General features: G+C 41.8%; 5 protein-coding genes across 6 annotated transcripts; 2 read left to right on the top strand and 3 right to left on the bottom strand.

The window, feature by feature from the left end:
* Nucleotides 1–5,205: 5,205 nt before the first annotated feature.
* nucb2a (nucleobindin 2a) lies at nucleotides 5,206–11,553 on the top strand. Its single transcript, XM_041961792.1, has 13 exons — nucleotides 5,206–5,323; nucleotides 5,706–5,846; nucleotides 7,018–7,125; nucleotides 7,276–7,408; nucleotides 7,568–7,671; nucleotides 8,475–8,660; nucleotides 8,765–8,855; nucleotides 8,933–8,991; nucleotides 9,067–9,159; nucleotides 9,272–9,361; nucleotides 9,468–9,638; nucleotides 9,733–9,793; nucleotides 9,886–11,553. Exons 1-13 carry the CDS (start codon nucleotides 5,300–5,302, stop codon nucleotides 10,116–10,118), a joined length of 1,494 nt encoding a protein of 497 aa, XP_041817726.1. The 5' UTR covers nucleotides 5,206–5,299; the 3' UTR covers nucleotides 10,119–11,553.
* A 1,225-nt stretch (nucleotides 11,554–12,778) lies between these two features.
* caprin1a (cell cycle associated protein 1a) lies at nucleotides 12,779–20,678 on the bottom strand. 2 transcript variants are annotated; one of them, XM_041935754.1, is made up of 17 exons: nucleotides 20,546–20,678; nucleotides 18,789–18,923; nucleotides 18,456–18,518; nucleotides 18,092–18,178; nucleotides 16,765–17,006; nucleotides 16,559–16,641; nucleotides 16,287–16,442; nucleotides 16,142–16,194; nucleotides 15,928–16,011; nucleotides 15,653–15,808; nucleotides 15,322–15,430; nucleotides 15,107–15,168; nucleotides 14,653–14,784; nucleotides 14,181–14,340; nucleotides 13,676–13,864; nucleotides 13,452–13,558; nucleotides 12,780–13,328 (listed from the first exon to the last, which is right to left on the bottom strand). In XM_041935754.1, the coding sequence occupies exons 2-17, from the start codon at nucleotides 18,921–18,923 to the stop codon at nucleotides 13,242–13,244; spliced, it is 1,905 nt and encodes a 634-aa protein (XP_041791688.1). In that variant the 5' UTR covers nucleotides 20,546–20,678; the 3' UTR covers nucleotides 12,780–13,241. The 2 variants fall into 2 exon arrangements, with proteins under 2 accessions (XP_041791696.1, XP_041791688.1); XM_041935762.1 differs by lacking the exon at nucleotides 14,653–14,784 and having other exon boundaries at nucleotides 12,779–13,328.
* Nucleotides 20,679–52,610: 31,932 nt separating this feature from the next.
* Nucleotides 52,611–70,235, top strand: alx4a (ALX homeobox 4a). The gene is made up of 4 exons (XM_041942575.1): nucleotides 52,611–52,966; nucleotides 66,137–66,151; nucleotides 68,704–68,812; nucleotides 69,915–70,235. Exons 1-4 carry the CDS (start codon nucleotides 52,611–52,613, stop codon nucleotides 70,233–70,235), a joined length of 801 nt encoding a protein of 266 aa, XP_041798509.1.
* A 4,396-nt stretch (nucleotides 70,236–74,631) lies between these two features.
* On the bottom strand, nucleotides 74,632–95,575 carry ext2 (exostosin glycosyltransferase 2). The gene is made up of 15 exons (XM_041934499.1): nucleotides 95,456–95,575; nucleotides 94,516–94,866; nucleotides 94,181–94,404; nucleotides 93,225–93,314; nucleotides 92,029–92,145; nucleotides 91,579–91,774; nucleotides 90,965–91,104; nucleotides 90,776–90,869; nucleotides 85,137–85,268; nucleotides 81,293–81,482; nucleotides 78,959–79,125; nucleotides 78,191–78,334; nucleotides 77,633–77,761; nucleotides 76,872–76,954; nucleotides 74,632–76,089 (listed from the first exon to the last, which is right to left on the bottom strand). The coding sequence occupies exons 2-15, from the start codon at nucleotides 94,828–94,830 to the stop codon at nucleotides 75,951–75,953; spliced, it is 2,160 nt and encodes a 719-aa protein (XP_041790433.1). The 5' UTR covers nucleotides 94,831–94,866; nucleotides 95,456–95,575; the 3' UTR covers nucleotides 74,632–75,950.
* A 1,208-nt stretch (nucleotides 95,576–96,783) lies between these two features.
* Nucleotides 96,784–132,936, bottom strand: dagla (diacylglycerol lipase, alpha). Its single transcript, XM_041935206.1, has 20 exons — nucleotides 132,254–132,936; nucleotides 117,124–117,225; nucleotides 116,816–117,027; nucleotides 116,523–116,624; nucleotides 116,283–116,421; nucleotides 116,054–116,141; nucleotides 115,118–115,252; nucleotides 114,937–115,014; nucleotides 114,267–114,391; nucleotides 113,476–113,626; nucleotides 111,101–111,184; nucleotides 110,075–110,152; nucleotides 109,739–109,819; nucleotides 109,400–109,542; nucleotides 106,541–106,609; nucleotides 106,376–106,448; nucleotides 105,830–106,038; nucleotides 105,205–105,331; nucleotides 101,113–101,279; nucleotides 96,784–100,354 (listed from the first exon to the last, which is right to left on the bottom strand). Exons 2-20 carry the CDS (start codon nucleotides 117,216–117,218, stop codon nucleotides 99,256–99,258), a joined length of 3,255 nt encoding a protein of 1,084 aa, XP_041791140.1. The 5' UTR covers nucleotides 117,219–117,225; nucleotides 132,254–132,936; the 3' UTR covers nucleotides 96,784–99,255.
* Nucleotides 132,937–134,710: the final 1,774 nt, after the last annotated feature.

Genomic DNA, 134,710 nt, shown 5'->3' with positions numbered 1-134,710 from the left:
GGAGTGCTGATAGAAGTGTTGGCACAGTTGTAGATATTTCATGGAGACTTTTGTTGCTCGTACCATAAACTTCCAGACAACTGTCACAACAAGACTTATGTTACTGTATCTCTGTTTCAGGCTGTTATCACCACCCTTGTTTTTATTTTGTGATCTGTAAACAAACACTCCATCCTTACACACACACACACACACACACACATACTGTATACACACACATATATATATATACATATATATGCTGCCACACATATGCAGTGCTGCCACATTCGACACACAGTCGTGAAGCCTTACATACTGCAGTCTGTTGGTGAGGTAGTCGATGGTCCATGCAGCCAGGTGACAGTCTGCTCCGTCTCATTCCAGCTTCCTCCTCAGCTGTGATGGCTGGATCAGGTTGAAAGCACTGGAGAAGTCAAAAAACATGACCCTCAGTGCTCTCCATGCTCTCCATGTGTCTCTCCAGATTCTGGGCCCCTGCTGTTGTCGCTGCTGTGGCCTGAGATGGTTTCCAGGCCCCTCCAAAACTCTCTGGTGTTGTTCCCCTGCAGGCGCTCCTCCAGCTTCCTCCTGTAGCTCTCCGTGCCTCTCCTGGTCTCCCTTTTCAGCTCCCTCTGCACCCGCTTTAACTCAGTTCTGTCCCCAGACTTATATATAATATAACCTCTCTCTCCATCACTTGGCGCCGGTTGTAAGAGTACAAGAAGGAACAGGGCTGTAATACTTACTTAAGTTCATGGAGTAGCATGTAACACCCCCTCTCTGAAAAGGTCGCCCACAGGTGCCATAAAAATGCTCTGTAGAAAGTGATCAGCTACCACACTGTCTACACAGTACAAAGGCATAATGAATGAACATATTGTGGCATAAAAAAGCACAACATGATAGATCATCCTCACCAATGCGTCACACAGCAACAGATTAATATAGAGTCACAGCAAAAAGGGTCAAACACAAATACACGAAGTGGCTCACTGTCATACATCACAGAAACCTTCCTGACGATCACAGCTGTCAGGTTCTGTTACTGCAGGATTTCTGTGCAGTTGCACTCTTTAATCTGATGCTTACCACTGAGACTCCTGGCGTAGCATTTGTCATCGAGGAGGTTCAGATTTTTGGGAACACTTCTCCAGGGCAAACAGCAAGTCAATCTAGAAAATCGCACAGGAACACAAAATGCGATGAATATAGTAGGATATACAATGAACCACTTGTATGGCTAACCCATATGTCCTTAACCTCCTTCTGAGTCTTCAGCTTCTCGAAGAAGGAGGTAAAGAAGTCCTCTCTGGTCAGGAATCTGGGTCCGACACAAAGGGCGTCAATTAAAACTGTTAAAACAGCACAGATTCATGTGAGAGGAAAGTTCACATTTAAATGTGTAACTGCTCTGAACCGCTATCTCCACCATGTACATTCAGAGGGGGTAACCCACCACTGAAACAACCTGTGCTGTGTGTCCCCTGAATAAAAAGAGCCACCTGTGACATTTATGGCTAGCAAATTTAGTTCAGCTCAGGAAGAAAAAATGTACCTTTGGAGTGGACTTCCAGGTGATACGAGCCAAAGGAAAACATTTTGCCTCCAACTTTAGCTGTCAGGGATGTTCTAAAATAAAAAAAATAATGCAAAACAATGTGTTTTCTCTGCAGCAACATGTTTTCAGTGTCATATTTGTAGTTCCTTTTGTAACAACAACATAGATGAAAAAGATGTCTTATCATTCGTTCACAGGTTTCTGTGAGCCACTCCTTGTAGAGTGACTCCAGTCTTTTTTCAAATATCGTCATTTCTCTGAAGCGAAGCATGTTATGGTCCCTTCTACTTGCTTTAACTTCAGTCACTGAGGATGTTGCTGTTTAACTGATTTCTCTTGTTGCAGTAATAAGCAACCCAATTCAGAGGTCTCAACAGTGGCATAATGTCCAAGACACTGAGTGACAAAAACACACTATAAATGTAAGTGTTTTTCAGTCCTGCTCATCCAAACTGTATTATTACAATATGAAAATAGTGACATTGATAAAGATGTCTCATACCTGTGACAAAGCTCCAAGTCGTCCTCAAAAACACCACATGACTTGAGATATTCAGATAGTTTTCTGGTCTCAATCAAGTCATCCTCCTCATGCAGAGCCTCAGTGACAGCGCAGGTGGCAGGTGGCCGGTGGTTGGTGGAGCTTGGCTCTTTATTTGACTGAAAAGGGACATTTTCTTGTTAGTGCATTAGGAACACATGAAAAAAACCTTGGTAGAAGGAACAAGGTATAAATATAAGTTGACTTTAGCCTCCCATTGTGCTAAGAAGTCTGAAGGAAATTGTGTAAACTAAGTACACAACTCCTATCATAAGTTATATGATATCACTAACGGTCAAAATATGAACAAAAAGCAAATCCAGTGGCCATTACCGATCATTTCTCCAGTTTACTACCCTAACTCTTTAAAAAGCAAGAAAAAACATACTTACCTAGACATGGTAGCGACAGTTTAGTACTTTCGTGTTTGGAAATTAAGCAAAAAAATAACTACTTTCTCTGGGAAAACCGCGGTGAACCTGTTTGAAAAAGCCGATGGAAGTACTACAGATCACGCTGGCCTGGGGCCTTAAATAACCTCGTAGAATTCGGAACGCGCGCGTTCACTGTGACGTGTCGTGATCGAACGATGATACGTATGGAGGAAAACAAATGACACGTGACTTCATTTTGTATAGGCGCAGTTTGCTTTCAGAAAATGCACATACAGTATATTATCCAGTGAAGTATTTTGTCTAAATATAAGTGTTTAGATTTTATGTGCGTTTTATGAACGATATTAAAACAGCAATTTATTTGTCAGGTGACCAGAGTAACGACTTCAAATAAACGTTGTGTTGCTTCCTGTCTGCTTTATATGTAAATACGCAGCAGTTTTTTTAACAAGTCCACCATATCAACAAATAATGTGCCCATGTTGTGTTTACAGCTTGTTTCCACTGCCCCCGAGTGGCCACAAATATAACTGCAGGCTAACTGAAGTGTAAAGCCACAGTGTAGATTTCTACGGTCATGATCAATTTATCAATTTTTACATTAATATTTCCCACCAGGTATGGTTGACTGAAACAAAAGTGCCAACTAAATATGTGTAATTACACTGATGGTGTCACACCTGCCTCAGTTCATTTTAAAGGCCAAATACAGGGTCATGGATTATCTGACAGGCTGATCAGGTTTTTTCATACCAACTCTGTATTAACAAAAACACCACGACAAGCCCAAAGAAATGTGGTTTCATCAGTCTGTCAGTAATGTGGACAGGTGAGTCAGGTGTTTAGTCAGCTGAGGCTGTATGTAAGGAATTCCCACCAAGATACAGACCAAACAAAGAAAAACTGCTACGATCGCCAGGAAGGCTCTTGGCAACAGAAGTCTAACATAAGCCAGAGAGTCCCGGAGTTGCATGAAAAACATCAAGTTTATTAAATTCAACAATAAATATGGCCATAAGCAAATCACAATGACAAACCACAACCCAAACAACAAAGAACACAACACGAATGGGCTGACCAAAATGGACAAAAAAAAAGAGAAGCTACCCAAGACAAAGGGCTGTTGGACTGGGATCTCCCTCTACCTTAAACTAACATTAAATGACTTGACCCAACAGTAAAAAATCAAATAACCCAATGAAACCACTAGTTATCCTAAAACAACTCTAAACTGCAACAACATTTAACAAAATACAACATGACAGAGGAACAGGCGCATTGACCTTTCACAGAGGTTCACAGATATCTTTATGTCTGAGAAGGTTCACAGATATTAAAACATGTTACAGAGTTTGTTTCACGCTGTGATTGGTTGCAGTTTGTTGTGTGTTTGCTCTTGTTCATGTGTTGTCTGTATGATTGGTGTGTTTTGCACTGCAGGGCCACCATATTGAGTCTAAACAGCCTTCTAATGTAACTAAGTTGATCATTTGATTAGTGTACAATTGTGGGTGTAAGAATGTAACTTTGGTTGTTATTATTTTTTACAGCTAATATTGGTCAATCAGGAGGTAGCAATCATGCAGTACAAAACCCCAGTCATCTGAAATGTTGTGTTTTGTGAAATGTTGTGTTGTGATATTTGGTGATATTTGCATATAAGCAATACAGAGAAAAGCAATGAACTCTTTAAGATTATTTTCAGTACTTGTACTGACAAATAATTCCTGAGTGTCTTCAGAAAGCTCATAGAAACTGATCTGCCTGTGCAGGTTGCAGAGTGCATTGAGAGAAGTAAAACCATATGTAAGTACAGCAACACGGTTCCATGTGAGATCTCCCCATGAGCACTGTGAGTACGGTTGGGGTGAGAGGTAAACTTGGCCCCATTGATCACAGACAATCACAGTAAAAAAATTTTTTTTTACTCAACTCAAGTGCTGCTCTTAAGTACAATTTGGAGGTGCTTGAACTTTGGTCCAGTAAGTTCCATCTTATTTTATTTTGCTTTGTACTTTACTCCCTTTCATCTATCTGACTGTCATGGTTACAAGCTACTCTGCTGATTAATATTTTACATGCAAAACATATGATCATCTCATGAAATAGAATGCATTGTTATCGATTAAACATTATCTATATTAGTCCAAATTAGCCCCACCTTTACCACCTGCAACAACTGTGCTGCTATTACATTATTAGCAGCCGGGATGTTGCTAATAATGTATGAGCATCATTAACTAATACATTATTAGCTAGTTTGCTTTTAGTGCATTATTCGAATAGCCTAGTTTTACCTCTATTGGTACAGTAAAAGAATAGTAGATGACCAACTTTATGTAAGTAAATTCAATAGCGTCCTCTTTTTCACAAATTAAATAGTTAACAAGACAGATGTGCATATTATCTTATTTTATGTTATCTATTTTCTAATTGATTAGAAAATTGTGGTGATAATTATGGGGAAAATGTTACAATTATTCGGAACAAAAAAAAAAAACAGTGACACACTGGGAAAAAAAATAGAAAATGTGCCAGAATCACTGCTTTCATCTTCCCTGCATCGTGTTTCCTGACCTTTACTCTTCGAAATTGCTGTTATGATTGGAACAGAAATAAGAAGTAACCGCCCACCTGCTTCGTCGTCATCTCGCCACGTACGATTCACTGCAACGCAACATGCTAGTGCATTTGATAGAAAAAGGAAATGACCACTGCCGCGACCGGCTGCCACGGTCACAACCAACCGTGCTGACTAGCGAGCTAGCTGTCCACATAACTCCAGCTGAGAGGAAGCAACGGGACGGGAGGAAATCAGAAGAGATGGGATCTGGGATTCATAATAAAGTGAGTGTACAAGTGACACACATCTATGGTGCTCTTTAGGGAAGCTTTTAAACATTACGTTTAGTGGAAAGAACATGTAACGATAGCTTCGCTGCGCAGGCTGTTAGCAGACAGAGTAGCCTAGTTTCTTGATTCTCATTAGCCAAATCTGTCAGTGGCAGTGCTAAAGCTAACACCAACAGCTTTCTATGGAGATTATTAGGTAGCCAAATAATGTACAACCTATGCAGGCTAGAATACGAGCTAATGAGGAAGCTGGCCGCACCACCACCCCTGTATAGCCAGAGACACGTTGACTGTTCACATCTTCACATACCGTATACTGTCAATAGCACTGTAGCTAATTTAAAACTGTTTCAACGTCAATCATCCTCATTTGTAGATGTGTTTGAGCCGAGCCCTTCTCACAGGCTGGATACTGCTGCTGGTCCAGCTGCTGTGTTTAGAGGCAGTGCCCATCAGTATGGATAAAACAAAAGTCAAAGAGCCGGAGAAAACACCTGAAGAGCCTCCAGCTAGTGTGGTAAGAAGACATGATTTGTATAATGTTACACATCTCTGTTTGTGTACATCAGTTTGAAATGAATCGCAGAGCATGACTCCTGTTCTTTTGTGTTAAAGTCATGGTAGGTATCACAAAATTTGATTCTGCAGGTGTTCAATTGTAATTGTGTGCGCACACATCTAAATTTTGATCTTGCTTTGATAATAGATTAATTGTTTAACGTTTTTAAGCAAACACAAATCCCAAATCATTTCTTATTACAGCATGACAAATATAGAGATTTTATTTTTGGGGTTGGGTTCTTGTCTTTCTGTTTTATATTATTTCAAATTGAATACTTCATTTTGAGGGGCTTGGGGTCAGACAGCGTAAACAGATTCAAGAATTTGTGTGTTAACTTGTGATGGACACTTCCTTTTTTCATTTTATCCTGTAAATGATTAAGCAATAAAGCATAAATTACTTGCAAACTGCAGACCTGTTGCTGTGCATCTACGTCACTGTTATCAGCTGCTTCATCTGCTGAAAATGACAGAGAGAGTTTGGTAACAGCACACGGACTACTTTAAATGAGACTGCCTGATGTCTCATCACACTACAATTGAATTACTTCAAATTGTTCACTCCACTTAGAAGTGATGGTCGAACAAATACATGTCATTATCAGTACAACATCAGTACAACAGTACTTCTTAGTGAGTGTACAGATTGGAGTCTCTGGTGTCTGCCTCAGGGGAAAGGTCTGTCAATGTCAAATATTGACATATTGGCTTAATGGAGCTTAAGCAAATGCCATGCACATTCTGTTTTTTGCTGAACATGAATACCAATGAAACCTTTTTATTGGATAATAAGTGTTTTTAACCACAGAACAGCTGCAGCATACAGCAATTTTCAGAAGGCAGTAATAGACATTCATGGCAAAACCTGTCATCCCTATGTTAAACATCTGGACAGAGTATCTATTATGTTGGTCAGCAGACACGAATCCCATTCAAGCTAAATAATCTGTTACTCAGTTTTCGGTGCATCAGACCTCTCACAGAAGTGCTTATGATAATGCATTTTTATGTGAAGTAATATGATAAAAAACAAGAAAAAGTGCTGATCATTGTAGGATAACTTACTGTGTTATCTGTGATGTATCACCCACAGATTTAAGTGACATGTGATTTGTTGTATTTTCTAGGACACTGGACTCCACTATGACCGCTACCTCAGGGAAGTCATTGATTTTTTAGAGAAAGATCAGCATTTCAGAGAAAAGCTCCACAATACAGACATGGAAGACATCAAGGTATCCTTCTTTCCCTTTTGTTTAGACTTATCAGCATGACTGCAAGTTTCTACCAGCCCTGAGTAAACTATTAGTAAATCATTACGCTACTGCTACCGCTGCAACCCTGTTAAATAACATGAACCTGTCCATCATTTGAATATAATACAGCAAGGTAAGCTGGCCAAAGAGCTGGACTTTGTCAGCCATCATGTCAGAACAAAACTGGATGAGTTGAAGAGACAGGAGGTAAACCGACTCCGGACTCTGATTAAGGCCAAGCAAGACCTGGAAGGAGGGAATGGTATGTTGTGCAACATAATGTATATTTCATTTTGATTTATATTTTAAATAAGATGCTACAACCTAAGTAGTACATTCGAGGTAAATAAATTAAAAGGGAAATACTATGCTGTGTATCAGTATGTGTTTTTATGTATGTCATGACTTACTCCCTGAATAGATATAGCAGTGGACCACCAGGCCCTGCTGAAACAGTTTGAATACTTGAACCACATGAACCCACATACATTTGAAGTGGATGACCTGGATCGACTCATCAAATCGGTAAATCTCATTGCTACTTTGTACCATTAAAAAATTTTAATTTGAGGACATGTTAACTCTGTTCCACTTACAAACCTGATTCAAAAAATGTTTGTTCATCATTGACCACAAGGACAATGGTACAAGGACAATATATATTTTATATGTTTTACCTCATCAACTTCATTGATTTTTGTTAATATCTGCTTATTCTCAGTCATTATGGGAGATAAGCAGTACCTTCTGCAGCTAGTACCGTGTGATCTGTTTTTCATTATCAGCACAAATTGTCAAAGAGATTTTAAAAAAGTGGATAAATTTATGCCTGCTCCTCTCACTTGATGTTCAAAGACAATTCCATTTCTCATTGGCGATTTCAAAATACACTATATTACACCTATACTTAATGTTACTATAATATGTTTTCCATGAGTGCCCCATGAGCACATGATACATGCTAAAGGATCTGCACTTTTTTCAAATCAGTGTGCACAATGATAATGTGATTGTAGCTAATTATTTCAGACACAATGTTCACTATGATGGATCGCCTGTCTCAAGAATGTTTGAAGTCTTTACAAAATGCTTTTCATACTGAAATGAAAGAAAAAATGAATGGGCTGCAGCTTTCCCTTGGAAAGGGAAAAGCTTTCAGAAATTTCGATAAATAGTACAATATGCTGATTGCTGGCAGTATGATAAATAAGTTAAGCTTAGTTTCCAGATGGGATAACAACGTGATGGAATTGCACCATAACTGTTAAGTAGGACATTGCACCAAATTAACTATTAATTTGAGTAATTTGTTTTTTCCCTGCATCAAGGCCACTAAAGACCTGGAGAACTATGACAAAGAGAGACACGATGAGTTCAAGAGGTATGAAATGATGAAAGAACATGACAGACGGGAACACCTGAAGACACTGGATGAGGAGGAGAGGAAGAAAGAGGAGGAGCACTATGAAGAGATGAGGAAGAAGCATGCTGACCACCCTAAAGTCAACCACCCGGTAAGTCTGATTTAGATGCACAGGTGACAGTATGACACACTGGCATCATGTGTTTTGTTGTAGTCGTTGTTTGCTGTACAAATTATTTTGCTTCTATGTTGCAGGGTAGCCAGAATCAGCTGAAGGAGGTGTGGGAGGAAGCTGATGGCTTGGACCCTGAAGATTTTGACCCCAAGACCTTTTTCAACCTTCATGGTAAGACCTTTACCAACAGGCAGCTGCCCCGCTATTACAGTGGTAATAGATAGATGGTAACAGATTTTACAATGCAGATACCAATGGAGACGGCTTTTTTGACGAGCAGGAACTGGAGGCATTGTTCACCAAAGAGGTAAAGAGACCATCTGAAAATCTTAATGTTTCGTTGAATTGTATTTGCACTGACTGTTGGTTTCTGTGATTTCAGCTTGAAAAAATTTATGACCCCACCAATGAAGAGGATGATATGGTGGAGATGGAGGAAGAGAGGCTACGTATGAGAGAGCACGTTATGAATGAGGTGCAGTATGTTACTCTCAGCACCTCATTTCAATGAAACTCATCTAAGAATTCTAACATATGTATATGTAATAGATTTCTTAGCATAAAACTCCACGCTTCCTTCCTCACAGGTGGATTCTAACAAAGACCGGCTGGTTTCTTTAGATGAGTTCCTTGTTGCTACAAAGAAAAAAGAATTCTTGGAGCCAGATAGCTGGGAGGTGAGACGCAGTATATTTATCAGGTTGACATTCTCTAAGTAGTTTTTTTATAAGAAGAATTAGGACTGTGATACATGGTGCCGCATCCACTTTGTGTGTTACTCAGACCCTGGAGCAGAACCAGGCCTACACAGACGAGGAGATGAGGGAGTTTGAGGAGCATCTTGCTCAGCAGGAACAGGACCTCAGCCTGAAAGCTTTTGACCTCCAGAAACAGAGAGACGAGCTGGAGAGACAACAGGAGCAGCTTAACGCACAGAAAATTGAGCTGCAGCAGGTAAGGAGTGGTTTATTTTTTCTATTTTATTTAAGCTAAATTACTGTGCACTATCCAAATATAAAAAAATTACATGAACTGCTCATTGTTACAGGCAGTCGAGCATATGGAACGGCTGAAATCCCAGAAAGTAGAACCCCCTCCAGAGGTCCATGGTGAGTGTCGATTGCACCCTTTTGTTTGCCATTTGATAGTTTGATTTTTACAGGCTGACCCCTGAGAATACAAAACTGCTTTTTGGTTACAGTTGAAGGAAATGCTATCCCAGAGATGCATGCAGATGACAACCAGCTGCATCTTGAACAAGAGGCCCAACCACAAGCACATCAACCTGCACCCCAAGCTCCTCAAGATACACCTCAGGAACACCACGAACAACAAAATCAAGTCCTGATCCAGCAAGGTCTCCCCCAGACACACCAGGATCTGCCACCAGGCCACCAAGAAGCTGCTGCACAAGGCCAGCATAACCTGCCATAACAATGCACTACCAGACTTTTGCAGTACTTCCACTCCAGCAAGCAGAGAAGCAGTCCCTCCTGAGTATTAGGCATCTTTAACCAGCGTGACTTAGGGGTTGGGAGGACACTTGGTGATGAAGGAGAGCAGCACAAAAGGAATCCCTGTTGAATGACACCAGTGTTTGTAAACAACTGTAATCCTTGGATCACATAATGGCATTACAACAGTAAACCAACCAAGGATGTGCATCTTAAAATGTGCATATTTACATTTTCAAGGAGTTGCGTTCAGCTACATTAGAAATGACCAAGAATGTTTGGTAATGAGATCATACAAAATATAATTTTGGTGAGCTGTTTTGACCTGCTGTTTGCTGTTCAATGTGCAGAACCTCTAAAAATGACATGCTCTTGGCTCTGTAACCTTAGCCTGTGGGATATATAAAGTGCAGCTGTCGAGGGGTAAAAAGAAATTTTAATGGTTGATTGTTTAGACTTTGATTTTCTGACTTGACTACTCAAAATATCCCCAAACATCCCCAAAAGGAGAATAGTTTACATGTGTGACTTGTGGTAAAATGTGAAAGCGTGAAATTTTAGAAATTGAGTGCAAGAGACATGTTTAAGATTTTTTTTTTTTATTGCATTCAGAGCAAAAGAGGCACTATGGCAATTTTAACCAGTATACAATACCAGTATACGGTATTTTGATGCCCTAAACGTTTCCCTTAAAAAAGTAAGGACTTCTTGATGCAGGCAGGTATAGTATCATGTAAATCTAATGCTCAAAGGGTCTGGTCACATCTTTGTAGAAAACACATTTTTATTTCCTCATCTCCAGCTGCCACTGTCACCAAATATTATGATCTTTTAACCAGAAATGCCCTCATTAAGCCAGAGTCGTTACACTTTTGTCAAGTAACCCTTTTATCAATACTTTTGTAAAACTGATTCCAATTGCTGTCATAACCTGTCGGCTGTTTACCAACCGTGACGCATCATCTTTTCGTGTGTATTGCCAGATTTTCTGATCTGTAGAAAATGTGTGCTCTGCCTAAAAAAGACATTGGGTACAGGACTACAAAAACCAACTATTTTTGGGCCACATTGCAGCTGCTCTCCCCTGACTTTGACATTAGAATGAATAAAGGTGCTAGCTTCTTTAATTAAAGAGAGATGTGGAGAATCCCCCCACTCAACAAACATTGTCCCCTAATTCATCACAGCCCGAAGTCCTGCAGATGCTTATTACACAGGAGTATACACACAGTATGTGGCCTAATGTGGCTTCTGAAATAATACATTTGTTTTGGTACAATTAACAGTATGATGGTCATTTTTCATTTTGGTCTATTGTTCATGCACCAAATGTGTATGTGACATGTTTATATTTATGAATGGATCATAATTGATCATGAATTTGAATTTGTTTAATAAAACAGTTTTGATGTTAAGAAGCTCATTTTACCAATAGACTTTCACTCTGGTGTCTTTCATCACTATTTTCTGCATCAAAATTTTTGCTGCTAGATTTGTTAAAACTAGTTCAGTGAATTTATAGATTTTATCAGAAAAAAGGGCAAACCTTTAAGTTGGTAAGAGCTGAGTCTGACATTACCAGTACCTTTTTATTGTCGAAGTCAAAGTGTGATATCATAAAAACCTCTGGATTTGCATTCAGTTCACGTTACTGTTTGTGGCACCAGATGTATAAGTTGGTCTTAAATTGAAAAGCCCCATAGCATATTTTCCCCACAGATAACCAGTTTGGTGTAATTGCTTTTTTTCATGTAATGTTATGATTTCTTCTAGCTGGCAGACTGCAGCCATGGCAATGTGTTGACTGATTGACACTTTTTACTGAAGAAGGCTTGATTTGCATCCAGTGAAACAGGTCTGCCTTATTGTGGTTTTAATTCATACATAATTTAGACATGGAATACATATTTTTTTGCGGTGGCATTTGTTTTCTGTGTTGCCAAGTGTTCCTTTGAGACAATACTGGATCATAATTTGCAAAATGTACAGTGTTTACCCCTGGTTTGCTGATGGATAACATACAGTCATCTGACTATACTGTACAACTCAATCAAGACAATAAAACATTTATGACCTTTCAGTTTGTTGAACAAATCACTTGATGAATGACTCAGTCTCTTACAGAACAATGGAAAACACAGTACACGCCATAGATACATAGTAAATGTGAAGCAATGGCATCTGCTTGTTGAAGCAGAAGTAGTATGATTTTAAAGCGATGTGTTCATTCTCACTAAGTCGGCTCCTTGTGCTTCTTAAAAGGCATGTGCTGCTAAAGCGCAGGCTTCATTTTCCTGTGTAAATGCAGTAAAAGCCTGTGAACGAACAGGCTGAATGTTAACAAAAATGTATGCCGTGCAAGTCTAAATCCCCACATAGTGGCTTTAATTACCAGATTATATTGTTACATATACAGCATATGACTCAGTGACAGAAGATAAGACTACTGGTGCTCCCATCTGTCACTTGCAGGGCTCAGTGACAGTCTCTCCAAACCGCTACCACCAGTCAGACAGAATTAAAATATCAGAATTTATAAGATGAAATGCATACTGAAGAAGAAAAGTAGTAACTTTAACCAGAGGGTAATAGAACACAACTTTATTGAAACAGTCTCAACCAATAACATCAGCATACAAAGAGGTGATGGCGCAAGAGGTGACAGAGGGGTAAAAAAAAAAAACAAAAAACGTTGAATGGCTTTATGAAAATTATAAGATCAAGAGGAAAAAGTGGCTGACAGCACAGGGCGAAAAATCATTCTCATGGAATCAGATCGACAGTGGCAGGGTATTTTTTGCATTTATTTTGTACAAAAAATAAATTAATGCAATCTTTCAAGTTTACAGGAATATCTATTTGTTGTTTTATATCACACAGACTTGCTGATAATCCTACATGTGGTGAAGTTCAGCATTTTGTGTTAAAACATTAAGAGGATCTAGACAGACCAAAGCAGGCTGACTCTGATAAGTAGGCCAGGAGTTAAAAAAATAAGATTACCAATGAGAAAGAAAACATTGTTATAAAAGTGAGCTGGGGCAAACACATTCAAAAATCCTGAATGTTAAACGTGGCGCGACTTGACGGTCTTTAGGATCCTTTAGGATCGCATTGCTTGGGCATTTCCTCGAGATAAACCTCGAGGTCCTTGGGCAGCTCCCCGCTTGTAGTTTTGCTGATATCCCTCCTTGAAGAAACAGGCATTTACAATAACCACACTTAAAATCTTGCATGTTTTAAAATGTAAAGAAGTTTCACTGAGTAACTTAATCAAATGTGTGTTTATGCGAATAATGAAAGGAACTCTTACCCGCTGATAGGTGTTATTGGAATAGTCCCGAGACGCGTTAAACTGGGTTTGACCATAACCACTGTTGGGAGCGTTTGAGAAAGGGGGGCGATAGCCTTCATATCCCCCTGATGACAAAAGACAAGAGTTAACAGTGGAGTTGTGGAACTTCGACATGTGCCATTACAACGAATCATGAGGCCACTTGACTATTATATCTCTCTAAAACAGTTTGATGCGTGTACCTCTAAATCCATTGGAGGAGCCCCGATACCCATTCATCATGCCACGGGGATTCCTAGGTCCACCCCTGGGCACTGCCCTACTGTTGTAAAAGGACTGTCCCGACTGTCCAAACCCTGCGCCTGGAGAGGACTCTTCATGGCCTCCTGCTGAGGGCAGGACCTGGTCTTGCGGCTGGAACCCACCAACAACTGGACAAAAGTGAACGAGTTGATATGATGATATGACACACTGGCGGTTTAGCTTTAAAATACAAAATAACTTTCTGCAAACTGAAAACTGTGCAGTTTCTTTGCTTATTTATTATCATAACATCTTATTCATACAACATTAAATACATCTTTAACGGTTTCAGAGGCTCTACATAAAACATAAACACAACCTTAAAATGGGTATACATCTTCCCTCTTAATACTTATACTGTCTGGTCAATGTAGAGGTGATGCCAAACAATCTCAACAGCTTTTGAAATGTATCGTATGCAAGCAGCCAAAGTTCTACCCTCACCTGACTGTAATGTCTCTTGTGGGATGTCAGGTTGGTCTACAACACTCTCTGACTGGCTGCTGAAGCCTTGTCCGTAGCCACCAGGGAACTGGCTGGGCTGCTTCAGAGGATCTGCTTGGCCATCAGTGGCTGGAGGTACAGGTGCATTCATATTAAATACCTGAAGAGGGAAAGAAAGGTTTTCTGTCCATCCGTACCAAAACAATGTCATAATTTCTATAGAATGCCTGGGGAGCAAGATGTTCTGTAGGTCTGAGAAATGAGGACACATGTCAAATTATTGCCTGTCCAGACGGTGCACCAATAATTGACCAGTTTTTTGCTGATACTAATAAGCTGTGTTAACAGGCTTAAATATTTGATTTACTTTGCAAACCAAACAAATATGGAACCTGACAATTTCCAACAAAATGTATTAAATAAGGCATGTTGACGGTTATGTTGTTTAAGTGGACCCAGATAGAAAGCGTACCGCTTGCACTGACTGGAAGGGTGCTGCGTTGACATTGATGCCTCCAGTGTGGGAGGGTTTGGAGACAGGTGGGAAGGCAGAGGACAGGGAACATGGGGCGGGGGACTGCTCAGACGACAGAGACATCGAGCCCTGGGAATTGAGGTAAGAGGGGATTCAGAAGGCTAAGGAAATAAGGATTATGGAGAGGGAGTGACAGGATGGCTGATTGTTTTTTCACCTTAAACTCCCTTCCACCTTATTATGTTCAAATGAATCAAATATCTCCATGTAACACACAGCAGATAAGCAGATATGACATGTGAGAGAGCATCACATTTAATTCACGTAGTGCAAGGAATATCATGTACTACTCTTGTTATTCAATTAATGCACCACTCGCTCAGACAAATTAAAAAAAAAAAAAAAAACAAGTCTCACCAACCACTTCCTGATGTGCTCCCACTCTACTTACTTGTGAGGATTCCTGTGGTCCAGTCACTGCACTTGTTTGAGGAAGTCTGGACTCTGAAAGGGCTGTTTGGAAGAAAATAAAAAAAGAGATGCACTTAAAAAAAATTACTAACTGGTGAATTACGCTTTAGGATAATATATCCACATCAGAAAACAATGATCAGAGCCTTTTCAATAGAATGTGTGAGACAATCTGTTCAATTAAATAGCGCTCACTTGAAGGGCAGCCCATCTGCTGCAGGTCAACAGTCTGCACAGGCTTCATCGGCTGGGCAGACACGATGGCGGGGTCCAGAGCTTGGCCGTCAAACTCCAACATGGAGTCCTAAGAGAAACAAGAGTAACTGTATTGTTGGGTCATGGATCGGGTTTAGCAGCAGTACCATAATTAAGTGAGTTGGGACGCTACCATTTCCGTGAAAGATTTACCTCCATATGAAAGGAGACAAAGATTTTACTGCATGAATGAGTTAGGTATCTTAATGTGTGAACAACACATTAAGTCTCCATCTGTTAGTGGTAACAGCACTGAGCTAGACCTTTTTACCTGCATGAAGTTGTACGTCCCCTGCATCTGGGCCATTAGGTCCTGCACTGCCTGCTTTCTGACCACTGGGTCATTGGCTGGGGCAGGAGTGACATGGTTCACAGTGGGTTCTGTAGCCAGCTGGGCAGGGGGCTGGTGCTGCAGGGAATTCACCATCTTTTCAACACACACACACAGACACATGTGACAGGTACATTAGAGTGCATAAACACAAAGTTGTGGAGAAATAAACATCATGTCTTTAAGGACTGGGGAGGTGCAGTCGCACAGCATACCTGAGTCTCCACTGTCCAATCCTCCACTTGGTCTTTGTCTGCACTAGGGTACGTTGTTTCTGGAATGAACTGTCTGTTTACAAACTGTAACACAAAAAATGTTATGGTATGGAAATTTAATAAGAAAAAAGAAAACAGGGTTCAACTGCAAAGTCGAGATTTATGTGAGTTCTTATGAAGCGTATTGTACATACACTACTCATGGATATCTCACCTCTGTGGTCTCCACTTTAACTGGCTCTGTGTATTTTTCAGTAGCTGTTCCTTCTGGAGAAAAGAAACAAATGTGGAGACAGTTTTCTTCTGGGGTCAAAGAAATATTACACACATAACGCATCTGCTGATGTTTTGTTAAGTACCAGGTTCTGATGGCTGCTTCCCAGCATTAGACTCAGCCAACACCGTCTGCTCCTCTTGCTCCTCTTCCTCCTCGCACATCCCATTCTGATGAGTATTTGCTCTGTCAAAGTAACCACTCAGCAGCACTTTGTCCAGAGTGTCCTTCAGTGATTTGTCTAAGACAGGGCGACAAGTTAGAAAACAAAGCCAGGCTTAATGACACACATGTACATTAATTAAGTAATTAATTGTGTTTGTGTGGTGGGGGATCTAGAGCTATGAAAATACTTACATGTGGTACCTGCTACAGCCTTGTCTCGGCCCTCAAGCAGCTCCCACAAGTGTAGTGAGGCCTCTTCGTATTGGTCAGTCAACCTAACCAAAGTTACACAACAGGGTAAAAGTGGCTCTTTGTTTCAATATCCTTACTCTCTGAGCAGGTTAAACTTATGCACGTTTAAATATTAGAGGCAGTGATAATCTCAGGCACTTCCATACCTGACGTCATAGTTCCTATCAGGTCCAACCAGTTTGTAAAACTCATCAAGGGTTGTGAGGTCAGCGTCAGTGACCAAAGGGGAGCCAGTGGCATCAGGCCGTTTTAGCTCCTGCCTGACACTGTCATCTCCCAGCTGGTCCAGTAAAAACTGAAGCTCCAAAACTGTCTTCAGCCGCCGTTGCTCCATCTCCTCCCGCTGCAGCTGCTCCCGTCTCGCAGACTTCTTCACTGCCTTTTGAACCTGAAAACACAAGGTCAGGCATGTTTTGGTACACTTGGTTTCACAAGGTTTCCCAAACAAGTGCCCACCTCATCATCACTGATACTGCAAGCTTTACTGAGGCAGTCTGAATTCTGTGAATTCTTGCCATGTTGGGTTGTTATGATATGCAGCCTCAAGTCTTACCCTTGGAGTATGGCATCAGTTACAACAGATTGTGGTCACCATGACATTTAGCTGTGTCCAGCCCGGTTCATCACACATTAGAACCCTTTCTTTTGAGTTTCTGTTGGCAACCGTTATAGATGGTGCAACAGAACCATTTCATCTGGCCTGTTTTTCATTAATCCTCTGTTGAAGTTCTAAAGGAGCCAATACTAAAGAGTGGACTTAAAACACTGCAGACCACAGCTTGGCCAAAGTAAATCAGAGCAACCAGAGTTGTCTTCTCTCCTTGTTATAAAATACAACCACATACAATGAAGAAAGAGTATGAAACATTTGAAGTGCTCCATTGTATTGTCATTGTTGTAAAAGTAGCGAAGCTCAGTGCATACTGTGTGTGAGTGGTGAATGTGTGGCTGAGTGAGTGAGAGAATGAGTGGAAGAAAAGTGACAGTGAATGTGAGCGAAGCACAGGAAAAGGTTTCCAATAAGTCATCAGTCTGGCAGTAAATATACAGCACAGCTTGCAGTGTGTCAGTAAATAAATGCTGCAGCTTCTCAAGATCAAGAAGAGTCTCTTCTGTTGTTTCCCTACTTCTGGAAAACTTCAGGGAGTTAGCACAGAAGACCAGTAACATCCCTACTTACATTTAAGAGTACTGTCTGCTGTACAAACACAGAACAGATCTAGGGTGTAGCTACATGTAGGTATGGGTTAGGCGTGAGTTTCAAGGTTATTATACTGAAAGTGTGTGGTGGAAATGCAGCTTTTGTAAGCTAGCTCTAGACTTAAAAGATAGACATAGAGATTGAATACTGAGTTTCCTGAAGTTGTAGCCACTAAATGTTACTGAAGAGCTACACCATACTTATAAAACCTTTAAAACAAATTACAACAACCACTTAGCAAGTTAAGGGAACAATCCTAACTCAGGACTCACCTCTTGGCCAACTGCCAGGAAGCTTTTCTGCAATTCTCGAGCAAACTCGAGATTGTTGATGATCTCTTGGTACTTTGCCAAGGCTTCCTTCAGGTGCATCATGGAAAGAAAATTTATGTTAATATATCACTTTAAATGTATTTTTCCCTAGTAGAACAGGATACAGTAACAGATAGAGATGCACTGTTGTCCAACACATTTGATAATAGCAAGATTATTTGATACAGGCAACAAAAAAAAATTCTCATTATTTGTCATTTATTCTTATGTTGGTGTACAAGATTTTATTGATTTTATTGTGTAGCAGACTGAAAAAAAAGAAAAGAAAAAAAGCTGTATATAAACTGCCACTGTCTTAGCTTACCAGCTGGTCCTGGTTCAGTCTTTCTCCATTATTCTTCTTTGTCTGATAGTCATCCAGTTTGGACTGTAAGAATATTGAGAAACACAAAAATGTGTAAATAAAAAAATAAGATGAATAATCACCTCTTTGCATAACAGAAATAGATCTTTCACAAGTCTGTCTGTCAGGTGACAGAGGCTTCATGTGTTTTTAAAGGTGAAGCAGGATCTAGTCAGAAAAAGATCCATTATTTCCCAGACACAAGTTGTGGTAGCAGGGACAAACCTGGACCAAGACCTAGAATAGAACCAAAACAGACAGAACTTGTTGTGACAGACTTTAATTTTGAACTACCTTTTTCTTTTCCATGTTGCGAACCTTCTTGTCAATCACACCAAGAACCTGCTTCATGGTCTCAAAATGACTTCCATTTCCCAGGTCTGGAATGGCAGACTGGACAGCACTGTTGCCAACCATCGCTGAAGGCATCTATGGAAAGAAAATCTATTACATGAAATTGCTGGAAATATGTGAAAATTTTGTTCCCGAATAGAAGGGAGAAAAACAGGAAAATATAACTTCAGTCCTGAGCAGAGGCAGAGTCTATAGTGATTCAGAAGTCCATCTTTTGTAAGAAGTGCATATGGTATGGCCTGTTCTATTGTATACTATTAGTGACAAGGTTGATTAATTAATATGCTACACTGTGCTGTACAGACAGCTGATGCTTTCGAACTACCAGAGTGAAAATCGGCAAATTTTTAGTTGTACAAATGTACATCATATGTAGTATCTCAGATTTCCTTCCTGCACTTTCGCTGATGAGACAGATGGGGAAATTTTCATAGATTTTCTAAAACCAGGACTCTCGTTTTGAAATGTATTACTGAGACATATAGAGACATGCCCATGTTATTTTTATTATCATGTTGATATTATCATTGCTTTATAAGATGTTTGTTTTGTCTATAATGAAATGATTTGATTTTCAGATCAACACATTTCCGCTGGTGATATGTATGTCTGTCTGGATAACGTTACTGTGTGTGTAGGAGAGGCTGAGGAAACACTGAATAATAAAGCCTTCTTTACTTTTGAAGGCTCTTTCTTGTAAACATTGTAGACAATCTTTACTCTAGTAACTGGATCGACTGCCACCTGAGCTGCACATTTATATAACGTTAAAATTATCCGATATTGAAGCTATCGAGGATGATGTTATTAGCCTTAAGTAACGTTGGTATGTTTCGAACAGTGTTAGAATTGCGTATACCAACTTAACGTAGCTGTTAGCTTGCTTAACTTACTTAGCTAATGTCGTCTGGGATACTGAAGCTAGACTCAGACCGGCAACAGTGGGCCACAGGAAGTGATTGCTGCGTGATCGAGCAAATCAGTCTGTCTTTGATTTGGGCAGCGGGGCGAATAAAACCAATTGTGGTTATCCTGAGGTATAACCTAATGTTAATAGTGAAGGAGCTAATTAAGCTGCATGATAAGTTTGGGTTCTATACATATTAGCATCGTAAATTAAAATATGAATTTGCCAGAGGAAGTTAACGCAAGTTAAAATGTCGGCCTCCTATTCAAAGTTAAAAACCTTAGCTAGCTCCCTTGAAGACACCGGCTAACATAATTGACAGATGCTAGCACGACGTAATGTTAACTAATTTAACTTTGAAGAAACGTAGTGTCAGTCAACATTATAAACTCATCTTTTTGGCTTCGTTAGCAAGCTAGCCTTTCACTGGTGCAAGGAAAACGTTAGCTAGCTACATCAAACCAATTTAATAAGAGGGGAACACTGGACCTAATCTCCTTGTCCCATTGTTAGCTGGGAAGCTAGCGAGCTCGTTAGGGTTATGCGGCTAATGCCCCAAGTTAACTGGTTGTCAGCTAAAACTAAATCAACCAACAGCAGTTATTCTCTGAGTTCATAAAAACAATATGTCGTTCCACGACGTTTCTAACTGAAAAACAAAGACCAGCTCGGGACGCTGCGACAACTCGTTTTGTGCAATCATCTCGAGTAACGTACGATTTACGAACACGATTTATTAAACAAATATATATTAAAAAGCCATTTGTTGGTGATGGCATGAATCCCATACCTTTATACTCTTTGTCTTCAAAGAGATTTCCTTTTGTCGGATTTTACGTTAGCTGTATGCGAGCAGTCCGTATCTTTTACTTTCTGAGGTATTTTTCTAGAAGGATGCTCAGGTTCACACCAGCCAATGGCTGACTAGCTGCTGCTGAGCTAACGGTAACGGCTACAAGGACCCCTCTGCTCACCTCACGGTTGCCTGACAGTAAAATGTGTAATAAAAATGAATAAGGGGTCATAAGCCTACTTGTTAATGTGTTCATTAATAATTTAAAAAGTGTTCATTATGTTATGCATTTTTACTGCTCTCAGTAAGAGACACAAAAATGATGTTGACCAACTTCATGCAGAATAGCACAGTTTTAGAAATACTGAGGTCATACTTAACTGTGTCTCCCCCTCCCCAAAAAATAAAATCAATTGATTGATGATTTGTTTATTTATTTGTCTATTAATTTTACATTTTATTTAGTAATTTAACTCTTTAGTTATATTTATGTAGGTTGCTTTTTCCCAGTATGAAAGTTACTAACATGTAATACACATTCAGAGGTAATGTAACAAATCTTTCAGCTCTGATTGTTAATGGGTTCACACATATCATGAACAACTTGTTTCCTGAGAATTCCCAAAAGATTTACTAATTTATTTGATTATCAGTGTCATCATGCAGAAGGTTTAAGATCTGAACCCAGTTGCTGTTGGTATGTAAACTTGGTTTATTAAGAAAAAATGTTCCAGTCCTATGATGTCTCCTTGAGCAGAGCTCTGAGCTTGCAGACCACAGTTGTGCAAAATTAAATCTCAGGACGAGATAAACTGATGAAAGTGTTGGAGTCAATCACAGATTTAAAAACATTTCTGAGTAATAGCAAAGAATGAGCAGAAGATGGCGCAAGCGATTCATATACTGGAAGGGCATCGTCGTTAATGTGCTGAAAAATAATCTCCAAGGCAAGTCCTGGAGCTGCTGTCTCAGATAGCCCTCTGGTGTGTGTTCACTGTGGTGTTGTTGAAATTTTAAATTGATTTCTCTTTGTCTTTTCTCCAGTTTCCAGTGGGCAGAGAGGGTGCAATGAATCTGGACAGATATAGTAACTTCCGACATGAACTTTAAGCGGTAAGTGAAATATAGACGGGGAAGGGCAAAGAGCAGAGCAGGACTTTCATCACATTTTGGGGTATATACCAGACTGACTGTAATGACCAGGTTGTACCACATAAATACTACCAAGCCAAAACACAATCCAGTACATGTACACTAACAGTGGTAGTGCTGATTTAATACTCATATAAAAGATCAACACTGCCAGAGTTTCTGTGTGTCACATCAAAACTTATTCCTGCAAAATCAGTTATTTGTAGATGAAAATGTTGTGCAGTTAAACATTTACTCATTTCACTGCAGAGTTCCCATGCTCTAAACACTCTGTTATCTTTACAGCTCTGATTTTCTTCCAGTTTGATTCTATTATGACTGTATAATACAGGATTCAAAAACATATTCATATTGTGAAAGCTCAGATCTCTCACACTTTGGATCATATGGGAAACATAACAGCATATGAGAGCACCAGTAGAGTTTCAGACCTTTTCAATGAACTTTCACACTCAATTTTCACACCTCCTTTATGATCCCGGCTCTGGCTCTCTGTCTGATGACGGGTATGTCTATAACTAGTGAGGTGGGGGTGTACAGATATCTAGCTCCTCTCTCTGATGTGGGCTGCTGAGTAATGGCCGTACATCCTTCAGTGCTCCTCTCCTGCAGCACATCTGACTGGATTAAATATGTGCAGAGGATTTATTGGCTGAAAAACCACAAGAGCCCCACAAAAACTTCGGCCCCAGACCACTTGTAGCATCGCCCAGGCAAGCGCAGGAATTCATCTGCAACCCCTCTGGCTTCCCCTTTCTTCTATTTCTACTTTCTCTTTTAAACTATGTATCTTTACACATTTTTGTCCATGACCCTTTCTCACACTTATTTATCTTAACTATGCCATTATTCCAAATGTGTTTTTATTTAATAAGCCACCAGAAACACAGAGGTGAAATCAGCATCTTGGGTGTTTCCAGACTTTTTTTTGGCAAAGGGGGGGGGGGGTCTTTTTCCACTCGCAGCCTCTCTTCAGTTAGTTGGGCAACATTAATAATTCATGGCCCACATGTGTTACAGACAGATTACAAGCATCTCCACTTAACTACCATCATTATCTTTATTACAGCCAGAGAATTTTATTCACCATCTTGCAATTTGCGACTCATGCGTTTGAGGTTTGATTCTGGAGTGTGGTTCAAGGGTGGATTTGTTTACAGTGCAGTCCTTCGGGACAAACTATGATGATTAGTATCTCCAGTCCTTTGCATTTTAAAACCAAATGCACCGTTTTCTCACTGCAGTGGATTCACAAGGTCATACCAGTGATGCCTTTGGTGATGCAGGTATTTTCAAAAAAGGGCAAAAGAGTTTCTGTGAAAGTGCCATGCATTCATGGTCACACTTTTTTTGAAGGTATGGCTACTGTAGCTGCAAGCTTTTTGCTCTGTAAGGCTCGGGACCTCATATGTACATCTAAAGGTTGTAACTCACAAGGTGTCACAGCAGCTGCAGAGGAGCGGGGTGATCCTGCTGGTAATGACCACAGATATATATCAAGATACACATCCATCCATATGCTGTCTGGCACTGGGCCTGTTTGCCTCTTTATCATTTATTCTTTCTCGTTTCTTGAGTCCCTCACAGCAGGTCTCTCATATAAACAAACACAGTATCGCATTATTGAGCGCTCTCATAGTCAGGATTGGAGTGGGATTTTATTGAGGTATCTTTCATATCTCACGAATTCAAAGCAACACATGTCTCACAAGCATCCAAATTTAATTAGACTATATTCAAAATGTTTACATCTGTGGAGGTTGCACATGACTGTTAAATTCAGGTGCGTGTAACAAGTGATATGAATTAGCTAGTTTGTGCGTCTGAATGTCTGAATGTTCCAGACATAAAGTACTTGATGTCATCAACCAATTATGCACATGTACTGTTTTGCCACTTTCACTGTTTCACTGAAGACCCACACAACCTATAAATGTATGTGTGTGTACAGTAGATGGTTATTATTTATTGTCCACAGATGGTGTGTTGCATGCTATGACGAATGTTACCAGGCAAAAAGGAAACACATTTATTAATATGATCAAGAAAAACTATATATGCTAGACAATAGATAGATTGATAGATAGATAATATATATACTTGATAATACTAGATTATATATATATATATATCAAATATTAATTATAGCTGGGACATGATATTATTAAAGATTACATTTAAATTTCTATTGCTAAGTAAAAGTTGGTAACTTGTATCCACAACAACAAAATAAAGTTTGTAGCTTGCATAACTTGTACGGTTCAGGTTTCAGGTTTTTCTTCCAAGCTTCCAAGTGTTCCCGCTTTCCACTTGTTTGCATGTTTAGGCTTTCTTTCATCACAAGTTCTTAATTTGCATCAGAAAGCCACACAGAAGTCACTGAATTCAGTCAAGTCATTAAAGACATCAGGGCTTGATATATGTGACAGCTGGTTAAAAAGTGATGATGTCGAGCTTCGATTCTAAACATCTGCTTTGCATATTATTTAGTTCAACAACAGTTGGCATATTTTAAATCGTATTGTTATCAACTTCACCAAATTGCACTTGATATAAATAAAGTCTGAACCAGGATAAAGGCCAGACCTGAGTGAAACATGCATTTTGGCAAAATACATGTTATGTTGGACCAAATTATGAGTGAACGATTTTGCGTCCAATCGAGGGCACAAGTCTCAGCAGCAACAACTCATTGAATTAAACTTCCAGTAACTGCAGCAGGTAGGACAAATATTATTTCCCACTTTTATTTCAACTAATAATTATTTCAACTATCTGCACACATTCAATTTCTCCAACAATGTAAGTTCAAATATCTCCTCTTTCACCTTAAATAGTGTTGTGGGTGAAAGAGCAAACATCTATTCAACATATTTCCAATGCAAAACAGCCGCTGCCAAGTGTCTGAAACTGTGTTTACTTATCGAGTGTGTAGACGTCAATTACAAACTGAGTCATGAATATTTTTTTGTTACAGCTTTTTTATCCTGCACATACATAATGAAAAAGACCTTTGAGGCCTCAAAAGCACCCGGGAAGAAAAGTGAGATGGTTTCTCAGTCATACAATGTATAGCAGTAGTCGCACACATCTAATACCAAAAGAGGAAGGCGAGGACCAATAGAAGCCTGCAATGAAAATGATGTTAGATTTAAAAAAAGGTCCACGCACTGTCACTCCCTGCCATTAAATTGCACTTATGGGTGTGCTGACCTTTGTCTTCATGTTTTCATGGTTTCTCACTCACAAACTACTCTTGCCTTCCCGCATTTTAATACTGAAACATCGCCCACGCACAAAAAGAAATTCAGGCATAATTGTTTTTTTGTTGTCATTAAATGGTCAGCTACAGCAATGTGAGGAATGAAGTCAATGCAGAGGGAAGGCACACTGTGACCTTTGACTTCCTGTTCTGCATTGCGTGACTAGTGTTGGCTCCCGAAGCCCAAACCTTAGTACTGGGTCAGGGCTAACCTGGTCTGCTCAGTGACAGGAATCCAACACACAAGCTGATCTTATCTGACAGCGTGAAACCAGAGCAGACCTGGCACCTCTGTCCTACAGAGCCTGGCCCGGAGGGCATCATGGGAACTCTCGGGAAGCCAGCTTGGGATGAAACAACAACAGAGATCTTTCGACCACCTCTGAAACTAGATGTGGAAGAACATCTGTCAGGCATGGACATGGTTAGGACAGACCTCCAGTTCCAGCTGTCAGAACTTTCACCATTTTATCAATTCATGCAGGAGAAAGTAGGACAAATATTAGCCATCAGCTGATTTTCAAATTTCTTTTACCATTTTCTGAGAATAAAATATCATTTAAGTGAAGTGCTTAAAATGATGTTTGTCATACTGTCTAATATCTAAGAAGAATATTCAAGAGCAAGCATGTTAATGTAATACATGTTGAAAAAGGAATAACAATAAATGACCCAGAACAACTTCTTAGCCAAGGTCTTCATACAACATACACAAGATGAGGGCAAGCTGCGGAATTAGATGATCTAGGATAAATAATAGAGTACATTTTGAAAATGTTGCAAGTGAGTCCATTTATAACCGATCGGATTAAAATGGTTTATTAGCTCTTCTGCATATAAACAATAAGAATAAATACACACACCCAAAATAGCAAAGTCTAAAGTGGAAGATGCCAGATTTTACTATATCCTCACCAGAGATGACAGGAGATGAGTCGAGCTGAAATACATAGTCGTGCACCGCTTTCAAATATTCTGTGGTTTTTCGTTAAAACACTATCCATTTTGGTGAAAAGCAGATGGAATGTGTCATGTTTATACTGCGTTTAGATTCAGATCAATTCAGATGAAAATCTAAACCTAAACTCGGTGCCAAATAGCCCCCACTGTCGGTCTGTGTATTTCAAAGTTATGGAAGACTCTTGGACTTCCACCGTTACCTCGGGTGAAATCTATCCCCGCTGAAAAACCAAAACAAAAGCGATGTGGAGATAATAATACAGCATGTTTCATCCAAGCAAGCCAAACTAGAAACATACTTGGATGTAGCCTGACCGTGAAGATGGTATCAACCACCAACTGTGAATAGGCACAAAAAATGTCTGACCTCTTCCATTATTAGCTCAAATTAAACAGTTTGTGTTGCAACAGTAGAAATTCAGTCCATCAAATCTTAAGTTTTTACTAGGACCATAACTTCAAGGTCGGGAAAAGTAAAAGCTCTCAGAAACAGAGCTTCAATAGCAGCGGCTTAAATCTAATGTCTGTGTAAATGAAAGGGCAGGCAGGCCAGGAGGAACTGTCCAGAAAAGGCCCACATGCCTGGCCTGGAAACAGTACCTTAATGAGAAATGTAATACACATTCATCATATGCCAAGTCAGAGCTTAAACAAACAAGTGCGGACCTGGACAATGACAAATGCATGACTGTTTTAAATGAGTGTGCACAGAGCTCTGATATATGCATGATTGTTTCCTATAAGCATTCAGGCAACATCAGGACACACAGGCGGTTGACGTCTGGTTTACATCCTCGACAAAAGTCTCTGTCATGACTCCCCCGTATCCCAGAATTCCCTGTGCTTCTGGTGAGACGTTTGCATAGAAAGAGAGAGTATCTGGACCCTGTCAGTATTTCCCAAAAGACCTCAATTATACAGACTGGCTTAATTAGATCAGCTTTGATTGCTATTTCAAATGACGGGAATAACATGAAGCTGTGTTTGTCATCTCCACCCATCCCTTCGCTGTCGCTGTGCTGTCGGAGCGGGGTGTACAATTCTCTCCAGCTCCGTGTCTCTCATGTCTGGAGCTGGTGAGGGAGTGGGTGCTGTGGCGCTGATGAAGGGCTGACGTGGCAGGTGCTCTGTGGATGATCTGGGGTCAGTCTCTGGATTGAGCCTGAAGAGCTTTTAAGGGAAGGAGGGCTTTTGACATTACGCACCAGGCATCTGCCACAGTATGTGGATTTAAACAGACCTTTATACTCCACCCCAGACACACACACACACACACACACACACACACACACACACACACACACAAACACTGCACGCAAAGAGTGACATCAATTTAAGAAGAGTACCAGAAGCACAACGAGTACACCACAGTGACCAGGACTGAGTTTAAGTTTAAGTTCCACAACAGGTCTCCATTTGTGTTATATATGCGTGTGTGAGCAGGAGATCATGTGATTTTGCCATGTTGGTATCACAGTATATATACTGTATGTTATGTTATGTTTTGCTGTTTTGTATACTTGTTTGCATATGTGTAATTACACACTGGACTACATTATGTGCCTTGGTGAAATTGCATGGTAAAAAAAGACACTCTGAGTGTCTTGGAGAAATATTTCAAACTGACATTATTTTGTTTGAGTCCCAGGCATCAAGTTTATGGCGGAAAACAATGTTGCTGAGCCAATATATTGGTATTTTTTGTGTGATGTGATGCAAAAGTCATTTTTTTCTAACTATGAATCACAACCCTGATTCCAAAAAGTTGGGACACTATGAAACATAAATACAGCAGAATGTGATCATTTTCTAATCCTTTTTGACACATACTCGATTGAAAACAGTACAAAGACAATATATTTAATGTTTTAACTCATCAGCTTCATTGATTTTTTAAAATACCTGCTAATTCTGGATTTGATGACAGCAACACGTTTCAAACTAGTTGGGACAGGAGCAACAAAAGACTGGGAAAGTTGTGGAACGCTCCAAAAACACCTGTTTGGATCATTCCACAGGTAAACAGGCTGATTGGTAACAGGTGATAGTATCATGATTGGGTATGAAAGGAGCATCCTGGAAAGGCTCAGTCGCTCACAAGCAAGGATGGAGCGAGGGTTACCACTTGAATAATTGCATTCTGTTTTTATTTCACACAGCGTCCCAACTTTTCTGGAATCAGGCTTGTATTTTTAGTCCTGAATGTTACTGAAACAGTTAAAATGTGTATTTTAAAAGACTTTTTCTCGCTCATTCCACCAACTTTCCAAAGACTATTGAAACTGTAGCTGTAAAATAACATAAATGATTCTAACACCTGGTTACTAAGAAATAAACATGGGATTATGTCCTATGGATGTTTGTTAACCTTTTGCTTCAAGTCTTTATGCATCCTCTGAGTGAAGAAATATATGATTATTTGCACAACACAGTTCTTGTTAATTATATGTATGAAACATAAATGGATAGTCAGATAAATCAAACAGTGCTTCTGCTGAGAGAACACCACATCTTTTTGAGACAAACATTTTCAAAACATATTTTTTTACGTGTAAAAAGCGTGCAGATGGTAGTTCAAGGAGAGATTGGGGAGAGAGATAGAGGCAGAGAAACAGAGAGTGTGTGACTGACTGATCTGAGGCGCAACAGTTCATTATGTAGTTAAAGCTGCAGATCAAGTGGTATTGGTGGTGTGACTACGCATTCATTGCGAAGCAGCCCTCTGTTACATCAGGTAGAGACAAACAGAAAATTGAGCTTGGCTTCTTTCCCATCGACAACCATTTAATTAAGTTGGTTTATTAAATCTGAGGCAGAAATACAGCGAGCATAGTTTTAAAACTGATAACAGAGCAGAGCTTACAAAGGGCAGCCCCATCTCTAACACGACTTCTGACGCAAATACTCTCGCAGTTATGAACCAACACGTGTGAGCAGCAACTGTCTTGAATTAGAGTTAAACTGTGGAGCTGAAAATTGACTTCTGAATTTCCCAACTTGTTCTCATTGAGAAAACGAGCAAAACTCGAAAAATATTCCCCGTCTGGTGGGCGATGTGCTCAGGTGGAATTTTTAGCCTGTCTCATTTTTTGACTAATGAACTCACCAAACCCAGAGGTTAACCATTTGGGTAAGAACAAGCAAAAATAGACACAGGAGGGTGAGTGCTGCACACAGCAATGGTGGCTGGTGGCTTCTTCTTTACTAAAGTGAATAATGCAGCCTTTCTCGAAAAATCTTTTAATTTGTCCACCTGTCCCATAATACAGTGAGAGCTGCTACTTTCTACCTTGTTAATCTGTTGCCTGTGTCACTAACAGGACTAGAAGCACAGAGTGCTGCAGTAGCCTCCCATATGTGTGTATGTATCCTGGTCAAACATGACATCTGTTTGGCTTGTCTTGCTTTGACTTGTGTCAAGCTGTGGCTAATCCCTCCTGTTGCTCTGTATCTGCATGGTAAAGAGGAGACTGCAGTGATGCTTGGAGTTTGTGCACAAGCTGAGGCCTTTGATGTCCCAGTGTCCTTAGAATAGCTCTTTATTGCTTAGTCTGTAATATGTTTAGTTTTTTTTGTTTTTTGCTTGATTTTAGTCTCCTTATCTAAAAATGAAGCGTCTATTTCACTGTCTCGCTGCTCATTTTCTTGCCGTGACTCTGCCAAAAACAACTCTTTTCTTTGCAAAGTATCACAAAACCTTCATCATGCCCATTCAATTTATATCAATAAACATTTTGGGGGTCAGGGGGTACGCGTCTGGGTTCCTCGGGATAGGAACAGAACTGTGGTTCTGGTTTTAAACACACTGTATCTACCACAGGAGGAACAGAGGGGGCTTCAGAGAATGCAGACTCTCCTGTCAGTGAAATAAGGCCAAACCGTGCAGATCGCCAGCAGGGCTTGTTTCCCCTTGTCAGTGAAGAGCGGAGACCATGAACAGCGTAAATACAGCACTTCCTCCTCCTCATGGTTTTCATTCTCAGCAGCATTCTCCTTCCAATCGGTGCATCTCCTCCCAGATCTTATGCACAAACAAAAGCACACAAAAATATACCCACACTCCCAATTAGGCAGGGCACTGTGTCCGTTTATGCACAACCTCTTTAAAATGACAAGAAACACAGTCCAATATCATGTTGACAGAACTAAACAAGCAAGGATTCACTTTCCATATTTTGTTGTTAGTTTGTTGCATGCATTTTTTAGAAACAAAATAAAAACAAATACATCTCATCTGTAATTACAATTGACATGCTTCTGCTACAGTGTACTTCAGGACAAAAGCATGCAGTAATTACATTGACCTTGCAGATGCAATCACGAGTGCAGTGTCCTCAAGCAGTTCTCTTCTCTTTGTTCCACAGGACCATCTTAAGCGCTTGTGTTTGCTGCTTGTTCTACAAAACAAACAAAGGCAAGCAGAGCTGGAACAGTGATTAAAGAAATCAACAAATCCTCGACAGGACATGAGCGCATGGGCCTCTAGGCTGGATCAGGTTCTTCGGAAAGGGTGAGTCAGTGAGGTTAAAGGACGAGGGGTGACTGCGAGGGAGGTGGGGGACCAGAGGTGTGAACTCCAAGCCGACAGAGCAGCCTCACTCAATTCAGTTTACCATATCCGTCATGGGAACATCACTTCTATTTTCTTTTCATTACGAGACCAATCTCTTCACAATCCTTCCAAACAACAGTGGAATAACAGCTTATTTGCTCTGTGTGGCCTCAGTCCACAGGATCCTCTTTGTTGTTGTTCTCAGTGCTTGGTGAAGGTGGAAATAGTCTTTTCACTCAGTGTAAAACATTTTCCCCAACAGCCCTCTCGACTTTGTTTCTGCTTCTCCACTGAGCGATCGCACAGGTGCATCGCTCACAAGCATGCGCATGATGTCAAATAAACAAATCATCAAGTAAAAATTCCATAACTACAGACATAAATGCAACGACTGTGATTTCAAACTGAAAACAAACAAGCAGCACGAATAATGTTATGACCTTATTTTTCTGACTAATGCTTGCCGTCGTTAGTGATGCGATGTCGCAACAAAAAGCTAAAATAGACTGTTTTTGCTGCACAGCTTCAAAACTCCCAAAGAACAAAATGGGACAGACATTTTTGCCCAGTTTGCACACATGAGCAGATGTTTCCCTGTCTCGCTTTATTTGGCCAGACAGGTGAGTGATGCATAATGCCACGGCTTGGCACGCCCGTGCATGGCTCAGCTCCGTCTCTGCCTAATTGACCTTCCCACACATAGCCTGGTTCAGATCAGATCTGACAAGAGTGTGCGCAGCAGACGTACAGAATCACTCTCGGCGTATGTGCGAAACACTTTAGGGTCTGTTTAGAGTTTCCCTGGGGACTTGTTTAAGATGTGTTTAAACTGTACATATGGCCCTGGCTTTGAGGTGGGGTGGGTGCTAGCATATCAAAAGGAGATAAAGATAATGATGGCAGGATATCAGTTGCGAGACAAATGGCGCCACTGGAGGAGTCTGTGAAGTTGTCGAGGTAACACGGGGTCGATTGGCAAATAGCAGGCTTTAATACTATATCTAAATTGCATCAAACCGAGTAAGTTTCCCAAATCCTCCTCCAAAAGTCTCCCAAGATGAGGATCCACTGAAGCTTGTTGCTTCCCTGATGAAATGAGCTAAGTAAAGGTGACAGCCATTCAAATCTGTATCTCCACATAATCAAAATCTAGTTTTCTCCAGTGTGGTCTGGGAAAGTCGATAAATCAATGCAGTGTTAGAGGCAAACAGAATAATGGCTAAGTGTGGTTATTCCCTATGATATACTACGCTGCTCTGTTGCTGTGTATGGCACATCTCTGCCAGGAGTCCTTGAGATAGTTTCCTGCCATAATAACATGTGTGAAAAAGAAGAACATGAACTGCTCATTTTAAAAATCACGTTTAACACCAGAGTAGAACTGGAAAATGTCTGTTTTGAAAAATAAATCCAGGACTTATCTTATGAGTGAATCAAAGGGATGTTTTGAACATTATGTTGGCAATTATTGCCTGCGGACTGTGGTGCTATCCAGCTATTCAACAAGCCAGACACTCCGTATACCCCTTTTTTGTCTGGGCTTAGCTTTTAATGTAGCTGCAATCAACCACAACAAGATTTTTGAGGCCCAGCGTTCATCCCTCAGAAATCCCACCAAACGTGAGTAGTATTGGAATTCCGGAGCACCATGCCAACCGTGAAGCCTCCCTGCCTCTCACAAGCACCGCACGGAGGGGCAATTTTCCTCCGGCTGAACTTCCCAAAGCTGCCTCACCTGGAACCAATCTGTAACACAATCGAAGGGTCCTAACTTGAAAGCCCATTCCTTCCCTTTGATAGTCTCTTCTTGGTAGCCTGCACGGCGCTGGAAACAGGCCTTTTGTAATCTGCAGATACAAAAGAGCCAGGGATTGAGATGAGTATCCACCCATCAAAGTGTATTATGCAAATAATCGAGAAACAAAGCTCAGATACTCTCTGCTTTTTTTTCCGGGATGAGGGTGAAACTGGGCTCGAATTTGGACATTTTAAGTGTTCATGTCGCCTGCTCTTTCTCTCTAGATTGTGCTTCATTGTATTTTCCCTTCACTTTTAACATAACAGCAACTTCGGAGATAATGACATACAGAGTAGGTGTATATTAGTGCTTCTCTTTGCTAACCTTTTGACGACAGGTGTGTCGAGCCTTGAACTCCTTCAACAGCTTTGCTACCCACAGTAGCGCTAAAATTTAGTCTACCACTGCTCTCACAGGTCTTCCAATTGGCAAAGAGAGCAATTAAACTTTAATAGCTGTCCATTCAGGCCTTCTGGGAAATTTAGTCCTGAGTCAACATGCCAAACATTATTTCCTTCCCTCTCTTTTTCCCGTGTAAGCAAAGTTGTATCAAAGTCTCACTGATTTAGTTTGTGGCTGTGCTGTAGGTAGAGTTCTACAGCCTGTGTGTGAAATAACAGTGATACAACACAAAAGCTATTAGACATGACAAACTATATAACTTACTCTTTTCTACAATGGGCACAGCAAGAGACACCAGAATCCACTTCTTCTCATCCAAAGGAAGATAGAAGTTATTTTTGTGCACAGTCCTTTGAATCAGTTATTTACTTGCTCATACATGTGATTGCAATTGAGTGATTAGCTGCAATTGAATCAGCAGCGGAGGCGCAGAGTGCATGGGTGTAAAAGCATGAAATGAAAAGGACATTTGTTCAGGGGGTCGTGTTTCTACACAGTCGCTAACTCTGACAGTCACAAGCTGACGTCGGTGCTCGGCCAACAGTCTGCCCTTTGCTGCTCTACCCAGAGTGAAGTCCGGCCAGTTCGTTCGTTCTACATAATCAACTTATCCTGTCTGCCTTTAATGTTCCGTATTCTCACATGCAAAGTTTTTTTTTATTCAGTACATCTGTCATTTTGTTTCAAACTCAAACATCTCTGACTTACAAACTATTTGTCAGACCTTAGTTCTGTAACAGTCAATGGTGTCAGCTCTCTATGTGTAAATTTAGGGCTAATTTGACATGTTGAGGAGAAATTGTCCTTATTTTTGAAAAGGAACATCACAGACTACATTTAAATGTGTGCTTGTAACCCATTCTCATCAGTTGTGGGAGTTTTTTTCTTCCTGTAAGCATCATATCCTGGTTTCAGAAACCTGAATAGACCCTTGTTCCAGTCTTGACAAAAGTGAATATGATGCTGAAAGTACATGTAATCCAGATTTCTGCTCATTCTCACAGTGTTTCATGCATCCTCAACTTGATCATAGAATTATAAGTTAGTAATACAAAACTATAATTATAAATGATCAGCCTATGACCTTATGATTACAAATATGTGTCAAGTGTCAAAAAATGGAAGAAGAACAAACACAAGTTCCAATTTAGGCAGATGTGATGATGACTTTTCATAGTGGGAAGAGAACAAGTGTTATTGATAACATGAACACTACCAGGACCCTGAAACTGAAGCAGCTAAATGGAATTCAGCCATTATTAATTTGATCATTTACACCTGTGCTTTTCCTACTCGGACATGTCAAAATGTATAAAAGGCTTATACTGTCACTCTTAACCTGCAACCAGGAAATTTAAATTGCCAAGGAAAGGTTGACCTTGGCAATTTCAAACATTTTATAAATATGTAAAGATGAAAAATGTGCAGAAAGGCCCCAGCTGGCTCTTGTGGGATCTGGATCTTTTGACTTTTTTATTGTGCGGCAACCGGGCAAACCACCGAGCCACCATGCCGTTCATATTTTAGTGTTACAATGTCAGGAGTTAGACTGCCAACATAAGAAAACTTCCCTGGAGAAAGTATTTCATAATGACCATCAGTGCTGTAATACGTCTAGAAAATCCTTAAAATGTATGCTCCAAGATAACCATAGCCTATTTTGGGGCAGATCTGCAGCAGAGCACGACCAAGCTCATCTGGTGACATTCGCTCGTTCTGGATTGAAATAGCACATTGTCTTCACTGAACCCTTTGCACTTCGTTGCATGGAAATAAAAATATAGTCATAGCATTTTTTTACAGCATGAACTGTTTGTTTCATTGCATTTTCTTGTGTACGTGACAAATAGACCTCTGAACCTGTAAATCTTTGAGACCTTGAAATGAGACCTACTTCCTATTTGCTTACATATCAGGAGTAATGCAGGGCTTTGACCTCCGTATGCTGCTTATACTCATTGTTCTTCATGGCATCCTTGCAAAAGCACAAACATCTTCACCCCTTTTTTGTCATGTTTATGTTGTTGGTAATCCCTCACAGTGATAACACACATTTGAAAGTTCTAAAGTTTCAGATAAGCACTGTCTTATTGTTACGGCTACAAAAGTGACACTTAGTCCAAGTTAAGCTTTGAGAATAGAGCATCTGTAAGCCCCATCACTCTCTGTGTATGTTTTTTTCCTCAGGCACTGCAGACTCCCTCATTTATCTTCTCCTTCCTCTGCCCTCTCAGACTGGTCACCTCTCTCTTTCAGTCAGCGGAAGTCATATTGCACTAAAACAAATCGATTTGTCTTGCTCTGTCCTACTCGCCTCCAGTTCGATCGGATCAATTTGCTGATAATGTTCAAGTTCAGCTCAGATGTTCAGTTTTATTTTGTGTATTTCAGAGCACAGGCGACGCCTGACGAACACAACTACCTGTATGCTCTGGGTGCTGTCATTATAAGATGTAGCTGTGCTGCACATGGAAATCAAGAAGAAAACATACGTACAAGCATACTGCAAAAACTGAAACAAACCGCTTTAATCACTGTGAAGAAAGACGGTGGTTCTCCATGTTTGTCTGAACAGACTCGGGTCAGTGTGATCTAAGGTTCTGCTCTTTCCTTGTAAGATCAGACTCCTTCATGTTTGACTTGCGCGACCCCAGCCTCAGTAAACAACACATGCAGCTTTAATTGGAATCACTTGGTCACCCTGAAGCAGGATGAACAGGGCTTTGTTACCAGCATGGCAGCTCCCACAACCTGACATACCTTCATATCTCCAAAGAGGTGGCTGGACCACAGAAACCATGTGAAAGTCGCATGCTTCTAGAAATCCTAACCTGTCGCAGCAGCACTTACAGCTCTGCTACCAGTACTTCCTCTGTTAATAATACTAATAATACTAATAATAATGATTATTGACAGCATTAAGGTTGATATTGTTGAAAATAACACAGGGAAGAACAATCATTGGCATTATTTATCCTAAATTGATATAATACTTTCATCCACAGTGTTAAAACTTTATTTAAAGTCAATTGCCCTAGCTTGGGCATGTTACTGATTTCTAAGAGATATTTTCAGAAAAACAGGAGGAAAGATCATGAGTTGTATTATTTAGTGATAGCTCAGGAGTTTACTGTAATTAATGAATTAATTAGAATTTCAACCAAGCAATGTGTTTCAATAAGCTATAGTACGACAAACGACAGGAAATGACACACTTCCATGTCTACCTCCACAGTTTCCCTACTGAACTCATGTCATATAGCTGCAGAAGCAGCCGATGAAATGGCAATTCATCAACACTGGATGCAGCACATTCCTGACAATGTGTGATTGATAAAGTAGGCTACAGAGAATTAAATGCAAAGTATGATACAACATAATAGTCAGTACAATAGTCTGTTTAGCGTTTGCTGAGTGTGTGTCAGTGTGGCAGAATAACAGGGGGAACACAATAACATGTTAAAATCCCCTTCATGCTTAAAAGATGCTGCAGATGATCATAAGCTCCCCAAAGCTTCCGCTGCTGCTGTGATTCCTCCTTCTGTGTAAACACTGTATATGATTTCATCCATAAAACACACAAGGAACATATGAAAATGTGTGACTGTGTTAAATAATTAGTTGTTGCCGCTGATGCGTGTCTGAGATTACACAGAGTTGCCTGTGCAATCGAATGAAATTGAATTCAACAGCGTGGTAATAAATCATCCCTTTCTGCGCAGATTAATATGATGCTCAAGTTTTGTTGTTTGGAATCATATTGAGAGGCTTTTTTGATATTTTGTCCCAGTATTGTATGCGCGTACGATGGACACATAGCAAAGTTATCAATGTGCATAATAAGCTGTGTAAAATTGTGCTCATGAGAAACAAACAGGACTCTGTTTCAGATCTTCTCCACTGTCCTTTGTTTATCTTGCACTTCTTCCATCTCAAAGATTTATGTACCACTGAATAACAGCAATAAAAATGGAATCAAATATCTCTTCTATCAGTCCTTAGCTCTTTCACATCTGTCTCGTGAATTAAATGAATATTTGTATCCACTGCCCTGGAATAAATTAATAGGAGGAAGGGCCTTAGGACTGACTTATGATCACTGAGACAGTATATGTGTGGCAGAAATAGCATCCATTCATTCTTGTGTGGTTCCTTAAACTTCCTTAAGTGAATAAATGACCATCTGAGGAAGGGGGCATCTGTGTGAATGTCCTCTCAAATTAAATAAAGAACATGACTCTGATTAAGATCCTGTTTGAATGGGCTTTTTTTCCCCCCTCGCAGCTTCCAGGACATTCCAGGATATTAGAGCAGTGAGTGAGCTCTCTGTTTTCTCTTGCTGCTGACCTTTGCTCAGAAGGTCGCTTGGGTTTCAGCGCTGGTCATCGATGCTCTTTCGGTGTCTCAGTGGCTCACTGATGCATGACCGGCCATCCTCCTCATAGACTCTTGTTACAGAGGAGCAGATGCACTCAGCTGACGGGACTCAAGAATGATGTCAGAGCTTGGAGACATGAATATCAGTGTTTTATTAATGTTAACTTCTTGAATGCAGTCATTTGATACTTGCCTTGTTTAGAATTTTAGAAGTTTTATTATGTATGAGACAGCATAAACTCCATGACCTATGCTGAGATATGAGCTTCAACCACTTCCTGTTACGCAGTATCCCCCTTTAGGGAGGAATAAAAAGGTTTATCAGACTAATTACTGCTCCTCAACACGATTCCTGATTGTGAAAAATGGCATTTACTCTCTTTCAATGTTAAAATATTGTGATGTCTCTCAGTCTTTGCAGCCATACCCATGATGAAACCCAATTTCCATTCAAGTACATCCTTGCGTGAGAGTTTTGATTATCACTTGCACACGTGAGATCTCTTTTGGGAACAACACCAAAAGTCTCCTGTGAATGACATTTCAGGAAATAGGCAAACTGAAGGGTTACGTGGAGTTTTCAGGGTTCATCCATCCTTTCACGTGGAGATTATTCCACAGATCGGGAGGGTTCATGACCGCTTTCCCCCTGCTGTCTGTATACTGGAATCAAGCAATCTTGAAGCTCATGCGGTTGCCACATAAAATGTTTAATGTGCCTTCATGCTTGTTAAACCAAATTGAACAGACACAGAGAAAAAAAATGTTCAGCATCATCCAGAGCCGCCATGTTAAAGCCTTTGATTAACGGGGAGTTTACTCTGTGTGAGTGTTTCATGTGGAAACTCATGTGAGATAATATGGAAACCCCTGTTATGCAAAAAACTAATGAATCAGCTGTAATGCTTCACACAGGTTTTTTGAGTTGATGCTCTTTTGTGTTAAAACGCACAGCGCTGTCAGTTTGTACGTCTCACATGCTTGTATGTCTATGTAACCCTCGTGATGACCTGACCAACGTGGCAATGGCGTTTCCCCGACTTCCACCCAGCGCCTGCTAGGAAAAGCTAGCATCATTAAAGAGCACAAATATATGAACATTTATATAGGAAAGAAATGCCTGTCGACGAGCTGAAGCTCTACTTTATACATCCAAGGACATATCATGTGACCAAAAAAGAAGAGAAATGTTAGACTTGTACTTTGCTTTGTGATCTATAAGTCATAACCAAAATATGCCAAGATGCACTGTTTTGCAAAAATTGGTCAGCCTTTAATAAATGAACATTACCTGCAGTTCATTTCTCCTCTAAACTTAAAAATATTCCACATGACAGAACAAATAATAAATAAATCACTACTGTGCTTATTTACTGCAAAGCACACTCGTGTATTTGAGGTTATTTCTTTAAAATTTCTCAGCTTCCTCTCCACTTCCAGCATTCCCAAAGGCAGGCTGCTTTCTTCAACTGGCTGCTCGAATCTTTTTGAAAATTCAGTATTTCTTGACATCTGTGCACATGTTCAGCAGCAGCCCTGCCCTTTGACCTCCCCACCGAGCATCCCACATGCTGCTGCGGCCCTCCTCTCTGGAGTCTTAGTGATGTCCGGCGGCCCGAGTTCGTAGGTCACGGTGATGACAGCGAGCACCTTGCTGCGAGACTCCTATCTGCCCACCAAAATAAACAGAGGAGGGTCTGCTCCAACCCTCCCGCAACACCCCCTGTCCAGCTCTGACTGAGTCTCACAGATTAAACGCTCAAGACGCACAGGATCCTGCCTTCTCTAATCCAAATACTGTCAGGGTCAAAGGTCGAGCTTGGAGATCACAGTCAACTTTTATCCCAGCGACATTGTTCCAGAGAATGTGGCTTCAGTCTGGGCTGTTTTCCTTTGCTGGGCTCCTGTTTGAGGAGCTTTTCACCTAAACAGCCAGTGTGCCTCTGTGAAACAGCTACATTTGCATATCAACTCACAAAACACATCAAAAACAGCCCAAATCTACATCATTAGTCAATGTGCTTTCACACATTTCATCTTTAAGCTACACTTCAATCTATCAGAAACTCATGTATGACGGAAAACTTGAAACACGCTTGTGCCACGTGTGAAATAAACACACACTCTCTACTAAATTCTCACTGAATTAGTCTGGCAAAGACACAGTAAAGGAGGTAAAACTCTCTGGAACACCTGAGAAATGACCGAGGGAGTAAAACGACCTGGCTCTCACTATAAATAGGTCTGTCAAGTCTTTTTATTTGTACCTAATTTTCTTTACAAGTGCTTCCATATGACGGTCATATACAAGAGAAAAATGGGAGGATTACAGGAACATGAAAGACAACTTTGCTCCCCTCCCTACATTCCACACTCCTCACATGCTACTGCATATTGTGAATCTCAGGAAGGTGAAGCATGTGAGAATATTTCAGTCTCCTTAGTTTTATTCAGAAACTGAAAGATGACCTTTATCCAGTCTTTTTCTTCAATAGATGTGCCATGTTTTCAGGCCAGTTGGAACAGTGGTGCCCAGTATGTTGTCTGAAGCAATATCTGTTCTATTGACATTAAATCAATTGCTATTTTTCATGTGAATGGGTTGCCAGGTCTGCTATTCCCACTGAGAGTGAACATCTGTGTGTGTGTGTGTATCATCCAGCCAGTCTCCACTCATTTATTTTTTAATATGGATGAGATCCTCCAGTTTTCACTAGCTTTCCTGTATAAATCTGTGGGCAGCCATAGAAACCCTGTTGCCTACACTGTCCCATAGAAAAGAGGCATGATTAAAGCATGATTGCTCCTAGGATTACATTCACAGTGTTCAATCCAATTTAGGATGTGTGACATCCTTATGCTGCACCAAAGTCATAAGGCTGAGGTTGGGATGAATGGCAGAGCATGTAAAACCCAGGACTTTGACCCAGAGGCCAAGAACTGAGCCCCATTGTTGGTTTACACTGCTAAAACATTTGGTTCTGTAAAAGATTGTGGTGTTCATTTAAACTTTCTTTACATTCAAACTTTATCCTTTCTTTAGGTTCAATTCTATGTTGTGACAGTGCTGTGGTTAAGGTCTGTTTAGGCTTATGCACAAAAACAACTTAGCTAGGGTTCGGAAAAGATCATCATCTTAAAATGCCGCGCATTACAAACACAGCTGGGAAATGTCCCGAAGTCTCCTTAAAGGATAACTTTCGTTTTTTACAACCTGGACTTTATTTGTAGCATTAAATCCGACCATATAGACACCCAGACAACTTTGGTGGCATTTGGAGTCGTTTTGAAGAAATTAGCCACAGAAGAGCGGCGCGTATATCCGTATAATGAGAGTAATTGGGGCACCCGTGCGTAGCCTCTATAAACGCATAATCTGCGGCGAAACTCGTTCATATTCCAATATTTTGTTATGATATGCTGGCGCTATTCCCCTCTGAGCCCGTGGTGGCATGTTATCAACATCCAGTGTCTCTAGACAACTACTTCTGACGTGGATGACGTCACTTTCGAGCGCCGCACGCTGCAAGCAACCAGCCACAAATGTTGTCATCGATGAACATATCCTCCTCTGTTGTCATCGATGAACATTGTCCACAAGAACACCACCAGTTACCGTCTACTCGTGGACGCGCAGCCGTTTGTTGTTGTTTGACCAGCTGTTCCTCTCTCTGCCTCCGCGTCCTCCTTTCAACGAGCTCCTCGTCCGTGTACTCTGGCTGAAAACGGTGAGGACGTCCATCGTAAACAAAGTCATCGTCCACCACCTCAGAGTCGGAAAAATATTCATCCATTTTGTGAAAAATAACAGTCGCAAACTACAGCTAAACTAGCCGACCGCCGCAGAGTTAGCTGTGTTGTGGCTGGTTGCTCGCAGCGCGCGGCGCTCGAAAATGACGTCATCCACGTCAGAAGTAGTTGTCTAGAGACACTGGATGTTGATAACATGCCACCACGGGCTCAGAGGGGAATAGCGCCAGCATATCATAACAAAATATTGGAATATGAACGAGTTTCGCCGCAGATTATGCGTTTATAGAGGCTACGCACGGGTGCCCCAATTACTCTCATTATATGGATATACGCGCCGCTCTTCTGTGGCTAATTTCTTCAGAACGACTCCAAATGCCACCAAAGTTGTCTGGGTGTCTAAATGGTCGTATTTAATGCTACAAATAAAGTCCAGGTTGTAAAAAACGAAAGTTATCCTTTAAAAACAGTCGTTTTTGACACTAGAAAACTCAAACAGTGCTCTGCTGCTTGGCGGTCATCTCGCCGAGCTGTCAGGCCGCCACCGTCCCCTCCCCCTTCTGATGGGAAATTCGGCTCATGTATATGCACTGGTGATCTGAATGACGTCATTTTGCACCCTGACACACGTTGTAGGAGCATTTATATGATACATATGAAACCTACAACACAAACATTTCCAGCTGGTGACTGGGCTTTATGAGTTACCCAAAGAACCATCAAAATGTTATCCATATAGGAGAACGGATGAAAGACATTGGCAGTGAGTCATTTGAAGAAACATTTAATATAAACCTCAAAACCGAAAAGTGTTTCCGACAAAATGCATTTGCCATTGGAAATGAATATTATTTCAGGAGTTGAACCGGATGAGTCGCAGTAAACCGGCTCAGACTGGTTGCACGCTGCCATCCCTTCATGAGATGTTGCTATAAACTGTGGCAGGTAAAAATGGCAAAACAAAGAGAAGCAGCTAACTTTTAGCTCGAGCTAACAACATAACTTATATCTTCTGGATAGATAATAAATTAGAGTTTGCTAACACATTAGTCATAAATATACCATAGACAGATATAATATATCTCACTGCAAGACTTTAAATTTGTCTACTTTGTGGCCTGCAGTGCCAAGAAATCACTCAGCTCAACTTTAAATGGAAGATATTAAGGGTTTGATTACAGATTGCAAAAAAATCTGGAAATCAGTGGTTAATCGTAATCCAAATACACTGTGTTTCATATGATTAGACTGTTATAAACCAATAAGGGTGTCTGATGTAATAAGCTATTTGCTATTGAAACAAATCAGGTGGAAAACCTAATAAAAGCAGGCCAGATACATTATGGTTTAATATCAACTTTCATTTATGAGTTTCATGGTATGGTACTGAAATTTCAGCAGCAAGGTTGAGGTTAGTATGAAGCAGGAGATCTTCAGTTAGCAACCTCGAAAATATCTAAAGTGAAGACAGCTGGCCTCATTGACTGTCAATGAAAGTCAGTCCCATCTATAAAGAATTAATAGAAGTTTAGCTCTTTTTTGGCAGCGACGGCCCTTCTGTGGTTTTCCAAACCTTAACATGCACTGCAAGAGACTCAGGGTTTAGCACAGCTTTGTAGACTTGCAGCGTTCTTCTCTGTCCAGAAAGTCCTGAGCAAAACTATTTTTTATAAATTCAATTTGAAAGAATGAAAAATGTAGAAGCTGTGCACCACGCGACGAAGCACACTGCAGCATGAAAAGAGAGCCGGCGGAACCAAAAAGGTGACAGCATCAACCCACACTTCAGCATCTGGATATTTACAAAGACGGGGTGGTAGGGAGGCAGACAACAAATTGCTGGACATTTGTGTAATTTATTCAGAATACAGTGCCCTCTAGATTGCAGCCTGCAACCTATTTGCACAGCATTATCTCTCAGAAGTGGTTGGAGTCGAGTGAGGTGCCAGTGCAGCGTTTCTGAAGTATCTTTATACTGGTACACATTAGTATCACATGTCTCCTCTGCTTGTTTTTTTACTTAGCGTACAGTGGAGCTTAAACATGTGTATTACTTCACTTGTATTGGCAGCAGTTTGGCTATTGATGCTGGAAAGTATTAAGAGCGTTTTTTTTTCAGTGTATGATTCCCACAAACAATGAAAAGATTTACAGAGGAATCAGTATCAGTATGCCTCCGAATGCTTCCTCAAATGACAGTTTGTTCTTTTCTCTGATCGTTGGCTACCATGTTGGATGACTGAAAGTGGGGGGGGGGGGGGGGGGGGGGGGGGGGGGGAATTCATGCCTGTCGACAGCGACCCACAGTACTTACTGTAAGTTTCCCCGGGCTTGAAATACATACAGTAGCACATTTTGAAACGCTGCTATCACATTTGTTGCTGTCAGCTGCACAATCACCATGTTCAAGTCTCATTATCCTCTGTGGAGTGCCGTGGACATATTTGTGGCCGTGGTTTCCAGAGGTTGTAAAGCCAAGTGAAAACCTCCCTAAAAGCTTTCTGCCCAGTCGAGCCAGCACGGTCGCTCTTGAGAGCTAAATTATAGGTAGGGGCACAAACTAAGCAAGAGAGGTTACCAAACATGCCAAGCATGAGCCATTTAAATACCAGCGGGTGATTGCTAAATATTCAAGGATCTGATTAATGGCAGCTAACAGCTTTTTCTTCCTCGTACGTTCTTGATGCAGCTTTAGCTCAGGTGGAGGGTTCAGTCCTGGCTCCTCCTGCCAGTGTGCTTGAGCAAGGTACTGGACACCAATAGCTTCCATTGAGCAAGGAGAAAATGTATGTGGCTTTAGACAAAAATCATCTGCTCAATGTAATCTGAGCCTGATGTGAAAGGTGGGTGAGTATTTTGTTTGAAATTAGCCAAATCCAAAGACACGGTTCTCTAGAAAATAAATGAATTAACTGTAAATGTTCCTCATCGTTATATTGTGCTCGTTTTCGCTCTGTCTCAAATGTTACCTTGACAGGAGTGCACACATTTACAGTTTGATTCTCAGCATGAAACACTTTAAATCAGTCAGCACAATAAGGTCATGGTTAAACCAAAACAATTAGCAGCTCGTAAGCAGCTAAACGCTTCACCGCAGGCGTCCATGTTTTTCTCGCCCTCTGAGCTTTTCCGACTACCAACTTCTCACATCTGACCACAGATGAGCACAGGAACAGTGCAGGATGGGTGCAGCAGACAGTGAAGCACTCAGGACAGCAACATATCCTGTCCTTAAATCTGCAATCTGCTAACTCTGAGTTTGAGCACACACACACACGTGCTGCGTGCTGTGTGTGCCAGCTGTGTGTGCTCTGAATTTGATGAAGCTGGATAATTCTCTCAACCGATCATATCAGTAAAGGAGGAATCCCAACATCAACACCAGATTCTGGAGGTTGTCACATATGGGAAACATTTTTTCCAGATCCTAATAAACTTTCATCTGTGGATTTTGTGTATGTAGAGGGTCTGGATGGGCCGGGCACCATCTCCAGGCCTCCTGCGAGGTCTGCAGAGCCCCAACGTCAAGATGTTTCAAAGAAGGCAGATGGAAAATAATAACCCTGAACTGATTCCACACTGTACTGCACTGACATGCACATATGTATAAATGCCTGCACACATTAAATTCAGTATGCACAGGACACACAAATGCATGCACAAACATATAAGACAGAGAACAGAGACCGCATGAAAAGCACATCTAAAACAAGCTTTTTTTATTTGAAATATGTGTTTGCTTCTGTATCACATGAAAACATGAAATCAAATTCTACGCTTATGGACCAGAAACACTGAGGTCCACTGAGAGTTTACCTGTTCTAACTTTGAACCTGCCATACATACAGTACCAGATGTTTGAAACTTCTCCACAGGAAGTCCAGCAGATGTTTCACTGGCACTGTGAGCAGTGGAGGTGCAGACCAACGCTCTGACTGTGTGTACCAAGACTACACACCAACCGAAACTCAAAGTGAGGACCAAGAAAGCGAGAACAGATGATTTTTTCTATCTTTGCCTCCTTGGGGCCTTTTATTAAATTCAAGATAAGTGCAACCGCTGAGTCCTTTTTTTGCTTTGCCCTCTTTCTTCATTTAATTTGATCAGAAAGTCTGCTGACGCAGTTTGGTCCCCCGCTCATGTGAAACCAATTTCGGCAGCGCATAAAAGTCTGCTGCAGTGCTTCAAACGGGCAGAGGCTTGTCTCATGCTCGCCCAGGAGACCCTCGGCCAGACTGGGCATAGATGTGTGGACCCGCAGGTGTGCTCTGAGCACCGCTCACTACAGGGTCAAAGAGAGGCAGGAGAAGCTGTGTCACACTCAACAGAAGGCTAACACACAACCTGATGAGGACGTGAGCAAAGCAACAGCAAAGTCAGTATGTTTAGTGTCATGCAGTCAGGACCACAGAAAGATGATACGGTGGAGACAAACCAGACCACCAACCAGACACACAAACCAGCATTGTTCTACCACACAGCACTATGGGTCTCAAAATTAAAAGGTGGTTATGACCATCTAACTGTTACTTATGGAGAAATGGTGCCGGGAAAAATCAAAGAAAAGCCTTAATGGCAGCCAGTAGTCTGCATGTTGGACTTCGATGTGATTTCAGTGCAACACTTTCATTGGTGCAAACGTATTACTGGGCTGATTTTTGGCTTGTTGAGTTTTTATGAAAACCATACAGAGTGAGACCATAAACTACACATAAAGCATCTGACCTTCAATCCCAAACCGCTACCAGAAAACAGTGGTTCAGTCCTTCAGCATTCTCTTCATAGCAGAAAAAAGTGCAAAAAAAGAGAAGGTGAGTGAAAATGTCTGTCTTCACAATTTACAGTGAACACATTTCTGTTTGTATGCAGTGTGTTTATTTACGGTAATTTGATACCAGTTTGTAGCCTTATGGTAATCTGGATATGGAGGCATCAACCACCAAATTATCATGTTATAGCTGTTGTAAATACACAAAGTAGAAAAACATTTCATAAAAGAAAGTAACTAATGTTTGAATAACATGTCTGAGATCTCTTATTTTTTTACATTGTTGCTTGATGACTGTTTCAGTGTTTTACCGTGAATCATATGGTAAAAATCATATATCTGTGTTTAATTCTGTGAATCGGAGCATTTTTTGTGATTTATTGTTCGCTGATGTTTGATTCAGAGAGACTTAACAGCATTCGTACATCTGTGCAGAATTTCGTTCTGCTTTTCTGACATTCATTAGCAACACACACTGCGTTATCACTGTCCTTTGTGCCAAAATCCACAGCGAGCGCTCACACAGAAGCCGAGTTCAGATTTAAACAGAATGACATTAGCACCATGCAAATGTGAGTAACATCACAGAAATGTGCGCTCATGCCAGTCAAGATTGAGTTTCCTGTAAGTGTAATTTCTGGCCAACATCAGCTGCAGTGTGTCACCCCAACAACGTTATATTATATATTTAATATATGAGGTATAAGTTTTCAGAAAACATACAGCACAACGGGCACTGTAGGAGCTAAACAGATTTACTTTAAAATGTGAGTTCAAAGTCAGCTCATGAGTTCTTGTAGCGTGAAAGAGACTTTATGTCGCCGAACTGGACACATCATCTCCAGTAAATCTCGCCACATGGGCACATTACAGTTAGATTTGCCTTCCACTTGTGTCGCTGTCATAGTTTAAAGCATCAGATTTTTAGTTGCTGCAGATTACAGCTCTGGCAGGAGTTCCACGAGTACAAGGACAGCATTTACGACTGCTCCCAACAAATTTACAAATTTACAATGTACTCTGCTGGTGACTAAAATGGGCTCTAGCCTTCACTGTGGTTGGCATTGTTCCATTATTATCAGAGGAAACAACCATGACTTCAGTTCAGATGTGTTAACAACACACAAAAAGTTTCATCATGTGTGATTCCTTTAAACAACAAAAAAGAGTTTCAGCTCTCAAACAACACACACTGGCAAGTCTGTGCTAGTAATGATTTTTAAGCAAGTAAGGTAGAGGAACAGTCAGCGGTAAATTCATTCAACTCATTTCAAGTCAGACGACTTCCTGCCAGATGTTTTGATTTGCTCTGAAAATGTCATCTAGATATACTTAACTTGAAATTAATAAAACTGTATTGTATTTACCTTAAGCTGATGATAAATGATAATCTGATTCCACTGAATTCCTGCATCATCTTCTACAGTGTAGAAGTCTTATGAACCCCATTTGCATTTGAGAGTAAAATAACAATTCGGCATCTGCGCTATTAATTAAATGACCACAGTAAGTATTGTGGAAGTTTCGTTTATTCAAAATTACTGCACGAGGAAATCTAGGAAGCACATTGAGCTCTATGTTATGTTTATTCTCTGGAGTGTGTCATTAAATCTGATATTTTGAGGTCTTCGCTCATAATCCAACTGACTCCCTCAGAACTTTGCCCTGTATCACAGTGTTCTGCACTTTACCTATGGCTTTAGTAAAGCAAGAAATACTTGCAATATGCAGGATATGATATATACAATAGCACAGCAGGCCTTAGTATAGTAAGAAATAGAAGTTGGATAATATTAAAAGCATAATGCACTGTGGTAAATGTTGAAAACAGCTCAAGTCTACACTGAAAGTAAAAGAACTGCGTCGAGGCAAGTAGTCATCAAAGAGTTGAACACACCACGGGTGCAGAGCTGTTGTTCCACACTGAAAACACTGTAATAGGATATGACAGGAGGACAATCTTTGATTCGGGCTCACACACTGCATTTGCATGTCATGAAGATGAAACACTCGAGCTGAGTTAAGCTCATTCTTTACCCTGTGAAAGACGGGAATGCGGTCAAGACTAATTTCAGATGTTTCGCCTGTGGGCTGCCCGTCATGTTGCCAGGTGAGTGCCACTGAAATGTTATTCCAATCTCATATTTTACTGCCATATGTGATGCGTTCAAAATGGCCCAGACTGCGCTGTTTTGGTGCCCAGCAAACCTCTGCTGCACACACACACACACACACACACACACACAACCATAACGTATGATTCCCAGTATGTTGAGAAAGTCTGGGTTTGCATATACACTGAGATGCCCAAACAGGCTCTGTGAAGATGGAATGTCTCTTTTATGTGAAATTAAATAAGATCAGCTTGTGGGCCTCTCTCCTTCCTTTTCCGCTTTCCGTTTTATGTTCATTTCCATTCCCGAACAAAGCCGTCTCTCCACGGTGTATTAATGCCCATCAAAGGCCTCAATCAAGTTGCTTTGCCACAGGCTAAAGCCAAACTAGAGAGGCTAAAGTTTAATGTTGTCAGAGCAGCGAGGATGTGGGCTCATGTCTCTTCCGTGTCCTTGTGTTTTCTTTTAACCCCCACATTCGCAAATATCTTGCAAGTCCGATTAGTGGAGCAAGGCATCTGAAAACAGCACGCACTAAAGGGCCATTTCAAGGTCACTGACTGTGACAACAGTCTTAGTCATTGTGCCATTAGGACAATGTCTTTATGTATTTGGCTGAGAGAGGAAAATTCAGAAAATAAAACATAATTACACAGGGCTTCCTAAAAAATTAGTCACAGCTGTGAGTCAATAGACTCTTAGTTTAGAAGTATCCGGCAATGAGAAATATTCAAGAAGAAGCTGTCTGCTGACATTTTCTCTTCCTGAAAACTTCCCTTATATAGCCCCATCTATTGTGTGCTCTAACCATGCACCAGACAACTGCATGTACATTGTTTGTAATTTAAAACAGGGATGAATTTTACAGTCATAGATTCCCATTTGTTTTCCACTGAACTGGTAAACGTAAGCTCTGAATTGTAAAAGCAAGAAATGCAAAAATACTGAAAACCATGGGTAATTTATTCATATAAAACTGCACAAGTAAAGAATAAATTAGAATAAGTCCTCCTGCTGCCAAAGAATATATTTGTCTGTGTAATAAAAAGCAATAAAATATATAATAGATATCGTTAAATGAATGTTTTATCATCCAGGAGACTGTCTTCATGTGGTCCTTATAAACGAGCAGATTCAGACCAGTTGTCTCTCCACAAGAGAATATAAACAGTCAAATCAGATTTCTATTTGACTCTTGGTGTGTGCGTGTGTGTGTGGTTACTCACGTTGTGGGGACCTAAATCTGTTGACACAGTCACATTGTGGGGACTCGCCTTCCTTATGGGGGACAAAAGTAACTCCACATAATGTAAATCATTAAATCTTAAGAGGGAGACTTGGGTTAAGGTCAGGGTAAGGTTGGGTTTAGGTGAGTAGTGGTTACGGTTATGGTTACGGTAAGTCTCCAGGAAATAAATGTAAGTCTATGCAACGCTGGCAAAAGTGATGGAAACACGAATGTGTGTGTGTGTGTGTGTGTGTGTGTGTGTGTGTGTGTGTGTGTGTGTGTGTGTGTGTGTGTATGCGCGTGTTCTAATGCTCTCTTATTCACTGCAGGTGGGCCTGCTGTCAAGAGGAAGCTTTCACTCACTGTGCCAGAAAACTGACACGTAAATAATTTTTTCAGTCGCGAGCAACACAGCCCCTCTCGCTCTCAGTCCGACCATCCTGAGCTGCAAGAAGAGAGAGAGAGAGAGAGGGAGGGAGAGCGTGCATGGTTCCTATAACAAAGCAATTACTGTTAGTAAAACTGGGGACACTTTTCTCTGTGGAATAAAAGGAGACCAAATCATGCTTGTGGCCAAAGCATGAACCGCACTCCAAACATGCCAATGGAAATATGAAACACACTATATTCCATCTTTATTTACAGTGGTTGATGACTTCCTAGAGCTGCACAGAAGATAAGCAGAGATAAAATAATGTTCGGGCACATATAGCATTTCAGAGTCCTGCCAGCGTCCACTGCGCTTCCTATGATGTGATTCATTCATGAGCTTTCGGCTCTGGTGCCTGGAGCTGAACAAAAAGTTCTTAAATATGTAGAACTACACAGGTGAATGCTGCAAAAATGAAGCACTATTATGTGTATGCATTGTAGAAATCCTGAGTAGCCCAAGGCACTCCCACTGAATAGGTAAATCTGTGCAAAAGCTGTAACATTACTACATTACATGACCATTACCTAACATCCGCTCACTGCTAAGAATAGCATAGAGAGAGGTATAACGTCCCAGCAGGTTGGACATTTGGCCAAGTGATCATTAAGTCTGGTTCACTGCCATAATTCATGCTGCTGACATATAGAGAGAGACTTCAAAGCAATTAGATATTAGTTTGGCTGTATTAGATGAAACAGAAACTGTTGTAAAGTCATTCCACCTCCCCCCCTTGAGACAGTCGGTTTACAGCTGAGCGTGAGCCAGGTTTTCCAGAGCATGAACGTTGCATCAGATGTACAAGCACGGACACCTTTCAGCCTGATGGACGTTGTAAACGGAGCAGATTCCCGCTCCGCTCTCTCTCAGCTGCCTTATTGTTTCCTCACAGACACGTGCTCGTATGTGTGCATGTGTCCGCCATGTGTGCGTGACTGTATGAATATGTTTGCGTGTTTGGTGCAGTGTATGTGCGCACTGCAGCCTCTCGGTCGCTTCTTCTGCTTGTTGCTTGCGAGCTCTGCGAAGAGCCCAGCTCGTCCTCCGCTGCTCATTTTCCACAAAAAGCTGCCAGTTGCTGCACACCTGGACCAACCTGTGCGCTGTTTATCGCTTCTTTTGTCAATCCAGGATTTCAAAACATTTAAGTCTCACGCTGAGAGTCGCCCACCTGTGTGAGCATGAAACTCCCTCTTTCAAATACACAGAGCTGTGAATATGGGCTGCCTGCTATAAACTATGGGGTAACATTTTATTTAATAACGTCATTTATTCATGGTTAATTTTATAAGCAATGAAGGGGGGCATATATTGTTTCGTCTCATGCATGGGTGTACAGATTCAGCAGAATGTGTGTATTCCATGATAGCCCTGCTCACATGTAGCAGCCTAACAGGCTAACAAAAGCATAAATAATTCACATGAAAGTGCAGTGGCTTTGAGGACTGGTGTGTGTTTTTGCTTTGTGTGCATAGTTAGCCATTTATGGCAACCTTAATGAAGGCCTTGTCTTGTGTTGTATGTCTCCCTTAATTTTACTGACATGACACTGCTTTAAGAAACGAACAAAAAGCAGTCAAATTACCCACAACACAAGTGTAATGCGCTGAATGAAATTGCGTCGTACTGAAAAAAAAAAAGCATTTTAACGGCCTTAATTATTTAAAGTGCTTATTAAGGACTCATACTCTTCACGAAGACATGGCAGATAGGCCTGATTAACTTTAGAGCAGCAAAGATTAATCCATTGGTTGTCCGCAATCAGATTAATCAGCAGCTGTTTTGATAATTGATTAATTGGAGTATTTTTTTAAGAAAAAAATGTTAATCATCTAATCTATTAATGAAGAAAATAATTGACAGATTAATGGACAATGAAAATAATCATGTTTGAGGATTCAGCAAAGTATAACACACAATTTTTTGGACACGTGAAATTTTTTGAAATCTCAATTTCAGTCAAAACAGCAAATAACTAATAAAGAAAGAGCGATGCTGTGAGAGCGTGTATTCATGCACATAACTGCAGTAGCAGCCATGTAAGCGATGCAAACAGGGCCTCTAATAAGACAACTCCAAATATTATTATGCAGTTATGAAGAAGTGTACCGCGGGGCTGATCTGCAGTAGGATTTAGGTTGATTTTTCGTGGCATGGCGCTCAACTTCTCCACAGTGCGCAAGATGTTTAGGCCTCAAACAACTCATTTCTTAAATGGCAGCAAGATGATCTACAAAAAACTCACTCAGCAGAGACCGAAGACTGGTGGAGGCTTATCTCACAGAGACGTAGAATACGCACAATTTGAATGTTGAGATATTTGCTATCAGTTGTAAATTGTATTTCTCACAAAAAAACAAAGATTGAAAATCCATGACAGTCCCGACTAATTTCAGTGATGTGGCCTCACAAGCCTGGACGCTAATACACAAAGCCTTCAGATATCATTATTAAATTATGAATATATTCAGAGTCAAACATTATTTATGTTTGTCGGACCTAATAATATTTCCCATCCAAAAATCACGAGCATTTCAAAACAAAGTGGCTTCGTTGGCTCTTTTAAGCGCTTTTCATGGCAGATTTTGTTGCAGTTTAGGGACTCTAAATTCCGTTTCAAGTGATAATCAAGGTATTAAAAAACACTTATAAACTAAGTCACTGTCATTCATAAGCCACAGGGCTGGCTGTAGGAGCACAATCGGCTGAGTATGGATGATTTGCCCTTGATGAACCATCGCGAATGAAGCGTAAAATTGGTCCCTCTCCGCCCCAGTGCCATCACTCATGGGCTATATTCATATCCAAATTGCATTAATGTCATGAGTTAACCCCCCCCCCCCCTTTCTTTTCTAACTTTTTTCTTTTTTTTCCCCAGCTAATAAGCGACCTAACTCGTTCATGTCATCAGCATTTCGCTGGGGAGAGGTCTGGAAGACAGGAGATCTGGGTCCTCGGAGGAAAGACGGGTTTGTGTAGCTCTTCTCAAACCTGAGGGGGAGTTTGGAGTGTTTGGTCAACGACAGTGGTTCCTGGAAAAGATCTGAATCGTTTTATAACCAAAGCCAGCTGCGGTCTGGTGTGCGCTGCAGTCTCTGCGTACATTTGTGTGTGTGTGTATGTTCATCTGCATGAGGTAAAGGGAGAGGAGGGGGTGTCTGCGCTTCCCTTTCCGAGAGAGAGAGAGAGAGAGAGAGAGAGAGAGAGAGAGGGAGGGAGGGAGAGGGAGAAAAGTTTAGTCTTTTTCTCCCCTTGACTCTTTTTTAGGCATGAACGGCGAGACCTGCGTTTCATACAGCGATATGACATCCATGGATTCATATTATAGCCCCTCTGCAGCGCAAGGTAGGGATCACCAGACGGACCACTTTAGGACATTCCCAGTCGCTGACACCAAATACAGCCCCACTGCCTTCCTGCCCAACAAAGGTCAGGCTTACGGAGAAAAGTCCCGGAGCCCCTTCCAGCAGGAGTGCCAGTCATTGGATGCCGCCGCAGCTGGGCAAGGCACTTTCAGCAAATACCACCTCTTCATGCAGAGGTCCTCTTGCAAAACACCCCCCGAGGAGGGCAAACTGCACCAGGAGAGCGGACACAACGGAGCGCTCATCCCGTGCTATGGTGAGTGGGAAAAAAAAAACACTTTGAGGTGACTGAGTTACAGGCGTCCACTTGGCAGGGTAAGGCCAGCGCAGAGCTGTTTGAGGAGGTGAACTATCGCTGAAATATCAGCAGGAATGTGTGATAAGAATGTTTTCTCCAAGAGGTTGTGTGTGTTTGTTGTTATCTTCCGCCCGCACGTGTCAGTCATCGCTCGTGCTCCGACTGTTCCCACAAAATCCGCTGATACAGCCTAAGTGGTTTGGAAGCGTCGATCGCAATTAATGGCACAGATGCGTAAACTGGCCATCTTGGTTCGTAGCTGTGATACGTCGCGAATTGTCTCTTCACTTTGTGATAACATGGCGTTCAAAATTCTTTCAGTCGGTTTGGTGCTTTTTAAAAAAATGCATCATTTTGCTTTCTTCTCCCTGTAAGACGGGAAACCTCAAATTCGTGCGTAAAAGGCACCAGCAGGCTTTTCTCCGCTGCAGCAGCAGCGCGCAGGACGCCAGCTCGTAACGGCACGGCCCTGCAGTTGTGTGCGTAACACAGTTCAGAAGAGGCATAATCTTCCCGACTATCAAATTGTCCCTTTGGCCATCAGAATTAAATTAGGGCGCATTTAATGCGATAATCGGCATTACAATCCTTAATATTGGAGCTGAGTCGGACAATTGAATTAACAGGTTTTCAGATGGCACAAATAGTGAGCTCCAAACTGATAATATTTTCATTTCATTGCTCTGCCTGATTGGCTCCAATTAGATTTAATTGCGTGGGGACACTGTTGTAATGGGGGAATGATGAGGGTGTAAATAAAACTTTGACCCTCGTTAGACAGGCGGCCTCTTTGAAGCAGCATTAATTCGTGGCATTTTTCTCTGCCCTGAAAATCTTTTTTTTTCTCTCAACCTGAAACACTCACGACACCATAATGAAAAGCGGAGGATCCAAAAAAGAAGAGGCGTAAAATGCCATTGGTGAATTAAAAGGTGGAGAGATTGAATTCAGCTGCTTTACCCTGAGCTTCATCTATGCCTGCTCAAAGAGGAGAACACACAAACACACGCACACACACACACTACACAGAGCACAATACTTGATATCATTTTAATATAATGACAGGACGTCGTCAGGATTTTAATCCAGATTCAGGGCTTCAATCAGGAGGCAAGCGAGCAAACAAAAAATGGATTTTCAGAATGACTCGAGCTGCTGTGTAAATGCTGAGGAGATGGAAGCCTCATCATCATCATGTATCATATATTTCGGGTCACGGTTTCACGGATCCATTTTTATTAAATTCTGCAAAAAGCATGTCTGCGTCTTCGGTCAAAATCTTTTCTTTTGTAGGCTTTTGAGTTGAAACTAGGCGATCTGAAGGCTGCACTTTTCAGGTTCTGCGCACAATAGAAGCATTCTGCTCTTGAATAAAGTTGCAAAGCCCCAAGGCTCTCTCTGTCTCTCCACAGCCCCTCTTTGCATATAAAATTCATTAAATTTGTTGTGAATAGCTCGAACATCTGAATATGATCTGCTGAGGATCGTTGTTGTAAACGGGTGAATGAAAGAAGTCTGTTCAAAATAAAATCAAATCGAAGTCCAGTTTAATTTACATTTAAAAAATGAATATCAATGGTGTTTGTAAAAACAAGATGCTGTTGCAATGACAATAATAATGATAGTAATAATGGAAGACCAGCATCTTTTAGTCGCTTTTACGCATGAATCCATCGCTGCTCGTTCTTTGATGTGCACGCGCTGCTCTCCTGTCCATCAGCGTTACACTGAAACGTTTAGTGGAAGGAGTTTGAGGATGTTTTGACAGTTTCTGGAAATCGGCCTGCAGAAAAAAAAATGCTTTTATAGCTCCAAAATGTCAAGAAGGGAGATCAATCTTTAAAAAAAAAAAAAAAAACAACAACCTCATACTGGTCTTTTATAATGGCTGTTAAGTTTTTATTACCTATTAACCTTAAAATAGATCCGGCAAATCCAGACAGAAATAAACTTTTTATATGATGTTGTAAATAAACCGCAGTTATTAGGCTGTGAGTAAATGAAATTATATGAAAATTTGGTCCAAACCATGAAGAAAGAACGAATTATTTTTATTCCAAAATAAAATAAAAATAAATGTCCAAGTCCTCCAGCGCTTTCACTTGACTTACTAACTAAGTTAGTTAGTTAGTGAAAATTCGAGAAAAACGAATCTTATTTTTGATTTTGGGTATTTTTTGCCATCACAGTCTGGCTTTTAAAGTGAGACGCGTCAGGGCAGGTTGTCAGGTTTACAGCAGAGAGGCCTGAGAATGATGACCGGATTCACCGTGAAGAAGGCAGGAAAAAACATCCCGGCGCAGCAGACAAGCAGAGCTCTGGCATTAATGCGCCTCAGATGTCAACTTCTCTGCTTGTTTCCCCTCAGAGACAAACCTCCCGCGACTCTGCACACTTTCGGTTTTTAGATTTGTGAAAAATCACGTTTTTATCACCTGTTATTCTTTAAAGCGCGGATTAAATTGGTATTGAAGTGCGAGTCTTTTCGTTGAGGCTGTTCTCCTGACTGGAGGATCTAGTTAACCCATCTTTTTTACTGACTTCCACTTCGACTGGACACAAATTGAAGGCAGCAGTAAAATATGCTGAACTCACTAGCCGAGGAGAAAAATGATTCCTGATGTGTTTATTGGAAAATGCTGGTGTATTTTACTTCTTGCCTCATTTCTCGTATCAAACCTGTGTTTGACACAACCGGCGGGTAGTTTCAAATCGTCCGAGAGCGCCTTTTGTTGTTATTTGTGGCTTGATCCGTTCAGTCAAAGGTGATGTGATGACTGGCCTCTGAGCTGTCTGAAGCGCAGGCTGCCAACTGTAACTGAGACATTTTTTGGCCGATGGAAAACAGCACGTCTGTCTAATAAACATTTACATACATTAGAGTCACTGCAAACACTTCGACAGTCATGCTGTTGCATGAAATCAACAAGGCGGCTCAGTTCTGACGGCGTCAGATCGACTCAAACTGAAGGGAAATGAGTGAGAGGCTCAGAGACAGGCCGCCTGACAGCAACAGTGGCGTGCCAGAAGATATAAAATGACAAAAGAAAAAAGAAACAGTGCTGGAAACAAGTGTTGGACCTTATCCTTAAAGACACAAAGTATATGTCCATATTTTAAGACCATTACCCAAGTAAAAGTAGAGAAATATTATCAGCAAAATGTACTTAAAGAATCCAAAGTAAAAGCAGTCATTATGTGGTGTTAGTGCATATGTTTATGTAGTTTATTCCACATATTTTTTTAGATGGTCATATATTTTGAATGTAAAATCTTAATATGCAAAGTCACTGGTAATAACAGCTGTCAAATAAATCCAGTGAAGCAAAAAGTTCAGCATTTAGCTCTTAAATATGAAAGATTAAAGTGCCATAAAATGGGAATACTCAAGAAACTAAAAGCCTCAAAATTTTACTTAAGTTAAACACCTGAGTTTAAGTGTGTAGGAAATCATGCAGGCCACCAAACAATGAAAAATATGTCAGCTGACGTGTTTGCTGTGTCAGTGTAAAAACGGTCATACTGGAAAAGGGGCTTCTTGATTGGGGCAAACGGGGCCCTGAGGATGATTCAATCAGCCACCTACAGGTCTTTGTGATCCTCCAGAGACAACACGCTTCCTCCTTTGATGTGTCCGCGTCCTCCCTCAGTGTCTGAGGGTGCTGACCTTTCGCTCGGCCTCCCTGCCCTCGTCTGTTTGGAGGGCAGGGCGGCTTTCCCTGCATGCACAGCAGCAGAGAAAATCCATTCGAAACCCCTCATCTGAGACCGGTGTCAAAGCCGAGCGCTCTGCAACATTTGGAGTCCAGTTTTACACTGTAAACATTTAACTGCAGCAGTGAGACAAAGGATGTGACTGTTGTTGCACGGGTGTTGAATTGTAGGGTTAATTATAGCGGGATGGAGCCTTTCATCACTTTTGTGTCATTTACAGTGACTGATTTTTCAGTGTAATGACATCTTAGCACCAAGAACACACTGCTGGTGTAATTTGAAGACATAAAAGGCTGCAGTTTATTCCAGCTTCAACCATAATTTATCTTTTGGGCAAGGCGAGAATTCGATCCTGCTGCCCTGCAAGTGCAAATATTTAATTCCCTGCAGAAGCAGCTTGAGGGCCGACATTCAAGGTGTGATCGCACCGGCTTGCGAGACTTTGTCACCGCCATCTCCCGCCTTTGTGCTCCTTCCCCTGCTTTAACCCGGCACAACCATTTCAGCCTCCTGTAATGGCCGTCAGTGCTGATTGGTTCGAGCAGGGAGTAATGGGAACCAGCCATGCAGCCCAGACAAGCGAGGCACACTTCAGCGAGTCAATGACATGAGTGGAGGTGACAAGGACTCAGGATCATTTTACCATTTAGCTTAAAGTTTGGCAGGGCAACTTACATTAGGCTCGCTTTGCCCGGCCGAGAGCGAGCAGCGAGGCCACGAGGCTCATGCAGTCCTGGACTTCCTTTGGTCTCTTTGTCACCGCGTCATGTAAACTGAACACCGAGACAGAGAGCAAGCATGGAGGACTGCATCAAGGCCGAGGGTCGCACAGTCTGTTTTTACCTGTTTTGTGTGGGAATAGTGAGGTGACTTTTTTCACTGCGCTCACTTGAGCTTAATTGATGTGATTTAAATTCCCATTTCATGTTTTCCTGCAAGGCCGAATCATTTGTTGCGTATCCTCAACTGTAATGGCCGACCATTACCTCCTTGTGTCCAATCATGTGGCTTCACCGATGTGCCAAAAACCAGCATTTCAAATATACTAAGTAGTTTCTGGGTTTCAGGAGACAAAAAATTTTGTATTGAAGGTAACTGGTTTTAGACACTCTGTTGGCTTTTGAAAAATTAAATAGTAACTTGCTCCACCACTTCAATCAGGATATCAGTACTGTATATATTTCAACAAAAAATGTTCGGAACTACAGTAAAAATTGATTGAAGGTTTTTCTTCAACAGCAGCAGCACAGCTTCCTGCAGGTATTTTTTTCTGATTTCTTTTAAATCATTACGCGACACAGACAGCACCTGGTGTTTTTAATATGCAATTCGAGTGCACCAGTAGGCCTACAAAAATACTTTCATACATTATGTTCTGGCACTAATTGTTTGTCTTAAAAGTTTACAAACCTACTGTTTTCCATGGCGGGCAGAAAGGCCTCAAGCCAGTGATCATTTAATGGACATTTCATTGGTGACTGAGCAGCTGTGTTTCTGCCGTTTGACGATTCTTGTCCACACTTTTGAACCAAAATCACAGAGACTTGTGATTCCAAAACCTACAGCGTCGTTAGGACTGATGTCTTTTGTGTTTTTTGGAAGACGGCTGGTGGAAATCTTCGGTTGAGCATTGTGCTGTCAGGCTGCCGTACGAATATTCAGATCTTCGGAATCCTCGGTAGGAAGATGTGATCGTGCTTTTTGTGCAGCCAGCTTCCCGGCAAAGTGCTTTTCATTTTATGTGCGTGCACACACAAAAATGTGCTCTAGCAAGTTTTCCCCACTCGGATGGAATGTTCTCTTTCGATCAGACAACAAAAACACAAGATGAAGGAAATTCTGTTTTGCTCCAACGTCTGAGAGAAACATTTGGAAGAGAGCTGGAGGGAGGGCGACGCAGAGGGGGAGAGCGCGAGGAAGACAAAGAGTGCGTGAGAGGTGATTTATCAGTCTTAGGCTTTATGGATTTGTTTTTTTCACAGTCTGTGAATTTTGCACTGCCTGCTGAGATGGATCATCGCTCTGCTCCGTCAGCAGAGTTGAATTTCAAAGTGAATGGCTACCTATCACATGGTCACAAAAGAAAACTTTCTGGGGAGAAAAAAGAAAACTTAATGTGCTAATGTTTGCTGAGGCTCTGCCTGTGAGACACATTGACTGCTTCCACAGCTTTGGCATGAAAATGCACTGTGTGTGTGTGTGTGTGTGTGTGTGTGTGTGTGTGTGTGTGTGTGTGTGTGTGTGTGTGTGTGTGTATTGTCCCAAATTGTTTTGATGAATGCACCTGACACCAAGCAAGCGCAGTGTCAAGCTATTCATAGTCCTGTTATTTGTACTTCCAAAAGCGACGAGGTTAGATTTCCAGAACAGAAGGTCAGAGAAACTTTGACTGCATCTTCAGCAGTGGTGGAAGAAGTATTTAGATCCTTTAGCGGCTACAATGGCTATTTTTAGAAAAACAATGTATCAATGACAATGTGAAGGACCGGCCTGCAGAGAATTATCACCTGAGTCTGCATCTCCCATCGGCTTTACGGAGCTTTATCGTGAGTTTCAGGTCATTGTTTAGCTGCCGGGCCGTGACTTTGCTGCTTTATTTCACTTTCAATGCTAGCAGTGGACACAGTAGAGCATTTAGAGCCAACAAGGCCAGATATTTCCTTCAGCAGTTGGTGGAGACCAAAAACAGAGATAAAAGAGGGTGAATATCGCACTTACATTCATCAGGTAGCCAGAAACATGACTGCAGATGAAATACAACTTTGCTCAGTGACTGACTGGGTTTGTAACTAAACAGATGTTCACAACCAAGTTTAGTATATCAACTTAAAAGGTGACGATATGTCAACGTTGTGTTCACAATTTGTTCCCGCTGCCCCCAAGTGGCCAAAAACAATGGGTTATTGTAGGTTTAACTAAAAGCAGCAAAGCCACAATATAACAAAAGACTCATAAGAAGTAAAGTCCTGCATTTTAAAGTTTGCTTAAATATCAGAACAAAAGTATCTTCAGTTAATGCGCTTAAAATATCTGAAGTAAATGCACCATTTGCGCAGCAGAATGGAGCCTGTCCGTGTAATGATATGAAACATTATATTACTGGATTATTTCCAATGCTGTAGCAGGTGAAGATGAAGCTACTTTGAAGTACTTAATTTAGTCTAGTGTACTTTAATCTATAACAATTCATTGGTCAATGAACTAATAATTTGTTATCAAAGTAACTAGCAGCTATAGCTGTCACATAAATGCAGTGGAGCAGATCTACAGAGTAGAAGTACTTCAAAATTGTGCTTAAGTGCAGTAAATTTAGTCCGTGGTAAAAGCAACGAGCATCATAAATAACTTCATATATTATATGTATGATATCAGTCTCACCTTGGCTTGACTGTCCAGCCCACACAGCATCAGTGTCTCAGCCTCTCTGCAGCCAGGCAAGACTTCAGAGTGATCCTCTGTTCATAGCTCCACGTTACACCCCAATCCATATTTTAAGTCAGTAAAACCAACCTACAAAAACACATATAAATAATTACTTTCCTCACACATTTCCTGCATTTACTTTGACAAAGTGATCTCCTCTCTCTTTCCTTTTCTCTCTTTCTCTCCACTGTTTCCATTTCCCTCTAGTTGAGTTTTTTTTTTTCAGTTGGAGCAACATGTTGTTAATCTCTCTCAGTCGCCGCGTGGAGCGTAATTTATAGTGTTTCCTCTTAACACCGTGAGCTGACCCCAGTCATCCCAGTCAATAAAGAGGGAGGGAAGGTGCCCTGTCGCTTTACAGCCAGTTAAATCACACTTTGATGTTGCCCCCTTGTTTTCAACCGTGAATTAATAGCTGTCCGCGCTGAACGTCTGACCCGCAAGAATGTCATTTTGGCACTAATATCCACGTGGGAAGTGCCTCACAATATTAAAAATGAGGCGTGGTGGAAGTTCTTTAATCATATTTGTTTTTGATTTTGATGTCAGTGCCAACAGTGACATAATAAATAACGAGCTGTGTGTTGCATGTGAAAATTTAGACTTGTATACACACTCCTGTGCCGTTCTGTAGTCAGGTGGATATATTCACATGCGTTGCGACTGCTCGGCTTGTTCTGAAGCACTTTCTGCGTTTGTAACTCCTGCAGGGGTTTCTCTGAGCTCTGCACACAGAGCTGCAGGCTCTCCTCTCCTCTCTGCTCACTGTAAGTGCAGCAGATGCTGACTGCTGGATCCACGGCAGTGAAAATAGAACATTCTGTGGTTGCAACTCAAAACATTTTGCATGGCATATTCGTCTGAAAGGGGCTGGATTATTGTTGGGACTGTGTTAAAACACGCAGAAGTGCAGGTGTAAGCTGAAATAGTCTTTTGTGTAATGGAGGAAAAAGCTAACTGCACTTGTGAACTTTGAGAAGATGCAGCAAGTTGTTCACATTCATTCCTGCCAGCCGCTCACCACAGACTTTGTACGCTGACGTTCCTGCAATAAGACTTTATGTTCTTCGTACATATGGCGTTCCCTGCAGGAGGGCCCACTGCTGTTCACCTCGGACAGTGTCGGATAGCCTCACAGCTACGGCAGATCGCATGGATAACAAGCAGGAGTTTGTCACAATATCCCGCTCCTGCCAGAAAAACATCACTGACATGCGATATAAACAACGGCCTTTGATCAGAGAGAGGCCTCGTGATTTCAAACAGCCTGACAGCCCTTCCCTTGTGGGGACTGTGGGTGCATGCCAGGGAAATATGATGAAATAACTAGGGAGTATTTATGCTCGAATAAAATACATTTGCTCACTTCAAACCTAACAGAATGTGTTAGTCATGGACAGCGAGGCAATGTTGCGGGCGTTAGACCCCCAGCGAGCAGTCTGCCACCGAAACACGGCCCCTGAGCCGTGTCTCTGAATCTTGCAGGGCTGAAATGCATCTGGTCCGATACATAGGTCTTCAGTCAAAAACTGTTAAGTACTGAGAGCTGGCACTGATCGCTTTCTGAAATTTTAGAAAGTGTTATTTGTTATCAGTGCTGAAAATCTGGTATCATATTGGCGCCGGTATCAAAATCACACAGGAAAATCAAGCTCTAAAACAATTCAGTCCTATAAATCCATAAAATGAAATGCACGTCTCCTTAACATTACAGTCACAATTCAATATTTGCTAGTCTGACAACAGTATGTGAGACACTGAACATCCAACAGAGGCAATTTTTAATAAATCATTATTAACTATTATCTATTTTACAATGGAGAAAATTGAGTTTCAACAATGAATGTGAGACGAAGCACAAAACAAATCTGCAAAGTTTGAGCTTACTTACCTTAATAAAAAAAACAACAACCATCAGTTCAGCAAGTCCATATGACGCTTTGTCTCTGCATGCACACCTCAACAGGAAAGAAGGTCAAAGGTCACATAATGACAACAAAATGAAATAAAACAACCCCCCCCCCCCAAAAAAAAAATAAAAATAAAAATATGGCCACAAACAAACAAATGCTTACAAATAATAAAGAGCTTTTGGTAGACTATATCACTCCATTCATCAGTGACATTCACACCTCAGATCAGCCCATGCACAATTAAAACAATGTATTAGATGTTTGTGTGTCCTCATCTGATGGAGGAAGGCCACAACCTTTGACCTTTTTAAACCCCCTCGACTTGTAAAAGATGCACTTGAACTACACACTTTTGTGCTCACGTCTGTGAAAGAGAGAGTGAGATGTGACAAGCTATCTGCTCGCCTCACCTTGCTGCACATTACCCAACATGGCTGCGAGCTGAAGGTCACTGGGTGCATGTGTGTGTGTGTGTGTGTGTGTGTGTGTGTGTGTGTGTGTGTGAGGTCTTCTGTGCTGACTGAGTACTCAGAACTGCACACTTAGCTCACACGAGTGCGCACACCTCCTGGTTCTAACCCGACAAATCGTCAGATGGGCAGATGAGCGGAGTCGCCCTCGATCCTGAAAATAACTTCCCCTCAGATGGTGTTGAGGAGCAGGAAGGTGCAGCGCTGGGGGTCGCCACTAGACTGAGCCAGAGAGAGAGAGAGAAACAGCTCGGAGGCCTCATCAGGCGGCCCGAAATCAAACCCTTTCAACTATTACATCCTGCACGAGATGTGTGTATAAACCGGATAGTTGAGTGAAGGGCAGGAGCAGGCCGAAGAGAGCTGCCAGCTTAGACAAGAACACTGGCAGGGACGCGGCTGTGGAAATTTATGATCAGAGAGCTGCCTGAGGTTTTACAGTTAAGCTGCAGCCATGAAGAAAGCAAGTGTGTGTGTGTGAGATGGAGAGAGGAGGAGAGAGCACAAAGGGTCTTTCTCTTTGTTTCGCCTGGCTGCTAATGACTCCCAAGCAAATTAGCTGTGACACTCTTTCCACCAGGTGACTTAGCAGCCACATGATTGACCTCATCCACGGGCTGGACTGATGAACAGGGTCTGATTGAAGGAGAGAGTGTGTGTGTGTGTGTGTGTGTGTGTGTGTGTGTATGTGTGCGTGTGTTGGTGGTTGGGGGAGGGTACGCTGTAAAAAAAGATGCAACATTTTGTCAGTCTCAAATTAAGGCCAGGGTGTCTCTTCCCCAGCACATCAGAGGATGATCTACGAACTACAACTGGATGCTGTGAGCAGCCAGTGATCCGGGCCATTCTCTACACAGGCACATAGACAAACACACTGACACACACACCCCACCACGCCAAGAGATTTCACAACTGTCGCACAATTTCCTCACAAAGAGCGAGAAATTGCTTTGTTCCACCCTATCAAGCCCCATGAATTATTGCGCTGATCCTGCAAATAAATCACAAGTTATGAATATACTGCCAGAGGCAAGTGACTGAATATTAGAGCTGAGTAGAACAGAGGCTCATTAAAAGAATTTTTTAAATATTTTTGCTTTCTGAAAGTATGAACAAAATGCATAATGTTCGTCCCAGGTGGCTGTGGTGAAAATATATCTGATTTATGACAAAAATCAGTCTCACCAGGTGAAAAAAGACCAGAGAGAAAATCCTCTTTCAGCATTTGACTTATGCTTTCACGTTTTATGAATTAAAAGCGGTTGTATTTCTTCGCTAAACCTCCACGTCCCAGAAGCTTTTTAGTGACAAATGTTGCATTATAGATAGTTTCGCAAAAAGATGGTTTCAATATTTTGGACGAGAGACTTGAGGATCTTTGAAGTCTCAGTATTAACAGCTTCCCCCGTGTATTTAATCATCTCATTCATCTGGAAAATCCACACGCGACTTAAATCAGTTAACTCTGCATTGCAGCCTAAATCCTGAAGAACAACAGTAGAATATAATGCATCACATTTACATCTGTCTTTGTAAAGTTTTACATGCTGTACAAAGTGACAGATTGTGCCTTTTAGCCAAGTTATAACACTCACATCTTCAGACTTTCCTTGGTTTCATATTCATCTTCAGTTAGAGGGTAACAAACTCACAAACTGTTTTTTCTGATAAAATGATTAGAATATAAACCTCTTTTAACAGTTTTCATGTCCCTCCTGTGTCTGCAGGTAAAGACAGTTCAGGTCTGACAGATTCTGACTTGGCCCCAGACTCCGACCCACCTGGAATGGACACCAGCTACCTGGCTGTGAAGGATCAGGGCATGAAGGCGGCCTCCGACAGGCCGCCGGGCACAGACTTGTCAAGCCCTCTGGACAAGGGTGATGGCGGCGAAAGCAACAAGGGCAAGAAGAGGCGCAACCGCACCACCTTCACAAGCTACCAGCTGGAAGAGCTGGAGAAGGTTTTCCAGAAGACGCACTATCCTGACGTTTACGCCCGGGAGCAGCTGGCGCTGCGGACTGACCTGACTGAAGCCCGCGTGCAGGTAATGCAGGACGCTCACCAACAGTGTTGTGGAGAATCTCATATGCAGCTAAAGAGGTGAAAAACACCTCCAGCTGATTGACGTATAAAGGGAAACACAAACCAACATTATCAGCTTCCTAATAACACACTGAGGTTCATTTAAAAAGTTAAAATTGTCTAATCAATGTCTAATCGTGGCAGAAACTTCATGCAACAACGTGCCTGTCCTGTCAATAAGCAGAAAAAGCGCTCTCCGTCACAGCAGAACAGGCGAGGTTTAAACAACACAACCTCGTGGATCCCTCAACATCTGCAGCTCTGCACAGATAACGTCACTCACAGAACAACATGAGAGATTTATCTGGTGATGTGGGAGTCGAGGGGAGAGAGTGGGGGAGTGGGAGCTAACAGAGGCCAGGGGGCCCATGGGGCTGAGGTTTGAGCTGCCTGGGCCTCATATGTGCAGTTTTAGGAGAGCAGACTTTCATCAACATGAGGAGACGTGTTTGACTCTGCTGCGTGTCAGCCGTGTCCGTGGCCTTTCTCTTTGTACCTGCAGCCGTTCAGTTTCCTGAATTTGTGAGTTCAGTTGTGCTGGTATTAGTGGAGCCTGAGGCGTACAGCACCTCTCTGACCAAGCCCTTCAGGTGACCTTCTGGCCTGATTTACATACAATCAGGTCATGACTGCTGTAATGCAAGCCAACATTCTAGCATCGGAGACCTCCACCATTTCTGTACATATGTGTGTGTGTGTGCACCGTGGACTACCAAAGCCCCTGGATTTTCTGTGTTTTTCTTTCATTAACATCCTGTTCAGACAAGAATGTGTCCCTGCTGTGGTGTCCGGGGTAGGTGTGAAACCCTTCCCAGGAGCTTTGAGCAAGTCAGCGGCTGATATTTCAAATCACGTCCGAATCTTGAGCATTTTTGAGGCACATGAAGCGCTCCAGTTTTTCTGCTAAAATGGACACAAAAAGATCCGACATCCTGGCTTTTGCTGCGCGCCGTACACGGGGTGAGATAAGAGCTTGATTAAAACCAATCTTTTACACGACGAGCTGGAACGGTGACCAGAAAGGCTTCGCAGTGAAACACAGGAAGTCTGTGCAGCCGCAGGGTTATAACTCAACCCTGAGGCTCCGAGGGTATGCTGCTCTGCTCTGCTCTGCTCTGCCGCTCAGCTCACACTCTCACAGACCTGCCTGCTTCAGATGGATGCAGCTTTACAGCCCTCGGCTCTCCCAGCGGCCCTCTTAAACACTCAAGTTAAAAAGATAAAAGACACGAGATGCCTAGTCTGTCAGAGGACAGGGCTCTGTACGCTATTCAGGTCATTCACACGCAAAAGGACTCACAGCTCATGAATTCTGCGTCTGGAGCGGAAAGAAATGTTTAGAAAAAACACTTAGAAAAGCCTTAACTTTTTATACTAAAAAACAAAAGAAATGCCAAAAGTATGTGGGTGTAATTCTGAGGAGGGTGATATTATACCTCATTGTTGGAAGGTTCCCACACAACAAAACAAGCGCCTTTCAGTTAGAAAAACGTCAGGGTCTGGAGTTGTTTGCTTTTTCAGGCTCAGTCTGGGAGAAAGTAAGTTCAGCTCTGAGTCATATGCACTGCAGATACATGGGAAGGTCAGAGGTCAAAGGTCAGGGTTTCAACAACATCACATTTCTCAGATTTTGCCGTTCTGCTCGTCCGGAGAGCTCAGAGAGCCGGGATGGCATCGCAGCTCAGCAGGCAAACGCAGGTGTTCATATGAGTTCACAGATCCACTCAGTTAATGGAAGAGGAAGCAGCAGGAACGCCTGATCTGATTGATCCGGGAGGAGACGATGGTTCCTTCAAACACAGGGCCAGGCCAACGTTAAGATAAAAAAAGTCAATGATTGATGTAATTTTAGAAATACATAAACAAAGAATGCTTTATTGCTAGCTTTGCTTTAATGTACTATTATTCTAAGTGAGGGATTAAATTGGTCAGTTGAACGAACAGCCGATGGACACAATAAATATCGGCTGCTTTTTTGATAATCAATTAATCATTTAGGTCATTGTACAAATAGTCCCTCGTCTCAGCTTCTTAATTATGAGGATTTGTTGCTTTTATCTGTGGACATTTTAGATTAGAACTTTTAGATGAACAACAAGCAATATGAAAATATCACTTAGGCTTTATGAACAAGTTTGGACATTTTAGACTAAAAGATTAATCAGTTTATCAAGATAACAATCGTCAATTTAAGCAGTAATGAAAATAATTGCTAGCTTCTGGTTAATTGTTAGCTTTCATGCATAATATTTGAGCTGTTAATCAGTCCTGGAAATAACAAGAAGTCTATATTATTATCAAAAACCTTCATGTAGCAGCAGAGAGATCATAGTGGCAGAGTCTGACCATCACCAATTGGCAAAGCAAAGACAATCAAACTCAAAATGCACCATGTAAATCTTGTTGTATCCTGAACTTGCCTTTAACTGACTTGGGAAATAAGACATTATGTGGTGGAGGATTCTGCAGAAAATAGAACAAACTTACATTTAATGAACAACAACAGCGGTCAGAGGTGTTTCCATGATATTATTAGTGCTTTGGGGGTGTTGGAAAACTGAAACCAGGCTCAGCCTTGGATTTCTTTTTACTTTGGTATGGAAGCTGACATGAGTGACAGCAGAGGCGGGTTATCAATCCTCTGAGCCGCTCTCTCACTTCAAAGTGTTTTCAGCCCCATACAGCTCTCCTGCTGGGGCCAGTATGGCATTTCTCTGCTCTTTCTCTCTGGGGCTGTAACATAAATAAAGCCTCATTGAAAGTCCACCAGCTACTTAAGCTGTCATGGTCTTTACCAATTACTGTCACGACGCGGTGTGTGCAACGCAAAAATATGTTCTCCCTGTGTAATAGCCAACAGACTTGGCACAAAGCAGGCAGATGGCAGATGAGAGCTCTATACTGAGATGCAGAGGTACTGTACAAGCATCTTTTCATGTATAATAGTCATGAAGCAGCTTTTTTTTTCCTTCGAGGAACACAGTGATCCAGTAGATCCTGAGTGAGACAGCGCAAAGGAAGATGTATGAAAACATGAAGGAAAGGATTACATCCTCTGCCCCGTGTGCTTCTTTAACTTAGGAGGAGACAGCATCCGAAAGCCAGGAGCTTCAGGCTTCAGGAAATTAAAAAGGAAAATACAAACAAACCCCAGTTATAATCCCATCTCACTTTTCAATTTCCCATATCGCCTCTTTAGATTTACAACGAAGTGTGCGAGCACAGAGCCAATACGAGAAATAAGAGAAATCATAGAAGAGAGAAGACAGACAGACGGAGTTTTCTGTTGTGAAATGTGTGCGATAATCACAGTCAGATAGCCAAGACTTGTATAACAAAGCATTACATTTTGACATTGAGTTTAGAGGAAAAGCACGCCTGCTCTAAAGCCCATCAGAGTCCAATCCATTTAGAGTACTTTCACACACTCTGATGGTCGTTCAAACACACGAACGCTTACAATAAACAACAGTGTCAGATTTAAATGTCAAAGACGATTACAGCAAACATTAGTCAGGATAGAAAGTCCTGCTCTTGTCAGACAACAAATAAGCAAAAGTGAGGAAGACGAGATCTGTTAACATTTTGTTTTGAGGAGCTAAGTGAAGTGAAGGTTGCAGCACACTGTTTACAAATGCTGCTTTCCCGTTCCTCCCTTTCCTCACGTTTCCCGGCGTCCTCGCTCCCTCGGCTCGGCCTGCAGGCTCACATCTATATCACGTCCACCGCCTCTGATTTGTGTGCGCACATGTGCGCTGTAAGGAAAGAGGTTTGCATTTTTGATGTGCTGCAGATATCGTTTTCTGATTCTCGGCCTTCTGGCAGGACTACGTGGGATCATTTTAAAGGGAGACTTAGATTTTTATCTCCAGAAAAGTATTTCCTTCAGATTTGGGGGAAACTTCCTGTTAAAGGGGTTTAGCCGTATGAGTTCCCATTTTTTTTAAGTATTAAACCTCACCTTGACTCAAGACCAAGACTGGATACTTTGCTAGATGAAAGCAAGGATTCCTCGTTCTCTCAGACAAAACGATCCTGCCAGTTTTATGACATTCAGCCGTTTTGTCTCTGCAGGTGTGGTTCCAGAACCGAAGGGCAAAATGGAGGAAAAGGGAGCGTTTTGGTCAAATGCAGCAGGTCCGAACACATTTCTCGACGGCTTACGAGCTGCCGCTTCTGACGCGTCCTGAGAACTACGCACAGGTACAGAATGAGTATTTCAGTACAGGTTTGGCATTTTTTTTAGCCAATCGCCCAGACGTAAATTTGCTCTGCTGTTTTTCCATTTTTACTGTGATTCCTCCCTGCCAGGATTCACTTCTACTTGCAGCCTGGAAATTTGCTTAAGCTCATTAACCGTTCAACAGCCTTCATTTTTCTGTCAAAGAAAGTTGTGTGATTATTTTGTATTAATGGAGTTGTGAGCAATAACAAATTTATATGATCCTTTTAAAGGAATAGTTTGACATTTTGGGAAATATGCTTATTCATGGTCTTGCCGAGAGTTAAATGAAAAGATTGATACCGCTGTCACAGTTGTACCCTCAATGTGAATTTGGAGCCAGTAGGCAATTAGCTTAGCTTAGCATTAAGTAAGTTAACAGAGGGAAACAGCTCTGTCCAAAGGTAATTAAGTCAGTCTACAGGACTCATTAATTAACACTTTATACCTTTTTTGGTTTAATCAATGCAAAAACCAAAGTGCGAAAAGACAGTTTGTGTTTTTTGTCTTCACTGGTTGCCTGACATCCTTCATCTAATGCTCAGCCAGAAAGCAAATAATCATTTATCCCAAAAGTCAAACTATTCTTTGAGGTTGCCCATGTTTTCTTGTTATCTGCCTTGCATGTTGGATTTTCCAACAACTTTGCTAACACATCCAATGCGTTTTGGCAGCAAACTGCATCAATATGGAAGGTTTTCAAAACACTTTCTGCTCATAATTGCATTACCATGTAAAAATAAGGCACCTATAACAAAACATGAGGGAAAGGGAACGCTCACTGTCATGCGTTGCCTTTCTAAAGCAAGATTCAAGTCAAATTTGTTACCCTTGTGTGCTGAAACCAAATGGAAAATGATGGCCTGAGAGCCAGGTAATCCACCTTAAGGTCATGCCAGAAGTAATCTAGTGTATATACAAGTTGTAGTTGATAGACTAAACAGCCGGTGAGTGCTTTAATTTCTGTCAGGATGCATCAGACCATTAATGAGCTCAGAAAACAGTGTTATATAATAAGAGAGGAGCCAGTGGGGCAAATATTAAAGTTCTGTCAACACTGTGAATTTCCCATCAACGTTTCAGATTCAGAACCCCTCCTGGATCGGTGGCAGCAGCGCAGCATCTCCCGTGCCGGGCTGCGTCGTGCCGTGCGACACTGTGACTCCCTGTATGACGCCTCACCCCCACTCTGCCAGCGGGGTGTCTGATTTTCTGGGCGTGCCGAGCCCCGCAGGTCACATGGGACAGGCTCACATGGGCAGTCTGTTTGGAGGATCTCCCGGCATGCCCGCAGGCATCAACACGTACGATCTCAACATGGACCCTGACCGCAAGTCCTCCAGTATCGCCGCTTTGCGCATGAAGGCCAAAGAGCACAGTGCAGCCATATCTTGGGCCACATGATGTGTTGATACCTGCTGGATGGGGGACCTTGTCGACCCCTGAAAAGTCTACGCACACCCAGCATGGGGTGAGGGGGCAGTAGAATCGAGAACTCTAAAGGCAACAGTGACTACCTTCATAAATGTTGCAATAAAATAATTATGCAAATACACGGATGGTTGAAGATTACTCGAGAGAAAACAACAAGAGATTTGGCGAGATATGGGACGCCATGTTTCTCAATCCCTCTGGTGTGATAAAGCCACCACAGTGGGAGAGTGTGGAAAGCCTGGTGGGAGGAGATGCTGTACTGTCTAAGATGAGTTGCAGTGTAGTATACTGATGATAGGCGAAGGAAAATGTTAGGAAAAGGTTAATGATTTTGGACAAATCCATGCACTTATTTGCTAAAATACAGGAAATTCTGTTTGTGCAGTGCTTTCAGTGTCGTCGTAGTTCTCTGTTCAGGTGCTGTTTTATTCCTACCTTATTATTTAAATTTTGAGTGTTATTTTTCCCCTCCTCCTGTCATTTTGTTATGCAAGCATCCTTAAAAAGCTGAAATTCAAGTTTAGTCGTCATATGCCATGTACATATTATTCTACGGCAGTCTTTATCAGCAGTAGCACATGCAGAAGTGTGTAAGTCACACTGCTATGATAGTGCTACAGAAAACTGTTTATATTCAGCATATCTGTCACGTTATGAAGCTTCTCAGATTCAATACAAACATTTCAGTTGCTAAAAAGGTTAGAAGTGGTTCTAACCCTCCAGTATTTAAAAGCCAAACAGATGAAATGTGGTTTGTTTTCCTGCGGTCAGGGCGAGAGATCCACCTGCCGCACTGACTCAGCCTGCTGATGGCCAGGGAGAGGAAGGGATGGAGGAGGAAGTGGTGTGTGGGAGTACGAGAGGGGCACAGCAGGCCTGCTGCTCTCAGGGCTGAAGAGCCTGGGAGCGCCAGCCTCCGAACAGAGCCAGCTCTGTTTTCAGGAGGACAGGCTCCAAGTGGACGTGGCCGTGCCCTTTGCATTTCCAGTCTCGGGAGTTTCAGAGACAGAAGTGCCTACTAGTCAGTCATTCTGCCAGAAATAACACCAAAACCAGCAGCAGCCACCTTTGAAACCGAGGAGGCTGGTGGAGATTACGCAGAGTGTGTTGACACGTTCAAACGGCAACAGGATGTCAGTGTTCAAAAGCCTTTCTGGACTTTAACTGGGCTGTGTTCGGCTGTCACGACCCACCGCTAAACGGTCATGAAGCAGCACCGGCAGAAGTGTTATTGTATTTCCATCGCCCGTTATTTCTGTTAAAACCAAACAAAGGAAGCCATCGACCAGATTAATGCAGAGGAACCTCTGGTGCCTTCGGTGAGGTTTTGACTACCTCTCAGCTGGTGGTGGCACCTTGGAGGACTCAGTGCAGGCTTGAGAAAATATCAGCTGCAACTTCTATCTTCAGACGCCCTGAAGTCCCATTTTACCACAAAAACATGCTTCTGTTCATCACATATACATCTAACATACCTTTGAATGATGCTGGATGACAGGATTTTAGTGAGTGAGGCAATAGGAAGAGTCAGGGGGATTTCTATGGGAATGATGTGACAGCAGAGGTACTAGGTCCGTGGCCCCAGATTTGCTGTGTGTCAGCTGTTTTTTTTCCGGTGACTTGGTTGCTTGCCCATTTATCTGTGACATCTCAAAACCTTAATTTTTTTAATTCATAGTGCCCTCACATGGTGTATCATCCTAGATACAGTGTTTGTCATCAAATTTCTGGCACACAGGAAACCTGGCAACAGGTAGTATTCCAATTTATTTGTACTGGTTGTTTTCTGGGTCTCTGGGCAAAGTGCAGTGAATTTGCTCCATAGTGAGCTTTGTGCACTGGTCTTAATGGAGGCGACACGGGCCCAACAGCAAATGCCAACCCCTTCGTCCTGCCATTTTTTGGAATGATATCTGGTTTTAGCAAACCACTAACATGTCAGTGTAATGCACCGTAAGGAGGCATGTTCCCCGTCTCCACTCTGGCTACAGCCTTTACTCCCTGTTTACTTCTGTCTAGGTTTGGATCAGTGTGTCTGTTTGTTTGCCTCTCTGTGGAAAGACAAGAGGAGGGGGCAAGGTAGAGGTTCAACTGAGCTGGAACCAGCCAGAGATGAACAGCATCTCTCTGAGCCCAAATCATGTCCTTATATCCTTAATACTCATTTCATTCAAATAGTCAAATAACAAACCTTGTTTCCCCTGGCAACTGCCTCCTCCAGTGACAGAAATAGTACATGAGGTTTACAGATGAGGTTATGCATGTTCTTCCTTTGTTTCCAAGGCCTGAGTTAGGCCTTAAGCATAACAAGGGCTTTGGTGGTTTTGAAAAGCAAACCTGATACCTTGTAGTACACCTTCAGGCAGAGCAAGCATTGCTAATTCTCTAAGCTGAAGCACATTCACTGTCCTTCTGGGCAGGTAAGAGAAGCAGGATGCAGGCTATAACCTGTCAGCAGAGCAGATCACCCCAGAGTCCTCCAAATTACATCCAGTTTTACTCTCCGGCCCAAATCTAAGGCATATGCATAATCCTTACTATAGAGTGCATATCTCAAAACTGAGAGGGTCTTCTTGCAAATGCAGACGTGGGGCCCCCTGTGCTCTAGCTGAGGGGTTGGACGGAGGGCGAACCGTGAGGGCGTCTGCTGTGTTCCGGTGTTCTGGGAAAAAGGACAGTGCACACAGCTGCGCTCAGGGGGTAAATGCAAAACAAACATGCCTCACACATGCTTCCCCCTCAGCTGTCATGGCTCTGCTTTCAAAGATTCTCCCCCCTCCTCACGACCCACCTCTATACACATTGCACTGTGCCTCTCCCTTTTGCTCACTTCCACTATGTCCACCGGCTCAAAGCTGCAGCCCCCCACCCCCCCATTGCAGGGTCCGAGGCACAGCCGCACCATCAACCCGGGAAGGCTTTTTAATTAACACTGAGCCATGCGGAGGCTGAGGACGGCAGTATTGTGTGTCAGGACAGACAGAGCCGCCTGTCTTCTGGTTGGTTTAATGTAGACTGTTCTTCTGCACAGTGCGCACAGACATACTGGCATTCAGTAGCTCAGGTTTACACAATACTGTTCTCGCTCCTTTCTGTGTATTTAAGCTTCATTATCCTTGGACTGAAACATCTCCAGCGATGTCCTACAATCACACAAGGGCTGTCAATGTAAGATTAGCTTTAATTAAAATGCTTCTTCCTCCTGTGTGCTGCATAACTCATCATCCACTCCTCTCATTTTCTAATACTACTGAAGTCAGGCAATCAGTATAGGAGTAAATATGATAACTATGTGTGCTGATGTGTGCATGTACATTTTTGTGCATGCAAAATGGATTGAAGTGTTTAAAGACTCTTGGAAATGTTACTAATTAGATGATGTGTTATATTTTGTGAGACAATTTATCGAGTATTTGAGTGTATGATTTTTTTTTTTCATTTGGTGGTACATGGTAAAATTGTATTTCCAGAGTTGTGTTGGAACATTTTTTTCTTGATATGTAATTCTTATGAGTTTCAAAAGGTTTTTTTTCCTCCAAGTTTTTGTGGCTTTAAGCTGTCTTTTGAAATGAGTGTATGAATTTACTCATGCTTGTTACGTTTTGTGTGATTAAAGTACAATAAGTTATTGCACTTCTATTCAGAATCAATATTTGTCGTTTTGTTATGAAATGCAATGCATGCCTGACAAGGTTTACACAGCGAAAGCCACAGTGTATAAAGGATAGAATTTCTTGCAAGGTAATGGTGGTTCCCCCCAGCTCCTTAGCAGAACAAACACAGAATTGTGAAACCACTGTAACCACAGTAAAGAAAAAAAAAAAATCAAGACAACTATTCCATTAGTATTTAAAGGTCACTCGAGTCTCCCTGGTTCAAGAGAAGCCTTTCAAATCATCAGCTACACATACTGGTTGGCCACAACTTGTGAAAAAGTTGTCTGCTGTTGTTAAAAAACCAATGAATTTGCAGTGTCTTATTGCATTGCACCACCCTGCCAAATATTGTGTCATCCCCGTAGTCGCATTCTGAAATCCCCACGCATTTCAGTCCCTTTGAAGGGACTCGAGTACTGAAATGAGATCGCACAACCCACAAGAGTATCACACTAATTGAAGTTGACAAAAATACGAACTGCGCCCTTTTGAACTGCTGACATTGAACAGGGTGGATTAGGCAAGCGTATATTAACAACAGGTGACAGGCTGGAGGGAACAGTGGATCGTCCGTGTCACGGAGGGTCTGCTCCGGACAGTTTGAGATCCGAGTAAAGACAGGCATGAAAAAGGAAAAAGTCTTACTTCATCATATCCCACCTCACTCACACATACGTAGATGGAAAAAAAATAAATTAAATAAAACTGTGAGACATATTGTGTTTTTTACTTATGTATTACAAAGTCATATATACACTTAGATACATAAACCCAGTCAAAAAAATTTAAAACAATTTCACTGACCTTATGAAAACAATTTAAAAAAAAATGGGGCAAATAAAGAGACCACAAAGCAATGTTAACATCTTAAAGACTGCACTGCTCCGAATTTTAAAGGCTAAATACTGGAGCTGGGACAAGAAGTGATGAAAAGGAAAAAATATAAACACACACAACAGGGATAATAAAAAAACAAAAAACAAAAGCATTGCATCAACAGTTTATACATATTTGTTTTGAAAAGTGTGGATTTGGGAACCGTCCATTATTCACTGTACAGTATTTTTCAAATGCATGGAAATCAAATAATAACTCCTATGCTTATGCAGTGTTCATACACTCAACTCATAAAATGACTTAGTGGGTGCTTCAATTAGCACCGTTGCTTTTTCCTATATATTAATATAAATGAAAGGCTTGCTCAGGCAGTATAAAATTACAATTCAAGATGTTCCAGTAGCTCTGAATCAGTATTTAAAATCAGCAGTTACTCACTAAATATAAGATTTATGGTACCCGCTTGGTCCAATCTGATTGTGTAAAAACGGTCCGTATGTGAAACATTTACTGTACATCATCTGTTAGCCACCACGCTCTGTGTTATCACATTCAATTAACCAGCACATAAAGCCCTCACAGACATGTCACTGATATATATATCATGTAAATTAAACATTTATTACTTTTTGTTTTCATACACCACAGCTAAAAGAATTAGGTCCAGGAACATTTTTTTTATCCTAGTTGGAGCATCATAAATTATGACTATTATACAGCACTGCTGCAAAATACAAATATATACACTGTATACGCTGATTCCAGAGCAGCTGGAGCCAAAAGCGTCCAGCTCCAAAACAGTAACAGTGAGGGACCACAAGCCTCCAATCAGTCAGCCTGTCCATCAAATATCAGACTCACAGTAACCCTCCAGTAGCAGTAACATTAGTGTCGGTAAACGTTTGACAATATTTTTTATTTTAACTCCAATAAACAAATCATTCTCACCGCACTCATCATCATGCTGAGATTCCCATGTCCTCTGCCATTCTAGATCTTAACTAAATGTCCTGCACAATCCTGCCTTTTAAATTTAATTTAAAAACCAGAGAGCGAATCATTTGTACTGAGATGCGACAGGAGCATGCACCACTTTAGTCTGAAAATCGATGTCTTGTATTAAAGACAATGTTGGTGACAAATCTTGAAGCTTTGAGGCTGTGACGAGGTCCGTGCATCTGTTACGTACTGGTCAGAGGCTGCCGATGTTGGGGAAGCTCTTTAGCTTCTCTGGGAAGTCGTCTTTATAGAGCACTGGGTCTGCACGGTGTTCCACCACCTTCAGAGGCATTGTACCAAAAACTGATGCAAACTTGTTGATGCACTCAGATCTAGGGATGAAAACACAAAGTGTTTACTTCAAAAGCAGGCTAAAGACATGTATTTATTTATTTAATCAATGGATATGGATATGGATAATGTCTTCACCTTTTCTTTCTTTCCACTTATTATAAGGGCCCCTCTTCCTCAAATAAGCTTTTCTTTTCTACATTTTACATCTGTTTATATCTGTGTTTACTGGCAAGTAGAAGCTTTATCAAATCACTGTTCTTGTGTTTATTTTTGCAAAGCGAAGATCTTGCCTGTGTATCAAATATGTAGGACTTGAATTTAAATGATTGCATCTTATGTCAAAGAGGTAACTGGAAAGAGTGAAAATAATTAAGATATAACACTTTTATTGTGTTTCACTGATAAATATGGCAAGTTTTTTAAAAAGGAGCAGACTGTTTTAAATTGAGTTTCACCCAAATTTTGATTGTTGTGTTTCCTGCTGCAACACGACACTGTTGACTGCAGTTTACTGTAAAACAAGATTCTCTTGCAATGAACACAAAACCCTTCTGTAATTTTAAGCGAATAGAAAAGTGATGAAAAAAATGCAAGTGTGCTGCTGGAGTGACTCAGAGTCTGTAAAACCTTTAAATTACAGTATGTGTGCAACACAGCACACAGAACGGTATTTTTAAAATCCACTTTTTACTCTGATTTTTGTTTAACAAATGTAAATGTGATTTGATGTCTTCTTTTTAAAATACTCAGAAAGAAACACTGCTAGATCCATGGACTTTTAGATAAAAACACCCACACACACCCACACACAGCACCATACCTCTCCACCATGTGTGTCTGATCCAGGGACAGTCCATCAATGGCAGTGCACTCCGGGCACTTGAACTTTTTCCTGGGTGTCACCTAAACAGAAGCAGAACAAAGTCACATCAGTCATGTCAACTCACTTTAACTGTTTGTCAAACCTCAGCAGCCCAGATAGATGCTAACAGACTGTCCAGTCTGACGAAATAAGTCTGTGATGTAATGCGAGGCACAGCGTGGGGGGAACATGTCTGAATTCTCATCAATGGAGATGGAGAGAGATGATGCACCGCTTTCCTCTGTTACATCTACAACACCCCCGACACATGCCTGCACCCGGTGCTCTGAACCTGTGAATGTATGTGTGTGCGGAAGAACATGAGCGACCTCGAGCAGAAGACAGACAGGGATAGAGTTGGAGAGGGTGAGTGTTTGCTGAAGGAACCTGTAGGAGATATGGCAGGAGGTGGGAGTGCGGGTGCAGGTGTAGGGAAGTGTGCAGCTTGTGATTTGATGGCAGGGTGTGCGTGAGCCCCGGTGAGCTTAGGAAAACATACTCAGAGGGGGAGTGCCAGTGAGTGACACCCAGATAAGGGAGGTTAAGGCCGGGCTTTAGTTCGGGCCCCTGCACCTGGGCACAGTCAGTGTGGTTGGGAGGGGGAGAGGCAGTGAAGGGTGAGAGCTGATCAAACCCAGAGATTCTGGTCCACCCTGTCAGACTTTAGCCTCCCCCCAGCAAGCTTAAAGCACCCAGGCCAGTCAGAGCTATGAATGTACCTTTATGGGGGCTTTGCCTGTGATGTTGGCCACCAGGAAGTTCATGGCAATATCTTCACAGTTCATATGAGCGTCCACCCAGTTCTTGATGTCTCCAGGCATCTTGTATGTGTACAAATAGTTGAAGTACTGGAATGGAAACAAATGATAACAAGGTGTCACATAGATATACTGCAGACTCGTTATGTACAACAATGCAGACGCTGTTTGACCCAAGAGTGCGTAGGAGGAACCACTGTGCTAGAATTTACTTTGAACTACAATGAGTGTGTGAGGTTTAAGCAGCAGTGAGATAACCTTGCTCTATCTATGACACTCTGCTCATCTATCACTGTGATCTTCTAGCCTTGTCCAAAACAGAAGGCTACTGGAAAATCTTTGATCCTTTCTGCAAAAATATATTGTTTAATTTCCAAACAGAATGGACAATTTCCTTTTCAAAATTCGTTCTGTGTGCATCATCACTAAGTAAGAGTTCTAACATCCATGAGCAGCTCTGACAGCAGAGCTCAAGCAGCTCAAAAACGGCTTCATTTCAGCCAGAATTTCCCAGGTCACCTTGTGGTAGAAGGCGGCTCCAGTTAGAACCATGGACACCTCGTTGGTCCACTCCGACTCATACTTCCACTTCCCCATTTCATGGTCCCAAAGGTGCAGCCGGCCTGGGTAGCCCACCAGCCTGTCAGGGAACTCCCTCCATACCTGGATCAGGACAGAAGACAGACTGTCAGACATTTTCAGGTGAACTGAACTACGGTGAGAACTGACACACTAAAAGATGAATGAATCGGGGGTGTTCAAAATTTAGTCTTACAGTTCAAAACAGATTTGTCTGAGGCAAAAATCCCAACTGAGAGTCAAATTACCAAATTTTCAGATAGAAGTATCTGTAATGATCGGCTGAATATCTCAGTCTTGGCACCAGCAGTCAGTCTGACCCTTCTACTGCAAGCAAGAGGCACTGTCATCCAGTCAAACAGACAGCTCCTCTATCCCGCCTGCAATTCCATGTAATTATCCTTAAACTGAGCACAATTTTATTAAATGGCTTCTAAATGGATTCAGGTGAGTGTGCCGGGCTAACGGTTGCCGGGCAGGTATGTGGGCATGGAAAGCATCAGCTCTAGACCTGTCATCATTCTTCACACATCAAACACATTCAGCAGGGAGTCAAATCCCCAACTAGTGGAGAATGAGACTGTAATCTCCCTGAATGACTTTAAACACAGGGATCAACTTGAAATGGTGCCCTGCTGTACTTGCCAGCAGAGGAGGATGGGAAAGTATGTCAAGGTTTTGGATGGGGGAGGGGTCTTTTTTTCTCACCTCGTAGCCAAACTGCAGTTCATCAGATGTCAGCATGATGATGTCATCATCGATGGCCAGTACAGCTTCTGTCTCAATCTCGTCGTAGGGGAAGAAACGGTTACTCAGCTTGTTCTCTTTGGTTCGCACGACTTTGAGAGGAACACTGATCTTCGGCCAAAGAGACTCTGCCAAACAAACAATACAATAATTGCAACCACATTTCTATTTTTTAGACATAGATACAGAGCTGAAACAATTCAGACCATTAATCACTACATCACTTCACGAAGTGGCGACAATTTTAATGATTAATTGTTTTTATTTCTCAGGTAAAAACTGCATAAATTTGCTGGTTCAAGCTTTCAAATGTGAAGATTTGCTGGTTATATTTGTCTTATAGAAAGTCAACAATCTTTGGATTTCGCACTGTTGTGCAGACAAACTAAGCTTTCCAAATGAAAACGTCCCCTTAGGCTTTGGGCAAATGTGATGAGCATTTTCACTCCCCCCCCCCCCCCCCCCCGCACATCTTTCATTTCAATAAAGTGAGAAAATAATCTGCAAACCAATCAATTGAAACTCATTTTCAGCTACAGCTGACACAAAACACATCAAAACATATATACAGTATGTAACATTATCATACATTTTTAAGAGCTGCACATGATTAGAAATATGGCCACACTATCACAACACAGAGTGAGGAGTTGTGATGATATTTACCACTGACAGAAATATCTGAAGTTTGTCCTGGCAGTGGAAAAAGGTGATCTGGGAGTTCACTTCACTCACTGACTCGTATCGCTACGCTAACCTCAAGCACGTGCAAATCCAACCACACTAAGATTCTCCATGAGGCAGAGCAACAAAGTGCTTTTTTCAGGGGAGCGTTTCAGAGATCTTGGGCAGTGTCCATGGCACGGACTGTGGCACAGACAGATCACACAGAATGTGTCCCCTCATTAAAGGGGTAACTGGGGCCTGGCAGCCTATAAGAGGAGCTCCAGGTCCTCCTACCAATGTCTGAGGTCTCCTGTCAAAAGCTATTGTCGGGAAAAGTGCTATGTTAAATGGCCAGAGTTTCCTCTTTCACTCTGTCCATGTTGCTGTCATCCCTTCTTTCATTTCCAAGGTTGGAAAGACAGTAGGAAGAAGGGAATTATTGGCTATTATCTGAATTTTAAAACTTAAGCTCCAGCTCCAGCTTGACATGGCTCAAAATGCAGCTGCTGTTCAATTCAACATCAACTGGATTAAAGAACCAACAAACTTATTTCCACATTACAAAGGATAAGCTATGACTGCATTTATTGTAGCTGTGTGCCAGTTAATCTCAGCTGGGTACAGATACAAGAGATCATTTATGAAAACACACAAACACTGAAGGCAGATCAAGATAATTTGATAACCATAATGTAATTTAAGTCTGTTTTAAAACATAGGCTTCTGACCACCGACAGAAAATGCAAAGATGCTAGACTGTGTAAAAAACAAACAACATAAAAAAAAAACATTATGGTACTTGGTCAGAGCACTGCCTTAAAATAATCAAGGAGGAAGCAAAAATAGGAGCTTGTAAACACATCAGATCAATGCTTGGTGTGAATGGGGAAGAAGTCTGCCTTCATACTGGACTGAGCCCAGTGAGTCTGACCTGTCAATGGCCCCTTGTTAATTCTAATGGGTCACAAAGCTCCAGCCAGGCGCCGCTGATGCCTCTAATGAAAAGGCAACTCACAGCCATGAGGGAGCACTTCAAAGTCCTCTCGTTACTTCATTACATTGGCCAACTCTTACAGCAGCAGGACCGATTTAATTCCTTATCCAGAACAGTCTTTCGTCTGAGCTCTTAGTCGGGTAAGGCACGATTAACTGTTGTGTACTTAATTACTATATTAAGGCAAATAATTAGTGCATGGTGAAATAAATAACCATTAATAATAGCTTACTATGAAACATCTCTAATGGACTACAACTGATGATGAACAGTAATGAAAGGCAGAAAAGAAACAGAGGGACAGACAGGTAACAATAAAAATACAAGTTAAATAGAGTACTGGTGGTCAGTCAGGACTGAGACCCACTGACAGCCTCTTCAGATGTTATTCATATATATACATTATGTGTATACATGCCTATGCTCAGGGTACTGAGTACTGAGTAAAGTCTTAACATCTCAATTCAACAGCACCACAAAGTACAACCTCAACCTTCAGAAAGGTTGGATTTATTGCAGGGTTGTTGTGTTAGACTGCATTGGTTTTTACCTAACAGATGGCAACTGAGAGTAACTATATCTCTGGGAAAGCTTCACAAACTTTCATACTTGTGATGAGAATCTGTTATACTCACCCTCAGGAGGACTCTTGTTCTGGTTATTCCACACCACCAGCAGCTTAGCCAAGCTAGGCACCTTGGAGATTTCAGTGATGACCCGGAAAAGACTCTCAACACGATCGTAGGTCAGCACCACTGCTGTGAACCCAGGTGCCCGTGGTGGGATAAGTGGCAGGAACAGAGGGCTGTTCACGCTGGACCACTTCTACACAAGACAAGAAACAAAGAAAAACATCTTTGTTCATCTATTTTCATTTCCAAGAAAAGCTACTGTAGAGCTAGCTTTGTGTGCTCTGTGTCAACCCCTGTCTGTCAAGTTTTCCATGATTTAATACACTATAGCAGCGCTTCACTGGACAGTGAGGTCACCTGCAGTAATTTCCAGATGATGGTTTTATTATGGAGCAAGAATCATCCAATAATGTGTCTCGGGGCTAACCAAGGCAGAGGACAGAGTGCCAAAAGCCTTCAGTGAGAAAGCCAAGTAAACCCAACAGAAGCATTACTACAGAAGCACATGAAAGACCGCGAAGAGGTTTGCAAACAAGACAGGTTGGCTACCCTCTTGTATCAACCGCTCTTGTGATGTTATTATGAGGGGTCTTGTGGGATGTAGGACAAACAGGGTGGGACAGAGAGGAGGAAGGCAGAAATAGGGAGCGTTGAAGGAGTGGAGTTTGCCAGCTAGTGAATTGTGGCCGTCTACCGTCAATGTGGAACTTGGCTTTTCTGCCATTGCTCCCCTTTAAAATGGCTCGTAAAGCCTGGGAGCCACACTGACTTCAGCTTAGATCGAGTGACAGTGTTAAATGCAGGAGGCCATAGGAGAGTTTTCTGATGGTATGTGTGTGCTAAATACTGAACTTTGAAAGTTACACATAGTCATTTGGCTTAGAAGAGACAACTAGCATTAGTCTGTGTACACACACAGACTTACTTCTTCTTTGTCTACTGAGGTTGTTTTCTAAAGTGAAATAAAAAGAAAGCCCATATCTTTCATTCACAAGCATGTGCTGCTACAACACAAGCAACTGTAGGAGCATCAGGGTTAATAAGCTCGATAAAAGTCTTCAAAGGCTCCAAAAATGTTCCACCCTGGTTACAGTGACAATCAGTCTGAAAAGGGCAAAGAGACCATCTCTCTCAGTAAATCTGTGGGTACATATAAACCCTGTTTCTTCTCTGGTCCCAGGTGGCCACACAGTGAGTACGTGGCTCCCTCCATAGCATCAACACAAGCCTGTCAACAGAGACACAGCTACTGCCTTTTACACAACATCAGTCACTCCTCCACCAATAAAAAGTCGCTTTATTGGCAAGTGGAAACTTCCTTGTGGTCATTCTCACATTGTCAAACAAGCCGAGCGGGAAATAATTAAACTAACACATATACGCAGCACAGATGCTTTAAAACAGAATAAAAGAGGCAGAGACCACTTAAGTCATTTGTCAAACAGAATTAGTTAGATGAAAAGAAAGCCGCAGCTCAAAATGTCACCAACAGATCTGAAGGAGCTAATACTTTATATTTACACTAAAAACGAAGACTCGTATCTGGTTATTTGAACTGCTTGAGTGGTTCTTCATAAAACTAAGACACTTAATCACCCTCAAAGGTATGTAGATTAAGAGCAAGATAAAATGACCACAGTAGTGGTAGAATCAATCCATTCATTTAATTTATTGCTGAACAATGCAAACAATACATTTGCAACACAAGATACGATACACTTCATTAGTCTTAGGACAGTGATGTGTTTTTATTATTTCAACTCTAACTGGATTTCAGAGGAAAATGACTCTGAGGTTAAAGTGCCGACTTTGAGTTTTAAGGGTATTTAAAGGATTCACATCTGTGGTGAGTGGACAGTGTAGTACTCACACCCCTTTTTATCTATACGTGATTATGTCTAATAAACATTACAGTACTTGGCTAATAAGATGTGAATGTAAACACCCTCAAAGTAAAGCTGAAAGTCAGCAGTTCAACCTCATAGCATTTTTCGTTTAAAATGTAATGTGCAGGAGAACTGAGTGAAAACAAAAATGTCCAAATACTTACAAAGTGTACTGTAACTTTTAAACATTTGTGATCAAATAAGATTTTCATATGTGCAGGTGCCAATAACCACAAAAATGTTTTTTACTCTGACAATGTTGAAAGACTGAGATGCCTCAATTCTTGTAATGTATAAACTTTGCAAGTATGCCCACTATTTACAACTCCTAAACAAAAAGCAGCTTGTCCCTTATTCTGAAACCCCCCTTCCAAAGGCACCAGCAATCCTGGGAAATGTGCTTTCAATTACCAGCCTAAAGACTACAGGAGGAGAGGGGGAAAAAATGTCTGCCTGATTTATTTAGTGCTCTGTGCAAGTTCTTCTCACCATCCATTCACTGAATCCATCGAGAAAACACTTCATCTCCCATCGAAGGCAGGAACGGCCAAAGGTCTGTACTCTGACACAATTAACCGCCTCTGGGTCTGGACAAACCATGAGACCTGAGTGATACTGATAGATTGGACTACGGGTTGGATGCTCTGACAAAACATTTTGACATAAGTGGGCAATGTCAAGTGTAACTGTTGATTCACAAGCTACCTGCTCAGAGAAAAACAGGCAACCATGGTCAAGAGTGAGCAGCTGCTTGACCGTAAACCTATTAATCCTGAAGGACTGCACAAACACAACTCAGAGCGCTGCCTGTTTGATTGTGACTGCCACCTCTCTAATTTGAGCATTTCAGTGGATCTCCTTACACCTGGATACTTGCAGACAACTGAACAATTAATGGAAATGTTACTGAAATGACAAAAAGTGCAACATCCAAATAATATTTTTTGATTAACGTAAAATGTTTCACAACATACCATTATAAATGAAGCATTGTGGTGCGATACAGATGCCTGGGCCAACAAATCATAATCTCCAGACGTAATGAAACATGCTGGTTTGCTACAGATTCCAGCAAAAATCACATTATCCTTATTTTTATACATTTTTCAGTGAAAATGAAATTCAAAAATCATTCCCACTAAAATCATGACTCATATCGCTCCCGCAAAATCTGTCAAAATAATCACAATCTGATTTTTTTTTTTTTTGCATATTGCTGAGCCCTATCATTATGCATCTACGCATATGCTCCCATGAACAGGCCTCTACCCCACAGGCTGAGGATGGAGGAGACTCTAGATCAGACTGGGCTGATTAATAACTCCTGAGAGATAGTCACCCAGCCAAGCTGTCTGCAGCCACAAACTCCCACAACCGCAGGGATGCTAAACACACAAACCATTCTTCACATCCAGCGTACTCTCTACAAACACAATGACTCAGACATGCAGGAACTTATTTTTCACCACAACGGAGGCATCCTCCTAGTACAGAACTGCTGACACAAACTGGCTGCCTCAGAGCTAGCTGGGTGTATACCAAACTATGAAGCGCTGCATGTGTGGCGCTTCAGAAAGAGTGAAGCCATCTACTGTCACTTTGCCACAGAGGCTTTGATTTACAAGGCACAGGAGAGCGGGGAAGCTTATGTGGCACTGTGAGCGTCTGTATGGTCACAGCTCCATTCTGGATGGCCGTCATTCAGATGTCTCCAATAAAAAGACTTGTAGGAATACAACTGAGTCGCTCAGCACAGTAGAGCACACACACTGTATAGATTACGTAGCTGTGTGTCGGAAGAGAAAAGCCTTCAGGGCATGGACGGAGCTAAATAACGGATAGTTTTGAAAGAACAATGGGAGGTTAAGACACAATATTGAAACAAATAATCTTATTCAATGGCTAAATGTTATAAGTAGTTGTAAAATGCACATAAACATCAAATGTACACAGTTACATACCACCACAGGTGGATTGTTCCACTGCTCGTAAGTGCGTGCGGCATATGGGTAGATGCGGTCATTGATGATCTGGAGCGTTGTCAAGCCAATGGCCTTCATGGAGCTAAAGTAGGCCTCCCAGAACCAGCGTGCCTATGGACAGATGGAACAGACATCTTAAAATGTACCCATGAATCAACTTTGCACTGCATATTCAACAAAATGTATATCAACCAAACATACTCAACTTTTAGAGCTGAGCTGTCGTACAGAATTGGATAGTTGCATTGATACAAAACAGTCACCACAATTGAGATGTCAATAAAAAAGTAACAGAAATAATTGTATTTTCTCTGTCTGTACTGAGGACAATGGCTACGTTTACTTGAAATACAATAATTGACCTTAACTTGAAAAAGATAGTATTTTGTTAAACTGCTGCCATGTTCTTGCTTTTAACTCAGTTTTGGTATTTTTATTACATGATATGCCATTACATGACAGAAGATAACGCACCAGTATGAAGTCATAACTGTAAAATCCAGATTCTTTCCCTCTGGTCCGAGTCTTAAAAGACCATTTTGCAGCCCTCTGCAGCCTCTTGACCAACTCTTCTTCTGAGGCTGTCTAAAATTTCTTTTGACGGTGCCTGTTTTACTTCAACAGATCTCTGATGCGAAAAGCAGACTTTAATGATAACTGAACTCTTAACCCATAACTTAATGTTATCACACTGGCTGCTGGAATACCAAGCTCAAACTGCCCTCATTCGCAGTTCACTTCACACAGCCTTTTTGGCCAAGATGGCAAACATGCGAGAGAGAAAGGGAACACCTGTCCTCTACAATGAATTCGTTTATTCAGATAGATGTTTAAGCTCTGGCTGCATTATGGTCGAGATGCAGAAGAAGAAATTTATATGGAAATTAATGCATCTTGAACTCAACTTTTTCACTCTTTTTACCATAGCACATGAATGTTACAATGATTTGATCAATCTAGAATAGTGTTACTGACCATGACACATGTGGCTAGCCTCCTTGCCACCTGCAGGCCCCTATTCTATTAAGCAACTTCAAGGGACAGGTCAGAGGCGAGAGAAGCCTGTAAGAGTTAATGACGCTTCAAACAACACTGTCTCCTGCCAGGAGGCACCACGTTAGACTGGGCCGACTCCACCCCACCAGCTCCTCAATGACCCATAGTTCCGGAGGAAGAGGATGTGAATATTTGAGTGTCTGAGCTATATTTCTATCTCTTGTGTGTATTGTTGGCTAATGTGTGGCCCATGTTAAACAAAGACAGTCCTTTTTGGCACGTGAACATGTGACCATTGCCTAAATCACCCATGTCTGAGTACGGAACAGAGCTTTGGAGATGTAAAATAACACAAAAACAGCGTTTATTTTTATAGAGGGGGTGAGGAGAATCCAAAAAGACTCTCTAATCTCAGGGGGGAATCCCAACGGCCCATAAATCAGCCAGTGATGAAAGTTTCTTTTCTGACCGGGAGGAGGCAAAAAGAAAACTGTGCTGGCCCTAGGGCCCGTCCCACCACCCTCCACCCTCTCCCAGTGCCTGCAGGAATTTTTATTAGCGGGGAAGAAGAGACAGCGTTGCATGAGAGGAAGAGAAAACTTCACTCCATCTTCCAACTGCAGCATCTAGCCTGTAGTCTTCACCTTGTTCTTGTTTGTTTTAACAAAGAACAAAGATGAGCAGTAGTACAAATATAGCAACTCTGGCCTACTCAGTCCATGAGCTAACCAAAATTTATTTCACTAATAAAAGCAAATTAAGTTTAATACAACTGTAGATCTTCTGCAAATATGAAGCAAACAATCTCAAAAGCAAGATCCAAAATATATTCCTCTGTAAAACAAATGTAACAGTCATCTGATGTAACGCTTGGTTAAAACCAAATTATCTTATTTCCCTTTAGTTGAGAGAACTCCCCAACAACTTCCACTATTTTGTTGTTTAAAATGCTAAATGAAGGTCAAAGAGATGATCGGAAACATCTTAGATTACCGTAGTCTGATTTACGTTTTTTAACTCAGTGGAAGTTGTCAAGTGCCTGACAGATGATTCAACCTATAGACCAGAATTGGCAACCAGTGAGCTGTGGACAGAACCAGGCAATCATTAGTGTTTTTGACATAATCAAAAACAGCAGTCAGAGCAAGGCCGCTTCAATCATGTGAGCTGCGCACTGGGAATATTATTTTGCTCGAGATTTATTAGCACTTTACTTTTAACTGTGATCAAAACATTTCTACACACGCACATACACACACAACTTGTTAATAATTGCTTGGTCTCCCAGGTGTAAATCAGTCCTTGTTAGAACGGCTACAGTAAAAGCTAGCAGGACGGCTGAAGACCACTGCTTTAGCGGCAGGTTTCATGCGGGATTACACAGTCGCGGTGCTAGTGAGCCCCATGGTTTCCTGGATTACAAACTACCCCATTGACAGACCATAGTTTGTGTGGCTCCAAACATTCTGCAGTGAGACTGTACTGTGCCCTGTTCAACCGTTTCACTCCAGAATTTAAATTTAACTTCGGGCTTTGACGTTCTGATAACTTTAACTTTATTTGTGAGGAAAGAAAACAGGTATAGGATAATCGGTTGATAGTACAAGGAGGTCAAATCTGCAACTATAGATTGGGCAGATGACAGATCTGTTATTACATTCCTGGCTAACCAAAAAGCCACTGACACCTGTCATCATCCTGGCTAACTGTTCAGTTCTGTAAGAGGGGACGCACATAAAAAGAAGGATTGAAGAGAAGCAGACAGCACAGGGGGGAGAGGAGAGCAGACAGACTTGACATACTCTATAAATCAGATGCAGAGAGCGTACTGCTCGGCATGCTAGAGTGCTGGGGAGACTACAACAAAGTTGGGAAGGCAGGTAGGATCAATAGACTAAAAGGAAAAAAAAGATACTCATCAGGGTTAAGATCAATAACAGGGCAATAGCAAAGGAAAGGACGAGGAGGAAGTTAAGATCCCATCTTGGGCAATAACTCCCCCCTCTCCCGTTTTATATATTCTAATTTAATAACTGAATGGATTTAGCTGCGCTAATCTAATAATGGTCTGAAGTGTATGTGTCATATTTTGAGGGTATGACCCAAACAAGGCTCATGGGAGTCAGCACACAAACATGGGTTCAGTGGTCTCACTTGAGCATGTTATCATCTCGCAGCTGTTTAGTATGTGGCCTTTTAATATGTGACCTAAATGGATGCCATTACATCATCTCAAATTTGAAAATGAGTTCTGCTGTCTGAACCGAGTCTGCTGACTACCGATGGAAGCTCAACAGTAGTCTATCACAGCTTGACCTGGTCTCTCATAAGACTTGCTCCTTAAGTTAATCAAATGTTGTGTCCACGCAGGATGAACTAAAACTGCAGCGCCACTCATATAGATGTTACTCTGCTTTAGTCTAGACAAAAAAAACAAAAAAAAAAACAAAACACACTTGACCTGCCAGATGGGCAATTAATGACTATCAATGAAAACAAATTTTGAGGGCCTCGAGCAGCTGTTGTTTTTTTTTTTTTTTTATTGATCTCTGGAATCTGAAAGGAGCTACGATAACTTATGTTGACAAAACCTTAAACTGCACTAAAAAAAGTATATCTTTGCTTTTCATTATTTGGCATTTCCTCTGAAGAAAGATTGCATCATCTATTCCTATTTTTACATTTGTAGGCACAAAAGTCAGACTACATGGGAGCATAAGCACACCATGAAAGAGAGGGCTGCTGAGCCCTCTGCTGGCAAAACTAATCAAATACACCAACTCAAGCAAAGCAAAGAGTACATCAATGTTCAAGCTCTCCTAGAATGTTTTAAGAAATCAGAACTTAGGAAGCACAAAAATGATTTCACACAAAGACTAAAATTAAAATCATCTCATCTTTTACACCAGGGAATGTGGAGAGTATATGCCTGGACAAAATGTGAGTGAGGAGTGATACTGCGTTATCAAATATGAAATATCATATCCTTTTATGACAGATTTGGAAAAATAACCTTTCAAAATAATACCACATTATGGCTCTTTTATGTACAATAAACCTACATGATTCTAGATAACTCAGTTTAACTGCCTCTGAATATTAATGTGCTTCTGAATGTGGGTTTTCTACGCTCATGCGACTATAATTACAATACCTTATGACTGACGCTGCTTATTTGTTGCAACAAATCATCTGAGCTCCACTGAGCCATGCCATGATGAGATGTTCTTATTAATCAAGCGTATCTTGGAGAGCTCTGATAAACTTCCATACACTTGCCGCCTGAACAGGCACCTGGGCACTATGGGGGTTCATGGAAATACGTCACACAAGTAGGCAATTAACTCCTCACAAATACTGCAAGTGCGGATATTGTGACAGACCCATTATCTTCACGAGTTTAATCCATAGTGTGGCGAAAACAAGCTTTTAACGTAGGGGTTTCAACAGTTAGTGCTCTGGAGTCCCATTAGGCACATGACTTCCTGCCTGGTAAAAACCTCCCATAAACACTTAATCCTTATTTGAGCGCATTTATCAAATCAAGCTCTTCTAATGCGAGTTCCACTTTATCTGCTCGATGACAGTTTCTATCTCATGTCAAGCCTTCACTGAACTGTGCACCTGCTTTGAATAATCTCTCAGGACTTCTTCATTCAGTATGAAGTATTAAATTCTTAGCATTTTATTCTATATTATATATATATATATATATATATATATATAAATCTTAAGCCATTGTATACTGACAAAAGTGCTGTATGAACTGCTTGATTATTTCAATAATCATCAATGTGCTGACTGGACAAGCACACTTTGATGTTTTTAGCGTGGGTTTAGACTGTGACCTGTGACCGTACAGTATGCAGCAGTACACCATTAGTTTCGCCAGATTTAAAGCAAAATTACATCTGTAGAGAAATGTTTCAGGCAACAATCAACTTGCAGCCAATTCAATCCATCTGTAGATCATCTGAGCAGGCAGAGGAATACTGTGGATATCAATATACCTATGCTACCAAGCTCACTGTGAGCTACACACAGCAGAATACCCCCCACACAACAACCCCTACCACTCCCTCCCCAGCTTTTCTGATGTAATTCAACCCCAAGCTTGTCTTTGAGCCTTTGGCCTAAATGTCTGTTTGGCCAGTATAATTACTAAATGGACTTGAGTTGATACAAGGGAATGAGGAGCAGCTGAACTGGTGCACGTCTCTCATAGCTGCTTTCACTTTTGTTTATTGTGGCTCAGTACAGATATGAAATGGAAAGAGAGAGTCTTCTGTGAATTTCACTCAAGCTAAAATCAACATGGCTGAGTCTTCTGAAAGCTTTTTAAAATCTAGACTGAGCAAAGGAGGAAATTCAAACTTACAAAGAGCGAGGGTGGCATCCAAATTTCTGTCTTTCGCACTTAACGTAAAATGAGTTTAGGCTTCCACTGACTTGATTGATTGGCTGGTTGGTACAGGCACATGTCAGATGTGACATGCAAGTGCTCTAAACCACTTCTGTGGACCATGTAAAGCTGAGCTCTCAAACAGCAACTGAATGTAAGGCACTTTACATAAGTTGTTCTGAGAGGTGCTATCTCTTGGGTTAGACATTGTGACTGTTACCTGTCTCTGCATCTCTTCAACTTGTCTGTGAGGAATACTCTTTAGGATGGTGTACATCTCTGACAGCTTCTCCTCTGGAATAACCACAGATGCCCTTTGCAGAAACAGAAGCATTAAGTCAGTCAACTGAAAATGGTACACTGGAAAAACATTATCTTGTAGTTCAGTTGCTCAGTGACTTTATCAGACCTTTTCCAGTCAAGTACTTCAGAAAAGGGCAGAATGTAGGAGTCAGCGAGGATGACGGGGACACAGCCGGCCTGCAGCACATCACTGAGGGCAGCCTGACCCAATCGTGCCCCCCGCAAAACCACACAGAAAGAAGACTCCTGTAGAGACATGTGAGGAGCAAACTGTTAACAAACTATCTGTGACCAGGCTGTATTGACCCAATCCACTGCTATAAACTTCTTCAAGAACCAAAGAGCATTATAGGAACTGAAACTGCAATTTGACCAAAGAAACCTGGTACCAGTTTTAGTTCCTGGGTTATAATTTCTACCTCCCAAAAAATGTTCTGCCACCAAAGAAGTATTTATTGAAGACCCAAGAAGTTTTAGCCTCTGGACAGCTCAAACATGTATACAGCATCTGTTCTGCCTGTAACAAGCACTGGGTGTTGGTAGTATCATCATTAGAGCTTTGAACAGAAATTTATCAAAAAATAATTATGTAGCCAAAAGTAACCACATTCAGGAAGAAGTGCATTTAAGGATAGTGCATGTTAATGCTCTTCATCTTTGACATAAATCGTTCTGAATGCAGTTGAAATCAATCGGTTTTAACGCAGTTGTGCTTCCCACCTGCAAGATCTGAGGGTAGTCATACACCTGCCCCTTGTAGCAGCGTTTCCGTGCAGAGGAGGCACCCTGAGACAGGTTGCTACACTTGTCGAGGAGGAGCAATGCTTCTCCGTTTTCTTCCTTCAAGCGCTCAAGTTCAGCACGGTACTCGCGGTGAATGGCAGTTTGAGAGGACAGAATAAAGTAGCGCCGTGGCCTGGGGAATGAAGATGGGAAATATGTCACTGGTTATCATGGCATACTTTATACTGTTGACTATAATTAATCAGGACTAGGGCAAAAACCACAATTATTTTTATTTTATGAAGAAGTCCTCTGCAAATATCACACATCATTACGTTCCCTTGGAGCACTGTCTGTGGTTAAGCTGTTGTGGATAAATTAGGTAAAGTGACTGTAATTTTGGTCAATGCAATACTAACACAAGATAATGAGAGTCAATGTGCTCACCCAGGCTGTCTCTCAGGCAGCTCAACATCTGCAGAAAGGGGGCTGTACACTGGAATGCTGACATCGTAACCTTGTCTGTAGGTCCATGTAGAGAAACCACCTCCAGCAAGCAGCACTCTGAAACAAATGGATCTGGATCGTAACAATGCTCAGCACACCTGGGAGTCAACAGACAAAAGCTACAGAAATATACTTAACAATACAAATTCATTCATTTGTTCTTTTGCTTCCAGTGAGCACTTTTGCAACCAACAAGGCTGATGTGAGACATGAAGTGACATCAAACAAGGCTTAGTGCCCTCGTTAATAGATCCCATATAGTCCAGTAAGTGATGAAATGTATTTTGGATTGTGTTCAGTTCTCAGGCAAGGTGAACATAACGTGGAGACACAGAGTCAGCCACACACACCTGGTTCTGATGAGGCTCCATGCCAAATGGACTCCAGCTGGATGAGCCCAGGAAATTCCTTGCAGCTAAAGATAGTGTTCATTGTCTCAAGGCTGCATGTTCACAAACCCAACCCTCTTCCATCCACAACCATCACTCTAGCCTACAGAACATCTTGAGACTCAAGCTCTCCGCTGGTAAATACAACCAGATTTGAAACCTCTCTTCGAGGCCTCTTGAAAATATGTTATCTTCCAATCGCTTGTAAATATCTCTTTCATCTTCATCAAATGGTCATTATCAACACTTTGCGAGTGACTGCAGTTGTGGCAAATGTTATTCAAAATTGCATAATCCATTGGGAAAATGAAATTCATCTGTCCCGGAAACAGAATATACTGTATATAAACAAACTTCTCCTTTTGATTTTGCTCCTACGAGTGGGAAGTTGCTGACAGTAATCCTGATAACATGAATCTTGACAACATGCTTCCCTCCTGTCTAGTTTTTTGTAGTTTCCAGTTTCAGATCCAGATTCAGATTTAGGCTGCAGAATTCTGAACTGACTGTAGTAGTGCATCAGCTGATTCAAACTGTTTGGTGGTGACCTTTATCTTTGATCTAAAAATAAGAGTTTTTGTTACACGTATTTTCTTTCAAGAAACAAGCAAACTAAATATCATCTCAACGTACTAACATACTGTGGAACTGAACCATTTATATGTAATTTTAGATTTTGCAGTGACTCAGATTGTAATGAACCCATTCTTGAATATTTGGGTAACTTTTAAGATGTCCTGTAGCTACCTGTCTCTGGGCACATCCAAGGCAGTGTTGTAGTCTGGGGGGCCTCCAGGTAACATGTTGAAAAGTAGGTGATTCATCCCTTTCTCCCACCTATCAAAACAGACATCTGATTAGTTCAGTTAATTAACAGATTACATTAACAAAAGAAAATCACGCTTTTGATTCCACTGTTTAAAAGTCTTTGATTTGTTTTAAAGATTACCAGAAAAGGTAAATCTTTAGACATCGCTTTGGATTCTTGTGATATTTCCGTCTTATGTCAGCACTGGCCATTATTGCTGACATTTTAGGACATAATGATGAACATATATTTCAATATATTATTTTGGTATTTGAAAAATAACTGTTCCATCCCACACAACATAGATCAGGAGTCGGCAACCTTTACCACTCAAAGAGCCATTTGGACCCATTTCCCACAATAAAGAAAACACTGGGAGCCGCAAAACCCCCTTTGACATTTAAAATGAAATAACACTGCATATAACGTTTTTTTTGCCTTTATGCCATGTATAAACAAACTATGATGTGTCGCATTTATGAAATCAATTAATGACTGCAGAGAAAATGAAAATACATTTCTGTATGCAACAAAAACATTTTGAACTCAGAATAAAGACGTTGGGTTGAAGGTTCTTTCAAGTAAAAGTAAAACTCAATGTCTATTTGAGTCCTTCTTGTATTTATGAAAAAAATTCTCCACCGGCAGCAAACCAAAAATGCCGTCCACTCTGACAGACCCCTGACATAGATGGTGATGTGACCGGAAATAAATTCTCTGGGATTGATGAAAACGCTCTAACACCAATGATAACAAAACAGATATGAGGGCAAATTGAGAAAAAGAGGTTCATAAAGAGGAATGACAAGAGAGCAAAGGGACGAAGCAGTAAATGGACTACATGGTCAAAACTGATTAAGTCAATGATTTTTTTTTTTCTTGTTTAAAGGTTCACCTGGGTAACATTGCCAGAGCCTGGGCAGTCTCTCTGATACGCAGGGAGTTCTGATTCAGCACATCAATAGATGGGATGAAAAGACAAGCCCTGTTGACGTCATCAGTGTAAAAGTCACTGTCAGAGATGGCACTGAGCAGATCATTGTATTCTCTCGACAGTCCAGTGCTGCTGATGGGTACCCCCAATTCATCCACAAACTTCTGCAGAGGGTAGATGTAGACCTACAAAAGCAATGGGTCATAATTGCAACAAGGAACACAGCAAAATATTGAGGGGATATGCTTAGTTTGTGTATGCTCAGTGCTGTGAGGGTTGCTCAGAGGGGCAGATACCTTGATTCTGTTTTTAGGATTGTAGCCACATTTGTACACATCAAAACAGGTGTGCATTCGACAGCTGAGGTCACCCCTCTCAGGAATGGGACTGGAGACAGGCAGGCGGACCAGAGGAGCGTCATGAACACTGCGTTTATCGAGGGTCCAGTCGGCTGCAGACTCAATTGAGTGGGGCCAGAACTGGAACATCCCGGTGGCGATAAGTCCAAGCAGCACCACAGAGAAGAGGGTGATGTAGTAAATGCGGTGCTTGGTTTTCATCCGCGGGATAAGAGCAGGGCCCCGCGAGCTGTATTTCCCAGTGGCATACATGCCTGACACCTCTCTTTCGCTCTCTCCAGCCAGCCACTGTAAAGACAGGTGTCTGATCAATGACAGCTTTAGGTACTGTTTATACACAATGAAGTCCAGTCCAGTCTGCCCGACAGGCAGAACAATCGCTGCCTGCAACGTAACTTCACAGAATGATAAATATGGTCACAAGTTTCCCAAAATCTCAGAATTTTTTATTGTCAAGAGTACAGTGCATAGGTTACCCATTAACAATAATCAGCTGTTAATATGACGGTGGCTTCAATGTCTTTGCTGTCAACGACATGTATAGTTGTAACGTTAAGACATTTTCACCGCTACCGAGGCATTATGTCATCAGCGATGAAGCCAAACTACTGATCATGACGATAACAAGAATTCTTACAGATTGTGTCGATAACGGTGAATTTAAGAGGTACTGCCAGAGCAACGATGAGTGGCAATTTTATGTTAAACTAACTAGGAGGCTAACTTGGCTAACCCCAGCTAACGTAGTCGTTAGCTAAACCAGCTGAGTATACATGTATGCTAAATTAGCTCACTAAAGTCAACTGCCATTATTAACCGTAATAAATAATATTGTTAAAAATATTATATTCTAACGTTATATGTGCATTTTACCCACCGAGACGTTTTAAGGGATGGCGTTCGACAATTCGGTCTTAATTCATGGCAACGGTAAGAAAATATGCTACACTTCCAAAAACAGTATTAATGCTAACCGACCACCTAGCTAACTCCGGCGCTCCAGGAAATATCTCACTGACTTCCGGAAGTCATTCTTCTTTGCTTATGACATTTATTTTTGGGACTCAGGAGGTACATGCTTTGCTTCCCTCTGGTGGAAATGGAGGCACACAAACATATTTTACCAATACACAACATCTGGTACAGACGATTTTTTCAGGGTTTACAAAAACATTTGGCAATTGAATTGAAAAAAAAAAAAAAAAAGCTCCACTAATTCACCTTTCTCTGAGCTTTCAGCCACACATCACAGTCTTCCTCAGTAGCTGTCAATGGTTTGTCAAACTCGTGTTGAAATTGTCAAAGTAGCTACTCATTTTGAGATTTTTGGACTGAACTGATCAGCTGTGCCACTAACATATTAAATCTAAAATCCAATGATAATTCCTATTGAGGTGAAGACTATAGTGTTAATTACTCAGGTTTTAACTGGTTTCTACTGCAAGTCAGTCATGACCTGTTGTAATTCAAGTAGGCCTTGTTTAATCTAAAACAGAAATCTGACAGATCTGCACCGTGTTGGACAGAGGAGCCATCACAGATTTTACAAATAGCTTACTGTTGGTCATCTATGAATAAATGAAGAAATAAACACATTAATAAAATGCCTACAGGCTATTGTGAGTTACTGCTGTATATTTGCTTATGCTATTAAGCAAAGTAAGTAGGGTTTTTTTTGCAGAGCAGATAACAGGCAAACTCAGAAATTCTGCAGGTGCAAGGTGCTTCAGTGGTGTTATTAAACAGACACCTCCCACCCATGCTGTGTCATTTGACCTATGTCACCTCCATAAGGCTCAACAGTAGATTCTGATCTCTATCAAACCTACTGCACACTCATACAGTGCACCTACACTTAAATATAGCTCCAAACACCTCACACCACCTTTGCTCAAAATCCATGTGCACTTAGCAGAAACCGATGACACACTCTTTACATCAAATTTAAAGGACAAACATGTACCTATGGCACTCGGCATCAAACATGATTAGTTTAAAATCAGCTTTCACAAATAGCCAAGTTTGGTTAGTCTGAATAATTCTTTGCCTAAATGTTCCTACAACATATACTACTAGAGAAAGAGCCCTGATTACATACACTGATAAATAAGACATTTCTACGCTTTCTAATTAATATACTCAATACTCAAATATCAAGCAGACAGAGAAATGACAGGAATTCAGTTACTTTAATAGTTTGCAGTTTATTCCATTACAGGCAGGGCAGTGGGAGGGGTGGGGGATTAAATACATTCTCATTGCGGGGCAGGAGAGGAAGGGAAGCAAACCAGGTAAACATGGACAAGACATAGTTGAATTATTCCTCTTTCAATATAGACCAATTTGTAAATCTGCCAATAGTCTGAATAAATATCTTTCAGATGAAATATCTTTTCTCTATATGTCAATACTGATATCTTTTAATATAGTCATTATCTCCTTATTGTTATATAGTTGTTTTCTACATGACTATATTGGAATTCATATTTTTTTTTCTTAGACATCTGCATAAATAATTACACATAGAAGATGGTGCTGTACACATCATGGTGGAAAGTATTATAGTGCTTTCTGTCAGCAGTGTTTAGTGTATGACCGGCTGCAAGCAAAGCTACTGAATGTAGGAAATTGCTGGCCCAACCTTAGTGTGTTTTGTGGGAGACTACTGGGACTGGCAGCATGATTTGAGTAGAGTCAGACTGTAAACTGGCTGGAACGGTCTGCCGTGAGTAACCACAGCAAATCTTTTTCCAAATCGCGAGAGTGTGCAGATCAGTGTGGTGACTCCAGGCTTGAGGGTGGCGCTGCACCAAAGGTCACTGTGAGCAGGCTGTCACTCTGCAGCATGTCTCACCACGATGAAACATTTGTAAAAAGAGCATATTGTCACCATGCCATGGCAGAATGCCACATACTTTTCCACTCGGACAGAAAAAAAAGAAAAAAAAGAGAAAAAAAAGCTTAAATATATAACTCCTTACAGTTGGGAAAGTCTAAAAAGTTCTCCACACTGTCCTAAAAACTGAGATAAAAACCACTGACATCAAACCAATCTGTTGCAAGAGCAATAAGGATAATAATACCATCAAATATAGCAATAAAAGTGATAACAACATTAACGGTAATAAATAATGCAAATTGTGAGCCACCTGTTGACATCCCGAGTGATGTGGAAGATTGTGTGCCACACAGAGTGTTTAGAATCGGCATACGCAATGTTCCAGCCCATTTATTTGTTCAGTCCAACCGCAAGGATGTTTGAGACGAACCACATTAAAGGGAAGCAAACACCTCGACGTCCATGATGGCTGAGCTTGAGAACAAGAGAAATGATATCCTGGGACACTTTGAGGATACACAGTTTGGTCCTGTCTGACAACCTGGGCCTCTCAGAAGGGTTGATGTTACATATACTATAATCTCTGGACATGTTTGGAGCTTATTTACTGTGAACTTAATGACAAGACTTGTTCTATACCAGCCATGCTACTCTGAAATGCATAAAGCATGCAGACCCTGACCTGGGCATGTTGCTAAGAGGTCTTCAAAGAGAAAAGGTACAGTTGTTATGAGAGTAGGACGACTATTAGCAAGTTCGTTATTGGTTCAAACCCAAGGTACAGAGGTTGTTTTCCAAATGAAAGCCATGGCAGTGTTTTAAGGTCAGGATGGCATCTTTTCTGTGGTGTTGCTGTAACAGTCTATATGGGACCCAACAGAATGGCAGAGAGGGAAGGAGATAATGAACTTAGCTTGTGTTTAAATAAAGCAATATACATATACAAAATTACATCTCATAAATACATTTGGCAATACAATGTATTAAATTTTTTGGCAAGGGGGGAGGGATAAATTGAGCAATATGATGTGTGCAAGAGTATCCAAATGTCAATTTAAGTGGCTTATTGACAATTTCTCTTTAAAAATAAAGAAAAAAAAATCATGCACTATAAAGAGTAACCAAAAGACTCAAAAACATCCATAGGCGTCTGTAATAACTTTGTCACAATCACTACATTTTTTTTAAGACACGTGAATTCTCACCAATGTAACACACTTACTCTCTTTCTCAAAGTCAATTCTTTGTAGACCTGAGGAACATTTCATAATGTCTTCTCACCTCTGCTGACTGACAAACGCGTCCATCTTCACATTCCTGATTTGAAAAGAATTGGAATAAAACAAAAAGCTGGAGCTGCTGAGGGTGCAGGAAGTTGTACAGTACATCAACCCGGATGATGTGCCTATGCTAACCTTTTCTACAGTGTTAGATTTTGAATCCCTGCTCAGTTAACTGTTCTCCCTTTGATTTAGTCAAGTCAGGGAATTGATGCGATGCTGACGCGTCCTTACCTGGGTGAGGCGACATTGTTTTGGAATGGCATTGTGAAGCTACAGTTATATTATATTCACCCAAAAGCAGTACAGCCCCCTGGCATGCAGAGAGAGGTATCTTTTTTTTCTTAGTCATTGCAATAGTGTGAAAATGCTATAAACAGCGTTCAAAGGAGACACCTGAAGAATGGAAATAGTTTGTGAATTGGTCCATCGAGTTCCGTCATTGGATCTCTGATGAGTGACTGCATTCCGTCGCATGCACGAACTGTGATATGTTTTCAAAATTTGGATGACACCTCTGAATTTAGGGCAAAGGACCACTGGAGTCTCGGGAGCACACTACACCATAGATGATAGTGTGTTCTCTTCAGGACAGTGGCAAGGGGTTGATGTTCGTAGGGAGTGTATGGCTGGCAGGGCACCCTCGCCGGGGGAGAGGTCGTTGAGCTCTTCGGACGACGACAGAGGGAAGGAGGGTGACAAAGAGATACCCGAAGAGGGGTCGGCGGATCCAGCAAAAGTGCGTGGGGGCTTGGGGACTAGGTTGGGCTCCAGTGTTGCCCTGGCCAGAAGTTGCTTGTCATCCAACTGCTGTCCATCTCCGAGACACTCGCCCTGGCCGAAGGAGCCCCGGCCTGACTCGGACTCCCCGTCAGACAGCTCCAGAGGCGGTGAGCTGCTGCCGTCCAGTCTGAATAGAGAGTCTAAGTACTGGGCGAACTCCAGCACTGCCTGGCTGGGGTTCCCATTGGACAGTTGGGGTGGAGGAGTAGAGGCTGCAGGTCTGGTCTCTGCACTTAACTGCTTCTCTGCTGTCTCCAGCTCCCGATTTTCCTTTTCTCTATCCACTGGTTTAGACCCAATCTGTGGGCTGAGGGGAGCCTCTGGAGTGCTCCCTGGACTGTAGACACCGGGCATCTGATCCCCATCAGACAGCATTTTTGGGTTGGCGTTAAGCTCTGGCTTGAAAGGCTGAGCCAAGGCGCTCTGGTTTAGCAGAGCTGGGGAATGGTGTCCACTGTAGCGAGGTGTGGCGGGAGACAGTCGCATGGGGTAGTCCGGCGTGGATCTGGATTCCAGCGGGGTAAAGAAGGGACCGACCTCGCCCAGGTGTTCTGGCGTTGCCTGGCAGAGACAGTCAGCAGCCAGTAGTTCAGTGCGAGAGCTAAGAGACGGGTTCTCCTCTGGGATCGGGGCATCCAAAGGGAACGGGAGGCTACTCAGCATTGGGGAACCCCTCAGTGCAGCCGAGGAGCGTCGGGAATCCAGACTATAGAGGGACTCTGCGTCTGAGAGACTCTCCATGACGGCCAGTGGTGCTTTGCGGTCCCTCAGCTCCACTGCCAGGCGCTCCCGTGCTCCACGCAGCACTACAGGCACTGGGGGAGGAGGGCACTCAGAGAAACCATCCAGAGATATTTCAGACTGGGCACAAGAACTGGAGGAGAGGAGAAGAAGGGATTGGAGAGTAGTGACAGGGAAAGGAGGGGAGAGGGAATCCAAGACACAAGACAGACGTGAAAAACGGGTCAACACAACTTACGGAGGGTTTAAGAAGGGAAAACTTGTTAGTATTTAAACCATATCTAGATTCTACAGACTAGGTGAACGACAGCAAAACATAACTTAGATGGAAGAAAGAACAGAGAAAAGGAGAGACTGGGAGGTCAGGAGTGACTCCTAGTGGCATATATGCTCTTGTATTAGCATCTAATACAGGAGAGGTAACATCATAATCCAACCGTCACTACCAGGAGTTCACACTGACTTTGGACAGGGGCTAAACCAGAGAGGGCGAGGTGGAAACTGAATACTACCATACGTTGCAACTGCTCTGTGGTCAGACAGCGTGCATGCGTGCATGAGAGAAGGGAGCACATTATGCAAAATTAGTATTGGCATGCTTTGCTTACCGTGACAATGGTTTTTGTCTTGTTTTTTTTTTTTTTTAAACAGAACAGACAGAAATGATTTTGAGAAAACAATAAAGTAGCAGTTAGTAGCAGTAGTATTGTTTAGTAACCAGCTAGATATAAAAAACAGACATGTCCCCATGATTATCCCTACAGTTTAGGAAGAGGTTTGCTCTACTTTATATCAGGTTAGAGGGGGAACTGAGTATACAGAGGATAAAAAAACTGCTTTATATATTCTTATAGGCTCCAGCACACCCACAGCGGTGCCTGGTGTACTAACCGAACACTACTGTTCCTGCGGTGGTGGGTTGTAGGCGTCGGCTGCTGAGAAGTTGTTGATGCGTCCATGAAAATGGACTCTGGGTTCAAGTCCACTTCTGTGGGGCTCACCATGATCTTGGCTGCCGACAGCAAAGCCGTTTTCCCTTTGTTGTAGTTCTCCAGCACCTGCCACAAGCACAGAGGTATAACACAGGGATGTGTGACTTGACAAATAACTTGACGATGAGAGCAGGAGAGGAGGGAGGATGAACAGAACAACAACTGCACACAGAAAGATGCACAAGCTCAGTTGTAACTCCCCAACCCAGATTTTGCTGCTGCACTAAACCAACAGACTTAGATTACTTTATTTTTTTTCAGACCAAATAAAAAAATCTAGTTGCACAGACATCTTTATCTACATTTGTTCTTTATAAAATATGCAAATTTCTCTTCCACGTCAGGAGGTGAGATGAAAAAAAGCACAAAACTTGGATCAATCATGATATCAATGTATAATTCGCTGGGTATTAATAGTTTGGGAATGCATCATCAACACACACACACATAGATTTTTCATCCATAGTCATTTATCATGTATAACAATAAATAGATGACGTCTAGTTATGTACGTGCATCACCCTCAGTAAGATTATAATGGTTTTCAATGACATTATCCAAGAAACCACTACATCTATATTCAGCTGCAGATATGATTACAGCTATTATTAAAGCACAGTGTCGTTCAGATAAATGTAAGTGCAACCTAAAGGTGAGCTTACACCTACTCCAGCTGACATTAAACACCCACAATGGAGCCATAATGCCTGCACAAGAACTAAGCAAGACCCACAGTATGATAAGGAATAGTAAACCAGAATGTGACTGCATGTGCAACTTCAAAAACATTCAAGAAAACTCTGTATCACATAACTTCACACACTTGACTGTGTTAATAGTTGAACATGTGAGGAGAACAAACGGCGACGGCAAATCACATCAACACACAATTACATGTACTTGGTTAACTTTAATGAGTTAAAACACTTGGTGGAAGCACATTGTGATAAAAAACAAATGGGACAGTCAGAGGTCATGAAAACACACAAATAAAACATACAATTCATGTGACAGAGGAACATAAACTGGCAAAATTAAATGACGTAAACACAGGTTCAGGAAGTTAAAAACGGCCATAAATAATAAACAAAGATGTCTATCGTGTTTCGGGTTATGCAGGTCGTTATGGATCACAAATGACAACAAGACGATGTTACATGGGTGAGGGTGAACAGTGATATATGATGACAAGGCTGCTGCAAGTGATAAACTACAGCAAGTATTTGGCACCAACAACATCAAACATATCACCTGCAGTCTGTAGGCACGACGACCACAAAAGCAACAAACCAAAAAACAGAGCGAGCCTGCAGACTCAGCACTCAAAGAGAGAAATTTATACTTGGAGTTTTGCATTATGCAATAATGTACTGCAATCCTTTCAGCCATAGAAGCACATTATGAAATGCATGACGGAGGATATAAAAATCCCAGAGTCTTGTTGATGAAAGCCCTCCACTGTATCAAGTCAGTAATAAGAAGTTTGTCAAAGCAGTGGAGCTGAGCAGCATACTCCATATTTACACATTTGTTCCCGCTTGCAGCTCCATCTGCTGCTGCTGAGTAATTGACAATCCCTTGAAGGGATTATGATTGAGGAAAAGATGAATATGCGCTTTCAAGAAAGGCAAAAAGAGGGGGGAGGATATCCGAAGAGGAGAGCTGCAGCCACTGAAAAACCCAGCCAAGAAGGAAGAAAGAGCAGTTAATGTGGAAGAAATTAGGTTGCCATGGAAACTTCGGGAACACAAAGAAAACTTGTTAGCTCGAGGAACAGGGTTAGCAAGTTCATGCCACAGCACTTGACCAAATGTGCCGTAGGTGTGAGAGGAATGGAGAAGAATGAAGGGTTGATTTGAGGAAAGCTCGGTGATGACTCTCATTAAGACGAGAGAGAGTGCAGGTGGCTTTGAACTCATCATGCAGGGTACTTTTACTCTAAGGTTTAAAGGGATTATATGTCTCTGTGCTGTTAAATACACCATTAACCTGTGATGGGCCATTTAGTGATGAAATCCACCGCACCTTGATGTCGTGCACACACCCGTTGCCTCAACTCATTTTGTCAATTCTTCGCATTCTTTTAATTGTCCTGTTTCCTACTTTTCCTGAAGGCCTTTTGACGGCATCCAGTGTGCTTGCCCGGACTTGCTGGACAGTTTTATGCCTAAGTGGAAAGAAAGCGAGCAGGAAGTCTTAAATGTTTTTCCAGTTCTTCCCCAACTGCTATACCATCCTGGTCATTTTGTGGCCTCCTTTAGTGGAGGGAATGGCAGACGCTCTCCACCTCCTCTATGATGACTTTTTAAATGTCAGTCTTTAGAAGTCCGTTCTGTCAGAAGGACCGACACCAAATCCTGAGTTATACATACAGGACGCTTCTCCTGTTGAACTTCATGGTCACGATATCACGCCCTCATAGTTTGGCCATTTTGTCACAGTAATAATAGCAATAATGACAGTTTATGTCAACTGTTTAGACCGATAACTGTGTTGTGCAGAGAGGCTAACGAAGGCTAATACTGAGTGTCATAAAGTCTATGCAAGAGAATCAGAAGGACTGTTTTGCGTACAGCTGTGTGTTACTATGTTAACTGGAGGATTTTCTATCAGAGTGCTGTTAGACTCTTCAGGGAGGCTTTCAGGAAAAGAAGCAGCGATCACATCCCCACACGGGTGAGAGTCGGGTGGGTCTGACTGGGTTTGTTCAGGAATGCATGAATCACCGTCAGCTGAAAGAGCCCCTGGGTGAGGGTCGGAAGGACTGTTAGAAAATGAGGGGACAGACACGAAGCACGGCGGCGAGGCGGGAGTACAGTCTGACGGAGGGGGAGGAAAAGACTCAGCATCTGAAAGAGAGGGAGAAGCAACGACAGTCAAAGGGACAGGCGCAGCCTCGGTGTCTGCGAGGGAGGCGGCGCAAGGCAGGTCTTTGTGTGTGGGAGACGAGGGATCGGAAGGAAGAGGACTAGAGTTTAATTCTGTTTGTGAGGTTGTGAACACAGCGGCACTGCTGGTTGGCTGACTGACTTCCACTTCCTCTGGTTCCGAGTTTTCCTGCTCAGACAGGGGACAAAATGGTTCCAGCACCTGCAGAAACACCAGAAGTATCATACTACAGACTAGGCACAGCAGACAACACACACACGCACGCACGCACGCACGCACGCACTCTTCCAGTCTAAACATCCATCCAGAGACACAGGGACTGCAAACAAATGTAAAAACAAGCAGAAACACACCGTACGCAGAGAGGAACAAACTTACAACTTTAACTCTTCATTCCCAAGACAAGTGCAATCCCCAAAGTGGATCCGCCACATGCAAACATTCACATTAATTCCCTGTTATCTGAAGAGATGTTCAATGCTTGTGATTCATACACTCATAAAGGCCAGAGGACACCATGAAACCCACCGGGAGTGAACATTTCCCATGCTTTGAAACTGCAGCAAATGTTGAGGAAAACAAGAGGTTTGGTCAGTCGTAGGTTAATGATGGGCCACATGCATAAACTGACCTCATACAGTACTCAATCTTCCAAATCTTTCAAAAAGATTTTTAACTGAACACTTAAGGGGCATACCACTGAAAACCCAAAGACAGCATCAGGCTGAAGTTTTTACCAAATCTAAAAAGTGGATCAGTGTTAAATTTGGAGTCAACTGTGTGCGTGACTGTATGACACCAAACGTTGCCAAATTATCACCTTTTCACGGAAATTCGGTTGCTCCGTCTAAATTAGTTCCTACGTGACACAGTGTATGTGATTTTTAAAAAGTGGTATCCCCCTTTTGTGAACAAGCGTTAAAAATATTCATGAATGTGTCTGAATTTTTGTAGTTCCAGGCGATTCACGCACGCTTGTCATCCATCAATTCAATTATCCACTGCTGGAAATCAGGAACAAGGTTTCACCACCATTTCAAAACACCCCCCCTCCCCCACCACCACCACCAGATCCATCTGCATGCACTCAGATCAAACAGACCTTGTTCAGGCCCTCCATCACCATGTGGGGCATGTGCTCATTAAGCATGGCGGGTGATATGATGACCTCATCGAAGGCATTGTTGTTCCCCCACAGAGCCGAGTATGTTGGCTCCTCCTGGCCACAGCTACAGAGGGGGAGAAAGAAAGGCCGTCAACAAAGGAGGAAGACAGAGTGAAACACCAAAAGGGCACCAGGTATGAAGAAACAGCTACATGAGACAAGGAGACTATAAAATAAATTATGATATGAGACAGCGCAGGAGATAGAAGGAGAGGGGAGTGCTGCGTGACACACTGTAAACCCACACTGTCCCGAGTATGCAGTGTATACCTTTTCCCACTGAGCTGCCAGTTCTTTTATGTCATGGGTGTGAAACAAACATAAAGATTCGCTTTGATCTAAGCGTGTCCACGCATCAGTTATACAACCACTTGTTCATTTGCGAGCTGGAGTTGCATGGTAAAAATGTACGTTTTGTACAAAGACGGCCTTTAAGTGCCGATACCACTCAGCCGATGACTGATCTCACATTCCACGGTAAACTAACAGAAACAGTGAAGAACAACATGCTAGGATTTAACGGCAACAATCTACCCACGTCTTTAAAAATCGCTTTTCTCACCATGTCTCTGGAGGATGGTTGTGCACCACGTGGATGATCCTGCCAGGAGGGTAGAGGGGGGTGGAGGCTGATAGAGCAATGCTGAGGTCACTGGGGTGGAGCCACAGGCGACTGCTGGGGGGCGCTGCTGGCTGAGACTGAGGATCATCATCCTCCAGTGGAAGCTCTGATTTCGGGATGCATTTGGTGCCTCCCGCAATGATCCTCCACTTTGGCAAAGAAAAATGCATTTTTTTGTAAATGTAAATTTGTCTTGTGTATATTGCATGTGTTTTCTTCTGCAGCAGCCAGGCGTTAAACTAAATGATGCTTTAACGGCAGCAGAAATACTAGTTCATTCTAATCAGCCACAGCAAAAAGAGTGTGATGCTACTGGGTTTATGCAGCAGATTTCGACGGATGGAAATGGAAACATGTTACGTTTTTTGACCATAAAGCAGAAGCACACAGAGCAGCATATTGTTCTGTTCTGATGTTTTAATAGTACAAAGCATGTACAAGTCTGTCTGACCGTCATCCTCCACAGTGTCAAAGAGATTAAGTCACCTTTGGCTTGTTACTTTTCTGTAAGACTTCCAGAAGGTGGCGTCGGAAACCCTCCAGTTGTGACAGGCCGAGTCTACAAGAGATCAGCAGGAGATATTTATGTTGTGGTAATACTGCAGTAAAATGAAGTAAACCACAGCGTGCTGGACATAGCGGAGGCGATACCTTGGCACCAGGTCTTTTCCTAATACCACCGATGTGACAAACTCTTTGGAGTACTCCATGGCATCCTCGCTGGGTACAGAAAAGACAGAAACAGTTAAATCATGGCGACAGAACAGGTGGAGAGTAAAGGGTGTGAAGTGAGAGGAAGCTAACATCTCTGCACACATTTCTAACTCCCATTTCAAACAAACATTTCTTTTCATCCAAAATTCTTAAAAAACAACAACAAGCCAAAGATGGTATGAAAGACTGTACATTACAACATTTATCTTCCCGTATCCACAAGGAGTGGTGCAATACTGATGATTAAAACATTTCTTGAAAAAGCAGTTATTCAAACTGCCCCTGCAGAAGCAGTGGACTGTCCCTCCTATTTGTTTGTGGGTCACAACATAAACAGGTGCAACAAACAGCACATCCGTTCCGACATCTGATTAGCATTTGAACAGATTACTAAAGAAGGGCCTCAAGTGTGGTCTCACAGACTTTGAAAAGGACATGATCAAGGGTGCCTGGAAAAGAGGTTTAAACGTTGCTTCTCTTTGAAAGAGCCAACCAAGAAGAGTGAATAATGAATGTACTTGAACACACACAAAAAAGCATAATCAAAGCTTTTGCTATGTGGGCAATGGCTTTTGATTGATGTAATATGGGAGTTACAGCACAAGAGCAAACAGCACAGTGTAACCGTGGTGCACAATAACAGATTTTAATACAAAGCCTTTCACTTCTGTTTTTATGGCTCCCAACTGTCTGACTGGGAAAAAGGTTGCCTGGACTGATGAATCGAGGTTGCAGCTGTACCACTACTACAGCACATTCAGCATGAGGCCTAAACAGGATGTGCAGGACCCACCATAAAGAGTCCATCCAGGGTACACTGTAACACCACAGTATACTAAACACATTTTTACTTATGAGCCACAATCCACAGATATGAGACTTTTGGAATAATCCAGACTGTCGTATCTGTAGAAAGGATCGACTTCAGCATGTTCTACATGAGTACAGAGTGACAAATTAAGGGGAAAACCGACATTAAGTGGTTACCATAATGTGCCTCCAGAACAGAGTTACTGTAGTTTTTGTATTCAATTTAGCTTCAATTAGTTTCCAGAGTGGGTTTGCTCCGTTTAGTTTTTATTGTTTAAAAATGAGTTTTAGTTGACTTCTAATTAGTTTCAGCATTAGTTTTAGTCTTGATTTTTTATTACAATAGGGAGGATATTTGTCAGGGGCAAGAATTAACAAGCCTAGAACAGGTATTTCAATAGAAACATAACAGTGTGTGAAGGTAATTGACTCACAATCATGCAGACATGCCAGTCTCAAAAGGCATATGCACCAGGGCCTCCTCATGCTGGTTGTGCTCACAGATTTGACCAAATTGACATGAAAGACATGAACTAAAGATATTTCCTATAAATATTTATTTTATGTCATTTTGTAAGTGCTCCATATTGCTTCAATTCATTTTTTTAGTCTAGTTTTCATTTTTATTACTGTAATGACCTTGCTCCAGAACAGCTTCAGTGCTCCTTGAGATTCTACAATCTCTGAATCTCTCCTGGAGGTACGAATCACAATTCTCTTAAAAAAAATAATCCCTCATTCATCTCTTGATGATGGTGTTGGAGAGCGCTGTTAAGGTGTTCAGTTAGGTTGAGATCTGGTCATTTTCATACTTCACCCATTCAGTGACACCTTGTTTCCTGTGCTGTCTTTCCACATTTATTCTTTTTTTCTTTTATTTTGTCACCTGTTCAGCAGCTCCTGACCAAAGTCTGACACACATCACATTGTCTTGACTTCAGTGAAACACCAAAAGGTGCACTGCAGCATTTAGTAATCTATTGGCACAGAAACTCTTCCAGCATGATTTGCATAGCAAACACAGTTCACCACTGCAGCCAGCTGTATGGTAGGGTGTTGGATAGTGCTCAAGCGGAGACAGACAAAATGCTAATGAACTTTGAACTACCAGACCAAAAATAAAATATACTGGACAGAAAAAAGGCAAATAAAAGTGTAAACCACAGCTTGTGGGGACTAACACTTTTTCATGTCCCTTGTACTTTAACGCCCTGATTCTTCAGAAATATATGATGCATTTTGCAAACCAATTCAGACTTCAAATCTGATTTCATGGACAAAAAACTCGTCTTTGTGGTTGTTTCAAATAAATCAGTATGTTTTGGCTCCGTGTCCCTGCTCCTAAACTGAGCATACGGCAGGTCGGTCCGTGCTTGGCCGTGTTATTAACGGATGTGCACACATTTCTATAATAACCATACATTACAATTCCCTTACTACGAATTTATGTAAGGATTACTATTAATCTGGTGGTGATTTACAGCAACCTTTGTTGCAAGTCATACTAGCCTCTTTCCCCCCACATCGCCTGTCTGCCTCTATATTGTCAAATACATGCAAAAATGGCAAAAAAAAAAAAAAAAAAAAAAGGCACCAGATTGCTCACATCGTCATGTTTAATCTCCACAGTAAACACAGCAGGGACCATTTCTGATTGAACAAAAATATTTATAGAAGTCTGGAATAATTCTGAGGTTCAGCAGTGATGAGTACTGAACAACAGCTACATATCCAGTTTTTAAGTAAACACTGCTGACCAGGATTTAACCCGTGACATCAGTCTGGTATAACAATGCCAAAACTTGCGCTAAACATGTGTGGGATTTATAAACATAAACATGGGATTTGTGAGTGAAAGTAGAGAGCGGGCTTTTAATAACTTCCTGCACAATGTACTCAAAAAGAATGAATGATGTTCTTTTGTGTAGACACACACACACACACACACACGCACAGACACGCACACACACACACAGATTGACTCACCTGAGAAGGCCACCAGGTGGAGAGTAGGAGTAGCAGTGGAGTGTGGGGTACTGAGGTCTGAGCAGGAAAGAGAGGATAGCAGCAGTGCCGGCACCAAGAGAGTGTCCGACTATCACCAGCCCATAGTGCATGGTGCCCTTGCTCTGTGGGAGACAGCCACAGTCATTACCCTCACCACAGCACACCTTTGTCACCACAGTGAAAATACTCACTTCAACAAATTGCCTCTACTGCTAGTTGTATAACTCTTTGTATGCATTAGTGTGACACAGTGCAAACAACAGAAAATGTTCATTATTCAGCCCAGAAATTCTTTATACAGAATACTGAGTCATGTACCAAGTCCCTTCCGAAGGCTTGTGACAAGATCATTTCCTGCTCCAGTTTCTTCTTAATGTACTCTGCTGAGTAAACCATCCCCTGAGAGTGGAAAGAAAGAGAAGTTGGGGGGGGGGGGGCAGAGAAAGAAATATGGCAGGAAGTCTGCATCATTAATCTCTTATTGAACTATCTATAGCAATTATTTTACTATTCACAACTGAAGTGACCTTTGGAGTTTGGAGCAATGTTACTTGTTGAAACTGCACTATGGAGAACAGAAAAACGTAAGAGGGAAAATCTCAGCGCACACTGTCTGTATTGTAAGCGTGCAGGTTTAAAACCGTAAGCTCTGACCTTGTGGCCGAGCCAGGTCCCGTGCTGCTCCTCTACAGGCAAGCGTTCAGAATCCCCCGTCAGATCAGTCAAGGCGTCCTGACACATACAAGACAAATAAAGGAAATAAAGACAAATAATAAAGTAGTAGGGCAGAAGTAAATAAAATACTGTGGTATACAGGTGATCAGTAATGATGAAATGAGGAAATCGTAATAAAGGTAGTGCACATGCACACTATGTATATGTATATACAGTACACTGTGCTGGATAAACAGCTTGTAGTCACAATCTCTATTGCAATTTGAGTATATTATGGTTATAATCTACTGACTGTTCCTGGAGAGCTGCACCAAGAGCTATTAGACTATGAAAGAGTGGTATGTAGGCTCCATTTGTCTGTCTCACTTGAAATGTCAGAAATCAAAACCATCACTTCTAATTTATTGGTGAAATGCTACACAACCTCCTAAGGCAGTGATCATACTGGATCACACCTCAAAGGCGAGGTGTGCCACGATGCTTTTCTCACCAAGCACGGCTTATCTTGGCTCTACATAATTTCACAGCAGCACTTAATTGGGGGAGAGCCACAGCCTTTGAAGAAGGTGCTATTTTCTATTGATTACCCCGAAACCCTGAAGTTTACCCCGAAAGCAATAAGGGATCAACACTTATGAGGTCCACCTTAGATTTACATATTCACAAATGCTATGCAAATGCTTCTTTAATCTTTGCAATGCCCCACACCACATGCACATCATTAATCTCTTGGCTGTTCGTTCAGTTTAGGTCTTAAAACACTACATTTTCTCAAATGCTTATGTAAAAAAAATGGACAGGACACTTCTAAAAGTGGACAGTCATGTTTCTGCACTATGCGTGAACGGTGTAGGAGTTTGAGAACACTGCATTAAACTATGAGAACTTCACCTGCTCTGGAGGTGTTGGTGTTGGGAGGCACTGAAGGGAACAGTGCTGGCTAATATTTACAGAGAGGCTTAAGGAGAATGACTGTAAACACAAGACAAGAAAGCTGAAATTCACCTTTGGTGATAGGGTTCCTCTGATACTGATCACAACCTTCTTCTTTGCGTGATCCACGGCCACAAAAAACGGAGTCTCGTAAACCTGTACGGAGGAAGCAGAGCGGACTGTGACAGGAGACTGAGCACTTCTTTAATCTTTGTCGTCAGAACTTTCCACACTTGGCACAGCACACAGTCATATAAGTCACTCAATGAGAGAAATTTATGGATGGAAACGCAGCGCTCACCTCACAAAGAAGTTCTCTGCTTTACAAATCATCATGTGGCTCAAGTGCTAGTGTGAATACTACGGAAACTCTACATAAAAATAGAAATGGTTTATTGAATATCCAATAAAATAAGGAAAATATTTAATTTTTATATTTAACGATTTTGTTTACTGTCTGAGATTGTTTCATTTTAAGTGGTTAATTTGGAGTATTTGGTATTTGGAAAGTGATCAGGGTTGAGCATGATTGAAGAAAAAATATTTTGACTTTTAATAGCTAAGCTATTTTTGTTGACTTCTGCACTCTAAGACTCTGCACTTAAAAAGTTATTGGCAAAATTCTTTTTTTTATCTTCTAACCATCACTATTTGACAACTTGAGGCTTCTTTTTGTTCTTTTTGCAGCCAAGCAGTTTGCCATTTTTACCAGCAAACTTAACAGCCTTAACACAGGGATGCAGCATGTTTACTATCCAGTGACAACTGAGACGCTGAGTGACCATCGTTTGAATTTACAATCAAGACATTGCATGTTCCATAATGAAAGCCGTGCCGACGTACAGGACGTTACATGCCCATCAGTGGGACGTCCTCCCCTGGACAAACGTCAACTTTGTCTCTGCCGCTTTGTAAACTGCATCACCTGACAATTTTGGCAGTGCCCTGAAGGGAAACTTCTCCCATGTGAGAGGTCCTTTTGGCTCTTACAAACACCACAGGCTTAAAACGGTGAGACAGGAATGTAATTTACATGGAAATATACATAAATACATAGTAATAGCACAGTAATACTAGCCTCTGCACATGGAGGGGACGTCACATGCGTTTGCTTTTTCATAGCAACAACATGATCAATATTTCCTAGTCTGTAAGTGAGGGTCTGACTAGACCATTCATGGAAGTGGAACAACATCACCGTCAGGCCATCCCCATCACAACCATGTTGGAGTTTTTGGCGTCTGACTGGTGTCATTTCTATCCAGGGACACAGCGTCACCGTCCGACCAATGTTTGCTGGGTAGATACAGCTTTACAAAAAGTGGACGAGGGAGCACCCAGTCAGTGATATACTAATCACACAGGTCCAAAACAAGTCTCCAACAAAACCCACTGTATCCGCTCACCAGGAAGTGATGTCAAAAAGTGAATGGAAAATGTTTGCCCCTGTCTCTAGAGTAGATCTCCCTCCAAATCATCTCAACTGGAACGCAGTTTGCACAGTGAACTGAGGAAATGAACCAGTATAACATTCCCATGACTGTGGACAATGCACCAAAAGCCAACATGGCCGCATCGTATGTTGAGAGCAGATGTGGACCCTCATCAGATGCACCTTAAGATTCTGTCCATGGCGATCACAAGCAGCCTTGGCGGAGTCCAACACCTACTGAGAACACACTTGACTTACTGCCGAGGATGTGGACACAGCAACTCGGCTCTCCATATCTCAGCAACTAAACTGGTGAATGAAGTGTTATCAAAACAGACACAAATGATGGCCAAAACTACAAATTAAAGCCACTAAATGATCAGGCTGGCTACTAGCTAGTGGATGTGCAGCACTGCAAGATTATGGTCTGCAATTATGACATTGTATGCAGCACTCTGGGGCTCTATGTACAGAACTGCCTCAAAGGGACAGAATTCTCCCCAACAGCGTATTTTGCAAAAAGTAAAACACATTGAAGGACCAGTGTGCAGGATTTAGTGGCATCTAGTGGTGACGCTGCAGACTGCAACCAGCTGAAGACTGCAACCAGCTGAAGACCCCTCGCCTAACCCCAAACGTGTCGGAGAGCCTACGGTGGCTCATGCCAGTGTTTGGCTTGTCCGTTCTGGGCTACCATAGAAACATGGCGTTGCAACATGGCGGACTCTGTGGAACGGGACCCTCTCCCTGTGTAGATATAAAGAGCTCATTCTGTGGTAGCGAAAACAAAACGGCTCTTATTTTCAGGTGATTATACACTAAAATACTCCTTAACATTATATTCTCTTTCTGTCAATAGACAGAATCTTACACACTGGTCCCTTATTAAAACAAAAGGAAAGGCAAATAAAAGCATTGCCCTGATGCTGTTCCACACAGCCCATTCTTTGTGTTATTCAGGAAGTAAAGCCCAAACGCCTCAGACTGCTCGTTAGCCAGTTGTCAGATTACTCACAGCATCGTGGCAGGAAGTGTAGACAATGTGAACCTGCTTGAGGTCCCTGTCCAGGAAGTGTCTACGTATGGCCAGGACATTACAGCCGCAACAATTGTCCTCCTCCACTGTCACGGACTGAGACAACCGAGAGCCAGACACTGATGTGCAGCTGGAAAGAGCGAGGAAGAAAACAGATCACACAAAGAATCAAGGACACTTCATTCACCAGTTACTAGTTGCTTATTATACATATTGACCATATTCTAAAGCTACTAGGCCATTAACTAAGACTTTTCCCTCAATAACCTCCTAGTTACTGCTTAGTCATAGTAAGGAAGTTGTACTTGATTTTCAATCTTACTGACCTAACCCTTAATAACTACCCCCCAGAATGAGGCATTAATAAGTGCTTTACAGTGACTAAAAAGAGCCAATATGCCACTAACATACATGCTAATGAGCAACTAGTTAATGGTGAATATGTATAAGGTTAACTGAGTTAAATTGAACTCAACGTAAACTTCATGTAAAAAGGTAGGTCCGACAAACACAAGAGAAATCCAGTAAACAGGTAAGGTTACAGAGATATAATGTGGTGTCCCAATGCAGGCAAGTATGTGTTTGTGAGTATGTGATTAACTCAACATTGCTAGTGTCGGTGAGTGAGCCTAACTGGAGTGGTGTTGTCTCTGTGGATTACCACTTGGCAAGTGTTGACGCATGTGAAATTTCATCCGCACTGAAGAGGCTCAAGAGACACAGAAGCCGAGCAGATCAAAACTGTGCGGGTGTGTGTTTGGAGTGCTTACGGGCAGGAGCTGGCGAGGCGGCACAGCCCACAGGCAGGCTTCCTCATTAGGTACATGGGCCAACCATATGCAGCCAGGGCAAAGAGCATGTAATAACACACATCCTTGTACATGTTCATCTCGGCCTGGGGGTGGAGAAAGGCAAACAGATGGACACACTCGTCAGAAGAACCGAGGAACGAGCGCAGCGGCACATTCAGAAATACTCAACTCTGCACGTATCTGTTGAGATGAATACATCATCAGCTCTCATCAAATCAACTGGTGGATCTGGTTCATCACCACTTTTTTGTTTGCATGGCGTGAAATATACACAAAGCTGCTTTGTAAGGAGCCAATAGCCAAGGGGCCCTGGGGGCCCTTAGCCTTTTCAATTATGTTTATATCTACTTAGTAATTAAACTATTGCAATTTGTGAACATTTCTGGAGAAAAATAATGATGTCCTTAGGAAACCTTTGTTAGCTACAAGTCAGCCCTCTCTGTATATTGTTTGCTATCATTTACCAGACTTAAAGCACATAAAATCCTTTCAAGGGTAAATGAGACTCACAAAAGTCTGTAAGAATGAGTTAAAATGCACGTTGTATTTCTGTGATCCAGTATTTCATTATTTACCTGAATTCTAAACCTTTCAACCTTCATAATAGTCCACAAAGATACACACTCACCGAGTTCTTAAGGTCCAGGTATCTAGTATTACGAGTGACAGGCATTCCAGATAAAAAGGCTAAAATGTCATTGTTGGCCTTAGGAAGGGAAAACAGAAAAGAGAGGTTATTTTCACAACAGTACATGCCTACACAAGCACAAAAAGACAGACTTTAACATATTCTTTACAGGCAGTCATACCTGGTCCAGGATAGAAGACCTCTTAGACCTCTGTCTCTGGCGGAGAAGTACCAGGCCAGCAATAATATCACTAGGCACAATGTCCAGGTCTCTGAAGAACTCTGCAAAAAGGCTGGCCACTTCTGAATACGCATCCTGCACAGGAGAGCAGCAGGTGTCAGGACATGTTGGCAAACCGCAGGGGGTTCACCACAAAACAGAAATCCTCCTCATGCAACCTTTATACTGACTGACCCTCTGCTTGTTTTGCTTCGTTTCAGGGAACAACAGTCCATAGCAAATTTCGCAGGTTTCTAGGCTTATAAATTAGGCAGCATAGCCTTAGCCTGAAGGTGAGGCAGCTCATCTTCTCAGCTCAAGGTGTCTCAACTATACTAGCAATATTTTTTGTTTAAAAAATCTTACTTGTTTATTACCGTAGCTACAGACACTAACAAGCACATATTTATGTTCGACATGTGAGGTGATGCCTGGATAGTGGGTGATCTCACCCTAACCTGTGTGCTTGTCATATCTAGTGGACTTGTACCTACTGAGGACAGCATGTTTTTTGCTCAGGTATTCGATTCATTTAGTCAGAGAGGAAAATACACTGGATTGTTGGCCAAACGCTGATGGCAAAAAATCAGCTCTGCAGTCTAGTCTAGTGAGTGATAGCTACTGGAATGGCTGCACTTGTGCTTTACTCTTTTGCAGACAGCTTGTAAATGGACTTCGCCTGAAATGAAATCATTTTGCATTCATATTTTATTTGAAATTCTTTAAGTTGCCAGTAAGTAGCGAAGCAATGAGCTCCTTTGTGTCACAGTCTTGATTCATCCTGTCAGGGCTTATTTTAATGACTGGCTCACTGGATGTTATGCCTGACATATTTCTGGTTTCATTCCTTTCTATTTTACTTTCAGCGCGGAGAGGAAACGAGTAACTGTGACTCACTGATTGTGTGTCCTGGGCTCTTGTGCAGCACATGAAGAATTTTAGTCTCCTGCTCCAGCTGCTGGCTTGGCCTTCCTCTAGCCTGTGTCTAATGGAGGGAAAGGGGCAAAGAATACTGTCATAGCTGAATTTGTAGGGTAAACAGGTAACATGTGCATGCCTGGATGCTGTGCTTCAGTTGAGTTTTGCGACAGAGAGAGAAACAGGGAATCCACGGGCCTGGTCATACCTGAGTGTGTACGTAGTGAGATTGCGCTGACGCCGACGGGTGGCTTTCAGTTTGACGAATGTCCGACCCGTAGGATCAAACGTGCACATGAGCGTAATGCAGACGCTGAATATCACTAGCCAGTTGCATGCAACAATTCCTGCAGAGAATATTCAAACATTATTCACAGTCAAGCATAGCAAATCTCTTATAACATAAAGTGTCCCCATCCCATTCTCCTTTATATCGTCTCTCACTCACCCAAAGCCAGGTTTTTGGCAGTGACATCAGAGCATGGCTGGTAATACTGGACAAGCCAGGCAATTCCCACCACGGCATATACAAGCTCAACCAGCAGAATAGCTGGAGACAGAAGGAGGGAGAGGTAGTGAGGAGAATAGTGATTGATATCCAGCCAATCAATATAAACACTGTTCAAATCTTAACTTGGAAATCGCAGGTAATCCTGACAACCACCTACTCCAATTCTCACAACTGGCTGCATCAGGAGGTAATCCTGCTTAAAGAGAGGCGAGTGTGCCTGCGTGTCTTACCGAGCCGTATATAGAGGACGTACTGCACAGCTTCCCTGGGCTGCGTGTACAGAATGCTGCCTCTCATGCTCAACCACATGATGGCGCTCTCACAGATAAGGCAGCTGACCAGGATGCCCAGGTACCCTCGGCCATGGTCCACCAGCGTTACAGAACAGGACTGGTCTGAGCCATATGGGAGGCCGAACAGAACCACGGACAGAACCACCAGCCTGAGGATGAAAGCCAGAGATGAGCTGATAAATAAAAAATGACATATATAAGGAAAAAAAAAAAAAATCAATAGAGTGAATGAAATGCTGACTCACCAGATGCAGTGCAATAAAAAAAGGAAGAGGGCGGGCAGCACCAGGTCATCACTGCCAACTGACCAGCGCCGCCGAAACATCACCATGCCAGGCATCACTGCCCTGTGGGAAGACCGAAGGGAGAGAGAAAACTTCAGGGACATCTGAAAATTCATTATGCTGCGATTCTCCGCAGGTGTATGTCCTACATACTGAGCATCATCATCTAACATGACGTCGAGCTTCAGAACAACTAAAGAAGGTCAAACCAATGAGGAACAAACAAACAGCACATTCATTCTGGCATGGACGTGTCAACAGGTCAGATCTTGCTAACAGATTGGCATCATCAGTGTGAATAGGCCAGAGATTTACTTTCTGTTTCATATACTATCTATATCAAAAGTGAGAGAGGGCTGTAGGGATTATGATGGAAATAGACATGCACAGAGGAGGAGAGCGAAAGATAATGGGAGGTGGAGAAGATGAGACTAAGCGTGTGAAGGGATGCAGAGAAAATGCACCACTTAATGAACAAAAGGAGGAGAACCAGCTTTGATATATGATGGTATCACGCTGCTTACGGCCACATGAAAAAGCTCCTTTTACGTCACTCTGTCCATTCTCTTTGCTGAAAAAGCATCGTGAGTTTGCGCAAGTTGCCTCTGGGCAAAACTGAAATGAACTGTGAAAAGCTTGGTGGGAAGGAAAATAGGGAGAGGAGGAGCCACAGAGAGGCTGATGCAGGCCTTATGGTGCTGATACAGGCTGATACAGCCCTTATACTGAGCTGCTCCTGCATACTTACTGAAAGCTAAAGCACAGCCTTTTCGGTTCTGTCAAAAACATACAGCATCCATCGTGCCAAAACTGTTTACAAAACATCGAGTGATGGGGTTGATATGAGCTGAGTGATAGATAAAGCAGCACAACTTAATTTCCAGATTTCTTGTTGGTCACTATCCAGCACTCCTCTGCTTTTTAGTATTGTTTCAGAACATTTTTTCACATTTTTTTTAGTTACTGAGAAACTGGCAGCACCCTCCTTGTTTCGCCCTTAAATACACAGTCATCACAGTTGTTAAAGTCTCACTCTGCATCGTGCCTGCATAAAATAGCACGAGGCACAATTGCTTCATTCCTCAGTCAAAAAGGTAAACGCAGTATTACGCAAGATTATATATATATATATATATATATATAGATAGATATATATATAAGAACTTCTTGTATGAAACTGATGAATATTGCAGCAACGATGCAGAGATCCAAACAGTGGGTGTAACTGCAGAGGCAATTTGGTTGGGTCATTAATGAGCAAAAAGCAGGAGTTGCAAGACTTAGGTTGCTAATTTAAATGAATCACGAAGAGTCAGCGATGTGCAATTGTGCATTTAAGTGAACTCCACTGGCAACAGGTCAGATTGGACAAAGACAGCCGAATACTGACAAAACAAGTTGGTGGTGCAGCAAAACTCTTCCTTTGGCATCCCTTTGTTCGAGATTTGTTTGTTCACACTTGCTCCCTGACGTTATGTGTCTTGTTCGTGTTGTAAGTCTTGCACCGGTCTGTTGAAACTAACTGGACTGGAATGTGTAGTAATGTGTTTTTTCTCTTGTGCATGTCAGGTAGTGCCAAGACAACATGCGTGCCATTCCATTCCATTCTTAGCCTGAGTGTGGCGGGTGACATACTCTTCTAGAGGGTGATGCAAATCCAGCTGAACCGCTGTAGAATGAAAAAGCTGTCTGTCTGCAGAACCTGTGGTCCTTGTGCTTTGTATTTCACAATGTCTTGTGAAGTACACCCCCCTAAACAATAAAGAACTACGTGTGTACTAAGAGTTTTTTGGGATGATAGACAGTCTCTGAAAGGACTTGCGGTTATGAGAGATAACAAGTGTCTGAAAAGAAGAAGTATCTGCATTACTAATCACAAATCCTAAGTTAAAGATCAGACTTAAAGATCAGACCTTGGACAGACCACAAGAAGTTTCCCCTTCAGACATCGACATAAGACATTCTAATGCTCAACATTAAACCGTGTATTAAATGTATTCAATATAATAGCTCAGTACACGGTCATTAATTCAAGAGGGGTTTAAGGTTTCTAGGAAATGACATCATCCAGCCGTACAAGACTTGTGAAATAACCTGGAAATATAAACAAAACAAATCTTGTGCAGAGTATACACTCTTCATGGTTTGTACTTCAACGAGAATGCAGCTAATTACCTCTGAAGGAAAAAAAAATCAGCCAAAGAAAGAAAAACATTCATTGAGGCATTTGTGCTACCACCTACATAGCTCTCAGTAGGGATGTGTGAGTATTACAGAGAAACACTGGCATTTCCTCTGTGCAGATCTGGTGGAGAAGTACCTTTTTACAAACCTTTCTGTTTTATATTGCTACACACACAGAAACACTGGAGACCTTGCTGTCAGAAAGGATTCCCGTGCACCCCCGAGTGCACTGGACTTTTAACTTGGAACAAAATTCAATATTCACAGTCCAAGAGCTTTGCATTGGCAGAATATAAACCTGCTTTCATGCAAAGTCACAAAGTCACAATATACAAATTTAAAATCAGAACATGTCTTCTTTGTACCTTTTCATGTGCAATGTTCAGCCGCGTGCCAGTTCCCACCGTTATTTCTCCAGTGGCCGCCTAAACACCTGCGCTGATTTGTGTTTTGTCTAAACGCGGACCAAAGGTTGTCTCCTGTTGTTGGGGAGCAACATGAAATATGGGTTCCTGTACTTTTTAGCAGGACAGAATGGTGACTGCGACTTCTCTGAGTGTCTTTTATGCGCATCAATGCAGCTACGTGCTTCTATACAAATGATAAATAAACCTGGTGGTCTAGTGCTGCAGACCACCAAGACATTTAGTGTAAATTTGACTAGCATCTACATCACAGGAACCTGGAGACCTACTGAGCTGTAAAAGCCAAGTCCATTCCGTCACTTTCAGGCTGACGTACGAGTCACATGTTCAAGTTTATTTTACCTGACAAATTTTACTATATTAAAATAATAAAATTGTGAGGGATGGATACTGGCCAAAACTGTTGCCAATAAAACAGAAAATCAGCTTTGTGACATCATGTTGCTGTCAGGTATGCAACATTTACTGCCAAAATGGCCACACACACACACCAGAAGCAGCATCTAACATCAATGTGTTCTGTGTGTTGGGAATGAAAGAGGAGACAAGAGCAGCTTGGAAGGAAGAAGGAGAATAAACTAAAACTAAACTAAAGGAACTAAAATAAAGGTTTTATATGTGCTGGTTAATGATCATTTGCTTTGATGACTTCAGAGTTGTTTTTAACAGTAAGTTGCTGTACTTTGTAGTGCAATCTGATTACTTTGAATAAAATCATTTTTGCACTGGTCTGTTAGTTCATCAAAGACTGAAGGCATGCCGAGTAGTTTTTGAACGCTGGCAGTGCTACGGAGCAATGTTTTAAAGAGGTGGGCCGTGTTTTGTTTGCCGATAGTTTCACATTATTCCACTTATCTACGGGTTGCAGTGATAAACTGAGACACACAGCAAATGTGCAAAGGCAAGTGGAAAGAAAAGGATATAAACAATGCAGGTTTTATGGCAAATAGAATGCATTCAAAACACTTGTTGGCTCTCAAGGATTCACGTAATTTGCTTTGGTGAGTAACACTGAATATAAACAGGGCACTTTCAAAACATATAAAATATATCTTTTAGCCATATCACCCAGCTATACTATTGAGCAGTTTTGAGCTGGAAATGAGCCACCAACTAAGTACACACACATGCATTACGGGCCTGGAGAGGTATTATGGCAAAATAACAAGCACAGTTTTCAGCTAAAGGTGAACCACATATAATAGGGTGACAGGACATGGCAATGATTAACTTGTCTGTTCTATTGAGAGGAAGAAATGACTGGTGGAACTAGTTTTAGCTTTGTGAATGGCCCCAATCGAGCAGGCAGCCGCTATTCACCTGACTGTGAAATGCCTGCTTCAGCTGCTTAAAAAATAAACAGCCAGCAGCAAAGAGGTCTACTCGTCTCCTTTTCTTCAAAGAAAAACATTAACTGCTCATTTTCCAACAGTGGTCACAAGATGACCACCACCAACACTGACCGAAAGACACATATTGAATGCGATGGGTTTTTTTTCATTCATTCAACCTTTATATAAATCTCAGGTCACTGAAGGCATGCCCTCGTTTCCAATGATGTCGCTAATGCAGTTAAAACAGAGTGCATGCACACAAAAATAATGAAGGCGAAAACAAACAACTACAGAACATAGTTACACACAGTGAAATTCAAACGTGTAATCATGGTTCTAAACTGTAGTTTTAATGTGTTGTAAAACTGCAGTGCTTAATGACACAATAAACTACTAGCTTAAAACATAGCCATAAAGTTGAATCTGCACACAAAGGTCTTGTGAGCTTAATGAAACCTGTATTTACTGTAAGGCGGCTGGATCTCATTTCAGTGTGTTTCTTTTATCTCATGCATCCCTGTCTTCAAATTACGAAAAGGGGCTCATGCCACTTGAGACCCCACAGACAGCACAACATTTGCCACATCGAGGCGCAGATGGTTGAAGCTTAAGAGCTACATGAAATATGAAACTCCTGGACGTCTTTGAATAACACGCCGTATGGATATAACACACCGAGAAACTGATTTTATGGAGTGCGCACAAATATTACAGGACCACCCAGTAACGGCTATTTCCTTCACTGTTTTAGCGACACAGAAATTGTATTTCACAGTAACTTGGCCCGAGCTGTGTTGGCCGGTGATTACAACTGACTAACTGCGTCAAAGGCAGAGGGGTTAAACCATGAGCAGTGGAGTGACAGCGTGAAGGCTTTCCTTCCAATCAAAGCACTGCAGCAGGTGGTCTCACTGATTGGCAGACCTTCAGCCGAAGAGGACGGACAACACAGTGAAATCAGCTGCAGTAGTGGGTTGGAAGACAAACCTGTTTAATCGCAGCCTTACGCAGCAAATGGTTGGATACCCCAGTATAAAGCTTGGGTACTTCCTGTGATTATTCATAAGAGCTGCAGAGGAGGCTGGGAACTTGAGGAATGTACATTAGGGACAGCACTCTTCGCCTAAAGATCCCAATTCTTATTTTTTACCCTCCTATGTGGCTCATCAGCTCTGACATGAGGCAAACCAGTGAAAGAAACAAGGGTGTGTGAATGGGTTCATGTGACTGAAGCCACCTCACATCTACTTGTAAAAGTCTATGTGGGTTGGAGTAACATTAAAGAGGACAGTGGAAGGAGGGAGAAAAGCTAATGGGGGAATAAAAAAAAAGGAACATCTGAACAACCCCCTCAAATCTCATTTAGGCCAAAACAATCAGGCCGGTGAAATCAAGCAGATCTCCTAAATGCAGAAGGCGCGCACTAGACCGCCAGGGACACTGTTATCAGCACTCTCCTCCAGGCCTGTTGTTACGATACGGCTTAAACTCCCAGCAGAGACCTCGACAGTGGAAAAAACATTATGACATAATTATAAATTAAATGGGATTAGAGAGTACGGCCTTGTTGTAGTGTAAAGGATGAAGTTTCTAAGTAAAAAGTAGAAGTCCAATTACATAGTGCCAGTTCCTTCCATCTAGCCACGGATCCATCCAGTTCAGGGTCACGGGGGATGGAGCCTGTCCCAGCATGCATGTAGTGATTTATTAGAAATTTTTACACAACTTTTATCATTATTTTAGCTTACACTACCTCATGCTGCCTTAAGACATCCTTAATGTGGAATGATCTGTCCAATATAATGAACAACTGCTAACAATATTGCACCAGTGCTGAGCTTCCCAGTTTAAGCAGTGCAGAAATTAAGCAACGGCTACTAAAGCCTGTTAAGTCACTCCAAAGCATACACAAAAAAACTTTGCCTGTCAGAGGATGTATTATGTTAAAAGAAACACCACAAGACTGATTAGTCTCCATTTTTAAAATCAATTTTACATTTCTTTTATCATTTTGACTGTTCGTTCCTTGCCTATTCCTTTTACTGATGGCCCTTTGTTGTTTTTGGATTTTTTATTAATGCTTAAATCTATAAAATATTAAAAAAATCATGAAAATGCCCATCAGAATTCCCCACAGCCCACCGTGAGCCCTCTAAGCTGTTTTGTGCGACTCACAGACCAAAGATATGCTCTCTACACTGACATGAAACAGAGAAAAAGCAGCAAATCCTCATTTTAGAGAGGCTGAAGCCGCAGAATGTTTTGCATTGAGTGACTGAATCGATGAAAGTTTTTGATTAAAGTTCTGTTGATTGATTCATCGATTCATCGACCGATCATTTCAGTAGTTAGACCCGTGAAGCACTTTCTAAATTGCTTTTGGAAAAGGATTATTATCAGTTGTCTTTGGAGCCATGTAGTCGTCAACAATCACCTTTTTTGTTCATGTTATCTCACAAATAATTTTTAACACAACCATGGGGAGGGCGAACTATGCTATATTTATTCAGCCTGTATTCAGGTTCTATTTACCCCTATCAGGCCTCTTTTAGGCAACAACGGTAACCACAGATTCCGAGGCCAATCAATATTGACGATCGATCACTCCTGAGATTCTGAGGAGATCAATGTGCTAAGATCACCTCAGAGAAGAATCCCTTTAACCATCAGTGTACGAATCCTAAAATTTCATATTCACTCTCTGTTGAGCATCTTAAAATCAACCTTGCCTTTTTCATAGAGTCAAAACCTTACAGTAGAGAGCACACTAGCCCGATAACCTTAGACAGCCGACCACCAAGCTGCAGCGACATACACAAATTTGAGCCTATTACTCTCGCAATCAGTGCTCTGTACAACTAATCAGCACTGACCTCTGAAGAGATCAGCTCTGCTAGCTTCATTTCATGGAAGAAGACTCTGGCCATCAGTATGTGTCTCCACCCGACATCCTCGCTAATAGCGGTTCCCTCCTCAAGGGCTTTCCCATCCATCAACCCAGGGGATGTTAGCCTATTAGTGGTGCTGTTTAGCTTCCACTGTAGACACGAGCAGAAGCACTTAAGACTTTTTTCATTACTGTGAAAACAGATCCTGCACACATTAACCGTGGTGCACTGACAGTTGCATAGTTGTGTGTGTTTTTCATCGTAAACTTCCTTTGGGTCCAAAAGTGGCAATGTTTTTTTGTTTATAAGGTGGACACACTTGGACTGCTGTAAATCACAACAACATACTTGATCTTTCAAAACCAGGACACAGCAAATACTCACACTTTTTGACAGACATAGCTGAATAATGCTAGTTTCACAGCAAGCATCCAAAACACACCAAAAACAATAATTCTGAATAATTCAAGGCAAACTAGTACATTTCTTTTTTTGATGATGAAACTGTGGCGAATCCAAACTACATGACAAGTAGCTGGCCAAAAAGAGAAAGAAAATGGAGAGGGGAAAACAACAGTAACACAGTTGTATATGCATGCATATGTAGACATACTGTGGATTTAAATGAGTTTTGTTTCATGCAACTCTTTCCAAATCCTTTCCAAATTGGATATATGTTTTTATATATTGCAAATGGACGAGTGTAAATCCATCACATTGAGCTGTTGTGGGGAACCACAACTGCATCAACACACATTTTTTCCTCTTAGATTTTGAAAGCATATCGATGCCCTCAAAAAAAAAAAACTTAGCCTGCAGGATTATTTATTATACAAGGGATGTGAGAGCAAATTTCTTTTTCCACTAGTACCCACGACTTCTAAATTACTGTGCATATTGACTGAACTAACACATGCTTTGCTCATATAATTCAAGTGATACCCTAAATGATTTCCTTGTTAATGATGCAGTCAGGATTATGTTTGTAAATGGTCGAACAATTTCCAAGGTAAGTTCAGGAATTTTGAAGATTTGCACAAATTCAATATAAATTGTACCTAAATATATGGCATGATTTGGTTAAGAGCATGCCAATTTGATTGAACTGCATTCAACGGCACACTTTTCCATCACACATACAGATCATTTTTGAGCATCCCATTAAATAGGAATTCAGTAAAATTACAACCCTCTGCATGCAGTGCAATCTCCCATCACATGTTTAGCCCACACTACTGCTATCTGAGCCAAAGGACTACATGCTTTCAATCAAAACTATACATTAGAGTGAATGTATCTTTATTATATCCAGGTTAACCAGCAAATAGAAGCCTAAAGCAAATTACAGTTTCAATCTTGTTGACACCTGCTAGTTTTTTTCTAGCTAGCTGTTACCATGAGGGATGTTGCCTGATTAGTCTCTTTCCATTCATTCTTCAACTCATTTAATTAAAGTTCAACTCAAGGGCTTTCAATTAGTGCTTATGATACGGTTAAAGGTTTGTTCCTATCTGCATAAGACATGGTAAATATAGCTGAAGCAAATAACCCCTATATTTTCATTTTATTCCTGTCATGTCCCATGAATTCCTGTTGATTCCATGTAAACTTCCTGATGCCGTTAATTGGTGGAAATTTCAAACATGTCAGTATTTTTAAACCTCTCAAGCAGTAAATACACTGAGTTAAAGCGCCTGAAGCTGGCACACATCTCGCACCCTGCTGTGTTTGTAACCTGAGATCAAAAGAGCATCCAAATGCCTAAAACCCGACCTTTAGGGCAACACCGATACACAGACAACTCCAGGCTGAGCTCCTGTCCCCGGCTCAGCTATGATATGCTTTCTGCACACAGCATGAGTCATGCACACTCTTGACTCTCATCCTGAGCTAGTGACTCTGAATCCAAAATGACATGTGTTTTGTGAAAAGGCTGTGACATATTCCTGCATGTGAGCAATGCTTTTGTGCTGCGCACAGCGTGCTACTGTGTGCCAGGCCCGGGCCCATACCCACGTGATGCAACAACAATGATGTAACAACAATGACAGGGCTCCCCGTCCGTCATTATGGCTTTGTCTTTGACATGGATTTACTGACACAAACAGGGACACAGGCATGCAGCGCGGCATGTTTTATTGAGAATGATTTTTGAACTGTCTGATGCATCTCCTACACATGCTATAACATAGCTCTTCAGGTTGGTGCACACTCATGTCCACCATTGCCAATAAAAGGTAAAAGTTAAAACTCACCTGGTTTCACAGATCAAAAGATTACACATAGCACGGCTAGTAGACTACCAATACATTGCTCCTGAGGTGGATACAGATACTGGACCTACATCTGAAATCTGCACACACAGCAAACTCGAGTCCTCAAGAAATCCTGATCCAGTATAATAACAAAGAAATATAATTAAATATGATATAGCAAACCTTTTTTAACAGCACCATGTTCAACAGATGGGTTCAAACCTTAACCTTATCACGGGCTCCCTTTCAAAGTGATAATTCAACCATAAACTGCAGGATATCTTCAGTGTCACACACTCACCCTCTGTAAGCTTCGAAGGTCATTGTTCAAAGGTTGCCGTTTCCTCACCCTCAACTTGACTTCTGTCTAATACAATGGATTCCAACAGTGGCCAGCTTTTAAACAACATCAAAATTACCACTTAAACTTGAAATCACAAATCTCTAAACACGTTTTCTCCAAATAACAGCTAAATACACAGCTTTTGTGTTGTGCAACTGCCTCTTGAAGTTCTGCAGCTGCTATGGAAGTATGCAGCCATATCACTGTGAAACTCAGATTAAACACCATATTACTGAGCACATGCGTGGACCGCAGAAGAATTATCCTGCAATGGTGGTTTAAGCAGTTCCTATGGACGTTTTGAGACTTTCTTTCTGTGAAAATGTGTCATCAGTGGAATCCATTTAACTAACAGGCACCTTTCAGGCCTACAGGGGAGGCTGATACAGGCAGCACTGAGGTGGAGCATCACTTCAAGAAACTTTGCGTTTATAGTTTGAACAGGTATATGATGGCAAAGCCACCAACAATCAACAGGTGTTTTTTTCTGCAGAAATGGGGAAGCTGTGCCTGTGCAACAATGTGTTGTGTATTTTGCAACATTTGATTGAACAAACATGAAACATCGTTGCCCTTTTGCTTCGTCAAGTGGGTGATACTACTGTACAATAACTGTGTGTGATTTCGTGGGTGTCCGTCCAAAATTGGGACGCTCTGCTCTGATGCACTGAGCATGCTTGCATGTGCTTTAAAAGACATCACATTTTGACGAGTGACCTTCACCTCTTCTTCAGTAATCACACTGGATCAAAATGTTTTGATGGAACGTTTCACAAGCATCGACTGCATTTCTGAAGTGCATGCCTTGCAAACACTGTTGAGGGAGACAGCAACTCCCGCAGAACAACATGTCTAAATTGGATCCATCTTTAGCCAACAGAGAGTAAAAAACCCCTGCGGACACGTTTCAATAATCAGTAGGGGTGTAATTCTTTATTTGCTCCTGCATACAAGTGCCACTCATCACACACTGTGAGTCTAAATGTCAGCACGGAGCGGCAGCTTTCACTCATAGCACACTGGAGGTGAGTCGAGAATCTATGTAAACAAAGGTGTGACCGGAAAAACACACGTGAACAGACTCCAGCATTCATTTAAGCCGCAGAATACATCCTGTTACAAGTGCGTTGAGTTTTTGTGGTAAGTATGAGGTAGGAGTATGACGAAGTCCTTAATGTCATGCCGTTTGTACACACAGAATGTAAGGAAGTGGCTTTGGTGACAAAGTTGACAGACCAAAGTTGGCAGTTTGTGTGAGTCATACACAAGGTTCAACAAGGAATGACTGACAACAATATCCAGTGATATTCACTGCGTTATGTGTGTTAAAGGGTTATTGCATAATTAACTGGTGAACTATTATTAAAAGAGAAGCTCTGTGGGAGCACATTCAGGCACACAGGTATGCAGTGTCCTCCCTGTCCTGCAGGTAGCTTGTTATGGTGTCAGAGTCAATAAGAATCAACAAGAAAGGAAAAATGTTTGCTTGGGGGGGGGCTGTCTGCAAAAAATGATGAGGTTATGCCGGGTTGGCGCGACTGCGGCACAGTCCCAAATCTCTCCGTCTCCTGCTCTCTGTCATACATCCATCTGTTCCAGTCTCTCTCTTTCTCTGCCTGGGTCAGTGTTACACTCCGCTCAGATCAAGATTGTCTCCAGCATTTGTCACATCCCTGGCTCGGCTCCTGCTGTCTCTAATGATCCTGTCTCTCCCGATCCTGTCACACTACAGCAGTATTCTGTCCACCCTGAAGAATCTGCTGTCTCCATCTCACCCTCTGCCTTTCTCATCTTCTGTCTTCCCATCCTCATGCTCTCTCCTCTTCTTCTCCTCCTACCCACACACTCATTCAGTATTCATATTTTAGAGGACATTTATGAGCATCAAACCGAGCATGTGCATCTGCACCATTTTCGGTGCAGAGGAAACCTACATTTTTTCCTCGAGCCTTCCCCTGTCCCCCTCCTTTTCCTTATCTAGCTAATCCAGATTCTGGTTTTGGTTTCGTGTTGCTCATCTTTTTTTAGACTGAAAGCCATGTGCCACTCACTCCTACTCTCCCTCTGCCTCTTTCTCCATCTTTTTCTCCCACTGCCACCCACTCAATCCCTTTCACCTCTTCCCACTCCATTTTCTCTTCTTTCAGTTGATGTGATAGTATGTGCACTGCAGATTGCATGCGTGTGTTTGTGTATATATGAATGCTGTTTCGTGTGTTGGGGTGGCAACATATGTGCTCTGCCAACCTGTCCGTGGCTTGCTGCCACAAACCATGTACAAATCTTTATCTGGTCAGATACTGAAAATAACTGCAGCAGTTTTGCCCATGCAACACACTAACGCAGCCATAGGCTTTCAGCAGTGAATGTACTGGTATGGTACTTGAAGTTGGCGTTTTTCACACACTTTCAGTGAACAGCTGTCTATTAATGGCTTCACTGCAGAATCACATGATTTCAGTTCTGCAGCTCATAGATTTTGCAATACATCCAAGCCCGTCTGGGAGGGGACACACATGAACACACACTTGCCTGCACCTGTCAGACTACCAATACTGCCTCAAGGAAATAAGCCTATATGGCTTATTTGGATCCCCTGCCCCATGAGCAAGTGCATTAAGATGCATGCTACAACATCTCCATCTCTAAAAGACCTAGCGAAGACCTTCTGCGGATCAAAGTCTTGTACGTGGACTGGATACGACAAAGGGATAGTAGCACCTACAAACTTGAAAATGTTAATCGCCTCGTTATCGCTAATAAACATGTATTTCAAGCTCCGTGTCAGGCAAATGAACACAAGTGAATTCAAATTTTGAGAATGAACAACTTTCAGTCCATTTCAAATAACTAATTGGTTATCAGAATACTGCTTTCCAATTAAAATGTTTTACACAAATAAAAGGTGCCTTCTATGCTGAAGCATGTTGTGAACACAGACAACAAAATGAACTTCAATTTCAAGGGCACGTGGCATTATACTTACAAAACAAGTATCACACTTTGACTTGTTCATTATCTCAGATACAGCAGTAAATTCAAGCCCGGGCTGAATATTTGCAGTTTAAATAAAAGTCTACAGTTTTACTCAAATCACTCCTCAGTTTAGCTACTCAAATATATCAATTAATGGTTTTTCAAAACCATTTTTTTTTCCAAATACAAATTTCCTAGGTTCAATCTTCGCTCACGAGCACTCACCTACACATCATCACGACATGACACGACAATACAGATGGGCTGTTGAGATTATACAGGCCTCCAACTTTTCTGCCCGAACGTATGCCCACTGTTTGTGTATAAGATTGCTACAAATGTATTCCTTTTACATGGTATTTGTTACAGCAGAAAAGTTCATATACTGTATATCGATATGGGTTTGTGGTTGTTGTGGCTCCCTGTACACACAAGCAACATACACATGACATTTACAGTTGTACCATGGTCAGTGAAAATGGCCGGTGGGTGTATGTTATTTCCAGATAATCGCATGGATCTGATGTAGTGTCATTATTAGCTAAAACAAATATGAAAAGCCATATAAAAATGTGCCAGTAACGGCTACAAATCCTAAAGCCTTACTATGGATTTTAACGTAAAGCCTTAAGCCTCTGAGGGCAGCACAAAGTATATGAGAAAGGGGAAGCTGAGGACAGAACAATCTAGAGGAAAAATTCATAGTGAAAACTTAACAACAGGCACCAAACATTGACAGGAGAAGAGGAACTGATTAAATCACTAAAGAAACACGAGAAACACGTCAAATAACAGCTCAGGCAGTTATAGCTCACAGGACTTCCTTCTTTTTAAAGGAGTTACTGCTCATCTGCGCAGAATTGCGCCTAAATCTTTGGCTATGGTGTAGTCGTGTTATATTCCCACCCAAATTGAAAAATATCAAGCTTTAGGAGGTTCTTAAATGCTATATTATACCATGTCCTGTGGACGGAATATTTTTGATCTGAACTCTATTCATCCCTGACTTATAACATGCAACATTCAAATTATAAAAAGGCACAAATGTCACGAATAAGCATTATTGATTTGATCTGCAATCCTGCAAAAGCAGCACTGGAATACCACAAATGACTACATTTGCTGCGTTATTACTGACAGCGGTTGCTGTGGGACTAAAATGAATAGTACAAAATCATCTACTGTGCTGCTGCCTTATCCCAACGTAGTGTGGGTTCCTTACCTACCTGTTAACACCGGCATCGGACCCTGCTACATCAAATCAGCTAAAATAATGAATCAATATTAGAGCAGGGGTGCCAGCTTTCACACACAATGCTTTGGAAAACAGAGAGACAACGGACTGTATCTGCCAGGACTCCCTGGAGGCACTTGGTTTCCACTAGGGTTGAAGCCTAGAGGGATGCCAGAGAACCAAGTGTAAACACTGGAGTTGATGCCGCCTCAAACGGCTGCGCTTGGATTAATTTTTTATTTAAACCTGATTAAATATGTATTGTATAAGCTTGTCTATACTCGCTGGGCTAAAGACAAGAGGCAGGGCAGAAATCAGTGTAAAATAAGAAAGACGTAATTGTGGAATATAGTCCAGAACTCATCTCTGTGCCATAAACACTTCGTGCCTCTGCTCACAACAAACTTATCTGGTGCCTCACCATAAAACAGGAGACAACAACAGGTCTAGATTACAGTGTGTGTAATGACTAACATTTCCCTCATTCTTCTTCCCTGAACTCATCTCTTGTTTTGCTAAAAAAAAAAAGAGAGAAAGAAATAAAATCACTCTCTTTGACTGGAATATGATATTATTAGCCTTCAGAGCCCACAGTCGCGTTCACTGACGATGGAACAGCTCAGTGAAGGCATCTGAACTGAGAGCGGCATGAAGCACACTGGCAACCGAGACAAACAGCATCCACAACTGGAAGTCGTGAGAAAAAGCAGGGCCCAAATTACAGGCGAAATATTCACAGTGTGCATGATAAACAGGTGTGACATTCCCCCTGCTGTCGCTGTGCCGGGGGGGAGCATTTCATCTACTACCCAACCAAAAGCAGAGTCTGAATTATGTACAGGCTGGGCTTTAGGTCTGCTTTGTCAAGTCTCCTAGTCATGAACAGACCAGTGGACTGATCATTTAGCTACTAAACAAGCAGAAATACAAGTCAACACTAATATTGATAATTAACTTACTTCAACTGAACACTTTGGGGTACTGTCAGTTTACACCAACTAGGCCTAGGAAGTGTCACATCACTTTGGGCTCTTGTAACGTTTGATTTGCATTTGTCATCATTTTGTCATTTTATACAGGAAATTAACAGTAAAGTGACTGACAAATGTGCAATAACTCAACCACTAGACCTGTAGTTAGCTGCAGCCCTGGGTGTTTATACGTGCAACAGCACCAGAAATGTGCACTCCAACAAGTCGATTAGCAGCAGTAGTGCAGTAGTGTCTAATCTCGTTTAAATCAGGACAGCTGCTTAAGGTGGCATCCTGCGGGCCTAGCTAATGTGGATGTGGCCTAAGAAATGTGTCTCAAACCAGTACTAAAAACATGGTCTACAAGGGGGGCAGGTCACAATGTCCGTGCCACGGCGGGCTGGCTTCCCATGCACGCGTGAGTGTACAGCTAAAGGCAGGTAATCAATCAGATTGTCAGTGTCCTCATCCCGCTGCTCACCTGAATTTTGACGATGCCTCGCCAAGACCCACTGCATCGGTTCCGCTCGCTCTCCCATATCCTTCCGACTGCCGACCCGCCTCAGCCCCGCTCTCCCCGACACCGGCTCAGGGTTTGGGGAGGGGGGTGAATTCACAGATGTCTCACCGACAGAATTATAATAACCGTACAGACGTCATTACGACAGAAGGATGAATGGACCCGGAGACATCAAAGAGCTGGAGCCGCTATGGTTATCTGCCTGGTGTCAGGCAAACCCGACACATGCCATCAAAGAGCGTAATCGGTTACACGGTGGTTTTCAACCCGCCAGAGGCTGACGGCTCGGTCCTCGGCTTAACTGCAACACGTCGTCGGCTGTGGCAGTTCACTGAGTGTGGCTCGTTTTCACGTCCCTCCGTCGGAACTCGGCGTGATGATCCCTACCCGCAGAAGAGAGCAGTGCCTCGGGTTTGACGAACAAGACGAGCCCTTCGGTTGTCACGCTGTAGTCACAGCCTGCGTGTGCCATCAGCCGGACAACTCCCGAATCACGGCACGGATAACAGCGGCTAAACGGAGGGAGCATTTCCCGAGAATCTGGCCCAACCCCTCGGACATTTTTTTTTTCCTCACAGAAAATACGTACGAATTTGCTATTCCCCTTCCGTGTTTGGCTGCGCAAATCCCATACGACGTTGTGTTTACGCGCACCTGACTCGTCCCTGTGTATGGCAGACCGCACACACCGGAGATCCTGCGGTGAAAGGGCGCCACTGGTGGTTTGTGAATATCAAGGAAGCAGCAACTGATTCAAAGAGAGCAGTGTTTTCCGAGAGGTTACCGCTCCTCTTTGTGAAGTCACCCAGAAAGACCCCGGGATGAGGGGCGGGGGGGTTGACAGTCTTTTGCTTGCTCAATTAGTTTCAGGGAGCTGTTTATTTTAAACGTTTTTTGTAAAAACAAAGCAGTGTCTCACGTTAAAGGCAAAAAAAAAAAAAAAAAAAAAACCGCCAGTAGCGTGTTTGATTGGGCCCAGCTGTGCCACTGCGCATGCGTAGTTTAGTATTTGCCCACAACGTCCGTAACCACAGAGACGAAAGAGCGATGCAGGCGAAGCTTGACTTGTGCGGAGAAAAGACATTCTTTAAGCAACATTTCGTCCAAAACGTATACAAACATGTACTTAAAACTATCAAAATCATTTAATTTCATGTATATCTAGTGAACGTGTACTCCACAATTCTACGTTTTGTTGTAGTAGTAGTCCTTGCCTATATTTAAACTTAATTATTTTGCGTCACATCATGACCCAAATAAACAACAAAAAAAATGTCCCTCATGTGATTACATTAAGGGAAATTCTAAATAAATTTTCGTTGAGAATTGACATGAAATTGACGTAAAAATGGGTTAGGGGCTTCATTTTGGGGTGAAATTAGTTGTTTTTTTTTTATCAATCTGGCGTTCTATCTGACTCCCTTTGACGTCAACCAGGTTGCGTTTGACCGTCAACTCCGTGCTTTACCGATCCCTATCTTGACAGCATGAGCTTCTTTGGATCGACGTATGCTGGGCGTGGATCCACGTCACGCCATAGAGTCGCAACATGAAAATAGGTTTAGTGTCATCTGTCAAAAATGCAGGCGAGCAAGCGAAAACAATGCCAACAATCTATGAGAAATAGATCAAATGAATGTGGATAAACCTCATCAGGACACTTGGCCCTGCACAGTCACAGGGATTTCTTACTTTCACGCAGCCTGCTGCCAAGGCGGTTGACCCATGGGCTCGGGGGTTATTTGGCAGACATCTGCTGATTGAAAATAGACTCAGAGCTGCCTGTCACTGGTGTGTCAGTTGCCACAGGATTCATTTTGATAAATGCACATGAAATAATTGTTTGAGGACTAAAGGCTATAATGTGAGAAACAGACATTGCTCTGCATTTTGATGCGAGAAACAGATACTGCTCTGCATATTTGCAATGTAGCATTTCTCACATTATATAGCACCTTTATATACACAGGGGCAAACGTTAAGCAGGATGACTACCCTTCATGGAGAAGAAAGCAGCATGACTCATTTCCCTATCAAAAAATGTCTGAATAAGTTTAATGGGAACTGACAGAAGGTGATAATGAGTGGTATAACTGGTATGTGCTGGCAGGGAAAAATGCAAAGTGAAAAATGCAATGCTAAGTTAGATTGTATTAATTTTGCAACAACAATTTCATATCAACGATCTGTCCTTGTGCTTCATTTCTCCCTTTTCTTAGCGCTGTCTAAGTCTGTGTGAGTGACTTCTGATTTGTTGTCAGTCAGTCAGTGGTAATGCTCCTCCAAGACTGCTCTCAGGTAGGTTAAAGGAAGCTCTTGCTCAGGACATGCTGGACAGAGTTGGCTCAATGCTCCAACAAACTCTCTTGGAAATGAAACAATGAGGCTACAGCTCTGTTTTTCAATTGGAATTTACAT

This window comes from Chelmon rostratus, chromosome 1, assembly GCF_017976325.1.
Source record: "Chelmon rostratus isolate fCheRos1 chromosome 1, fCheRos1.pri, whole genome shotgun sequence".
Classification (NCBI taxonomy): domain Eukaryota; kingdom Metazoa; phylum Chordata; class Actinopteri; order Chaetodontiformes; family Chaetodontidae; genus Chelmon; species Chelmon rostratus.
This window is presented reverse-complemented; position numbering and strand designations above follow the sequence as displayed.

Bases quoted from the DNA above. Each gene is read 5' to 3' on its own strand.
- nucb2a (XM_041961792.1), top strand. From the start codon at position 5,300: ATGGGATCTGGGATTCATAATAAA. The intron at 7,126-7,275 runs GTATCCTTCTTT...AATATAATACAG, and splicing joins CAGACATGGAAGACATCAAG to CAAGGTAAGCTGGCCAAAGA. The intron at 8,856-8,932 runs GTAAGACCTTTA...TTTACAATGCAG, and splicing joins GACCTTTTTCAACCTTCATG to ATACCAATGGAGACGGCTTT.
- caprin1a (XM_041935754.1), bottom strand. From the start codon at position 18,923: ATGCCTTCAGCGATGGTTGGCAACAGTGCTGTCCAGTCTGCCATTCCA. The intron at 15,809-15,927 runs GTATGCTGTGCG...TGTGTTGAAAAG, and splicing joins ATTGGACAGTGGAGACTCAG to ATGGTGAATTCCCTGCAGCA. The intron at 13,559-13,675 runs GTACACGCATCA...TTTTGTCATCAG, and splicing joins CTCCTCCAATGGATTTAGAG to GGGGATATGAAGGCTATCGC.
- alx4a (XM_041942575.1), top strand. From the start codon at position 52,611: ATGAACGGCGAGACCTGCGTTTCATACAGCGATATGACATCCATGGAT. The intron at 68,813-69,914 runs GTACAGAATGAG...TCAACGTTTCAG, and splicing joins GTCCTGAGAACTACGCACAG to ATTCAGAACCCCTCCTGGAT.
- ext2 (XM_041934499.1), bottom strand. From the start codon at position 94,830: ATGTATGCCACTGGGAAATACAGCTCGCGGGGCCCTGCTCTTATCCCG. The intron at 90,870-90,964 runs GTCTGATAAAGT...GTTTCTGCAAAG, and splicing joins GAAGTACTTGACTGGAAAAG to GGCATCTGTGGTTATTCCAG. The intron at 77,762-78,190 runs GTGACCTGGGAA...TTTCCATTCCAG, and splicing joins GAGCCGCCTTCTACCACAAG to TACTTCAACTATTTGTACAC.
- dagla (XM_041935206.1), bottom strand. From the start codon at position 117,218: ATGCCTGGCATGGTGATGTTTCGGCGGCGCTGGTCAGTTGGCAGTGAT. The intron at 116,142-116,282 runs GTATGACCAGGC...TCCCTCCATTAG, and splicing joins CTCACTACGTACACACTCAG to ACACAGGCTAGAGGAAGGCC. The intron at 101,280-105,204 runs GTCTGTTTGATC...TGCTTGTGGCAG, and splicing joins TGATGGAGGGCCTGAACAAG to GTGCTGGAGAACTACAACAA.